Genomic DNA, 113,681 nt, shown 5'->3' with positions numbered 1-113,681 from the left:
AGATGGGTTCTTTTATGTGTTTTAGAAATGAAGGACCTAGCTTGGACCTCAAGGATCAGCGTTCGACAGCAAACCATGGAGGTGGCAGCAAGGTGGAGGGAGTTAGCTCAAGTGTTGCTTTCAGAACATTGAAACCGCCATAAAGAGATGAGAAGAAGGCCGCATCCTCTTCATCAATGGGATTTCGGCCAAGTGGAGGATTCCCCCTCCAATGGGTATCTATGGGCCAAAGATGAGGGTTATAACCTTGTTTTATTGGGCCTAAGGCCATGTAATAGGGTCCAGCCAATTTTTAGATGTTTTCGTTGTGTTTTAGGAGGATTCCGAGGCCGTTTCGGAGTCCCACAAGGGCCTGGCCGAAAACCACCTAGTTCCCCTCCTATTTATACCCCATGAGCCCCCCTATGGAGCCTTGGGTTTTGATTAGATAAAGTTTAACCTTTGCTACTTTCGTGTAATCGCGTGTGTCGGTTAGACCACCTGTTTTACCGTCATCAAGACTCCAACTATATTGAGTATTCAGATTCGTGAACCTTCATATCTCCTATTCGCAATTTCAGATTGCTTTTCATCTTGTTCTTGCTTGTTCTTCGATTGCTTGCAGGAACAAAGACCTTCGTGGTCAGGTTGATCGTGCCCCCGCGGGATCAATAACCTTCTGGAGTTGGTGTATCGATTGCTAAGGCGCTGCCTCCTAGGTTGTAGTCGGATCGTCAACGTCACCTCCTACCAAATCGATAATTAGGTACCTCATCGAAAGATCGGAACACCCTCGAGGCTATCACGTGGTATCAGAGCTTAAGGTTGCTCGGTGAGATTTTACCAGTTTATCCGTAGTTTAGATCTGTTTTTACCTATCGTCCAGAAAAAGCCAAACAAAAATTAGAATTAGTTACCTTGTCCTAAAACCAATCTGAGCCTTGCAATTTTCACATTAGTATATGTTGAATCTTTGCTGCATTAATCGTGTCGAGTTGCTGGATTAGATTGGATCGTTTTTCAGATTTTTTCTACTAGATCGAACTTGCTTTTGGTTTTCTTGTTCTTCGTGTGACGCAGGTTTCCTTCATCAATCTTCCGCCGCCAAACTTCCTGCCACACCACCGCCATAATCTTCCGGCGCCACCATATCTTCCACCTAGTTCCTCTTCGAGTCCTACACCGAGTCCCTCTTCCAGTCCTACACCGAGTCCCTCTTCCAGTCCTACACCGAGTCGGCAAGTTATAGTTTTCAGCCGCGAGTTCGAGTCCGAGTCCAATCAAGAGTGCTTTTGGAAAGTGTTTCATAATAGATCGAATTTTGTTTAGAGATCAAGTTGTTTGGAAAGTTGTGAAAAAAAAAGAAGGGAAAGAAAAAAAAAAGAAGAAAGAAAGAAAAAAAAAAGAAAAAAAAAGAGAAAGAGTTCGAGTCAGTTTCGGACCCGAGTCCGAGTAGAATTTTAGTTTCGGGTGGGTTTGACCCGTGTTCAGTAAAACGAACTTATCTTTTGCATACCAACTCGGATTTGGACGTTCTTGGACTTTTTGGAAACCTCACGATGAGTTTTCCTTACTACAGCCTTTGCTATTCTCCTACAGACCGACGTGCAGCTTTCCGGTCTTAACTTCTTTTGCGTGAGTTTCTGGGGATAAAAAAAAAAAAAAAGAATAAGAAGCCAAACAGAAGGCCACAAAAAGAAAAAAAATAGAAAAAAAATATTCCCCAGAGATTTACTTGTTTTACCTTTCATTTGATCTTTCCTTTCTACCTTTTTCAGTATCTAGGCTTAGTTAATTTCTGTAATTCGTTCTTGTCGACTCCAGCACCTAGGACTAGCATTTTTGAGCATATTTTCAACTTTGCATTGCTGATTTGATTATTCGCTTTTCCTTGCTACTCACATAAGCCTCCAAGCTCCACAGATTCTACACCTATGTTGGTTTGCCTCGAGGCATCGATACACTAATCTTCGGAGGGCTTGTTCTCGCCGCTGGCCATCACCTTCCTGTTTGCTGGGTAAGAACGAGTAAGAACTTGATTAAAAGTTGAGTGGAGTGATCTTTGGAACCCCACATCCTAGTAGTGCATAGGGACTTTTCCTTGTGATTTGTTTCTTGTTTTCTCCTAACGATGGCAGGTTCTGACGATGATTTACAGGCCACTCTCCACGCACAAAGGGCATTATTTCACATTTTGATCGCAAGCTTAGGCTCCGTAACGAGGAGCTGGATGAGGACGTTCGGGTTGGGAATGAGAGACTTGGAACCTTGGAGAGCGCGCACATTGAAATAAATACCAAGCTAACATCTTTACAGAATTCTGTTGCTACCATTAGTACTTCTCTGGCAGAAATCATGATGCAACTGGCAGCAATTGCTGCAACGACCATCGCTACACCAGGAGGAAACAATACACACAACCAGCGGATCGCTAATAACGGTACCTTCGCAAGCGAGGTTGAGGAGAACGACGACGACTACTCCGCGGATACGGAACACGACGGGGCCGTAAACCATCACAACGACCGTGATCATCGCCGAACTCGTTTCAACCGCCGAGGTATGGGACCGACACGACCTCACAGAGAGGAACATGACTTGCTGCATTCTATTAAACTTAAGGTTCCTCCTTTTGATGGAAAATATGACCCTGATGCTTACCTTACAAGGGAATTAGAATTGAGTCAAAAATTTACTTGCCATGATTTTCCTGCTAATAAGAGGGTTATGGCTGCTACTAGTGAGTTTACTGATTTTGCTTCTGTTTGGTGGCATGAGTATTGTATTGCACATCCTAATGCTATACCACCAACATGGGATGATTTGAAAAGAATTATGCGCGCTAGATATGTTCCTTCATACTATTCGCGTGACTTCTTAAAGAAACTACAACAATTAAGGCAAGGTAGTAATTCTGTCCAAGATTATTATCAAGAAATGCAAAAGAACATGTTACGTTGTGGTTTAGTTGAGAATGAGGAAGCTGCTATGGCTAGATTCTTTGGTGGTTTAAATCGTGAAATTGTTGACATTGTTGATTATGGAGTATAATTCTATCAATCGATTGTTTCACATTGCTTGCAAATCTGAATGGGAAGTGCAGGGACGACACGCGAACGCGCGGACTAACTTTTCTGCAGGTCGTACTTCTTCATGGGCAGCACGCAGCCCCGCTACCCCTTCCACACGCCCAGCTGCACCCCCTACACGTCCGGCTGTTCCGACTACTTCCACCAACAAGCAAAGTACCTCTCCACCTACATCCGCAAAGGTTGGACCAGCAGCAACAAGAAATACACCCGCTGCCTCTGCACAAAGTTCAGCAGCGTCCGTTGCTTCCACCGGACGGACCAGAGATAACCAATGTCGTAGGTGCAAAGGATACGGGCATTTTCAGCGGGACTGTCCAACCAAACGCGTTATGATCATACGTGAAGACGGAGTATATGATTCAGCCAGTGATTTTGACGAAGCTACCTATGCTCTCATTGCCGAGGAAGAGCAAGAAGACCCCGCTGCCCACCATGACGAGGAGTTAATGGGAGCTGAAGCCGCTGATCAGTACTTGAGTTTGATTGCACAACGCACCTTGAGCGTCCAAATGAGCCACGCCGAACAAAATCAGCGGCATAACTTGTTCCAAACAAAAGGGGTCATCAAGGAGCGCGCTGTTCGTATCATCATAGATGGGGGAAGTTGCAATAATTTGGCCAGCAAGGAGATGGTGGAAAAACTTGTTCTTACCACCAGGCCGCACCCCCACCCTTACTACATTCAATGGTTTAACAACAGCGGTAAGCTCAAGGTAACTAGAACAGTCCGTGCACACTTTACTATTGGTTCATATTCTGATTTTGTGGATTGTGATGTGGTACCTATGCAAGCATGTTCTATGTTACTCGGTCGTCCATGGCAATATGATACAGATTCTGTTCATCATGGTAGAACTAATCATTATTCTTTTATGCATGCTGGTAAGAAAATTGGTTTGAAACCTATGACTCCTGAACAAATTGTAAAAGATGATCTTGCTAGAGCTAGTAGAGCAAAGAGCAAAGAGAAGGATAAGAGTGAGAACCATAACGTCGCTAAAGAATTTAAGCACCAAGCGTCTACTAGCAAATCTGAACCGAAACATGTTAATGAAATTAAATTGAAAGGTGCATGCTTGCTTGCAAGTAAATCCGATATTTCTGAGTTTGATACGAATAATTCTGTTTGCTATGCATTCATTTGCAAAGAGGCTTTGTTTTCATTTGAGGATATGCCTCCCTCTTTGCCCCCTGCTGTTACTCACGTTTTGCAGGAGTATTCCGACATCTTTCCACAAGACGTACCACCAGGATTACCACCTATTTGAGGGATTGAACATCAAATTGATTTAATTCCTGGTGCTTCGATGCCCAACCGTGCGCCCTACCGTACCAATCCAGAGGAGACGAAGGAGATTCAACGACAGGTTCAAGAATTGCTCGACAAAGGTTATATTCGTGAATCCCTTAGTCCTTGTGCTGTTCCTGTTATTTTGGTACCAAAGAAAGATGGTTCTTGGCGTATGTGTGTAGATTGTAGAGCTATTAATAACATTACTATTAGCTATCGTCACCCAATTCCTAGACTTGATGCTATGTTAGATGAATTAACTGGCTCTACCGTGTTCTCTAAAGTTGATTTACGTAGTGGTTACCACCAAATTCGAATGAAATTAGGCGATGAATGGGAAACAGCATTTAAAACTATGTTTGGACTATATGAGTGGTTAGTCATGCCTTTCGGTCTTACTAACGCACCTAGCACTTTCATGCGGTTAATGAACGAAGTTTTATGTGCTTTCATAGGACGATTTGTGGTGGTTTATTTTGATGATATATTGATTTACAGCAGCTCTTTAGAAGACCACTTGAATCATTTACGTGCTATTTTTGATGCTTTGAGAGATGCACGTTTGTTTGGTAACCTTGAGAAGTGCACCTTTTGCACCGATCGAGTTTTGTTTCTTGGCTATGTTGTCACTCCACAGGGCATAGAAGTTGATAAGGCCTAGATCGACGCTATTTAAAGCTGGCCAACTCCGACAACGGTCACCCAAGTGAGGAGCTTTCTTGGACTCGCTGGGTTTTATCGCCGCTTTGTAAAGGATTTCAGCACCCTTGCTGCACCGCTTAATGAGCTCACAAAAAAGGACGTTCCATATGTATGGGGCGCTGCACAAGAAGAAGCTTTTCTCATATTGAAAGATAAGTTGACACATGCTCCTTTACTCCAACTTCCTGATTTTAATAAGACTTTTGAGTTGGAGTGTGATGCTAGTGGAATCGGTTTAGGAGGTGTGTTGTTACAAGACGGAAAACCTGCTGCATACTTTAGTGAAAAAGTGAGTGGGCCTAGTCTGAATTATTCTACTTATGATAAGGAATTACATGCTCTCGTTCGGACTTTAGAAACATGGCAACATTATTTATGGCCCAAAGAATTTGTTATACATTCTGATCATAAATCTTTGAAGCATATTCGTAGTCAAGCAAAGCTGAACCGTCGTCATGCTAAATGGGTTGAATTTATTGAGTCTTTTCCGTATGTTATTAAACATAAGAAGGGTAAAGATAATGTTATTGCTGATGCGTTATCACGTCGTTATACCTTGTTATCTCAGCTTGATTTTCGGATATTTGGATTGGAGACTATAAAAGAACAATATGAACATGATGCAGATTTTAAGGATGTTTTGCAGCATTGTAAAGAGGGCAGAACATGGAACAAGTTCGTCATTAATGATGGATTTGTGTTCCGTGCTAACAAGCTATGCATCCCAGATAGCTCCGTTCGTCTTTTGTTGTTATAGGAGGCACATGGAGGAGGGTTGATGGGTCACTTCGGCGTGAAGAAGACCGAAGATGTGCTCGCTGATCATTTCTTTTGGCCTCGGATGAGACAGGATGTTGAGAGATTTATCGCTCGCTGCACTACATGTCAAAAAGCTAAGTCACAACTCAATCCTCATGGTTTATATATGCCTCTCCCTGTTCCTAATGTTCCTTGGGAAGATATATCAATGGATTTTGTTTTGGGATTGCCTCGAACTAAGAAGGAGAGGCATAGCATATTTGTTGTTGTTGATAGATTTTCTAAGATGGCACATTTTATACCTTGTCATAAGAGCGATGATGCTACAAATGTTGCTGATTTATTCTTTCGTGAAATTGTTCGCTTGCATGGTGTGCCCAATACTATAGTTTCAGATCGTGACACAAAATTTCTTAGCCACTTTTGGAGATGTTTATGGGCTAAGTTGGGGACTAAATTGCTTTTTAGTACTACATGTCATCCCCAAACAGATGGACAAACTGAAGTTGTTAATAGAACATTATCTACTATGCTTAGGGCTGTTTTAAAGAAGAACTTGAAAATGTGGGAAGAATGTTTACCTCATATTGAATTTGCTTATAATCGTTCACTGCATTCAACCACAAAATTGTGCCCTTTTGAAATTGTTTATGGTTTTATACCTCGTTCACCAATTGATTTGTTACCTTTGCCAACTTCTGAAAAAGTTAACTTTGATGCTAAGGAACGTGCTGAACTTATAATAAAAATGCATGAAACGACTAAAGAGAACATTGAGCGCATGAATTCTAAGTATAAACTTGCGGGAGATAGGGGCAGAAAACAAATTGTGTTTGAACCTGGAGATCTTGTTTGGTTGCATTTGCGCAAAGATCGTTTCCCTGATTTGCGCAAGTCTAAGTTAATGCCACGAGCTGATGGTCCCTTTAAGGTGTTAGCGAAAATTAATGATAATGCATATAAACTTGAGCTACCTGCAGATTTTGGGGTTAGTCCCACGTTTAATATTGCAGATTTGAAGCCTTATTTGGGAGAAGAAGATGAACTACCGTCGAGGACGACTTTGATTCAAGAAAGGGAGGATGATGAGGACATCCCAAGTAATGATACAACCACAGCCCCTACAGCACCTACACCTCAAGTACCGGAGATACATGGACCAATTACTAGAGGTCGTGCACGACAACTAAATTATCAGGTACTTTCGTTCCTCAGTACTTCATTTAATATTAATGAGAATATGCTGCTGCCTAAGATGGGTTCTTTTATGTGTTTTAGGAATGAAGGACCTAGCTTGGACCTCAAGAATCAGCGTTGGACAGCAAACCATGGAGGTGGCAGCAAGGTGGCGGGAGTTAGCTCAAATGTTGATTTCAGAACATTGAAACCGCCATAAAGAGATGAGAAGAAGGCCGCATCCTCTTCATCAATGGGATTTCGGCCAAGTGGAGGATTCCCCCTCCAATGGGTATCTATGGGCCAAAGATGAGGGTTATAACCTTGTTTTATTGGGCCTAAGGCCATGTAATAGGGTCCAGCCAATTTTTAGATGTTTTGTTTGTGTTTTAGGAGGATTCCGAGGCCGTTTCGGAGTCCCACAAGGGCCTGGCCGAAAACCACCTAGTTCCCCTCCTATTTATACCCCATGAGCCCCCCTATGGAGCCTTGGGTTTTGATTAGATAAAGTTTAGCCTTTGCTACTTTCGTGTAATCGCGTGTGTCGGTTAGACCACCTGTTTTACCATCATCAAGACTCCAACTATATTGAGTATTCAGATTCGTGAACCTTCATATCTCTTATTCGCAATTTCAGATTGCTTTTCATCTTGTTCTTGCTTGTTCTTCGATTGCTTGCAGGAACAAAGACCTTCGTGGTCAAGTTGATCGTGCCCCCGCGGGATCAATAACCTTCTGGAGTTGGTGTATCGATCGCTAAGGCGCTGCCTCCTAGGTTGTAGTCGGATCGTCAACGTCACCTCCTACCAAATCGATAATTAGGTATCTCATCGAAAGATCGGGACACCCTTGAGGCTATCAGGACCCCATACACGGACGGCATCTTCATCACGCCGTAGGCGCCATGAGTCGCCGCCATGAACTTGATCAGCGCCGGCCGACCAAGGATCCCGTTGTAGGACAACGGGGTGTGCGCGACGTCAAACACTACGTGCTCGGTTCTGAAAGCTTCCCGGGACCCGAAGGTCACCGGCAGCGTGATGTGCCCCAAGGGGCGCATGATTCCGGGGTTTACCCCCCGGAACGAGTCAGTGGGCTTCAGCTACTCCACCAGCACCTTGGTCACCGTCACGTTGTTGATGATCGGTGAGACCACAAAGGGTGTTACCCCTAAACCCAGTTGCCGCGCTGAGTGATCGTCGGCGCTGAAGGTGATCGGGACGTGCGACCACTTCAGCGGCTGTTGCGGCTCCGCATCCGGCAACAGCACACACACCTCCCAGGTGAGGCGCTTCACCGCGGCGTGGGATGAGAGAGCGTAAGCTCCCCCATGGATGCACGCGACGCCGCGGGGCTCCTGAAAGCCCGGCTCGTCGCCCCCGGTGCAGTTGGACTCACGCTGCTCCTCTGCGCGAGCCCTGTCCCGTCCCCGGGGAGGGCGCTCCCTGCCTGCGCGGGCCTGGCCGCGTCCCCCTGGGCTTCCTCCCTGCCGGCACCACCGTCGGCAGGCTTCGGCCCTGCTCTGGGGTCGTTCGGGCAATCTCGGGAGAGATGCCCGATGTCGCCGCAGTTGAAGCAGGCGCCGGCTGCTCGGCGCTCCTCGTGGCGCTGCTCGCGCCGCTGCTTGATACCCTGCAGGATGCGGCAGTCCTGCGCGTCGTGGGTAGCGTTGGCGTGGATGGGGCAGCGGGAAGCGTCGCCCTGCTTGCCACCAGACTCGCCACCGGACGAGGCCTTCTTTGTGGGCCTCGTGGTAGCCCCCGACTCCGCAGCGAGGACCTGCTTCCCGCTACCCTTGCGGGAGCTCTTCTTCTGCGAGCCCTCACCTGGGATCGCGGCAGCCTTAGCCGCCAGCTCGGGCGCCAAGCGCCCTTCCTCGGCCATGGCACACTTGTGCGCCAGGGCGTACAGATCCTGCGTTATCCGGACCCGATGTGTGCTCAGCTTCTCATGCATCTTGGGGTTGCGGACGTTCATGGCGAAGGTGTTGATGATGGCGGCAGCCTCCGCCTTCGGGATGGAGTAGGAGAGGTTGGAGAAGCAGTTGAAGAAGCTCCGCAACGTCTCTCCCGGCTTCTGCACCACGGTGTGCAGCTCCGCCATGGTTCCCGGGCGCTTGTAACCGCCCTCGGGGCCCATAGGAGCATCCTCCTGCTCCTGCGGGCACTCCCTGCGGGGGAGGGTTTTCTCCTTGGCGCGAGGCGCGGGGCGCGTCTCCGCGCCCCGGGTTCTGCCCGCGGCCTGAGCCTGCCGGGGCGCCCTCGCCTTGTGGCTGTTGGGCGGCGAGCACGAGGAGTGCCTCCAGCTCCGCGCTCCATGCCTCGTGTGTCGGCATGCCCTGCTGCGGCTCGTACCGCACCATGACCCATGCGGCGATGATGGCTTCTACCGTGGTTTGGGCTGGGGGCAACCAATTCTCCGACTGGCGACCCTCCGCCCTATCCCCTGGCGCACCCGGGTGAGTGGGGTGCGACCCCGTCAGTGTCGCTCGCGACGCGGTGTGCTCGTGGCGTAGCTGGCGCTGCGCGTCTTCGGCCCGCGATTCAACTCGCTGGCCGGCGCGGGCGGCGTCGTGGCCGCTCGCGCGACTGGCCCCGGCACTGGGAGCCACCGGCCCCCTCAGCCGGTTGTCCGCCGACGGCCGAGGAGGTGGGGAAGGCAGCTGCGACTGCTGCGCTCGTGAGGGTTCAGGATTTTTCTGAGCCCGCGACGTGAGCTGCGCGTCATGTGATCGCGTGTGTGCCGCTGGGGCTTCACGCGGATCGATCCAGGTATCACCAGCCCGCTTAGGAGGCATGGTGGTTGGCTCTGTCGTCGAAGAAGACGAGGCCGATGATGGCGTAGACGTCGCCGCCGGCGGTCACCGGCGAGCTCTCCTCATGCACCCCCTACCTGGCGCGCCAGATGTCGTAGCACGGGGCTCTGACACCGGGGATGTGCGGGCACCCCCTTTTTGGTTCGGCAGTGGGCTACGGGGATCGCTCTGGCGATCGCCGGCGGGGCCAATGCGAAGCGTGCCAACACACGGTGAACACGGACGTGCGTTTTACCCAGGTTCAGGCCACCCGGAGGTGTAAAACCCTACGTCCTGCTTGTCTGAGCTTGTATTGATGGAAAAGCAAGTGCTTACAGGGTGCCGGGGGGAGCCCCCGGGTGCCCTCTTTTTGGGCTAAGTGTCGCTTGCTACTTTGGGCTACTGCTAGCGTAGTACTCTAAATTGGTCAGCGAACGAACCAACGAACACCTTTGACCGTTGGCGGGGGTCCTCCTTTTATAGCCAAAGGGATACCATAGGTGCCATGGTGCATGGTTTACAAGTGGCGAGTAAGGAGCTCGGGCAGCTCCTCCTCGGTGTGCTGGCATACATGCAAGAACACTAGCCTTGTAACTACGGGTCTAAGACCTAAAAACTACTCTTGGACAACCACTATTTGCTTGACTTGACGGGGAACCCCCTTTCTGTCGGTTCATTAAATGTGCCGTGCGCCTCACTCCTTGTCCTGACGAGCCGTGCCTGCAGGGTGCCCGCCGCGCGCCCACGTGGCGTTGCTGTCCTGCTTGCTCGGTCCCGCTCTCGCAACGGAAACCTACGCCCGGGAACACCCCTCTCGGCAAGTACCTTCCCGGGAGGTGCCTAGGCGGGAATTCTCCCCGAAGCCCCGCTAGCCCTGCTGGGCTGGTAGCTTGCCGGGCAGCTCATACATTGCCGCCCGGGGTGTGATCCTTCCGGGGAGCAAGCGAGGCGACCCACGCGTCGTGCAGCGGTGGTATCCGGGGTGCCACTAGTGCGACAGTGTGGAACTATCATTGTCCAGTTTGCATCTTTTGGCATGAACATTATGAATATGCGTATCACTGCTATCGACATTTAATAGAAATAAACCATTCACAAGTGGTGCATGACCATAAAAGATATTGCTCATATAAATCGAACAACCATTGTTCTCTCACTTAAATGAATAGCCGTCTTGCATTAAACAAGATCCTGATATAATGTTCAGGCTCAACGCAGGCACCAAATAACAATTATTTAGGTTTAAAACTAATCCCGAAGGTAGACGTAAAGGGAGCGTGCCGACGGCGATCACATCAACTTTTGATCCATTCCCGATGCGCATGGTCACCTCATCTCTTGCTAGTCTCTGTTTATTCTGCAGCTCCTGTTTCGAGTTGCAAATGTGAGTAACTAAACCGGTATCAAATACCCGGACGCTACTATGAGCACTAGCTAGTAAGGTGCACATCAATAACAAGTATATCAAATATACCTTCACTGAGGTTGCCAGCCTTCTTATCTGCCAAGTACTTGGGGCAGTTACGCTTCCAGTGGTCAGTCCCCTTGCCTAGTTTATTAGGAATCACAATTCCCAACTGACCTAGGCGTTCGATGTACCTAGACATTCTGAGCATGTGCTTGCTAATGGAGTTGTTATCCTCCATCTTACAATAAAAGAACTTTTCAGAGAACTCATACCTCTCTGCACGGGCTTGGGTTTGAAATATCACTTTCAGTTCCCCAATCATATCAAATGATGTGCAGTGCTCAAAACGCTTTTGGAGCTCAGGTTCCAGAACGCACAAAATGGCGCACTTTACTACAGAGTGGTCATCAACACGAGTCTGCCAGACGTTCCTAACGTCTTGAGGCTCATCTGACTGGGTTGATCACGAGGTGCTGCATCAAGGACATAATCCTTCTAAGCAGCAGTGAGGATAATCATCAGATTGCGGAATCATTCCACAAAGTTGCTTTCATTGGACTTCAGTTTATGTTTCTCTAGTAACGCATTAAAATTGAAACTAGTGCGACCCATTGATCTACAGCATATTTGCAAAGACAATTTAGACTATGTTCATGAATTTGTTCAGTTTAATCAAATTACTAATTGGACTCCCACTAAAATCAACATCCCTCGGGTTGTTTAGTGGCACATGATCCAAATCCACTACACCAAGTCCGATCATCACGTGAGATGGAGTAGCTTCAATGGTGAACATCAGCATGTTGATCATATCATCCATATGACTCATGTTTAACCTTTCAGTTCCTTGTGTTCCGAGGCCATGTCTATACATGCTAGGCTCATCAAGTTAACCAAAGTATTTCTGCATGTGTAAAACTGGTTACACCCGTTGTATGCAAACATAGAGTTTATCGCACCCGATCATCACGTGGTGCTTCAAAACAACGAACTTTCGCAACGGTGCATACTCTGGGAGAACACATTATTATCTTGATATTAATAATGAGGGGTCATCTTATAATATGCTACCGTCGTCAACTAAGCAAAATAAGATGCATAAAAGGGATAAACATCACATGCACAAATAATGTGACATGATATGGCCTTTTCTTCATGTGCCTTTCATCTCCATCTCCAAAGCACGGGCATGATCTCCATCATCACCAGCATGACGCCTAAGTCCTCAGGCGTCAAGTAAAGCAATTATATGGCGATTAAACATTGACACGCATGTCATACAATAATAATGAGACAACCATACGACTCCTGCCGGTTGCCAAACTCATCGAAATGCAAGTCATGAAATATTACAAAACATGATCATCTCATACATCAAATATATCAAATCATATTTTGGCCATACCACATCACATGCCTCTGCAAAAACAAGTTAGACGCCTCTACTTTGTTGTTGCATGTTTTACGTGGCTTTCGGGGCTACACTAAAAAAAACCGTTCTTACTTATGCAAAAGCCACAACGATGATATACAAATTGCTTATTAACCATATAGGCCTCCGGTTGCAAATCAGATTTCAACTATAGTGGGAGAGACAAACACCCTCAAGCCCCATATGCAATACACGTTGCATTTCAATTGCGCAACCGGTCTCTTGTGCAAAGACAAGTAAAGTTAGTCTGAGCAGCTTCATCGCACTATCCCGCAAAATCCAAAATGCATAAAAGAGGTAGCAACAAGAACATCAACGCACACAACCAAATTGTGTTCTACTCGTACAAAACATCTACGCATAGACCTAGCTCTGATACCACTGATGGGGTCGCTGCATGGAAAACAAAAAAAATTCCTACGAGCAGTGCGGAATAAACCCAAGATCATATCTGCTAGATGCTAGTAACGAGGGGATTGTAAACTTCATACCCTTGAAGAACACGCGTTACGATCTCAAGATCGTGGTTGGTGTAGTCGTACTTTTGTTGAGATCAATCTCACGTGCCGAACGGACGGCACCTATGAGGTATCCACACGTACGGCTTAATGTCGTCTCCACTTCTTGATCTAGCAAGCAAGGAGAGAGGTGGATGAGATCCCAGCAGCACGACGGTGCGGTGGTGGTGGTGAACTCTAGGGGCAGGGCTTCGCCTACGCGCGAGAGAGGAAACTGGGAGAGGTGGCCGGCTGGGCTTGAGCAGCCCTACCCTAAGCCTCCTCCTCTCTTTATATAGGGCAAGGGAAGTGGGCTGCCATGGCTTGCCCCCTCCTCCAAGAAGGGGAGTGGCAGGCTGCAGGGGGAGGAAACCCCTCCTCCAAGTCAAGGTTTCTCCTCCCCCGAGCAAACTTTTGCTTGCCCAAGGGGCTGGCCACGTGGGCCCCACTATTAGGTGGGCCCCACTGGTGGACCCCTGGAACCTTCTAGAATATTCCTGATATGATACCAGAAAATATTCCGAACTTTTCCGGAACCCTGAAACAACTTTCTCATATATAATTCTTTATCTCCGGACCATTCCAAAGCTCCTCATAATGTCTTGGATCCCATCCAAGACTCCGAATAAAAATTCGATATCACCATCTATTTATCTCATCAAACCCTAGCGACATAAAACGTTAAGTGTGTGACCCTGCAAGTTCGAGAACATGTGGACATGACCGAGACACCTCTCCGATCAATAATCATTAGCGGGACTTGGATGTCCATAATGGTTCCAACATATTCCATGAAGATATCTCATCGGTTGAACCACGATGTCGAGGATTCAATTAATCCGGTATCCAATTCCCTTTGTCTCGCGATATATTACTTGCCCGAGATTTGATCGCCGGTATCACCATACCTAGTTCACTCTCATTACCGACAGGTTATCTTTACTCGTTCCATAATATAATATCCCCATGACTAAAAACATTAATCACATGCTTGCTAGCTCATTAGGGTGTTATATTACCGAGAGGGCCAGAGATATCTCTTCGTCACATGTAGTGACAAATCACAGTCTTGATCCATACAACCCAACAAGCACCTTCTGAGATACAGGAAGAACACCTTTATAATCACGCAGTTACGAGATGACGGTTGATGTCCACAAAGTATTCTTTCGATACTAGGGAGTGGCATGATCTCATGGTTTAAGAAAACGGTACTTGACATTATGTAAGCAATAGCAATTTAAACTTAAGTGACACGATCAAAAGTTACGCTTATGTTTGGGTCTGTTCATCACATCATTCTCCTAATGATATGACCTCGTTATTAAGTGAAAACACATGTCTATGGTTAGGAAACCTTAACCATCTTTTAATCAACGAACTAATCTAGTAGAGGCGTATTAGGGACACCTTATTTGTTTATTTATCCACAGATGTATTAATGTTTCCAATTAATACAATTATAGCATGGATAATAAACCTTTATTAAGAACAAAGAAATATGATAATAACAACTTTATTATTGCCTCTAGGGCATATTTCCAACACTTCTTGCACAGCTCTATAGAGGAGATGGATTATCCTGTATGTCCAGCAGCACAGTCAAAATTGCCACACAAATACCTAATTTCCTGCGCAGCTGGGAAGACTCCAAAAGTACCTGCAAGCAAACTATTTAGTTTAGGAGCTAGCTACGAAAAGCACATGGTTGAACAGATAAGTTAGTCAAAAAACTGATAAATACATGCAAAAAGATCTGGAATTGGAACAATCAAATGATAGTACATAAATGTTATGTCTTTGCCGATTCAGGACAAGAGGTGTGCATTTTCCAGCAGGCTATTTAAAGAAATAACACGCTGGTCCTCTCCAACATCTTGCTGCCAATTCCAAGAGCCGTATATACCTTTAGAATTTTCAGGAAAAAGGGAATATGGTAGACTTACACAAAGAAAACTTACACCCTACCATGTCTTATGTTTAACAAACCTTAAAAAAATGTCTTATGTCTAACAAACCTGAATGCACAAAGAATTCACACTTAAAAGAAATACACAAAGATAGCGGGGCCGAGCGCGGCAGGGTTCCACTCGAGCCAGTAGTTAGGTTAGTTAGGGTTTAGGGTTTAGGAGCTAGACACGAAAAGCACATGGTTGACAATATAAGTTAGACAAAAAACTGATAAATACATGCAAGAAGATCTAGAATTGCAACAATCAAATGATAGTACATAAATGTTAAGTCTTTGCCGATTCAGTACAAGAGGTGTGCATTTTCCAGCAGGCTATTTAAAGAAACTAGATGATGCCCCGCACGTTGTTGCGGAAATTTTTAGTTAACATACGTGAGCCCATATTGTTAAGAACATACATGAGTGAAAAAATAGCAACAAAAGAGTATCCAATGAAAATGTATAAATGTATAATGAAATTGTATGATAGATTATAAATTCTTCACTTAGTGGAATAACTTGATGAAAAGTAGCACGCATGCATGTGCTAAAAAAATGAGTTTTTCATTAAATAGGTGTGAACAAATTAATAGTGTGATGATGTGACATGCTTGCATGTTGAGAGAAATCAAGTAGTGGGTTTCTCCTACTTAGATATAGAAGATAACACGCCGGTCCTCTCCAACATCTTGCAGCCAATTCCAAGAGACGTATATACCTTCAGAATTTTCAGGAAAAAGGGAACATGATATACTTATACACAAAGAAAACTTACACCCTACCATGTCTTCTGTTTAACAAACCTTAAAAAAAATGTCTTATGTCTAACAAACTTGAATGCACAAAGAATTCCCACTTAAAAGAAATACACAAAGAATGCAAAGAAACCACGAATTAATAACCAACTAACAACATGCATGAAAAGATCAACCCAATTTTCTGCACCATTCTCCAATTTCTTTGACTGCCCGATCATACACCATTTTGGGACTAAAACACACATATTACAAACAACATTAAGTTCTCAGAACGTTGTTAGTTATCTACAAACAGTTAGCAAATGGTCAGCCATTGTAGTTAGCACCCATTATTAGAACAAGGGATGAAGATAATTCAAATTCTTATTAGTGATATATGCCAAGACAGTATGTATTGTGGTACCGATGAAAATGGACAACTGGTAAATCTAATGGCATAGTGAAATAGAGATGTTCAGTGAAAATATTATCTTAGCTGGGCCAACACTTCGTACCTCCTGTCAATCTTCTTCTCTCGACTTGCCTTGTTCTTGGGCATGCTTGGCCTCAAACAAGTCAGAAAGGTCCTCTCACCTGCCCTCGGAGTCTTGGACTTGTGGATACTACGCATAAGTACCCTCATGTTCTTGATTCTACAACTGAGACCTACAAATGGCGAAAGGCCATAGGCCCCCCTTGGTCGTCGGCCTCTTCCTGTTCCTTGCCATGGATGGGAGAGGCCGGGTCAAATCTCAGGCCGGCAACGCCGGCCCCTGCAATGACGACACTCGCGGGTGACGTAGCCCTTCTTGGAGGCATTGTGGTGGTCTCTCCATTAGATCCGGGTGAAAACCCAAGGTCCTGTGGACCGGTCAGCGGCGACACTATTGTGTGGCATGCTCCTTGGAGATGTTGTCTTGTATCTGTGGACCCCTTGCAGGTGGTGTGGCGTTGGAGATTTGGGGGAGCGGCCTTCCCTGGCTTCGTTCTTCGGTTGTCGTCGATCTCATGTTCATGCTTCGTGAAGAGCTTCGTGTTCCTGGTGTTTCCTCGGTTGTATGGTTCCTTTCAACGGAGTGAATGGCCAGCTTCTGTTCGCAATCCTCGGGGTTGTCCTGCGGCGGTCGAGGTTTGTGTGCGGTGAGGTCTCGACTTCGCAATGCCCTTTGACATTGTCTCGGTGGTGTGAGGTCCTTCGACCATATCGCCTACACTCGTTGGCCTATTGCTCTGTTGGCCGTGGTGATGACAGTTGAGTTGGGGTAGATGCTTGTGTGCGTTGCAATGTCTCGGTGTTGCGTGGCCTTTCGATGATATTAGGAGTGCTTCTCTTGCGATACATGTGTGCTTCGTTGTGGCGATAATCGTCGTGTAAGTCATCTCGGATTGCTTTGTTTTTCTCTGTAACTTTCCTTCTTAATATGTCCACTGAAAGCAACGCTGTCTGCCTTTCGTCAAAACACAAGTGGCAAAAGCTATTGTTAGCTGTAAAGATCCCAACTTTGTGGGAAAACGAAGAAATGTCCTTTTTACACAAAACCAACCATGAAAGAAAGCTTCATACAAAAATCACCATCAAATTTACGGGTTCCAAAAGCATCTGAAAGAGCAAGGAAATTGGTGAAGGAAGAAATAAACATAATCTACAACAAGAACCATAGGATTTCGATCCAAATTAGGGAAGAAAAACGCCACTTAGATTGAACCTAGACAAGTGAGCGGCGACGGTTGCCGACGAGGAGGATATGCGGCGCAGAGACCGGCGTAGACGACGAGACCAAGGGCCGCAGTGTTCGTGGTGCGGCGAGGGAGGTGGATCTTGACAGGCGCTACGAGAGCAAGGGTGCCGGTGTTCGTGGTGGGGCGAGGGAGGCGGATCTTGACGGCGTCAGGGAGAGTTACGGAGGAGGAGCGATGCAAGTGATGGAGCGGTGGCACCCCCGACGTGGTGAGGAGGCCAGCAGGCAACGGCGGCGGCGGGGGAAGAGGTGTCAGGGAGAGGATCTTTTTTGTTTGCGAGGTTGGGTGTTTTTCTTCCGCGTGGGATCGAGGAGAGCACTCAATGGCATCAACGTAATTTCGTTGGACGGACGCCAACTGCAAATTAAAGAATAGTACGAACGAGCTACCGAAAAAAGATGCATCTTATTGGTATAAGTAGTTTATCAATCTTATTAAGCCATAGATCTCACACGTACCATGAAGCCCTGGTCCGGCTGCTACTTCCTTTGAAACTGTTGAGTAATAAAATGAAGAAGATGTCTTTCTTAGAAAAAAAAAGAATAAAGTAAATTGAACTAAGAAATACAAAGTGAAATAAATAAATAGGCAATGGACTCCGAAAAGACGGCCTGTCGTGACACCAAAAGAAAAGTCCATGGCTACGAGACCTGTCGCTCGGGCATCGAAGACCATTTTCGCTTATGAAACGATCTTATTGTCTTTTTGTCACTACAGGTACCTTTTTTTCTTTTTGAGAATCACCTTTTTTTTTGTTTTTAGAATACTGCTTAGGAAGAAGCTGCGGCCCAAAGAATGATGGTTAGGCCTTTGTTACTCGAGAGTCGAGAGCCCATTCATTAGCTCCTCTGGCGGAAACCAGCGGGCAGCGGCCCATTCGCTCCTAGTCTAGGGCTCCCCCTCTACACCCTCTCCATTCCACGTCCCTTTCCCCGGCCGAGTTCTTGCGGCGAAACGAACCTCAAGACCTGAAGCAAGAAGCCTCTGATCCCCACGAAGCAGGGAGGAACAACCGCTGCCAGCGATGGCGATGGCGATGACGGCGCTGCGACGCGAGGGTAGGCGCGCTCTCCTCTCCGCCCCCTCGCAGTCTGCCGCCATGGCAGCCCGCTCCCCCGCTATCTCCCAGCCGTAAGATCTCCACCCCCGACTCCTCCCTTCTTATTGATCCGCCTCTTCTTATATCAGTTGCTCCCTAGAGATCCGACCGATCTGGCGATGGATCTGATCTTCCCGTAGGCGAGTAGCTCCGTTCGACGTCATAAGGCGTGTCCGCATGTGGAAACTGCAAAATCTATGTCTACGTTTTGGTTCTGTTTGCAAATGATTGTTTCGGTTAAAGGATTCCTGAAGGCTTTTTTGCGGTCGAGGTCGAGGCACGTGCTGGAGGGTTTTTAATCGTCTTGTGAAATGCTGGTGTAAATAGGATTTTGGAATGCCTATCTGAGAGAGGGTTGTGATTCTTCCTGAATAGTTCAATGTGATGCTTGGTCATGCTGCGTTGTGGTGGTTTTGTGTTCACAAGAGTGGTGGTGTGCGTGTCCTGAGGTAATTGATGTGATGTGGTAAAGAGTTCGGATGCTTTTGGGTTCATCAAGGATAAAAATGACCATTTTTTTAACAATCTAATTGTATGCTCTTTTGCTATGCAAATGTTAAGGCATTATGTTAATTCATGCTGCCAATTATGAATCAATCATGTATGTTGTGCTGATAGGTTTTGTTTAGCTAATTCTGTAAAATGTATACGTGTTGGAATTTGCTTGTTGAATGTTTGAAACATGGCTTTGGTTATTCGGTTTCACTTTCCACATATATTGTTGAAAAGTCAATGTTAAAATTGCACATCCTTTAGGTGCATGTAACAATACGTCATGGACTTTCTGTGGCTGTGGTGCCATGTTGTGGTATCATTTCTGTATTTCTATAACTATGGTATTCGACTTGACTACGACACTGCTTATTTGATAAGCACTATGTTTTTTTACTTAGAATGTGATTATTTTGCATTTGAATCTTCAGGGAGATTGCTCCACTTGGTGCACGGTCCATCTCAACACAAATTGGTTAGGATTTTCATTCTAATTTGTCATCAGATTGTATTTTTTAGATGATGTTGTATTTATTGGCTGCTGATAATTTTCAGTGAGGAACCGCATGAAAAGTGTCAAGAACATCCAAAAGATTACAAAAGCAATGAAGATGGTTGCAGCATCAAAGCTTCGTGCTGTTCAAACAAGAACAGAGAATTCACGTGGTCTATGGCAGCCATTCACAGCTCTTCTTGGGGATGCTCCTAGTATGTATATGAGCCATCTTGTCATATCTTATACTGTTTTTGTTGTAGTGTTGTGTCTAATTGCATTTGCCTTGCCCTTTGAGGTATTACTTTACTTACCTTTTTTTTGGTTTTGTATGTGTGCTGGTGGTTGCAATGTTCATGCTAATTACATAATAAGAAAAACGTTCCATGACTTGTTTGAAATCTCTTGGTTTCTTAATCACATGTTCATGCTCATTAAATACTCCCTTCGATCCATATTAATTGTCTCAAATTTGTCCAAAAATGGATGTATCTATGCCTAAAAAGCGTCTAGATACATGTAATATTTCGAAAACTAATATGGATCGGAGGGAGTAATAAGAAACAAATGTTAGATGACTTGTTTGAACTCTCTTGGTTTCTTCATCGCAGATATCTAGCATATTCCATGATTTATCAAATAAAACACATCAGGGTTTTATTGGTTTCTTCATTATAGATATCTAGCACAATCCATGATTTAGTGACTAAAACACACCAGGGATCTCTTGGTTTCTTCATCATAGATCTCTAGCACATTCCATATCATTATTGACCCATGGATATTAAGTAAGAAATGAACTCATGACCTAATACCTCTCTACAGTTATGTCTTATGAATCAAACTAATCTGATTGATGCTGTTCTTTTTTCTTTTCGCAAGATGATGGATACAATTCTTGTATAGGATATACTTCTTTCTTGGTTCATGATGGCTCAAGAATAGAATCCTTGATTTTTTATTCATTTGGTTGTTAAATCTTTGATACAAACACCAGGCGTCGATGTCAAGAAGAATGTTATTGTAGCCATTACATCTGATAAGGGTCTCTGTGGTGGTATCAACTCTACATCAGTTAAAGTCAGCAAAGCACTCCAGAAAATGACTTCTGGTAATTTCGTTTGTGATTATATGTTGTCATTTACACGGCCCATGTTCCAAACTACTGCTTATACCTCTGGTATTCAGGTCCAGAGAAAGAAAGCAAGTATGTCATATTAGGAGAAAAGGGGAAAGTTCAACTCATTCGTGACTCCAGGAAGCATATTGAGATGACAGTATCTGAGTTGCAAAAGAACCCTATTAACTATACACAGGTTAATTGTTTTTGTTCCGATTGAATGAGTTCTAGGAATGAATGGTTATGTGAATTTATGTTTTCCAAACCCCTGCCCAGATGTACCTGCTTAATTATTGCATTAAAGCATACCTATGTACGAGCAGAGTATCGAGTCCACAGTTTCATATAGGTTTTCTGAGTTGGAGCAATTTAGAGCTAACTTTGTATTGAACAATGCCTATTCTGTGTTCTGCAAGAAAAGTACTGTCAATCATATTAAAAGAACTAAATCAGCAGTTTGACACATGATTTTTTTTCTTTGCAATCATATTCCCCTCTATTCCCATTTCAATGAAATTAATCTCAACAAATGTGGGTTACATAATCAATATTGATACTGTCGGAAGTGCTTTTAATATGCATCCATACAAAATTGATACTGTTGAAAAGTGATTTTAAATACAATGCTGACAGTATCAATTATATATCAAATAATTCACATATTGCTGAACCAATTAAGTACTCCCTCCATTCCTTAAAGATTGGCATATTAGCTTTCACTAAGACAAGGCTTTGACCACAAATTACTATGTTAAAGTGTGGTTTATATGACATGAAACCACAAGTATCATGAAGTACTTCCGATAACGAATCTAACAATACTAATTTCATGTCATATAAACATACATTGACATAGTAATTTGTGGTCAAAGTCTTGTCTTAATGAAAGCTAATATGCCAATCTTTAAGGAATGGAGTAATTATTAGTCAAAGATATATCTTTAGTGCACATGGCTATATTTTTTTCGACAGGCAGATTATGTAATTCTGGGACTAACAAAAGGTATATATGTTCTTTCTCACTGTAAATTCACTTGTCTTGATGATTTTTCAGGTTGCTGTGCTGGCAGATGACATCTTAAAAAATGTTGAATATGATGCTATAAGGGTTATTTTTAACAAGTTTCAGTCTGTCATATCATTTAGGCCCACACTGGTGACAATACTGTCCCCAGAGGTGAGGGCTTCTTGAGGCATATGGATTTGTACTTCCATGATCTATCCCCACTTAAATTAACCAACCGAGTTACTTACTAGCTTTAGCTCTGTTTGTTAGGTTATGGAGAAAGAATCTGAATCTGGTGGGAAGGTTGGTGACCTGGATTCATATGAAATTGAAGGAGGTGAAACAAAATCAGAAATTCTGCAGAATCTTACTGAGTTCCAGTTTTCTTGTGTAAGTCGTATGTCATTGCTCAAGGTTTTACCTTCACATGGTTGCTGTTTCCTCCGAATCAAGTTATAAACTGTTTATAGTCTTAACATCTCTTTGATAGCACAAATGTATAATATTTGGCTGAATATGGCAGGTCATGTACAATGCTGTTCTAGAGAATGCTTGCAGTGAGCTTGGTGCCCGTATGTCTGCTATGGACAGCTCCAGCAGAAATGCTGGTGAAATGCTTGATCGCCTCACACTGACATACAACAGGTCTCTCCCTCCCCTTCTGCTCTCATATCTATCAATACATCAACAAGTACAAAGTATAAGGGAACACATAGATTAAAATAGATATGTAAAGTGAAATGCTGATTCACCCCATTCTGTCTTGCAGGACACGTCAAGCATCTATCACCACAGAGCTCACCGAGATCATATCTGGCGCCTCCGCTCTTGAGGGATGATTAAACTTTTGCCCATATCTTTTTTCTTTATTTACTTGTGTTTCAACAAAAGCGACTGAAACCCTTGCAAGCGGATCCCGTGCCAAGTTGTTGCAATAATTAGCTTGATTATGGGCCGGTTCCAAGCAGATGTGCTTTGTTGCAATCGACCTTGTTATGTTCAAAGTGCAACTATATTGTTCAGTATGTTCAACAAAGACGTTTTCATCTTGAATAAATGATTGTGTATGTGCATTTTGCGACTTGTTGCTGCATCTGTTCGTATTATCTGCCTATTTTATGGACGGAAAATGTAACAGCTGGAACGGTCGTGGTATACTGTTTCCACTCCGTTTGATTTAATTGGGAGGAGCGGCCGCAGGGCTACTTATCGGCACATTGGACTAAAGTATGGGCGTTGGATGCACTGTTGTTGGAGCGTCCGATCTGATTACTTACTGATCAACTCCGGTGGGAGAATTGGCAATATGCCCCATATTACTTGGAAATTCATCATATGCCCAACTTTAGTTTGTCCTTGATGATATGCCCTACTTTTCTTCTACATCTTCATGATTTGCCCTTTTTTTTTCCTTGTTAAGTGCGTTTCTGATTTTCTTAACCCAAAAATGACCTTGCTACCCCATGGCAAACTTGTAGGAATTTCCAAGTTCCTTTGCCTGGTGTTACCGAGGGCGGCAACTTTATTCCGACGACCGCGGACTGCTACTCTGGCAACCAGGTCGTCGGAGAATAGTTGTTAGCGAACGGGTGTGGTTCGTGGTAGCACCCCTTGGTCTCCTTGTGGACGAATGCCGGAACGAATGCCGGAATGGATCAGGGGCTGGCTCTGTCGATCGATCTAGTCGAACCAGGTAGAAGTTGGAGAAATCCTCAAGTTTGCCATGGGGGTAGTGCGATCAATCCACATGTCATTTTTGGGTTAAGAAAATTAGGAATGCATTTATATAAAAAAAAAGGAGCAAATCATCAAGATGTAGGGAAAAAAATGGGCATATCATCAAAGACAAACTAAAGTGTGGCATGTGGACCATATTATCGAATCTCCTGGAGTTCAAGATGGCAATGGGTCGGGTCTGGATGGGTCGACCAAATCCATATCCATATCCATATCCATCGCAAAACCAACTATCCATCCACGAAAATATCCATGGATGCAAAACAATATCCATATCCATATCCACCGGGTATCCATGGATTATTCATATCCATTGTGGCGGACCCAGCATAAATTTTAAGATGTGGCGGAGTTTACACGGCAAAAAATTATATGCATAACTATGCGAAAGCTCATTGAATTATTAGATATATATATATATGCTGGCGGACCCAGCATACACGTAAGTTTCATAACTTACGTGTATGACCGATCACCGATTTATAATCTATATTAACCAAGAGACCATATAAACTTACATATAAAGTTACAAAGTAATCCGTCCGTCCCGAAATAATTAAGTAATGACATATAAATTCACGTCACTTATTTCGGGACGGATGAGTACTTCATTGCAGTAACGGAAGAGTACATCTATCGAGCAGTGGATACACATGTCAGTAATTTATTTATTTTAATGAATACCAGGTATCCATGGATATCCATGGATCAAATATGATATCCGTGCCTGTTCCACGAGTTGGCGGGTATCCATGCGTGGATATCCATGGATCGAAAACCCGATCATATCCACGATCTATGGGTTGGATATCCGTGGATATCCACATTTTGTCTATCCATTGCCATCTTGACCTAGAGTGGGGTAGCTAGTGGGGAAGGGGTACGCAAAGTGTTGTGGAGGAGGTTGCATGGAACCACGGTAGTTAAGGACAAAACAACTGAAATCCAAACAATTTTTGCGTAATTAGCGCTTGCTGTTAAGAAGAAATGTGGCAGAGATCGAAAATATCAATCCATTAGTATATCAGACTAGAGGTCCTAGCCATTGACACTAGACCAACAACCGATCCACTTATCACACGAAGTCGTGTCAAAGTAATAAGTGATCGGGTGAACGCTAACTTAAGTTTATCTCATGACTCCGTTATATCTGAAAGATTGGTATGGTCGACTAGAAAGGGGGTGGGGGAGGGGGTTGAATAGACGACTAACAATTTTTTATTTTATTTTTATTTTAAGGATACAAACACTTAATCTTAGGGCTTAGTAAATTCTCTAAAGTGAATACAACCCTAGTATGAAGTGCAATAGCTGATAGCCGAAGCGATATCCGAAGCAACAAGATAAACAATATAGCTTGCAAGAATGTAATGGTGAAAAGAGATACCACACGGAGACGATGCTTTGACCGGAGTTCCATCTTTTGGGATAGGTGTACGTTTCCGTTTGGAAGAGTGCTCTACCACAAAGGTAGATGCGCCAGAAAGGCTCACTCTATTCTCCTCTCACAACACACACAAAGGTGAGGTGAGCTCCACTAATGGCTTACTTGAGGGCGAAGAACGGACCCTACAAACTTGATCATGGCTCTCTCCACAGCTTAATTGGAGGCTTCCAATTCAATCCTCGAGCTCCACAACACCAAGGGAGAGCACGAGGCAACCGCTTCCGTTCAGGTTTCCCAAACGGAATCCAGAAGAGAAACAAGGGGAATCAACTTTGTGATTTGATGAAACCCTAGATCTAACTCTTCTACTCCAATCCTCAAAGAATTAACAAGGGAGAAGCTCTGTGGAGGGAGATCTAGAAGATTTAAGCTTATGGAGTTCTTGGGAGAGAGTGCACTGTTCTTGGCTTCAAGCTCGGGCGAGATACAAATTGGTGACAAAGGGTTATTTATATGAACTTACCAAAATCTAATCGTTATGCACAGCAAGTTCCAGGAGCAGAACTTCCGCTGGTCAATGGAAGTTCCGGCCCAATTCCGACTCAACCTCGAGAAATCCATACAATTTATTTACCCAATATATATTATAACCAGCTATTTTTTACTCCAAATATTACTCGTCAACAATAAATATGCTAATATTAAACAAGCATACAGTAATTTGATCGCCTGGACAGTGATGCCGAGAGATTGCGGCTGGGCTGCGCGTCCTGATCGCCGCTGATCGCTAGGCCGGCAGGAGGCAGTTCCGTCACTTCCACCTCCGCGGCTGATCGATCGATCGTCTGATCGACGGTGTTCCCTGAATCTCTGTTCGCAGTTGATCAATCGATTGATTGATAAGACAAGGGCCAATGCAACAAGGAGATGGGCTGACAGCCTTATTTTCTATTTTGTCTTTGGGCTTAGGATATTAGATGTAGTGATATATGGGCCAAATTCCCAGGGTGGTCCATGGACCACCCTGGCCACCCTCTGGATCTGCCAGTGGAGTGAAATGTCTTTTCAATATGGCTATGCTTTCATCTCCACTATTGTTGGTTGAACTCAGATACAACATTGAAGAAATCCAACAATCTATGAGCTCCGAAGAAATCGAGCTGAAGAAACAAGTTGGCGAAAACAAGATAAAAGTGTTTCCAAGGCACTCAACATTTTCCTCTGGCTTTCGACTTTGTCAGCACCCACCTAGAGAAGTCATGTGGCAAGTAGAGTATATCAACATAAGCTACATAAAATTTACTTTCCAACCCAACAAAACCTCACATCATTTGGAGTTTTGTAGCATTAATAGAGTTATATAGTCAAATTAATGACCGTTTGGTGAGAGGTGTCCAGGATACATGAATTTCCAAGCTCTCCATTAACTCCTCAAGTTGACGGCTAAGCCTTGAAATGCCGAGTCATTTTGAATCATTTTCACACTAGCTACAGAGAGTTGCCGATGCTATAAAACCCCATCTTCCCAATCCCTTTAGAGCTCATTTGGTTGCTCCAAATTCCTTCGGGATCCCCGCCTAATTCCTGGCTGAAAAATATCCGCGGGCTTGGCTGCATGTTTCGACTCCCACCAGGATATTTCGGCCCCAATCCGCGAGGTTTACCCGGGAAATGACCCACGTCCCTTGACGCTCGACAAGCCTCTATCGTCTTCCTCCTGCAATCTCCACGAGCAGCAACACAGGCATGCTCGTCTTCTCCATCCCGCGAGCAGCGACCGGCGGCCTCGCCTTCTCTCTCTCCCATAAGGGGACTTTTTTGGCCTTTTGATATCTTGACAAAGACACACTCTTCCTGAGATTAGAGAGACCTTGTTAAGATGATTCTCGTAATTCCTCGAAGATTTGCACCTAATTCTCGTTTTTTCTTGCTTGCGACAAGAATCCCCTTCTAACTTGACCCTACGCCAATCCCCGCAAGCTCCTCTTCCCCGCAGCCGGTGCATATCAATTTCCCAGTACAAGTCCGATCGTATTGTGAGCGACAAATCTGATTCCAGTTTCTTGAACACGGAAGGTACGAGATAAGTCCAAAAATCATCAAGAATTTTTGAGGATCAGGGTAACCGAAATCAATTTAATTACAACACGGTACGAATAAAAAAAATAGAATCATCACGAGCACTGAAGCCCCTAATAATTAGTATTGGATGTAATTTCAATCATTCATCAGCCACTCAAAAAGAAATTTTCCTGTGTTCAATCCAGACTTCAAGTATTCACATCATATCACGAGTTTGACAGACAGTAATCCAAAGCAAGCAGCATGCAGAACATCGCTACACACACAGTTCGACTTATTTGCATACAGGACATTGTCACCTTCGCAGGATTTACCAACGTATGGTGATCATGGAGAACAATCCTAACGTAACCCATGAAAAGGTATTCGATTAGAACCTTATTCCTAGACTGGAATTCAATTTCTTGTGTTGGCAATGTCATCAGCCTCGTGTCCATCCCTGAAATCACCTTCAAGCAAGTCATCCTGACCTTCACTTCTTTTTGTGTCCCCGTCAACCAAGCCAAAGCTCTCCCCCTCACCATCCTATTTGCCAGCATCATCATCTTTGAGATCACTTAACAAGTCATTAAACTTAACAGGAGGTGCATCAACGGTGGCGTTGTCCGTGTTGATTGCGCCATAATTTCCACCTCCATATGGAGCAGGTTCTCCACCCCCTTGATTCAAGTAGTCACCAGAATATTTGCCACCGTCAGCACTATATCCACCAGCACCCCCTGCATTACCACCATAGCCACCTTGCTCGGCTTGAGGGACACCATAGCCACCTTGCCCGCCTCCAGGGACACCATAGTTCCCACCAGTGTTGTACCCTAAACTGAAATTGCTACCATCATTGTATCCACCACCACCACCACCTCTTGTATAGCCTCCACCACCTCCATTGTAACCAATACCGCCATAGCCACCACCAACACCAACACCAGCACGGCTACCACGGTCATGAGCATAACTCACCCTCACTATCCGACCCTGCAGATCCTGGCAAATTGAGAAAACATATCACAAAATGAATCAGCAGGCAACAATTATAAAGACTGATCCAACTGCTAACAAAAAACAAGCAAAACACCTCTGGAAGGGAAACTGCAAGGTGAAAAAAAAGAAGCAAAACTCCATAATTTCAGAGCATGGCATCAAATGAAAAAAAAAAGAAAAACGAAAAGTGGAAAATAAAGGTGATGATATCATACAAAGTTTGAAGCATGCAACATAAGAATAATAAATCGAACAGAATAGCAATTCAATCAGTGCACAACTATCACATAAGCTGGCAAGTTTTAAACACACAATATCTGTGGGACCAAAAGCTCACATGAGAACATCACTGCTATGGGGGGGGGCTTTCCCTAGTCCCTACAGGCGCTAGACCCAGTCTGATCTCTGATGTCCTGATCCTGGTTAGAGTTAAGAGTTAAAGTTGTATCCATGCAGGTTTTCCCTGATGGATGTGTCGGTTTCAATCCTGTTATAACTAGATTCCAATTGGATGAAGTCTTTACTTCCATGCAAAAGAAGTTGGTCACCTCCTTTATAAGGAGCGCAGCATGAACTAGGGATTCAAAGTTTATCCCCTGCTATCTCTGCTGCCCACACAACCCTCTTGTACTGTGCCAGCCAGAGCGCAAAAGCCTCCTGGAGTCCTGGACTCCTGGTCACAGGATAGCCTTGAGGTGTGAAGGAACAGCTTAAACTAATGCAAGTCATAGCATATAATAAAACAGAAGATGGCAGGAAGGATACTGCTATGCAACTTGGTACCCTGGAACCTCCTCAGGTCGGTACCACCAACCAGACTGCAACATGCTACTGGAATTCGGTGCCATCGACTGATCTTCAGTTGTAGCCACAGAAGTGACAATTTCTTGCACTTTGTCTTGCACGGTTTTGGTCATATCTTCTGCATCCGGACTCCAATTTGGGTTATATAATAATCATTTTGAAGCTAGCGACAATCTCTAGGTCCTCATACTGGAGCCCATTTCATCCTTCAACACCAAAAAACAGGAAGCAAGAAAGACTGACAGAGAATGTTAACTTCAAGGTGAAGGTCTTCAACAAAAGGTATGCCTCCTTGCAGTGCCTTCCACAATCCATCACTTTTTTTTTTGCATAAACTTTTCACCTATTAAGCATAGGGCTTTGTGCACTTGCACTCCTCCGTTCCATAATTCTTGTCGAAATATTACATGTATCTAGACGCTTTTTAGGAATAGATACATCCATTTTTGGATAAATTTGAGACAAGAATTATGTAACGGAGGTTTTCAAGTAAGCTTGTAAGTGTTTTTTTGGTTAGTTGCTTTCACACAAAAAAAGAAAAAAGAAAAAAATGCCATCTTGACGATAGGTAGTTATAACGAGCCGCATAAGCCCAGGGATATGCATACTCTAAGCGGCCCACACAGGATTCCTCTGACCTAGGTGGGGTATACCACGGCTTTCCAAGGAAGTCTTGCAGATACTTGGGAAAGGAGCACAAGTTTTATTGTATACGCCCAGGAGTCCTACCCGTTCACAACATGGAATCCTAGGCCACCACCATATCACATGTATATATAAACAAGACAGACTCCGCAAGACGACCATAATCTCTCAAGCATTCCAAATCCCACGGAAGCCAATTGTAGGGCAGAAACCCTAGCCATCGAGTTGCCTCCCAACCAACTGGGTATCCCTTTCTATAAACACAATTGTACCCTATGATCCCGATATACTCCAACAAAGCAGGAGTAACACTGTTAGCCATCCCATGGGGACCCAAACCTGGGAAAATGTGTGTTTAGAGATCCCTGGTACCTAGAGCATATCCATGCGAGCAAATAAATTCCCTACAAGTATCATACTGTTGCGAGGCACCGATATTTCATCCCTCGAAACTGACGCCATCCGTGGGGACCTTACGGTATCAGATCAGATCTTCACTGACAACTTCGACGCCATCCAGCGAGATGAGTTACTCAGAGACTTAGCTCAAGTTTGGCTATTTCATCGCTTAGTTCAAGAAGATGATCCTTCTATAAGGAGGGCTTGGACTGATGTCGATGAAACTAATACCTATGTTAAAGGAAACCATCCTCTTATCTAAAGGAAACTAATCTCATCATCTCTACCACTATCTTCCAAAATAAGATCATTTCTCTTTATTATTATGTTGGTTGAAATTAGAGCCGGCTGCACTACAGTACCTCAACTCCAGACATAACATCTACCGCGCATAGCATGTATCATTGTAACATAGAAGAAGCTATTGGTTCACTGCATTTCATTCTTTTTCATGAAAATCTAATCAAACACAAGCCTTTCTTAGCAATTATTGTAGGTTCCCAGAAATCATGACCCACAAGACATGCAAACTACCGAAAGATGATTTATGACTTGCAGGTACCGAAGCATGAGTAGAATTTAAAACCAAAAAAGAAATGCATAAAGTTCATCAGCATTTGACGTGCAAATCCAAACAGTTTGACCAAGGCGTAATGCACCTTCCCATCCATTCCAGTAATGGCAGCACCAGCCTCCTCGGCAGATGTGTAGGTTACAAAGCCAAATCCCCGTGACCTTCCAGTCTCGCGGTCCATAATTATCTTAGCTGAACAAGTAAAGACAAAGTTAACGTCCAGATATAGGGGAGTGCATATTTTGTCCGTGTGAATGAAATGGAGAAACGAGGCAGAAACATGCCTTCTACGACTTGACCGTACTGAGAAAATGCATCAGCGAGGCTCTGACCATCCGTGCCGTACGAGACGCCTGCAAGCACAAAACGATTATTAATACGGGGGCTCTCCTTGAAGGAGAAAATATGTTGTCGCGGCACAAGGAAACAAATGAAGAGCACGGAAGGGAGAAGTCTGAACCTCCGATGAAGACCTTGGAGGAGGACATGCACCGGACCGTCTGGAGCAGCGGCGAGCCAGATCCAATGGATCGCTTGAGAAGACTCCCGGCCTTGTGCAAGAACGCCATCTCTCGGAATCTCCTACCAAAGAGGGGCGGATCTAGATGGGGCAGCGGCGACACGCGTAGGAGGTGAGAGTGGTCGTCGGAGATGCAAAGCTACGGCTGCGGCGGTGGATTTAGGTCAGAGAAGAGATAGAGAAAGACGTACGGTGTGGGTCGTTGAGATGGCCGCCGCCAAGCTACGAGAAGATTTCCGGTGATGCGAGGCGAGGGTATTCTGGGCCATCGGATGTAAATAGAGGAACAGGATGACCTCACTTGCTCAGGTCCTCTCGATTGTCTCGCAGATGTGCAGTTCGCCCAGAGCAATCCCAACGTTGGTCAGCATGCGGTGCTAAGAAGAGTTAAGTGACCTACCCATTGAAACAGGAGAGGTTAAGAATTATTTTTTTAGACTGGTTCTTTCACTTTATCACTTTAGCCCTTTTTCCAAGCAGCTCAGCTCGGTTAGGGATCGATCCCAGTTTAGTTCAATTTTCCTTAGATCACTCTCAATCTCTGTAGGGAATATCATAACCGAGCATGGCCTTACCGGCGGAGATCGGTCGAGAATCATGAGATCTTCGTTCAAATCCCCTCCTTTGCCCTCCAATCCCTCCAGGTAACTTTGCAAACGAACGGGCCCTTACCCGGTCTAGCAAATGGTTGACCTCGTGGGTTCCACCCGAGGGCTTCCTTCTCCGCCAAAATCCCTCCTCAAGCTCAATGACGCCTCGCCCCCAGTGTCTGCAACAACCATCAGGAAGAGATAGAGAAAAGGGCCGCTGCGCCCAGCCGCTGTCAGCCCGGCCGCCCGCGCCTCGCCGCCTTCGAGCCCGACAGCTCCTCCACGCTAGACGCAACGACCAGCCCAGACGGAGATTCGAGTGAAGGAGGCGATGTTGGGACGGAAGAAGCGTTGGGAATCTGGGGAAGAAGAGGAGCGGGATTTGGATTTTGAATGAACCTCACGATGGCTTGTGCTCTGCGTTGGGGATTTGAGGTAAGAAAAGAACCGACTTGGGGACGATTTGGTCGCTGTCATTGGGGAATCAAGGAAGAAGGAGAAACCACTTTGGACCCACGAGCTGAGGAAGTCGAGTCTAAGAAAATTCTATGTTGCACCAGTTTTGGATCTGCTAAACCCGGTCCTAACTTTCTGTCTAGCATCCCCTCACATTGCTCTTGCTCTTAGAGCATCTCAAGGAGCTTCCTTAAAATGGGTTACCAGTTTTAGGGACATGAGACAGAAAAAATCTAGAAAAAAAAAGTGCTCCTCTCCAGCAGCTTCTCAATAACTCATTCCATCCCACTGACCAAAGGACCCCACCTGTCAATGACTGATTTCTTCTTCCGCATATGCCTTCTTCTTCCTTTGACCATGCCGTCTCCGTCCGCTCATCCCGTCTCCTCTGCTAATCTAGTCTCCCTCCGCCGCATGCCGCCGCACACTGCGCCGCCTCCTGCCTCCCGCAGCACGGGCGGCCGTCCCACGAGCCCAATCATCGCGCCGTTGCTTGCCTCTTCTCGCGTGTGCGACCGCCCCATGAGCTCACCGCGCTGCGCTCGCCCACGCGCCACAACCCACGGCAGCTCTTCCAGGAGGCAGAGAAGGTCAAGGAAGTTGCGGCGGCGGAGCCTACGCTGGCCACAAGAGAGAGGGCGACGACGACCACTAGTGACAGGTGCGGGTGGCTGAGGGGAGGCCTCCAACCACTCAGGTAGGACAGAGGGAGGTCGTGGAGGGGCTCCTCAGCACGGCGGCGCTGCAAATCGTTGGCACCCCGGCCAAATCGATAGTGGCAAGTTTCAAGTCAAAACAAGGAGAACCAGAATCCTGAGGTGGTGATCCATACTGATACTCCTTTTTCAGAGTTGGGCAAGTTTCAAGTCAAAACCAATGCAACTGGATCTGGGGCTGCATATGCTGACATAGTTAAGAATGGTCAGGGGGTTGCTTCAAAAACAGAAAAACACAGAAACAGGCTGTTAGAGGAGGGAAATAGAATGATGTGCCACTTCAGAACAACGCAGAGGAGCTTCTGAAGAGAAGAAACCCTGAGATCTCACATGTTAATTCTCATGTTACACTTCCTAATGTTTTGTTAGCTAATTCTACTCCTGTTCAATTTCCTAGTGTAGATACTAGTGTAGATATAGATAACAATATTGAGTTACAAGATTTTCTGGTAGATAAGAATGGTGTAGCACTTCCTTCTGTGTTTTAAACCAAAGATGAAACTCTGGTAGACATAGCAAATAAGCTAGGAGTTAGTTTGGGAAGATCTGAAAAGGAGGTTGATAACTGTATTAGTGTGATTAAAAAACTAGAAGCTGCTAGATGTAATATCTTTATGGCTAATCAAAAAAAGTTAGACTTCCAGGCTGTTAAGAAGGGAGCAAAGCTGGATGGCTTTGATCCTAAGGATTTTGAGGAATTATTTTCTGATGGGGATGAGGCTGATGATTTAGATCTGGATAGCAGACTAGATGATCTCTTAGTTTTAAGATCTAATCAAAAAGTTCGTAGGAAAGGTTCCCCTGGGATTGCCAGTGTGAAACCAAAGAAAAAGGTAGTTAGGAAAAAGAAGAAAAATTAATTATGATAGGGATGTTTTGGAATGCTAGAGGCTTAGGTGAAACAGAAAAGAAAGGATATCTGAAGGGTGTCATTTTCGATGAAAAGTTGGATTTTATTTGTAGTCAAGAGACTAAAAAAACTGTTTTTGAAGATGTTTGGCTGAACAGTTCAACTGGTAGAAATGTTTTTATTTGGTACCGGGCAGCATCTAAAGGAGCTTCTGGTGGTATGCTCATGGGAATTAGGGAGGATAAATTCGAAGTAGGTACCTTCGAAGCTGGGGACTTTTATACACACATGGTTGTGTTAGACAAGGAGACTGGATTCAAGTGGAATCTAGTCAATGTTTATGGTGCACCCCATAATAGGGATAAGAAGAACTTCCTTCTGGAACTAGTACAAGTTATTCGTAGTAATGATTTTCTCAAGATTATTGGAGGTGATTTCAATATTATTAGAAGAGTTAATGAACGTAATAAGACTAAAAGGTTGTCAAAATGGACCTTCCTTTTTAATGCAATCATTGAACATTGGGGGTTAAAAGAGCTTGAAATTGCAAGCAGGAATTTTACTTGGTCTAACAACCAGGTTGACCCACTTTTCCAGAAATTAGATAGGATTCTGGTGAGTTTGGATTGGGAAAGAAAGTTTCCTTTAGCTACTGTCAGGACTCTGGTAAGAGGAGTTTCTGACCATGCCCCTATGATTTTAAATACTGGGAAAGTAGTCCCTCGGCATCAGAAATTATTTAGATTTGAACTAAGCTGGTTCACTAGAGGGGATCTGTTAGAGGTTGTAAGAAAGGTTTGGCTGGCAGAAACTAAAGGTAAAGATAGATTGGATGTTTTTCAAGGGAGGCTCAGGAATATGAGGACTTTGAAAGGGTGGAATATTAACTATGAAAGTTTCTTTAGGAAAGCCAAGAAAGAAATTGGAGACCAGCTAGATATAATAGATAAGAATAGTGAGATCTGAGGACTGTCAATTGAAACTTATAACTTGAGAAACCAGTTGCAAGCTTAGTACAACCACATTATTAAAGAGGAAGATATTAAATGGTGTCAAAGATCTAAAGAAATTGATCTTTTACAAGGTGATAGTAATACTACATACTTTATGGCTAAAGCAAGTGGAAGGAAACGTAGGAATAAGATTTTTCAACTTGTACAGGATGAGTGGAATATCCCAGGTGACAAGGAGATCCTCCTCTATGCTACAAACTTTTATAAAGAGTTGTTTGGTCCAATAAATGATTTACATATTACTTTGTCACAAGCTTTAGATATGGTACTTAATGATGAGGATAGGATCATGCTTAGTTCAGATTTTACTTAAATCGAAATTAAGGAGGCTGTTTTTAATATGTCCCATAATAAGGCCTGTGGTCATGATGGATTTCCAATTGAATTCTATCAACGTTTTTGGCCACTTGTTTGCAATGACTTGCTTCTGCTTTTTAAAGACTTCAGTACCGGGGTCCTGGATATCTCTAGACTCAACCATGGCATCATTACTTTGCTCCCCAAAGGACAGGGGGCGAACAAGATTCAAATGTATAGACCAATTTGCTTATCTAATGTCAGTTTCAGATTTTTACTAAAGGAATAATAGAGGTGCTTTAGTTGCTGATAAAAGCATTGCAGATACTCAGGCTGCTTTTATCAAGGATCGGTATATTTTAGACAATGTAGTTATGCTCCATGAAATTTTAGATGATTTACATCACTGCAAAAAACCTGGGGTCCTATTTAAAATAGACTTCGAGAAAGCTTACGACAAAATTAATTGGACCTTTATGTTTTCAGTTCTTAGAATGAAGGGGTTCCCAAACAAATTTGCGGATTGGATCATGAAACTGGTTACTGATGGGAAGGTTGCAATTATGGTTAATGCTCAGTTAGGCCCCTATTTTAAAACTAAGAAAGGACTTCGACAGGGGGACCCCCTATCTCCTTTACTTTTAAATCTAGCTGCTGACACATTAAATGTTTTAGTTCAAACAGCTGAAGACCAAGGTTTGTTCAAAGGTTTAGCTAGTGATATAATTGGGAATGGGATTTCAATTCTGCAGTATGCAGATGATACTATCTTTCTGACGGAAGATAATTTTGAATTCGCTAGAAATCTAAAGTTTATTCTCTGTATGTTTGAACACCTGACTGGACTGAAAATTAATTTTCATAAAAATGAGGTTTATTGTTTTGGAGAGTCTGTCCAGAGACAAGATGAATATGCTAAAATGTTCTCTTGCCAACGTGGTCAGATACCTTTCAAATATTTGGGGATTCCCATCAAAGATAAACGTTTGTGCAATAGTGATTGGAAATATATTGAGGATAGGGTAGAGAAAAAGATGAGTGGCTGGAAAGGTAGCCTTTTATCTATGGGCGGTAGGCTCATTTTAGTTGAAACTTGTCTTAGCAATGCTCCCAGTTATATGATGTCCCTACTTAGGATCCCCAACGGGGTTAAAAAGAAATTAGATTTCTTTCGTGCCAGACTTTTGTGGCTGGAAGATAAGGGTAAAAAAAAGTACCACCTTGTGAATTGGGATGAGATATGTCAACCCAAGGATCAAGGTGGTTTGGGCGTTACTGATTTAGATGTTAAAAACATTAATCTTCTCTGCAAATGGCTTTGGAAACTTGAAAATGAGGAAGGAGATTGGCAGGAGGTAATCATATCAAAATATGTTAAAAAAAGGTTTGTTAGCTGCTTGTAAGCCAGGATGTGGGCAATCACATTTTTGGCAAGGTCTAGTGCAGGTTAAAAATATCTTTGTGAATTGTTGTAGAAAGATAGTGGGTAACGGAGAACGTACCTTCTTCTGGGAAGAACATTGGATAGGAAATATGCCTCTTTGTAAAAAATTCCCTTGATTACACAATTTAACCTACAAGCACTTTGTGTCCATAGCTGAGGTGGTCCATTCAGATTGGGGATGCATTCGTTTTAGGAGAGCTTTGCGAGAGGAAACCAGGATGATGTGTATTGAATTATTACAGCTTTGTGGAGATATTGAGTTAAACAATGAACATGATAGATGTTTCTGGAAGCTTACGAAATCAGGGGTGTTTTCGGTAGGGTCTTTATATAAATTTATTAAAGATCGACAGGTACAGATCGTCTATAAGGATCTATGGAAACTTAGGATACCTCTTAAAATTAAAGTTCTTAGTTGGCTGGCTGTCAAGAACAGAATCTTGACGAGGGATAACTTGACCCACAGGGGCTGGTCTGGATCCATAGTCTGTGAATTTTGTGGATCGATGGAGACCGTAGATCACCTTTTTTTCCAATGTCCAGTGGCTCATTTCTGCTGGTCTGTGGTGGGCTGTGCATTTGGTCTTAGCAAAGTGCCAGAGAACATGTTAGAGTTAACATAGTTCATCCTGGAAGGAAATAGGGGGATGATTAAGAGCCTTAAAGCATGTGGTGGGGCTGCTATGTGCTGGAGTTTGTGGAAAGCTAGGAATGCTTCTTATTTTGATAAGAAACGTAGTGTTTTCTGTATGTCATTGGATGCTGGCTTGGGCTGGGCTTCAAAAGGGAGGTGATAAAGACAAGCTGAAGCAAATGGCGCATGTCCTGTCGACGGTCGCTCATGAAGTATACCAGGCGCGATATGGCTGGAGACCAACTGTCAAACGTATTGCATCCTGAAGAAGTGGATGAGATATGAAGACCTTTTTTCAACAATTTCTCCGCCCTATGGCTGATCCATGTAATAGGCCTAGCTTTTGTTTTGGCACTATCCCGCCTTTCTATTATCTGTTGAGACCTCTATGTTACAAACACTTGTGGTTTCCTTAATGAAATCGGGAGCGATGCTCCTTTTGCTCTAAAAAAATCGATAGTGGCGGCCTGCGGCTTCGGTGGTGCGATTCAGGCCACGCTGGCCCGATTCAGCCTGGGGAGAGGGTCGACGAAGATCATGGTGGCGAGGTAAGGGCTCAGAAGAGGTTGGACAGGGCCGGTGGCGGCGTACAGCGGCAACGCGAGCCGAGGACGGCGGGTCGGGCGGACGGAATCCAAATGAAACCGACGGTTTCTTTCTCGCATGCGCATTTTCACTTTTAGGGAATGGGTAGCTCGTTCCCTACATTTGGGGAAAAGGAGAGAGAAAATAGGAAGTTCCCTAAAATTTAGGGATTGGGAATGAGATAAGGAACTGTTGGAGAAGATTTTTTGCTCTTTTAGTGAATGGGGGCAGTTATTTAGGGAATGGGTGATTTTAGGGAACATGCTAGTGATGCTCTTACTCCTTGGAAAATCGCCCTCTCGTGCCCCCAAAATCATCCGTACTATTTGCGTGCGAGGCACACCTAGGTTCAGCCACAAATGAATGGCGCTCGCGTCAGGATTTCCTGGTACGCGCTGAGGAGGACTTCTTTCCAAGCGTGTGCGAGCGCTCGTGTTTCTGCCAGCTTCACTTCCTCATCGTCAAATCTTTCCTTGTTTCGCATAAATGGACATGAAAACATAAAACATGACAAAATACTCATAGCATGTTATATAGAGATCATGACAAGATCAGGAACATGGGAAACTACTCACGATGATGGACCATCCCTAGGACCAGTGGCATATGTGATACAACACGATCTGAAAATATTTTTCACCACAAAATAATAACAAGCTATCAAACATAAACATGTATCAGCACTAGAAACTACTCCAGATATCCGATACACACAATTCTGTGGGGAATGATGTCGAATCTCATAGATGGAGATGGTCCAGAAGATGATGTTTGTTGTGTTGTAAATGTTGATGATGACGACGCCAGAGGAGGGAGGAGCCACCCGGAGGCGATTCGAGCAGCGTTTTCCTCCTCCGATCTCCTTTGACGACGCCTTTAGATCTTGTTTAGCCACATGCAAAAAACGGAGACACAATGGGCTGGGAAGGCCATGGTGGGCCCCATGGCGCGTGCAGGGGAGACGCGCCTTGGACCCTCTTTTGGCCTTCCTTGGCCATGCATCCGTGTCCTTTTGAAGCAGCGATTTATCTTGCAAAATATTGTCGCTCGAAATGTTTTGGAGTATTTTGAGTTCTAGAAGAACCTTAAATATAAAAAATGTTGAAAAGTGAATTTTCATCCTCTCAGAATACCAAAATAATGGGAACCCATGGAAAGTTTCCTAAATCATTGAAAACAATAGTAGTAACTCATAATGTGATGTAAATATGATGGAACATGAAATAATTCACATCAAAATTCATGTATGCAACACTTTACATGCATCACCTGACCCCCTCTGTCCGCGTCTTCCACCGGTTCGGTGTAACCACCTATGCACTCCCAGGCTCCAGCCGCCGAGGCCGACCGCCACGTCGTGATCTACTACACCTCCCTCCACGTCATCCAGGCCTCCTTTGAGGACTACCGGGTGACGTGGTTATGACTAACCACATACTCGACTCGAGTATACCCATCATGGCCCAGTTGGAGGCCCATGATGCAGTATACTATGACTCCAGGAGTCCATATGCTCAATCTTGCGGTTCAAGACAAAGAAGTCTAAACATAGTATATCTTTATGATGTAACCGACTTGGACTCCACACGAGACCTGGTCTCCTGCATATATAAAGGGACCAGGAGGGGGGAGCTAAGATCACCTAATCTCGCATAGAAGCCGCCTAGACGCACTCGCTAGATCGAATCTGTGCATCTAGCCTCCGCGGCACCCTTGTAATCAACTCATAAATACAATCCAGACAAGCAGGACGTAGGGGTGTTACATTCCGAGGGCCTCGTACCTGGTTAAATCTTCGACTCCCATCTGGCATGGAAGGGGATGTAATGTGCAAGAAATCCAAGTTAAGTGATGGGTAGCAGAGCCAAAAAAAATGCAAGAGCCAGAATTGCCCCTTCCACCATTTGTTCCAGCGTAGCCCCCTTCTCTACGATGCCCTCACAAAACCTCTCGATCAAGCCCTTCAGGTCAACTGAGCCGGCAAGTCCAAAAAACGGTTGAGATGCACCTCTGTCATGGAATGGCTATAGGACTTCGGCACGTTATGGCTCGCGCGACTCGGTCTTGCAGCAACACCTGCGCCTAACCTCTGTCCCGGTTCAACCAGAAGGCTGGAGCGGCGGGACCCGAATATGCAATCGTATTCAGGCGGTTCTTCACATGCTCTGCCTCAACATATGGCTCTGGCATCATTTCTGCAAGACAATCAGAAGTGGTCAATAGAAATACAGATCATCACGAGTTACAAGCAAAAAGAAACAGGGATACCTTGCAAATTGACGCTCATTTTTACCAACTCTCCAAGCAGAAAGTCCTCTCGGCCGGATGCAGCCTGGTTCTCCGACTTGAGCGTAGCAATCTCGTCCTGTGCGATCGAAAGCTAGCGCTCTGTGCACCTCAAACGAATGTACATCACCTCAAGGTCGTCCGAAACATCCATCTTCTTCACAAGAGACTGCCTATTGTCCGTGTTCCGTGGATTTCGACTTGAGCGTGCGGCTGACTACAAATAGTCATCTGCAGCCTCGGGGGCTACTCCCATCAGGAGTGCTCGTTCGCAAAATCCGACTCGAATTCGAATTCAAGTGCCTGAGTTCTACTCGGGTCCAACTGCAGAAGTACCAAACATCTTTCTAAGGATCTTCATTACCAAATACTTACAAGCTAAAGAATTACACGGGATTACAACTTGAGTCCGGTCACCACTGCAAACAGTCGCAACCGGACTCGGGGGTTACTCCCACCAGGAGCGTTGGTTGCGCACCCAGTAGAATCGGCTCCACGATGATCTACAAATTGACCTATGGCCTTTACGACTCCTCGCGCTTCAAGATTTCCTCCTCCGCTATGTCCCACCACGGGATCATATGCAAGGCTATTTCGCAGACCGCGTCAAAATGCGGCCGCATATCATACGCCTTGTGCGGCACAATTGGAAGGGTGGCGACACGTTTGAGGTCCAGGTCCGGATAATGGGTCCGAACGAAGGAGAGTGCAATCTTGGCACCTCTCACCAGTTAGAGCCATATCTGCTTCTTCATCTTGGCGCCGCTCTGGAATTTCTTCATCAATGCTCTCAGGTTTGGAGGCGCATCTTCTGATGGCCAGAAGGCTTGATGAGCCAGAACTAACATATCCCTGCATGAGGCAAAGTATCTTCTGATCTATTCGACTCGGTCGCGCCGCAGCATCAGGTCGTGACCCCTCGACCGGTCTGACCAAAACGACGATCGGTCGGTTTTCTAGCGAGCGTTCAGGGCACTAGCGCTCTATCCTGTTCGGCGCGTGGATCCCAACGGACATCTGCAAGCAGAACAAAAGCATGATTTTCTGACAAAATGGAAAGTAAAGTATACGGGCACACACAGGAAACACCTACAGTGGAGTCGAGTGCTTAACTCGCGAAGTTCTTCAAAGATAAACTCTTCACGGTTGATCGCCGCCTTCAACTTGGCCTTGTTGATTTGAGCGTCTCCCAGTACAGCACGCTTTGACTTTATCGCTTCTTACGCTCTAGTCTCGGCATCCAGCCGCCTTCGCAAAAATTCCAGCTCACTCTGAGTCTTCTCAAAAGCGGAGGCAGTTGGTGTGTCCTAGACTGCGGAGCCTCCTGCGTGAGTCGATACATCCGAAGGAGGGGCCTTCGGAGCCGACACCGTTGGAGTCAAAGTCTCCCAAGCCGTTCTCTCGCTGGTCGAAGGACTCGACACCTCCTTTTGCTTTTGCACGAGAAGCACAATAGGTCTAAGGACCGCAAACAAAAGGAACTCGAAGACACACCAACAAATGGCTATCTACAAATGTCGATTCGCGAAGGGCATAATTTCATTAACAAAGGCTCGCCTGGAGCAGTTTTTTACAAAAAGTAGGCTACAAGAAAGAAAAGAAAATGGACATTTCTAAGTATTGATGCCGCCCACCTCATGACCGGCGGGGGAGCTGAAGTCAATGGCGTCAATGACGAAGTCGTGACTTTGCCAACGTACACGCGTTGCTTTCTTAGATAAAAGTCCATCTATATGCAAATTGTCGAAGCCATCGTGAACGGTCACGGGGCCTGGCGTGATCTCGAGATGGACCCACCCTGCCTCTAGGAGCTCGCCACCTCCTCCCGCGAGGCCGCTGCGTCACCCCCCAGTTCTTTGCGGCCTGTTGCTGTGCTACGAGCGGTGCGTGATTGGACTGCGATGCTGCCCTAGGGAAGAGGAGAGGAGCGAGAAGCATCGAGAGGAATAAACAACCGTCGGATCATCCCAGTGCAAATCTTGATGCGCGCCGCACCCGAACGCAAGCCCTCGTGAATCTATTCACCGTTTTATTTTCTGGTAAAGATAATGTCTTTTTTTGTCATAAAGAAAGAAACACAAATGTACTGTTCAAAATAGAAAGAAATATGACTGGACTGTCGAAAAATATAAAGAAACACGACTATGCGACGCTTTCTTCCGGTAGACACGTAGTACAAGGGGAAAGAACAAATCCGCCGCCGCCGCCGCCCGCCTGCATCACCACGAACGGACAGCAGCTCTGTTCCCCCGTGTCGCCCAAATTCTACCCCCAGCCAGCGTCCGCCCCCAGCAATCTGCAAAAGATCCACCAAAGATTGTGGGGAAAGTGGAAGCGGAATCAGGTTAGTGGGACAAAATTGGCCATGGCCCGAAGCAAAAGAGATTCCCCGGTGGTGGTCGGCTCCGGCGATCCGGTCGAGGATGAGGAAGAGATGGTGGCGGTGGCGACGGAAGTGGATGAAGAGGAGAAGGGCGAGGAAGGAGAGGAAGAGGAGTGGAAAGAAGAGGAGGATGACGAGGAGGAGGAGGAGGAGGAGGAGGAGGAGGAGGAAGAGTGGGTACAAGAAGAGGAGGAGGAAGAGGAGGAGGAAGCTGACGAAGCCCCGGCGGAGGATTCGGTGCAGGCGGCGGCGGCGGAGCAGGGGTCGCCGCCGGTGCTGGCGGAAGGGTATTACGAGATCGAGACCATCCGCCGCCGCCGCTTGCGCAAGGGCCAGCTTCAGTACCTCGTTAAATGGTAATGGCACCTTTTCTCTGCCAACACCGTATGTTTCACGGAATTCCTGTATTATCTTAGCATTGGCTGTTGCTCCTTTTGTGGATGGCATCTGTTGTGCGTAGCATTGCTGGTTTAGGATTTATGCTTTATTGGCTTTTTAGTTAGTTTTTGTGTGTTAGGTTTGGTCTCGATTTGATTTTGTTGATTCTTGGGTGGGTAGTTCAGGGATTCGTCTCGAAATTTTGGCTGTACCGTTGCAGTGACTCACTGATCGTTATGTTTTTGCATTTAAGCCGATGGATTCTTGGACTGTAAGCAGTGCGTACATTGATGATAGTTGCAGTTTAGCTCCTATTCGATTGCTCGAGTTCGATGCTCTTATGTGGTTTTAGGTTAAGTCATGAATTCCTAACCCAGCAATGGTAGCTGTCCGGTCATCATTTGGTAATTCCTGTCAGTGTAGCATTTTTCTATGTAAGACTTTTATTTGCGTTGTTATTTTGCTTATTGGATTGAACAGCCCGCATGTTTGTGCATCCTGCAATTGCAAGCCATTTTTGGTAGTAACTGAACCATGCCTAGCTGTTTTTTGTGCATTTTTACTGCATGATGTCCTTTAACCTCTCTCTCTTTAATTCTGGATTGTGTATATGTTTTTACCCTGCTTTGTTAAACCAGCGGCATATTACATGTGCCATGTTCTGTTTATGCATATTTTGATTGCAGTTCTGTTGTCAACGCTAGTACTGATGCTTGTATTCCTCAAACTATGACTTGTAAGGCGCGGGTGGCCAGAGAGTGCTAACACATGGGAGCCCTTCGAAAACCTAAAGGCCTGCTCTGATTTTGTTGATGCCTTTGAGAAGCGGTATGCATTCACTTTTCTATTTGATTTCGATCAGCACATAAGAAATAAGATAACATTGTTTTTGTGTATGCAATGCAGACAGCAAAATGGGAAGCGCAAACGTAAGGCCATGACTACTCCGGTAATAGGTCCTAACCCTTCTCAGGGTAAAAGGGGCCGCCCACGTCGCTCTGATCCCCGATCTCTGCCCCGCACCCCTGCCCCAGTACCCAAAAGGTTGCCTCTCAGGACAAGCAGTAGGAGAGCAACTAATAATAGTAATAAGAACTCAGTTGGGGGGCATGATGCATCAGTAAGTGTGGTTGGACAGCAAATGCTCAGACAAAATGTGACACGGGAGAGTAATTCCAATATTCTTTCTGTTGGTTCTGCAAGTCAAAGAGCACCTCTATCTGTTGTTGTTGATCAACAAGATGAGCCTCTGGTTGTGAATCATGATTTATCAAAGGTGGAAAATTCAGTACAGGCGCCCCCATCTCAGGCTGGCCAAGTGACTGGTGCCAAGAAGCGCAAGTCTGGATCTGTGAGGAGGTTCAAGCAGGATGAAGCAACACGAGAGCAAGGAGAGCTTCATAATGGCAAAAGAGAGAAGCCTGGCAACGAGGATGTCGATTCTACAGAAGGAGAAACTGGTGATAGGAACAAGGGGGAGGACTGTGCTAACCGAATTCATATTACTAAGATCATCAAACCAGTGCGCTATTTTGCCACCATGACCAATGATGTGCAGCAAGTTTCAATAACATTCAAAGCACTTAGGTACAGGTCTAGTATTCACTTGCTGTTCTTAATCTGTTGGTCTTAATCGCTCTCTCGTGTGTAGAGGTCCAATTTCACATACTGTTAATTACTCCCTCCAATCCATAAAAAGTGTCGTCCACTTAGTACAAAATTTGTACTAACTTAGTACAAAATGGGCGACACTTTTTATGGATCGGAGGGAGTACATGTTATTTTGACATTGCTCCGTTTCTAACAATAGATATATAACCTCATAGAAACAGACTCTGCAAGAACGAACCGTTAATTGGTAGAGTGCTTGCTGGTCTTAATTGCTAACTCTCTCGTCTGTAAAACTCCAGTTTTCACTTACTGTATTACATAATATACTAACATTTCTCCATTACTGACAATAGCTGTACAGCCACAAAGTATGGAATAACAAACAATTAATCGCACAAGAGTGCTTGCTTGTTTTGTCTTTCCTACCACTCACCTAGAAGTAAAATTTACGTGCTCACAGTTCATAGCTAGATTGAACAGTAATAGGACATCACAACTAATTACATCTGACATCTTGGTTCATGCTTTGCTGGATTACAATATTATCTTCTCTCTGGTTCAAATCTTTTACAATGGTGCTAAGCTGCTAGCACAGCATATGCAAAAGTTAAAAACTTAAAAAGTTCATAGCTGCACAAGACCAGCATGGCATACGGCATACATGCTCCCATTGTAATTTTGGTATGCCAGTCAAGCACTTAGCCTAACCTAGGATTCAGGAACCAAGTAACCGAAAGAAAAGAGCTTTTACGGTGGATGGTTTTCTACTGGACAGTTTCATTGATCACATTTGAATAAAAAATGTTGTTGCCAGTTTTCAGCCGGTTTTAGGTGGCCACTTGGAATAACTGCGATTTCCCCCTCAGTTATGGCCAGTATTCTAAATGTATCTTCTTACAAGTACTGCCCCATTGTGGCGCTGAATACCTTCAGTTTTTTATTGCTGTCCCTAATTAATATAATCAACAGGTCTGATGGGCAGGAGGTCCTTGTGGATGATAAGGAACTGAAAGCTAATAACCCATTAGTGGTATGTATCCTTGTCTTCTCTGTCCTGTTACCTGATTTATGAAAATCGACCAACAAGGAAGTGCCTGTGTTCTTTTGCAGCTTATAAACTACTACGAGCAGCACCTTCGTTACAATCCCACCTCATGAAAACGATGCATGGAAGCTACTCGGTTCCAGTTGCCTGTACTACGCTATTCAGAAATTGTTGAGATGTATTTACTATGTCATTCATATGCTCGAGAAATTTGTCTTCAGATAGTATAGTCTGGTTATGTCATCCTTGTGCTTAATGAATGAATATTTAGTAGAATGGGATCCCAACTAATTGCACCATATTATGTTTAATACTTTTGAAACCAGAGAGATATCATGTGTATTATATGCTGATAAGTTATTGGAGATTTTTGGTGACTTGCATCACAGTCGCAGCCACCTGGAATTTGGTTGAATTGATGCATTTCAGTAGAGCTGAATAAACTCATGATGTTCTGGAGATATACTACAAACTCGAGCCCGTAATTTGTTTGCATCATAAGAGCTCCCTTCTCATGTGAATCTTCAAGCAAGGCTTTGAATATACTACTTCAAAGCAACAAGAAACCTTGCCAACTTTTATAAATTTGTCTTGACCATTACTGTGTCCGTCCGATTATGAAAGGCTTGTCTCCAAAAAATCATGATTCATAAATGTAAGACTTGTCTCATATGACTCTCAACTATATGCATTAATATTTTGATTTTAACTTCAAATTTCGTTGGTACTAGTGTTTTTCTTTGGTATCCATGTTTCATCTGGTACTGGTGTTTTTCAACATTAAATCTACATTTATACTCCCTCCGTCACATTTTAATTGACTCAAATTTGCCATAATATGAATGCATATATACTCAAAAAGCGTTTAAATACATGTAATATTTCTTCACTTAATATGAGACGGAGGGAGTATTTTAATTTATTATTATGTCTGGATTATACCATTTTTCAAAAGAGACCTTGTAAACGTTGTCGAAGAGAGTATAAGTCTAGGTAATGGAATAAGACTGAAATGTTTATGGCAAGGCAAGAATATATCAGAGGATAAGTAGCCCAAATATTTAGGAGGTGTAGAGGAATATAACTGCAGTAGCAATTAATCACACTGCAAGCAAGATGTCTGGATTCTTAAAGACTTGCTCAATACGACAAGTGATCCCAGTTTCCTTCCTTAGCTTGCCTCCAAGACAACTGGTTTCTTGCCCTCCTCCATCTCTTTCAAAACCTCTATATATATTGCGCAATGCTTAGCTTAGAACATACATCAGCTTGTAGGTGCCAATCCATAAGTTTGTTTGCACACCAGAAAGGTCATTAGTTTCCCCAACAATTCAGTTGTGCATCATGGATGATGGCATCAAACAATTGAGGTACTATCGTTTAACACTACAACTTCCTTTTTCAAAGAAAAAAAATTGTTTCCGTGTTCAAAATTTTGGAGCCGTGAGAACTATATATTGTTAGCCATTTTCCATCAGGTAAGGCAACTATTCAGAACTTGGAGATATTGTGAAACTGATTTGCTATTTCGCAGAGTCCGGTTTTCTGGTGTAGGACAGGAAGATCAGGGCAGCGGCCAGACTATAACAATACCGCCTCACCAAGGCACACTTTTTGGAAGAGGTAAACAATCAAAATCTGCGTTGTTTTTTCATTGGTCTAAGTTGTGAGCATGAAGAAATGGATGTAAAATTAATATTTTCAGGGCAAATGAGTAACTGTGAAGGTTACGATCCTGCTTACGCGGCAACAGTGGCAGCTGTCGCCTATGCTATTGCTGCAAGAGAGAAGGATAAGTTAGAATCTGAAGAGAAACCTATCCCTGAGAAATTAGTATCTCGAAAGAAGCCTATTGCAATCCACGAGCCTACAGATGCCTCAACTTTCAAGAGGGGTGAAAGCTTGAAGAAACCTGCCGAAGGGAGCAAAATCTCAAGATGGTTTGGCAGTAAAGAGCCCGCCGAAGATGGCGATGATCATGAACAAGGTGGTAAAAGATTTACAAGTATATCCTGAAATAGTCCAACATTTAGTGTAGCAAGTCTTGAGTCTTGACATTAACATTAACATTTAGTGTAGCAAGTATGAAAATGTTGTATTATACTAAAACAAGGTGTGAACTTTCAGACAATGTTTTGGCGAGGAGGCCGCTAAAGCCGGTGCAAAAGAAGCCAGGAGGTCTAGTTCCAGCTGAGAACGTGGTAGAGAAGGTGGTTGACTATGTTCCAAACATCAAGAAAGATCCAAGTTTCACGCGGAAAACACCTGAGAAGAAGGGCAGCAGAAAATTTGAGCAGGAGCAAGCAATTCACAGAACAAACCCAGAGGTTAAGCCAACGTCTTCATTTCCTCGAGAGAAGAATGAGAGCCGCAAATTTGAGCAAGACCTGGCGAATCAGAGCGCTCCGCCAACGGCCAGGCCGTCTGCAACGACAGTTTCTGGCCAGGCAGAAACGATAGCAGCTGCGTGGGAGAAGGATAAGCTGGCCAAGATCAAGAAGCGGTGAGTTGACTTGTGGAGATGATGATCTTCTTAATTGCAATCACTAACATAACAGTCTATCTAACAAACAATCCCATTGCCATTTGCTATTCTCCAGGTACAATGAGGCGATGGAAACAATAGCTGAATGGGAAGCTGAAAAGAAGGCCAAGGCCAGGCGCCAAAAGGAGCCCAGAGAGGTAGGTCTCTGCTTCTTACAATTTTATTATTATTTATTATCGTAGCTCTGTTCGTTTTAGATATCGTAGCTCTATATATTCTGGCTTTCTATTCATTTGGATCACGATTTTCAAGCAAATTTGTGGCAGGGGGACTCGGAGAGGAAGCGAGCAAAGGCGCTTGAGGAGTACAACGACGAGATGAAGAGGATCAGCAAGGTTGCTGCCGCGTCGCGACTAACGGCTGAGGAGAAGAAAAGGAGCGCCGAGGCAAATGTCTGGGAGAAGGCGGCCAAGATCCGGTCGACGGGAAAGCTACCGCAGTCATGTAGTTGCTTCTGAAACCATGGACAGAGAGAGAGAGAGAGAGAGAGAAATAGACGTTATTTCTTACCGTGTAGCTTGTATTAACTAGATGCTTGGGGGCGCGACCTGATGCGGACATCGGTTTAATCAGGGAGGTCAACTGATTATATCAAACTAAGGAATGAACCGAGTCAACTTCATCTTTAACACTGGATTAACGGCTGTGCATTGAATAACATATATAGTTCACATATCTCAGAATGTAAAAAAAAAACACTATCTTGCCAAACAAACATTCATTTATCATGTCATCAACGGAGATAAACAACCCACAATAATAACAGTCGCCACAAGGGCGAAGAATGACAAGCAAATTGTTGCAGGTTAAGGCATTTATTCTCACCACATGGGGTGCCGCAGCCAACATTGGTGTCCCTTGGTGTAGCTCTTGCACAATCGGCAAAACAAAAAAAAAATAGCACGAAAGAATTTATACAAAAAATGGTAGCGAGGAGCTGCACTTTTGCATCCAAGGTGCAAATGAACAAACTCATCTGACTCTATGACAATTTGGTTTCATGCTACTTTGCTGAACCTGCAAGCTGTAAAACTGAAGTACCTTTTTTGGCAGGAAGCATTTTTAGCTTATTTTCTTGCCTGAAATTTACATGGAGCCACTGCACACGTGTACTTGATTCATAATGAATTCTGCATCCAATATTTTCAGTTAATTTTGATCTAGGACGATAAGAGCTGATTAAATCAGAAGGGTATATACACCCGGAGCTTATTCAGTATGGACTTTTCCTTGATCAAGACCTGCTCTCTGCTAAATGATAATCTGATATGCACAAGAATTCCTTGACCTGTACATATTCAATTTTTTATGTACATAATCAGGTTTCACAAGCAAGTCTTATCAAGTTTTATCTGACACACATCAGCTCTGATCTTTTGATGTAAAAGATAGTTTAATTGTACGTCAAAGAATTGAATCTAGCTTCAGCCTGGACTGTAAACGATAGCTCTAAAGGACTCAAAGATAGTAATGGTTACAAAACATGTACTCCCTCCATCCCATTTTAAGTGCCGAAATATTAAATGTATTTAGACGTATTTTATTATATATAGACGTCCATTTTTAGACAAATTTGAGTCATTTAATATGGGACGGAGGGAGTTTTAGTGATAATAAATGCTTATGAATTAAACCATGTGTTATACCTATCTTAAATGGTTAACTCAAAAGACTTTACACGAGAATAACATTTACAGGAGTAAATAAAGCTACATAGAAAAATCTTATCTTACCATGAGAAACGTTTCCATTGAGAACCAAATAATAATTTACCTTCTATATGGAGGCAACGAGAAATAAACCTAACAAACATTTTCGATCAATTGCAGCTTCAGACTCAGAAAACAACATTTGGTGAGCACCTAGAACTGAAAAGGAATTCACATTCATACCACTGCAGCTGGTAAGAAGTTGACTCAGTGAAAATAAACTCATAATAGTGATCATAGAAAATTGCTTCTCTAAGCATGATGGTACCTACCCCATCAGCGGGTTGGATATTTAAACTGTACCTTCCTTTTTAGCCTTTTCCATTTTGAGACAGAAGAAAGCATAATTTAGTCACAACTAAATCTGGTAGAGCTTAGCCGAAATCATGTCCTTTTCTACTCTGCACTAACGATACGTTGCGCCGAACAAATATGCAACAGTGAAATCATCCAGCATCGGGGATTACAAGTATACAGAAATTGCGTTTACACTTACACATCGAGACTATGAGACTGACAATTACGAAAACTTGGGCTTGTTAACCTTCAGTTACAATACGCGAGAAAAAGTAAATAAACTTGAATGAGCAGACTTCTGTCTCGCATTACTTCTAGTGAAAATGCTGTAGTTCTAGCGAAATACTCTTGCCAAGAACATTCAACAGTGCGTGTGTCCCTCCTTGCCATGAATATCCAACACGATCTAGACATTTCTAGGGTTAAATGTGACCAGTTATTTTTGCCAAATCAGACACCCTGATTCATGCCCACAGATTCATGAATCCCTATAACTCTGGAAATTTCCACCTCACGGGAAACTATGCAAATAAAAATACCAGATCAAGCGAAGTCACTGGCGCAGGTGGCACTGGGGATTTGACCAGTTGCGGAGGTGAGCTTACGGACGCCGGTGGTGGAAGCGAGTCGGGGCTCTGTAGCTGGCGAATGAGAAAGAGAGGGGGAGAAGACCAGCGAGCCCAGGCCTGACCCGTCCGCGCCCACAGCCCGGCAACTCGCCTGGAGAAGTGCTGCTGGAGCGCCTGAAGGATACGCAGCACAAGGGCTTCCTCAAGGATGAGGGCAGGACTGGGACCTGCTTTGTGGTGGGCTGGCGGCGTTGCCATCTAAAGATGAGAGAGTGGCAAAAGCTGGCTGTGTTGGCTTGGGCGGAGGGAGGTGCGGTGAGCGGTGGCCGCCTGGCCGGCGACACCAGAGAGGCGGGCAGAGGGAGGGTCAGTCTCACCTCCTTTCTCCCCTTCTTAGCGACCGCGCCGGCCAAACTTCCTCATGGCCAGTACGAGGGCAGCGAAGGGAAGGGGCCGAGACCTGCTCTGTGGCGGGCTGGCAGCGTCGCCCTCCACAGATGAGAGAGGGAGGCTGAGGATGGCGCGGTGGCCGGCGACGAGAGAAGAAATCCAAGGACGGAGAGAGGGGAGGCACAGTGGTCGGCGACGGCGACGCGAAAAGAATTGGTTCCAATCGAGCGTGGGGGTGAAAGGGACTGGAAAGTATGTCCCACTCGTCAGAGACGGGAAGATGGGGCGACGTACAGCCACCACCGGGCTCTTTTATATGAGTAAGACTAGTACGGTCCCCGTGCATTGTGACGGTCTCTTAATTTCTTTTACTTTCACATGTAAATGTAATGCATATAAAAATTGACATTTGTAGAAAAGACAACAATATAATTTGAGATTCAATCAAATGAACCGAACAATGGTATTAATTAAAGTGCCATTTACTTAGTAAATATACAATCAAGAATGGCATTTCTGCTGTCCGCACAAACAGTGTTCTATTCTATTGTTTGAACCGGTGAAAACTGAATCTACTTATTCATTCTGCTTGTAATTTTGAGCGGATCTTTTCATCAGGTTGATTCAATTGAAGAATTTGCATTTTGCACCACCCACTTAACGAATAAATTTCCCAGTCGCGACGGCCTCTGCCCTCGTGCTGCCACGCAGTCCCGCCTCTTCCGGGGACATACCATATACAATCCGTAGTTCCATTCTCAGTCAAATACTCCCTCCGATCCATAATAAGTGTCTCAGGTTTAGTACAACTTTGTATTAAGTTTGATATGGACATGATCACCATGGATACGACCATTAGAACCCTAATTGTTGGTGTATCTAATAAAAATTATAATCAGGTGAATTCAATTACAAAATGTTTTCAATATGTTACTTGCAATGAGACGGAGCTACTATCTTGTGTAATCTTATTATGTAGGCATCTTAATGAACTTTACAAATCCAAAGTGAAGATGAAGTGTGATAGCCTGCAAAGGGAGATTCAAAGTGAAGCCTATCAAGTCTACTTTCCAAGAAATCAAACGGCACATGATTCGGAGCTTGCTAGAGAAAGACATCACGAATTAAAGTGGAATCCGATTCGGGTCCGAGCTGCCAGGAGACCCGAATTTGTTTTAATCACCCAGGCCGCATCCGGAGTCCAAATCAAGCAAACAAGTACTTGTTGGAAAGGTAATTACAAGACCTTTCCAACGGATCTGGCCCCATCAAGAGATTCGACTCGTGCTGACCGTGGCGGACAAAACAAGCTGACGGATCTGTTTTTCTGTTTCCTAAAGAGTTGTAGTTTGTTAGGAAAGTTAGAGATAGAGTTGGATTTCGGACTCCTTATTCAAGGTGGACGAAAATATCTCTCCCTCCTCCTTTATATACCCCATGAGCCCCCCTAAGGAGCCTTGGGTTTTGTTTAGTTAAAAGTTAGCCATCGCTACTACTTCGTGTAATCGCGTGTGTCGGTTAGACCACCTGTTTTACCGCTTTCGGAACCCCAACTTATCGTCTCGTTGAGACATTGGTTTGATATAGTATATTCGCAATTTTAGATTGCATCCGCTATTTATCTTGTTCTTGCTTGTTCTTCGATTGCTTGCAGGAACAAAGACCTTCGTGGTCAGGTTGATCGTGCCCCTGCGTGATCAATAACCCTCTGGAGTTGGTGTATCGATTGCTAAGGCGCTGCCTGCTAGGCCGTAGTCGGATCGTCAACGTCACCTCCTACCCAAATCGAGAGTTATCAATCTCATCGAAAGGTCGGGCCACCCGCACCCGTATCACGTGGTATCAGAGCTTAAGGTTGCTCGGTGAGATTTTTCCAGTTTATCCATAGTTTAGATCTGTTTTTACCTATCGTCCAGAAAAAGCCAAACAAAAAATAGAATTAGTTACCTTGTCCTACAACCAATCTGAGCCTTGCAATTTTCACTTTAGTATTTGCATTGTTGAATCTTTGCTGCATTAATCGTGTCGAGTTGCTGGATTAGATTGGATCGTTTTTCAGATTTTTTCTACTAGATCGAACTTGCTTTTGGTTTTCTTGTTCTTCGTGTGACGCAGGTTTCCTTCATCAATCTTCCGCCGCCAAACTTCCTGCCACACCACCGCCATAATCTTCCGCCGCCACCATATCTTCCACCGAGTCCCTCTTCGAGTCCTACACCGAGTCCCTCTTCGAGTCCTACACCGAGTCCCTCGTCGAGTCCTACGCCGTGTCCTACATCGAGTTCTACATTGAGTCGGGAACTTATAGTTTTCAGCCGCAAGTTCGAGTCCGAATCCATTCAAGAGTGCTTTTGGAAAGTTTTCATAATAGATCGAATTTTGTTTAGAGATCAAGTTGTTCGGAAAGTTGTCAAAAAAAAAGAAAGGAAAGAAAAAAAAAAGGAAAGAAAGAAAAAAAAACGAAAAAAAAAGAAAAGAGTTCGAGTCAGTTTCGGATCCGAGTCCGAGTAGAATTTTAGTTTCGGGTGGGTTTGACCCGTGTTCAGTAAAACGGGCGTATCTTTTGCGTACCAACTCGGATTTGGACGTTCTTGGACTTTTTGGAAAGCTCACGACGAGGCGCATCAGGAAATATCCAGGGCGCTGCCCTGCACTTTGACCCACAAATTCGGTTTGTAAGGTGGACTTTTGAAGCTTCCAAGTTTCTGCATCCGTTTTCCGGCGTCGCTGCAGCCCGGTGTTTCTCAGTTTTCTCCACCGTCCGACATCCGTTTTGAGTGATCTTGCCCTTGCTAGAAAGCTTGTGTCGATACGCTTCTAACCCATATTTTTCCATATTTTTCTGAATTTTTCTTACTACAGCCTTTGCTGTTCTTCGACAGACCGACGTACAGTTTTCCGGTCCTTCTTTTGCGTGAGTTTCTGGGGTTAAAAAAAAAGAAAAAAAAAAGAAGAAGAAAAGAATAAGAAGCCAAACAGAAGGCCACAAAAAGAAAAATGAAGAAAAAAAATCCCAGAGATTTACTTGTTGTGCCATCTTTTGATCTTTCTATCCTATCTTCTTCAGTATCTAGGCTTAGATTATTTCTGTAATTCGTTCTTATCGACTCCAGCAGCTAGGACTAGCATTATTGAGCATATTTTCAACTTTGCATTGCTGATTTGATTATTTGCTATTCCTTGCTACTCACAAAAGCCTCCAAGCTCCACAGATTCTACACCTAGGTTGGTTTGTTACCGAGGCATCGATACATTTAATCTCCGGAGGTGTTGGTTACGCCGCTGGCCATCACCTTCCTGTTTTGCATGGTAAGAACTTGTAAGAACTTGATTTTTAGCTTGAGAGTTGAGCGACTTGTAGCCACATCCTAGTAGTTGATAGGAACATATTACTGTGTTTTGTTTCTTGTTTTCTACTAACCATGACAGGACTTACACGAAGCATGGCAACTAGACCGATGCTATCCCGTGACCGCGATGAGTGCTTGTCACCACGGCCATCTTCCACGTCTCTTGTTGATAATGCCACGGCAACGGTACAAAACAATCCTTCTAATACAATTAAATTGTTTGTACCTTTCTTTGAGGGGGAAAATGATGCTGAAACGTATATAGATTGGGAGCTAGCTTTAACTGAACAGTTCACATGCTTCGATGTACTAGATAGTCGTAAGGTTCAAATTGCTAGTAGTAAATTTACTTTTGCTGCTTTATCTTGGTGGAATGAGATAGTTAGAGAAAAGAAAATTCCCCACACTTGGGTTGATATGAAGAAAATCATGAGAGAAAAATATGTCCCTTTTAGTTATGCTTTTAACTTGCGTTCAAAATTACGACGTTTGGCACAAGATGATAAAACTGTTGATGATTACTACAATGAGTTCCAAATTATAACCTTGCGATCTGGTTTAGATGAAACCGAACAAAGAAAAATGGATAGGTTTTATTGTGGGCTTAACTTTGATATTTCTTACATGATTGAATATGGAAAATACGACTCTCTTTTGTGTTTGCTTAATCTTGCTCGTAAAGTTGAGAGGAAATTACAGCGAGGGTCTACTACAAATGAGTCGAGCCCACAAGGTAGTGATACAGAGGATTGTGTTGCTGAACTAAAAAGGGCATGTGATGAAATAAATGTGATACCTGTTGAATTTTCTGCACCATGTGAAATTATTGTCGTACATGGTGATTCAAGTGCACCTACTACTGAAATTAATTCTTCTAATGATTTGAGTGCACAAATTGATTTTGATATTGATGAGAACGAATCATGTGAGGAAATAACTAATGTTTTGGGAGAAACAAGTGAGATAGATAAATTTGATTTAGGTTGTGTCGAGTTGATTAGACATGGAGTGATTGATAAGGATCCACCTATTAATTCTTTGTGTTATATTACACTTGATACACCTATATATTTGTCACATGCAATGGATAAAGTTTCTGAGTTAACAATTTCAAAATCTTTTGCTAATGCCCATGGATACACTATTCAATTAATTGGAGAACATGATGTCAACAATAAAGTTTTGGTGCATCAGATTTGCATTGCTTGTGATAACTTTCTTGATTTGAGAGACAACAATATTTTGTGTATGCTCAATCATTTTGATATGACCTCTAATATTGGTGATAGTTGTACGACAAATAACTTATGGCATGATTGCACATTGACGCATATTGTAGCTCGCCATTTGGGAATTCTGAATTATTGTTCACCTACATTAGGATCGTTTAATGATGAGAATTACAAATTAAAATGTGATACTTGCTGTTGGAATATGACTATTAATTTTTTGCACTATTATGAGTTTTATTTACGTGAAACATCGAATGTGCAGCATGGGAGTGGAGTTAAAATTGATGACATATACATATACCATGCACACACTTTGTCTATTTTGTCAGTCTCTTTTCAGCACAAACGACGCCGAGGACGGCTTTTCTTTCAAGAAAGGGAGGATGATATGGACATGATCACCATGGATACGACCATTAGAACCCTAATTGTTGGTGTATCTAATAAAAATTATAATCAGGTGAATTCAATTACAAAATGTTTTCAATATGTTACTTGCAATGAGACGGAGCTACTATCTTGTGTAATCTTATTATGTAGGCATCTTAATGAACTTTACAAATCCAAAGTGAAGATGAAGTGTGATAGCCTGCAAAGGGAGATTCAAAGTGAAGCCTATCAAGTCTACTTTCCAAGAAATCAAACGGCACATGATTCGGAGCTTGCTAGAGAAAGACATCACGAATTAAAGTGGAATCCGATTCGGGTCCGAGCTGCCAGGAGACCCGAATTTGTTTTAATCACCCAGGCCGCATCCGGAGTCCAAATCAAGCAAACAAGTACTTGTTGGAAAGGTAATTACAAGACCTTTCCAACGGATCTGGCCCCATCAAGAGATTCGACTCGTGCTGACCGTGGCGGACAAAACAAACTGACGGATCTGTTTTTCTGTTTCCTAAAGAGTTGTAGTTTGTTAGGAAAGTTAGAGATAGAGTTGGATTTCGGACTCCTTATTCAAGGTGGACGAAAATATCTCTCCCTCCTCCTTTATATACCCCATGAGCCCCCCTAAGGAGCCTTGGGTTTTGTTTAGTTAAAAGTTAGCCATCGCTACTACTTCGTGTAATCGCGTGTGTCGGTTAGACCACCTGTTTTACCGCTTTCGGAACCCCAACTTATCGTCTCGTTGAGACATTGGTTTGATATAGTATATTCGCAATTTTAGATTGCATCCGCTATTTATCTTGTTCTTGCTTGTTCTTCGATTGCTTGCAGGAACAAAGACCTTCGTGGTCAGGTTGATCGTGCCCCTGCGTGATCAATAACCCTCTGGAGTTGGTGTATCGATTGCTAAGGCGCTGCCTGCTAGGCCGTAGTCGGATCGTCAACGTCACCTCCTACCCAAATCGAGAGTTATCAATCTCATCGAAAGGTCGGGCCACCCGCACCCGTATCAAAGTTCGCACAAAATTTAAGACACTTATTATGGATCCGATGGAGTATAATTTTTTGATAGACAACGCATATACTTCAGTGTACAATCTTTACCGACACTATACTTTAGTGCATGTTTTGCTATATAACATGCACCAACACTCTATACTTTAGTGTACAATCTTTTGGTGTTATTTCAGATTCAGAACTAAACACATATATGAGTGATAGGTGCTGCTTATACCAATAACCGCTGACGTGATGATGCGGACCAACGACGCTCTCCATGGCTGGGGATGACCATGTTAATGCTGTCCTCGCTGGGGCACATCATCGAACACCTGACGGGCATGATAGCATCAAGTTGGTAGCCTGCAGTGCAGAGTGCTGAGGCAGAGAGCGGCGCGACAGCGGCGTTGCATGTGCATTGGGAGTGGGGGCCCAGAGAGCCAGGTGTTACCGGCAAGGGGAGGCCCGCCGCAGCGTCCTGTCGCGGCGAGGAGGTCGTGCGCCTCCACTTCTTGCGCATTGCCGGCCATGCCTGCCGCCCTCCGCTGCCTGCGCCCAGTGAACTCCGGCGCCAGGGCCATTTGCGCGCAGCCCGAGCCCACCACGCGCTGCCGCTTCTTGCCAGCGCCCGTACCGGGCCGCTGCATGCCGCTTGCCCCTGCGCCGCCTGAGCCCGGCACGTGCAGCCGCCCGCGCCCCCTGCGCGTCGCCGCACGCGAGCTGCGCCTGGCTCGTAGCCCCTGCGCGCGCTGCCTCGCCCAGGTCCAGGAGGGGACGAGAAGGGCAGTTTGCTAGGCCAAGGGAGGGAGGTCGTGTGATGCGAGCCTGCGAGTTGGGATTCGGAATGATGGAAAAATCGGGATTGGGTTGAGGGCGACAGATTTGAGGTCGGCCGCAGTAGCTCTCGCACGTGTCAGGGGCGAGGCGGCAGTACCAGCGGCGCGCCGGTGGAGGGGCGGGGCAGCGGCGGGCTGGCCTGCATCGGGCGCTTGAGGGCAGCGGCCGCATTTTTTTTCTCCTGTCGTGCGCGGTGCGGGGGATGAGATAGAGAAGGGGGGACACGCGTGCAGAGGGAGGAGAAGGAGGATGGCGGCAGAGTAGGCGCGCGCGAGGAGAAGTCAATGCGGAATTGCGGAGGCACTAAACCAGGAATCCGCGTGCGACCAACGACGGAAACACTGCTCCTCTGGGTTAATCTGCCGCTGGCTGCTGCTGCTGCGGCGAGGGCACGGCGGCCGAGATGTGGGTCGGCCGGGGATGAGTCGGGAGAGACACGGGAGACGCAAAATTGCAGTTTAGCCCATCTTGCAAAACAAACCCAGTTCAGCCCTTAGTATGGACCGCGGGTTAAATTAACAAAAACGTGAAGGGGCAAATCGCAAAACTTGTGGACGGACGACGACGAAAGAAGCGTTCCTCCTTTTATTATTTGGATAGATATACCAAATAACGGAAATTTAAATGTATAATTCTTCTTGGTATACAGACAAATTGTATACCTACCCACGTATACCATTACCTTGCAAGTTACTGTAGTGGTGGAGTTGAAGGCAATGTCAATACAACAAACATTGTGCTCATCATCCATTCTTTATCGCGAATAAAAATTTGAAAGGAAATTATCATGAGCATAAGGTTGCAGGCAGTACCTTGCAGCATCTACCAGGGTGAATCGATTTCACATTCGCAAATCAATCAATAACATGACTGACATTGATTATTAGGATATCAAATGAGAAATGGTAAAGGAGATCGTACATTCAACTGTAGCATATCCAAGACCAGCGCTATTTTGCCTCAAAAACTTACCGGCGACAACTGCCCCTTCTACTTAAAGACCTGAAGTTCAAAGTAAATAGATCAGGAACAGAAAATAAATAAGACGCAACCTTCGTGTACAATTATTCGAAATGATATCTAGCACGGCATATCAACTCTAAGCAAAAAAATGAAAGTACCACTCACAAGAATGATAGAATCATCTCCTGGGCTTGGGGTATGGCCATGTGATTGACGACATGCTGCAGGTTTGGGATAAGAAAGATCAGCCTCGAGTGCATGTTGTCGCAGCATTTGCTCCATATTATGCCCCACGAACTGAGGTATCTGTAATTACAGGGAAACATTATGAAGCCAGAACTTCGATAGCGGGGATGCTCGGCACCCCCTTTGTTGTTCGGTGGGTGACGGGAAATGCTCCGGCGATCTCCTCCCTAGGCTCAAACGATCACGAACGAGACACACGTGTTTTACCTAGGTTTAGGCCGCACGGAGGCATAACACCCTATGTCCTGCTATTGTATATTGGTTGAGGGGGGGACAAGTTACATGTTCCGGAGGGCGCTCGCTAGCTCCCGGGGGTAACTACTGGTTACAAGTGGTGTTGCTCTTGTGCGTGTAGAATGCTAAGTGTGTGAACCCTTTCTACGTTGGCATTGGTCCTCCTTTTATACTGCAAGTTAACACAGGGCCTACCTGCATGGTTGCCACACTACAGGTACACGCGTCGCGTGGGGTGGTGCGGTGTCGATGCCTCCCGGGGGCGCTGTCCATGAACAGGCCGCATGAGTTGTGCTGATGGGACGGGGCACGCCGTCGAGCTGCCCTTGACCGACTGGCTTTGTCTGGTCTTGTCGGTGAACAGTAGAGGAGTGCCCGGTCTTGTCTCTCTTGTAGCGGACAGGGGCATTAAATGCCTTCGACCGGCCATGGGCGTGCATGCAGCATGTGCCACCTGTTGCGGCCCTCTGCCACCTGGTCCTACAAGTAAGCATTCCCCTGGCAGCCTCCCGGGGTTACATACCTGGACAAGGCGGTGGTGTGGCCTAGGTGCATTCGGTGGGGGACTCGGCGCTCCCTCGGGCTTCTCTTGCCACCGTGAGTACTGTCTTGTTCTCAGGGGAGTGCCCCCTGAGACAAAGCTTCCTGGAGACCTCGGGCAGGGTAGGCCCACCCGTATCTCCAAGAGGCTTTGCCGCTGGGGAACCTCCTTACTTGGGTGTCTTCTGGGCCTTGGCAATCACCAGGGGTTAATCTTTCTGCCAGGGGAATGTCTCCCGGGAGCAAAGCATCCTGGGGATCTTGGGGAGGTGAGCATGCCCATATCTCCAGGATGCCTTGCCCCAAGGGGGGCTCCTCCCCTGAGTATTTTCCTTGCCTCCGGTGCCTGGCAGTGCGCCAAGCCCGCGGAGACCCGTGCTTCTTCAGTTGTCAGGGGAACATCTGGGTCCGAGCTCATGGTAATGCTGATGGGAGGAGCCCGGCCCCAGGGGTCCTCCTAGCTTGGCAGGCTCTCTATGTTTGGGTGATGGCTTCCTGTGACCCTAAGGGAGGTCCCCCGGGATCAACCTTCCGTGGCGCGATGGAGGACCCCTGGGGCCTAGCTCCAGAATATGCCTGTGGACAAGGCCCAAAAACATATTCTGAAGCTACGGCCGCGGGAGAGCCCCTCGCCATGCCAGGCTTCCCATGGTGCCTCTCCCTTGAGGATGTGGATCTTGAGCACTTCTACGCTCCTCTTGTATTTCTTCTCTGGGTTGGTGAAGGAGCCGGGAGGGGGTTTATATAGCCTTGGCGCCTGCTACGTTGTTTGGCCCCTCCTCGGCCTTGAGGCGTGTACCTTGACTAGCACAGTGTGATCATCATACCTCTGCCCCGGGAACGGTGCCGTCGCCCACGTGTCCGTTCCCCGGGTGGCAGTGGCACAACACAAAGTGACCATTTCCCGAATTCACGGTTGAAGAATGGATGCAGTCGTCCTTGAGGGCACCGTCAGATTAGGTGTGGCCCATCTAGAGAGGGGAAGTAAGACCCTAATAATAAGCTCCCAAAGAAACACGAGGACTCATCGTCAGGAACTATCCAGCACACCTTTAGGCATTGCCTTTGCCAAGAGGAAAAGAAGCCAAAGACTATACAAGAGGAGCAAGGTTTGGGCGGCAGTCAATGATAACGTGCTTCTAGAACCATGCGCAACTTGCAGCCTCTGACACTCCGAGGACCAACACTGTCTAGGGCGGCATCCCGGCATACGAATGGCTCGTTCTCTAAGACCGCTGTCCTAGAATCTGCCACCCAGAGATAGGATGCCCCGAGATAGGGTGAAATATTGCTACACGTCCCCAAATGCCACATAGTGACGAGGATATGGGACTCGGGTATGCCCAGAAGGGTCCAACCTGGCCCATCCAGCATGAGATGGCCAAAGAATTGTGAAGGAGTTCAACCTGATGGGAAGACCCCACATCGAGCCGGAGTGATGACCAAGGCAACCTCAAGATATCTTAGGGGTAGAGCGGTCCTTTGCCCCGGGGAATATTTCCCCCTGTAATTGCTCAGACAGCTGTAACCCTCACCCGGATCATAGTATATAAGCTGGCGAGGGGACAAACCTAGGCAAGATAAAGTCTTCTTCCCCAAGCCTTCCCCCACCTAGAGAGATAGGGAGGAACAAATCTCAACACCCGACTTCTGTACAGACGGATCTGAACAACCTCGAGGGAAACCTTCCCCGAGTTGTTCGAGAACGGTCCAAGAACAGCTCAATACAAGCAGCCACAAACAGGAATAGAGTGTTACCTCACATCAAGGGCCTGAACCTGTCATTGTGTTCTGGGTGCTACCATCAGTGATCCTTGGGCGTGCGCTCTCCTGAATCTAACTTTGATGGTGTATAACATCAACACATAGCCCAAGCCATATTGGACAACTACGCAGCCTACGGCCATGCGCCTAGATGTAGGGTCGTAGTCTCGACACCAAGGGTCGCATCAGCTGACTCCACCACCTTGCCGGACTTACAACGTAGGCCACCACTTGAAACAACAAAAGACCGCAGCTCCTACTCTTAGAGCCACCACCACCCTGCTGCTTACCGTTCCCTCCATCCCAATGTCAAACAGGCTATTTGCTTCTTCGAACTTCTCAGTTTTTCCGTCCATTTTTGTAACCGGGAGAGTAATAAGGTAGCTGATGCCCTAGTGGCAGCAGGTGCGAAGATGGTGCATATAACCCAAGCCGTATGGCCGGGTCGGGTGATGTTCCTACCTTTGTTCGTGACCTGGTGTCCGGTGATCTTGCCTGGCCCGTTCAGTAATGGAAATGTTTTTCCAGCTCTAGAAAAAACAAACACCTAGAATCACTGTTTCCACTTGGTACCAAATGATTCCTACTTTTCAGGAACAGGATGGTTAGACATATTAGGAGAATATTCTCTTTCGAGGAATCAAATGGTTGTTCTATTACAGTTCTCTATATTCTATGAACCAAATACAATAACCATCTCACTTTTTGGAACCATTCTATTACATTCTTTTGAATGACCTCAACCAAACTGTAATGGAAGATTGCTATTTTCATTGACATGCAAGCTGTAAAAGGGCCAGAAATGCTGAGGTAATGGCTCAAAGTTTGATCAACATCAGGAAATCCTAGTCATTTGAACACATTGTCCAGCATAACTCATTGCATGATTGAGCACAAAATAACTGAACTTATCAGTCTATCACAATCTTGCAGGGTTCAGCCAGTAACATAGACGTGTCAATCATGTTCGCAGTATGCTCTATTTGCAGTGTGATCTCATGCAAGCAGTCATAGATAGCAGCAATATCAGTATGTGACTTGTCCTTTACGATAAATTCATGAACCACGCCGTTTAGTTCGATGCAACTACATCCTGGAACTTTCTCCACTCCCAAGTGCCTCATCATCACCCTCACTTTATCAGCCTTCTTCCTCATATTTGCCTCTGCATACATGTTTGCAAGTAGCACATAAATTCCACTATCGCCCGGGTCAAGCTCTACTAATTTCATTGCTGCCTTTTCACCCAGAGTAATATTACCATGCATCCTACAGGCAAAGAAAAGAGCACCCCAAACGACTGCATCAGGCTCCATAGGCATGGTGTTTACTAGATGTTCTGCTTCATCTAAGTAACCTGCTCTGCCTAACAAGTCTACCATACATGAATAATGTTTCATTTTCCTCTCAAGGTGATATTTTGAGACCATTAGTGAGAAAAATTCCTGACCTTCCTTAACCAGACCAGCATGACAACAAGCAGACAAAACACCTATAAATGTAATCTCATCAGGCTGCAACCCAAGCTCTATCATTCTCTGGAAGTATTTGATGGCCACATCAGCATGTCCGTGATTTGCAAGACCAGATATCATTGCTGTCCACGTGAGTGCATTTTTCTCCGGTATTTCTTTGAAAACACGGATGGCCTTCTCGATGTTCCCACACTTGGAGTACATGTCAACTAGATTTGTGCCAAGCATAACACTAAGTGAAACCCGGCGTCTATCGATGTAATGGTGAACCCACATACCCATTTCTAGCGCTCCAAGCTGCGAGCAAGCTGATAAAAGATTGACCATGGTGATGTCATCAGGCTCCACCATTGCTTCCTGCATGTCATGAAACAACCGAAGAGCCTCCTTGCCCCGTTTACACTGCACATAACCAGTCATCAGTGCATTCCATGGGAATACGTCTCTCTCAGGCATCTCATCAAACACCTTCCGTGCATCATCCATCAGCCCGAACTGTGCATAACCAACAATCATTGTAGTCCAAGAAACAATCGTCTTCTTGTCAATCCCCTCAAACACAGACTTGGCCCGCTCTAAATCACCGCACTTGATGTACATATCCATCACCACGTTCATCAGCCTCACCGTACACCTCACCCCATGACTCTCCACATATCCATGGAGCCTCCTCCCGAGCTCTAGATCCCGCAGCTGCGCGGACCCTGACACGACTCCAATCATCGTTACCTCATCAGGCGTCACCGCTCCATCCCCTACCATCCTCCAGAACATCTCCAACGCCTCCCTAGGTACGCCCCTCCGCACATAACCCCCAATCAGCGTGTTCCACGACACTAAATCCCTTACATGACTTCCATCGAACAACTTGCGTGCCTCTGCCATGGAACTGCAGACCGCCAGGAAGTGCATCGCGGCGTTCACCACGAATACGTCCGCATGGAACCCAAGACTAAGGACATTCCCAAGGACCGCATTGCCATAGTTCCTTTCCTGCAGGCGAGCACATGCCTTGAGCAGGAAGGGGAAAGTGAGGTGGTCCGGACGGGCCGAGCGGAGGAGGGAGCAGTAGAGCGGGAGACAGCGGGTGACAAGACCGCGGTCCGTGCAGAGAGAAAGGGCGCGGAGTGCCGCATTGTAAGGGGAGGCAGAGTCAGGTGGGGTGGGTAGGGAGGCGAGGAGAGCGAGGGCGTGGAGGAGAGGGCGAGGGGAATGGCGGGGGTCGTCGGAGTGAGCGAGGGCCTCTACGAGGCGAGAGGCCAAGGGGAACGGAGAGCGGGAGGACATGAGGCCGGCGGTGAGGAGGTGGGCGTGGAGCTGCAGGAGGCGACCGGCCGACGGCGGGTGGCGGGTGGAGAGGATGGCCAGGAGGGGGCAAAGGGAAGGCGGAGACATAGTTCGAGAGAGAAGAGGAGCAACCCTATCTGTAACATCCGTCGCCTCCGGCGATCGCCACGACGTGAGCTCGTCGGACCGGACGCTCCATACACACAGACAGAGTTGCAGGAAAGGAGAACGAAGAGAAAGCTGTTTCAACTCTATTTCTTTTCTCGGTTACAATAGAGTAAAATGCTTTTGAAAATCTGAAGTTACTGTTCGCGCTCGTCCACTCCAACAAATAACTACTCCCCTATCAAAATAATCAAAATAAATGATGTGGATATGTATTCACGTAACTTATTTCAGGACTTTTTTATTTTCTTAGCACCGTTACAGTAGCTTAAATTCCCTCGTGAGAAACTTGCCTCCTTCCAAACTTGCCTCCTCACTTGTGTTTACTCCCACTAGAAATCCTGCAAGTTTCTCTTAATTTGATCTAGCACTTTTACACTGTTTAGTTATTACTACGTTTACGTCTTTGTAAATAAAGTTAAATCTATATCTATACTTATACTCCTTTTATTCCAAACTCATATAGATTTGTGCACTTGGACCAAATCAGCTCTCGTTTCTACTGCCTGACCACTCATGTTGGTTAATAATAAATGAACGTGAATAGTTATTGGCCGGGTGCGGGTACCAAGAGAAAAATAAGGTGTATTGTGGAACAAATGAGAAAAATCTATACACGTTGTATTGTGGACTGGGGGGAGTACTTATCTATTTCCCTCGTTGTTCGTCCGCCTTTCTCTTTCGTTCGTCCTCCGTTCTCATCCGACACCCCTTTGTCCCTCACGTTAAAAAGCGGGAGCTAGCGCCTAAGATTTAGTCGCCCCCCTATCCAAGCTGCACTCGGGAGGCTAATGCCAAAAATATACCAGCTGCGTAGTCTCATGATGGTATGACTCGGCTAGGATCAACCCCCAAGTCGGGTCGGTTTATAGAATAACTTGTAAATGAAGTAATACCCAATAAGAGATTAGGTATGTAAGAAATCGTGTACATGTCATACACGATCCACCGAAACCCTAGCCGTCTGACTATATAAAGTCGGGCTAGGTACCCATGGGAGGAGATGTCTCCTGTAATTGCTATTTGTGTATCAATATAATTTAGCTGGTAACTTCAAATGATAAGACACCTCGCTAGTACTTGCCTCCACCTAAAAGGGCCCATAAAACACGGGATGAATCAAACTTGTACGTGCCTGGTAACTTTGAGGTGGAGGCACGTACTACTGTTTTTGGTTCTCTGCCCTCCAACAGAGAAAGTGTAGCCGAATCTGGGTAAATTCTTATTTAGCCGAGCTTTGTTCCGGATCGCTTCCACCTCCGCCGTCAAGCCCCTCTACCGATCATCTCCATGATGATACATGTCCCTAAGAACTCTCGACAAGAAGTGACCACCAGGTTCACGTTAGGAAGAAGCCGAAGGAAGACTGTCAACTTGGTCCACTCACTGGAGGAAACGCTCCAATCGCTAGGCAAGCATGCTCGAGACGACTAGTGTGATGAACCTCGGCCGCGGCGATGTGATGGTCGCCGGCAAGGTCTCAGTTTGCGTAAGATGGGTAAAGCAGCAAGGAAGAATAGAGGGGCAAGGAATATTTTCTATTTATTTTCACCGATGGTTTGACAGAGAGCACGCAACGCTGGTTATATCTACCAGTCTCAAACACAAAGAACGGCCGCTGGCCCAAACTCATGGCGCATTGCCAACACGGCACACCAGTTATAACTACAGCGCACATTAGGTAGCTACAGGTTTCTCTGCTATTGCCTCAGGCGTTACAGTGGCGTGCCCTCGAATACTATGTTGTCCCCAAGCTCGTGCCAATGGAAACCTCTGACACAGGACCGCATAGTCTTCCCAAGTTATAGATCACGTAGGCAAGGAGGTCGACTTCACCCTGACCTGAAGCACCGCAGCACTGCCCTTCCTGGCTTCCTGCTCAAGCACCACTCCAGAATTTCTTTAGGGACCACATCGAGTGCATCTAAGTCCAGTGGTACAAGAAGCTCTGTGGACTCAACGGTGTAATTAGAAATAAAAGGCTTAAGCTATGAGACATGAAACACGAGATGAATCAAACTCGTTGCTGGTAACTTCAAATGATAAGACACCTCGCTAGTACGTGCCTCCACCTCAAAGGGCCCATAAAACTTGTAAGCCAGCTTAGGGAATGGGCGATTCGCCACTGAGGACTGAGCATGAGGCTGGAGCTTCAGATACAAAGAATCACCAACCTGAAACTATCAAGGACTGCGATTCTTATCACCATAGTGCTTCATACGCAATTGAGCTCTCTCCAAATGATAACGCATCATGTCAGAACCGTGTTGAATGTCCGTAAGGAAGTCACGTACCTTATCACTGGCCATCATCTTTGATCAGTTAACCTACCATGATGCGACTCTTGATTGTACATATCCTTGAAAGGAGTACATCCCAGTCATATGGTAAGAACTGTTGTACCAGAACTCTGCCAGAGGAAGCCGATGGAACCCGCTTGGGTTGAGCATGTGTAGCACACCTGAGGTACATTTCCAAAGAATGGTTCAGCCTCTCAGTGTGGCCATCACTTTGAGGATGATAGTCACGGCATCTGCAATTTAGTATCCAGAAGTGCAAACAACTCCTTCCCAAATTACTTGTAAACACTGTCTCTATTGCCATGTAGCTTCACAATATTTTGAAACATGGCCTTCCCTACAGATGTTGAGTGTAAGGATGCTTGAGCGGAAGAAATGGGCAATCACTTTAAAACCAGCTAACTTAGGAAGACCATCAATAAATCCATGGATATATCCTGCCAAGCTACTTTAGGCATAGACAAAGAGTGCAACAACCCATGTGATTTACAATGTTCATATTTTGCTTGCCGACAAACTGTAATTTGAGACCGGTGCAAGCAAATAAATTGCTGATGTGTTGATAAGTGGCATAAACTCCAGAATGTCCTTCCAGTGCACTAGCATGAAATGCTTCTGTTAACTTGGTCTCTCAAGCCCCACATTAGCACCCACCCACACCTTTTTTTTTAAGGCAGAGGGCATCCCTCCGGTTTCATTAAAGGAAACAAATGTCGTACATAAGTTAGAATTTAACACAACAAGACTTAGAAAGACTACACCCCATTCAACGAATGAGATACAACTTTCGATGCACCAACATTCTGTGAGAACAAACTGGAAGAAATGACTACAACTTCCCCCACACCTTGCCACGGAGTTTAATCAGGCCTTGTTGTAACTGAAAACCTTCCTCATTTGAACCAGTCACAGCAAGCTGAGCTAACAACTCTTGAGCTTTAGGATCCACTGCATAAGAATTCAAAATTTCATGAATCCACATAGTTGCTCCAGCAGATATAGCATATAAGGAAAACATATGGCCTACTCTTGACAGGGCATCAACCCCTTCTTTTCTCTTGAACCTTTTATGCTGCAAAGTGAATCTCAAGCCCACCAACCTGTGAAGGGACGCGTAGAGATAAACAAAAACTTTTCTACGCGAACTCCCAAGATCTAGCCGAGGTAGAAGGCCACGAGGATTACCACTAGACGCGCAGTTGCGGATTATTGATGCGGCGCCTTGATGCAGTGCAGTCCCTCGATCCGATCCAGCCGATCCAATCCCGCGATCGTCGAAGTGCTGAACGTACAGCACCTCTGCCGGTATCCACACGTGCAAGGAGGAGCTCCGGCGGCGGACTGCTAGGTCCGGTGCGACGGTTGAACTGAATCGGGTTAGGATTCTCAACGCATGAGAGTGGAAAAACCGTGCGCCTTAGGCATCCCACGCCCCTGCTTATATATCGAGTGGAAGTGGGCTCCAAGCCTTGTGGCCCATCCACCCTGCGAGTCCAACTCGCATTGTCAGCCCAATTCCAGTTCGGGTCCAACCCGACCAAATACTTGCTCCCGCTCTTAAGTGTGTGACCCCACAGGCTCATGGCGACTTGGACACGATTGGAGTCCGACTCACAATCGATCAATCGGTAGCGGCTCCTAGCAGAACGTGCCGACTCCCAAGTACCATCGAGTCATGACGACGTACCTTCCAATGTGACATACGTCTTAGTCCCTTTTGCCTCACGATATACCTTGTCGAACTATAGGCGATTAATCGTCATCCCTTTAATAGTTCAACTCTCTTCTCGATCTGTGATATACGATTCATCCGACTAACTCTTAGTCGATCGACCCGGTTAACAGTTAACCAAGTCGCGCATGGCCATGCTTCCCGAATCATATCACTCGAGAGGGCCCAGAGAATATCTCTCCAGTCGGAGGGGCAAAATCTCATCTTGGTTATCCACATCACACAGCTTGATTCTCAGTCAACCCGAACTCTGCCTTTATAACTGCCCTGTTACGGAACAACGTTTGACAGAACATAAGTTGGTGATCCACAACTCGGATTGTGCGATAATCTCAGGTCTAAGGATTACATTGATTGAGACATGCAAATGACGACCTACTCGTTGCATCTCAATGGGTCAGTCCGACTCGCTAAACTCTTTAGCCGAGTCCGTGTAAGCTGGAATGACATCACCATGCCCATGACAAGTGGAACCGAGTCATCAGCCAACTTTCACATTAGTCAAGGTTATGTGTCCAGCACAACCTCAATGACTAAGGACAATTTAGTATGAACAACATGAATACATAGTTCCACAATCAAATCACATATTCAATGATACATATCAGATGTTCAAACAAGGACAACTCAATAATATTTATGAATACATTGGAAATTACATCATACATGATTGCCTCTAGGGCATATTCCCAACAACCTGGTCATTGCTTTTCTCTGCAAATCAGACTGCAACACTTGATCTTGCACATGACATAAACTTTTATGGTCTGTTCTAATAGTAAAGGACCCTCCGGGAAGATAAGGCTCCTATCTATCAACAACCATCATAATGGCGATAGCTTTTGATTGGCAGTGCTAATAGCCTTGTTGTAGAAAGCAACTTGATGCTGGTTCTGCATGAGCACTGCACCGATGCCAGAAGCGCAAGCATATCTGTCTCTGCACAAAAGGATTTGTTAAAATCAGAAAGTGCCAGGACCGGTGTTGCACTTATTGCTTGCTTTAACTTGCTTATCAAAAGGCTAGTTGAGCTGATTCAGACCATAAAAAATGTTTCTTCTGCAACAAGGTGGTCAATGGCTTAGCCAACACTCTGCAGCGTTAATATTATGTTGTAGCCTGTAAGTCCCAAGAAGTCTTTGAGTTCTGTGACATTAGAAGGTGTGGTCCAAGCCAACATAACTCTTGTTTTCTCTTTATCAGTAGCCACCCCTTTGTCAGATATTACGTGACCCAAGTATTCCAATTGAGACTGAGCAAAGGAGCATTTGCTGAGCTTGACATAAAACTGGTTTTGCTGCCAGACTTGAAGCACTGTACTGAGGTGGTCCACATGTTTGGTCTTACTCCCAAAGGACGTCGCTCTGAACTTATACTGCCCGTGGTGAGTTTTAAATGGAGTTTTAACTTCATCTGCACGTATTATCCTAATCTGGTGAGATCCTACCCTCAAATCCAATTTGGAGAAAATAGTTGTACCAGCTAATTCATCTACAATTGGCGTGGAAAATTTTCTTTTAATTGTGATGGCGTTAAGCTTCCTGTAATCTATACAAAATCTCCAACTGTCATTATTTTCCTTAACTAGTAGGACAAGAGAGGCATAATGACTCAAATTGGGTATGATAGTTCCTGCTTGCAGCATTGAGGCTACCTGTCTCTCGGTCTCATCCTTCTGGAGAGGTGAGTATCTGTAAGGCCCGCTGTTTACTGGAATCGCATCAATGAGCAAGTTGATGGCATGATCAAACTCTCTGTGAGGATGATAGCCTCAAGGGTGTCCCAATCTTTCGATGAGATACCTAATTATCGATGTGGGTAAGAGGTGACGTTGACGATCCGACTACAGCTTAGGAGGCAGCGCCTTAACAATCGATACACCAACTCCTAAGGGTTATTGATCCCGTGGGGGCACGATCAACCTGACCACCAAGGTCTTTGTTTTTGCAACCAATCGAAGAACAAACAAGAACAAGATGAAAAACAATCTGAAATTGTGAGTAGGAATTATGAAGGTTCACGAATCTGAATACTCAATATAAGTTGGTGCCTTGATGACGGTAAAACAGGTGGTCTAACCGACACACGCGATTACACGAAAGTAGCAAAGGTTAAACTTTATCTAATCAAAACCCAAGACTCCATAGGGGGGCTCGTGGGGGTATAAATAGGAGGGGAACTAGGTGGTTTCGGCCAGACCCTTGAGGGACTCCGAAACGGCCTAGCAATCCTCCTAAAACACAACGAAAACATTTAAAAATTAGCTGGACCCTATTACATGGCCTTATAACTCTCATTCCTCCACTTGGCCGAAATCCCATTGATGAAGAGGATGCGGCCTTCTTCTCATCTCTCCTTATGGCGGTTTCAATGTTCTGAAATCATCACTTGAGCTTGTTCCCGCCACCTTGCTGCCACCTCCATGGTTTGATGTCCAACGCTGATCCTTGAGGTCCAAGTTAGGTCCTTCATTCCTAAAACACATTAAAAAACCCATCTTAGGCAGCAGCATATTCTCATTAATATTAAGTGAAGTACCGAGAAACGAATGTACTTGATAATTTAGTTGTCGTGCACGAACTCTAGTAATTGGTCCGTGTATCTCCAGGACTTGAGGTGTAAGTGCTGTAAGAGTTGTGGTTGTATCATTAGTTGGGATGTCCTCATCAGAGGAGGTAGGTGATGTCGTTGTTGAAAGATAGCATTGAATTTTTGTAACAAATGTGTGATCACCGGTGATAATTCAAGACTGGACTGAATGGCTTCTTGTTAGTCACTGCATACATCATTGCCTTTCAACAACTTGACCAACTGTTCCATGGAAACAACCAAAAGTTCTAGAGTACCTGGATTAATACCCTGCAGCCTAGTTAGTTTACCCTAGTAATTAAAATCTTACCATTTATGCTCCCAGTTACAGGGCATTGTTCCCCAGCTCTTGAGCCAGTACATGCCCAATAGGCCATCATATCCCGCAAATTGCAACTCTTTCATTTCATGTGAAAAAGTGTGTCCATGAAGAAGCCACCATTACAAACCCTTGGTCTGCTCTGTGCACAACGGTGTATCAGCATTTGCTACCTTGAGCTTGGTGTGACTCATGGGTGTGGGCTGCAACGGTAACTTAGTAACCATGTTCTTGCCCACAAAATTGGGGGAACTGCCAAAGTCCACCAACAATAGCAGTACTTGATTTCCCACTGGGGCCCTTAGTTGGATATATAGTTCCACAACCTGTTGCCCTTGATAAATTATTCAGTGACACATGACAGTCCTCTTCTCCTGCAAAGTTCCCTGTGACTAAAGCATCTAACACTTCATCAAAAAGAATATCTGCGACAATCATCGCCTTCACCTGAGCCCCCACTATAACACATTGATGAACAGGTGCAAATTTCTCACCAAATTTGAAACAAAGATCATTTGCTCTTTGATAATCCTTCAATTGCTTGGCCTATCATGCATAGTTCACCTTTCTCAAATCTAGCTTGTGGAACCGGTTGCTCAACCGGATCAACTTTAGGCTGAACCTTCTTGTGGTAACTTTTGATGTTCTAGTGCTTAGCTCGTTCCATCACAATTAGGAACTATTGGGGCAGCCCCTTTCAGTGGCGCTGGAGGTGGTTCGATTGGCATACCATATGTCATGCCCATGATGCTTCTCTCCTGACGCGGCACGGGCAAGGGTGGTAGACGAAATTGACGCGGCAAAAGCACTTCGCCCACGGACAAGGGAGAACTTAACAACAATGACGTGAAAGAAGAAGCGACTGAAGTTGAATGGCTAAAAGCCAAACAAATACCTAATGATTTTGCCAAAATTTTGGTAGTCATAACGGCTGCAATCCAGATGACTATAGGTGGCTAAAATTTTGGTTGTGCCCATGATTGGTAGTGCCAAAATTTTGGCAGGGCTACATGGGGCCTCGAACCAAACGTACCCCTTGTCTTCCCGTGAAAATGACATGCATTGGGGCCCAATCATGCCAGCAAGCTACCCGAGGTAGGTTCGACCCATGTGTTTTTCTCCCAGGAGTAGGCCACAATCTGGGGTAACCAAATTAGTCCAACCCAATAGTAGGTGCACAGCACCAACACAGTTTCCTCTCCAAAAAAAAAACACCAACACAGTTACACATCGATAGTATAAAATTCTAGTGCTCAACCGAAATCTTGCGCATGTATACATTGTGTATATGCCTCAGCATCAGTCCTAAGGGCCATAAGGGGCCATTTTCAATGCCTAGCGCATATGCAAATAGAACTTTTACTGATGATCCTCGTCAGAATAATTTGAGACCTCTGCTTGACCGTCAAGTGGCATGTATTGCGCCATGATAGCTCTGATCTCGGAATCCATGTATGACTGAAAGAAAAAACACGTAGAATTAATAATGTATTTATTGGGAAGAAAAATATGTATTCAGACAGGTCTAAGTATCATAAACCACTGGTAGGGGGAAATGGTTGCAAAATGAAGGTACGAGGTGAAACTCAACAGCCTAGACGGATTCCAAAACCTTGCTACAGCGGAACTTGTGGTCATTGCTTACACTTTTCTTTGCAAATTACATGGAAAATTATTAGCCGCAAGTGAGTTTTTATATCTACACGCAAACTAAGCCAAAGATTTACCACCCTTTTGTGACAACATAAATTAGGATAGAACTTAAATTGCCACTGTAATCATGTGTCAGAAGTACAGCCTAGTAGTTACAGCAACAACAAGAAATTACTTTAAGTTGGACAACTACTATGCCTATTATTGATAGACAGTAGTTAATCAACTACACCCAATTGACTGGCTGTATAAGTGTTACTTATGATTGGCTATCACCATTTTGTCATTGTCGAAGGATAAAACTTTATCGGTGACAGAACATGGCAATGCTTCAGTGTTTCAGGTTTACAAGACAAATAGCACATGGAGTAGGAAAGACGCAAAAGAGATATTGTTGTGGGCGGTTATTACATGTATTATGGCAGAGTGGCAGTTCAGTTCCAGCCGGCTGGCCAGCAAGAGGGCCAATGTCATGTATGGATTTGCAGCAGGATGTCATGTGTTCAGCAAGGACATGCAACAAGAAACAACGTAGCAAACGGGAGGGGGGATAGTCTTTTAGGGAGTAATATTATTGTATTAGGAAGAGTACTATTAAAGGACTATAATTCATTAGGAGTTCACATAGTGTTAGGATTAAATGAGTATAATTCATTAGGAAATAAGCCTCTATTATAAACGGACACCATGTGATGTGGACACCCCCAGGCTCAACTCAACAACCATCTTCTCCAAAAGATGATTCTGCATGGCTGCAAGTCGAAGCTTCTTCTACAAAGGAAGTTTATTTGGGTCCCATGACAAGGAGTCATGCTAAATAAATACAAGAAGAGGTGAATGCGCTCCTAGATGAATCTAATGTTTATATAAATGAGAATTTAATACTTCCCAAGTCTTGTGGGCTGCTTTTATTTATGTCTTCACCAATGGAGGTAATTGAAGCCAACAAAGAATATTTCAAGGAACAAGACTTCGCTTCTGGCTTTCTTTGCTTGAGTACATCAATTTATGAACCCATGGCCCATGGTAATGTGGGATGACAAGAGATCAGAGATAAACATGAAGAATGCTAGGGGCTGCCTCGGCCATCAAACATCAGATGCGCAGCCCCAGAATTTATCTCTAAACTTGTTGCATCATGCCATATGAATTATATGAGTATCTAGCAAGTATGAAGGGTGAAAATGGGCAGGATATCAAGTCTATTTTCAGGAACATCAAACGGTGCATCATATGAAGGCTTGAGTTAAAAGATATTCCCTCCGTTCCATAATTCTTGTCTCAAATTTGCCCAAAAATGGATGTATCTATTCCTAAAAAGTGTTAGATACATGTAATATTTCGACAAGAATTATGGAACGGAGGAAGTATTATAGTTCCAATGCAAGTTGTCGAGGGCATTAATTGTTGCATGAGCCTCCATGGTGATGGCCCCACTCCAACCTGGTTTCACACCTCGCTAGGAGGGTTGTTCCTACTCCCCTCCGTTCCACAAAACACCTCGTATAAGCATTTCTCATTTGTTCCACAATACACCTCATTTTTCTGTTGGCTTCCGCACCCGGCCAATAACTGCTCAAGCACAATTACTCTAAATCCAATATGAATGGCCAGGCACTAGAAATGAGAGCTGTCTTGGTCGAAGTGCAAAAATCTATATGAGCTATTTGTGGAATGGAGGGAGTAGTATAGATACCCCTTCAGTCTCTTTAGCAATGTGATTATAATAGGTATGCTAAATGCAACCAGAATCTTGTTTGAGAGTTCTCTTCCCATTTGCTACTATAAACTTACCTCATGAGATTGCAGAAGCGGTCGTTCAAATATGTAACAACGACGCAGAGGACCAAAAAAAGTAGATCAACCATATACAACACATTACTATCATATCATAAAACCAAAAAAAAAGGCAGGTAACATAAATACTTCTTTTACTCGAGGAAACTATTTAGTTCTAGTCAGCAAATAAACAGACATCGCAAACAAACCATTCAGGACAGCAGAAGAATTCATCATTTAACTACACCAAGGAATGGAAGCTATAATAATGAAGATAATATTGTGCAAAAGCTAGCTTACCCTCAATCTGTACTTGTATACCAAATAACTTCCCACTGCCAGAACAACCAAGGCTACCAAGACCCCACACACGGCAGCCCATGCTGCTTTAGCTTGAACAGTCGTCTTACCTACAAATTAACCATACTAGCAATTTTAAGTCATATACTCCCTCCGATCCATAAAAAGTGTTGCCCACTTAGTACAAAATTTGTACTAACTTAGTACAAAATGAGCGACACTTTTTATGGATCAGAGGGAGTATAAAAAAGGGTAGATAGGGCTAAATATAACCAAAGCGTAAATATTACTTATGCACGTGTCATGCTCTTTGATGTACAAAAGGTCTTGACTGCAAGTACATTCATAGCCACCCCATGTATCTCTGCAGCTGCATTCCAGACATTGACAAGCTTTTTTCTCTTTGCACTCATCAATGTCTGCAAAGTTAAATAAAAAAACTCCATATCACAAATTTATAATGTTTCAGCAGAAGATTCATAATCAAATAAATTTTCATTTAAACATCCATCTTCCTAATATACATGTGCTAGGTTTATGCAGTTGGTAAGACAGTGAATTGCAAGATAGACTTTCTTTTTGTGAGGGGACACAGATATTAATGCAAGAGTAAAATTCAGAGAAGAAATGAGTAAATTTATACATTTCAATGATCTGGGAGACAATTGGTTAGAATGTCACTTATTTTGAAAAGGGGTTCAGGGGAGTATCCAATATCACAGAAATGTTTAAATTTCGTAACCCTAAACATCCATCTTCCTAATATACATGTGCTAGGTTTATGCACGTTTGTAAGGCATTGGATTGCAAGAAAGACTTCTTTTTGTGAGGGGACAAAAAGATTAATGCAAGAGTAAATTCAGAGAAGAAATCAGTAATTAAATATTTCACTGATATGGGAGACCATTGGTTAGAATATAACTTATTTTGAGATTGGGTTCAGACTTCAGAGGGTATAGAGTATCACAGAAATGTTTAAAATTCCTATTTTATGCCCCTGGGGGTGAGGTTCAGAGTACCTTGACATTTTTTAACACCATCCCCTTGGAATCCAGCTGGACACGTACATTCCCCATCTCCTGATTCCTGGAAAATAAAATTTTAGTATCTGTTGATTAATCAGAATTCGATAATAGTTATTACATGTATTCTGTAGCAGGCCTAAACCTACTTGACAAGCAGAGAACGTTTTGCCATTTCGAGTTTCATGCCAACATCCACCATGATTTATCAAGCATTTTCCTGGTCCAGCAGCTGCAAATAAAACAATTATTCAGTATAAACTTCTCTCTATGTAAATAATCTGTTACAGAAAAATTGTGCATTTCATGGTTTGTGTCAAATAATCTTATAAATCGAAACAAAGAGTGTATTCCAAGGTGCGTAAGCAATAATACTTCAGAAAAGATCAAATATGGAATCACGATGATGAATTTTTAGCTGCTTAATCATTCATGTTTCCTAACCTGATAAGCAGCAGATAATTAGCACAAAACATGTAGCATGTCCATTAAATAATATATGATATTTTTTTAGCGTAAATAGGCGTGAACATGAGCATCTGCATGCAAATCTGTATGAACTGAAAGTAGGGCTGTCTAACGAGCATGTTCGGCTCAATTAGTACTCAGCTCGTTAGCAGCTCTGCTCAGTAGACTCGGCAACACTAACGATCTCAGGAGCCAGTTCGGTTCGGTTCGGTTCGTGTGGTCCTCGCGAACAGCTCACCAGACGCTCGTTAACAAGAAAAAGGCAAAAAGAGAGCATCGTCTAGCAGCACAATACCAAAAGTTTCTCTAGCAAAATTGGCAAAAATTAACACATTCACACCAACAGCGTGTCCAGCTCCAGCAACAGCGCCTTGGAATTCCGGCGGCTTGTCGGCGTCGATGGAGAATCTGACCATGAGGTCGACGCAGACTTCACCAGGGGGAGTCGGTGTCTCCGGGAGCGGCTGGCGAAAGCGGGAACGGGACTCAGTTTCGTCGGTAGGAGCTCACAGGCAAGGCGCGTCACCACGGCCACCGGCCACCGGCCACCGCAAGTCTCCAGGCCTTTAGGGGTAGGACGATGAGAGGATAAGGTCAGATAGCGATTGTTGTTGATTGATTGAGGAAAGAGAACTGCAGTCACGGAACACCTAGCTGCGAGGGCCCAATGCAGTGAATGGGTTATTGGCCTTCGGTATTTGTTGCGTGCTTGGACTGTAGCATTGGGCAGTGGGGACTACGTACCCAGCTAACAGAATTAACGAGCCAAGCGAGCTACTCACGAGATCGATCGTTAAGCTCGTTTGTGTTAAAGGGCAGAAGAGGACGCTCGGCTCGGTTCGTTTGTATAATGAACCGAGCTCTAGACGAGCCGAGTACACTACGAACCGAGCTGCTCGACGAGGAGCGAGTTATTGTTCCAGCCCTAACAGAAAGAAAGAAGCTGCTGGGGGACTCAACAGCTGTAACCCCAACTGCAATCACGTGAAACGCACTTTGCTCCCTTTCACTCTTTGCTTCCATCACATTTCATTGCATGGGCTCCTTCTGTTTTCACATTATACGTGTATAAATGTGCTGATCTGATGTGTGCTTACATCACACCTTGTATTAGGTACCATGGGTCAGATAGTAGAGAGAAGGTAGATTGGGTACAGCCGTACAGGAAGCAACTGGTGAAGAGGTATGAATTGAAGGTTGCAGTGTGTAGCAGTTGACCATTCTATTATTGTGTAAGTGCTCTTGTACTAAACTACTGTCCTAACACAAAATGCTGGACAACTGAACTTGCATAAATTATCAGAAACCTGCTGCCGCCCTATGGAGTGCACTCTTAATTTCCTAATCCTCTTCCGCACTTCCTACTGCAGACTTCCAAATTGTACTGTCTCGGCAGAGGGTGGGCACTCGTTGTCTTGTCACAGCAAAAGAATCCTACCCAGACGTACCAACTCCTCGGTGCCATCCAATTCTCCATCTCACCTCTTTCTCTACTTTTTTGTGATGAACCAAATGCAAGTCCACGACATAATACAAACAGGACTAATGTACCATGGTAACATAGCACCTGCTTAAATTAAATGCTTTCAAATGAAAACTTTGTCTTTTGGAACATGTGTCTTTTGTATCAATTTAAATTCAGTTTATGTTAACATAGCACCATGGTAACATACACAAACTATACTGAACATGTTACTTTGTTATCTATTTAAATTCAGTTTACAGCAAGTTGTAAGTTGTAACAAGCTAACTAACCGGCAAGAGGTTGATAAGTCATGGTAGTCCCTTACCGATGAAACAACTGGTGTTCTAAAGAAAGAGAGCGGAGTTCCCGCACCTAGTCCTTTGCCGGCGGATCAATGCTGCCATATATGGAGATAGGATTAGCTAAAACTTACCCGCAAAAAAAAAGGATTAGCTAAAACAATGAACCAGGTCTAGTATGCCTGGGCTAGGCACAACTTTTCTTTTAACTTTGCTGAGCTGCACACAAACCAAAGTGCCACCATAGGTCCATTGGTCAAATACAAATCATAGCACATATTTTTTGGACGAAAAATTAAAATTTAACATAGGATCTCATGTGCGCGCTCCATGACCTGGACCTACTCCAGCACGGTTAGTATGGCCTTGAGATCCATCAACTACTTCACCTCTCGGCCTGCCTCAGGGAATGTCATATGGTGGAGATCCATCCTTTGTCATTGATTTGTTTTTAGATGGTGAAGATCCATTGTTTCTTGGATCTTGATTTATGGCGCCCATGAATTTTCCTCCAGGAGACGAGGAAGTCAGTGGCTAATGCATCATGAGATCACCTGTGTCGTTGTACTCTACAGAGGAGAGAGCAGCAAGGTGTCCCATTCCAATGAACTCATCTCTTGTTCTTTTTCTAAAGTTTGCACAAATCTCAAAGCATCATGTCCAGCGTGTAGAAGATAGCTCAAGCTTGTACACGTACAAGTAGAAAATCTGCACTCGTTTGTCTATTTGGCACTTGAAATAGAAAACTCTTAAAGACTTATTTGTACATTTTTCTCATGAGATGTGTCATTAGATTGCCATGGTCTTCTGGGATCTATCTCATGAGATGTGTCATTAGATTGTCAGGGTTGTAAACTCGGTAAACAGATTCAGTTACCATATCCTCATAGTGAGTATTTGAGCGTCCTTTTGATCTTGTTCACTCAGATGTTTAGGGTCCAGCTCCCTTCATTTCGAAAGGGGGTCATTGCTACTATGTTCTTTTTATAGATGATTTTTCACATTACACTTGGATATACTTTATTATGCCTTCTCCCAATGAGGTTTTATGTATATCAGAAGTTTGCTGCCATGGTTCGCACCCACTTCCAGACTCCTATTTGTGTCTTTCATGCAGATTCTACTGACGAGTATCCTCCCATTCTTTGCGGATTCCTTGTTGAGTAGGGCACCCATGCTCAGTTCTCTTGTCCCGGCGCTCATGGTCAGAATGGTGTTGCTGAGCGCAAACATCGTCATCTCCTTGAGACAGCTCGCGCCATGATGATCGCTGCCTCTATTGCTCCTCACTTTTGGGCTGAGGCAGTATCTACCACTGCTTCTCTTATCAACATCCAACCATCTTCTGCTCTTAAAGGGGGCATTCCTCTTGAGCTTCTCTGGGATTGCTCTCCTAACTACTCTGAGCTTCGGTCATTGGGCTGTGTTTGCTACGTTTTTCTCGTTGATGGCGAGCGTACCAAGCTGATTGCTAAGTCTGTTGATTGTCTTCCTTGGCAATGATGATGAGCACAAGGGTTATCGATGTTGGGATCCGAATGCTCATCGGATGCGGATTCTCAGGACGTGACTTCTAATTAGTCTTCCCATCTTCTCCCATGGTTACACCTGTTGAGTCTTTCTCCTTCCTGATACATATATTATATAAACATGCTTCTTGATAATCTGATTGTCCCATTGTGTCTTCACATCCTCCCGTTGTGCCATTATACCCGTCGTCTCCCCTGACTCGTCTAGTGTCTTCTTGCTCTATTCCACAAATACCAGATACTCCTAACAAGAATCACCGTACTCACCATTCTCCTAATGCTCCATCTTCACCGGTTACACCTGTGCCTTCCTATCCTTTTCACTACACCCGTCGTTCTCGACGTCAGGCTACTCCGGCTTCTGTTCGATTATCTTCCCCTGATGGTATGGACTCTCTTGTTCAGCCTTCAGATGTGCCTGCTCCTCCAAGTGCGGCCTCGTCTTCCATTGTGTAGCCTTCTCTTCCTTCCTATGGCCTTTGTACTTGCCCGCTCCCTGCAATCTGCAATTAAGCGTTATGGCTTTGCTAGCAGCAGCATGCGATGGCTGAGGAGATTGCTTCCCTTGAGTGCACTGGCACGTGGGATATTGTTTCTCCTCCCCGTGTTTGTTCCATCACCTGCAAGTGGGTCTACAAGGTTAGGACTCGCTCAGATGGTTCACTTGAGCCTAAGCTCGTGGTTTTCAGCAGGACCATGGTCGTGATTATGACGAGACCTTTGCTCCTACGGCTCATATGACCACTGTCCGCACTCTTCATGTTTGCCTCTATTCGCCACTGGTCTATTTCCCAGCTTGATGTCAAGAATGCCTTTCTTAATGGTGAGTTGCGTGAGGTCTACATGCAGCCACCGCCAAGGTATTCTGCTCCTGACGGCATGGTTTTGTCGTCTCCGCTGTTCGCTGTATGGCCTTAAGCAGACCCATCGTGCTTGGTTTGAGCGCTTTGCCTCGGTGATCATTATTGCTGGTTTTTCTGCCCGTGCACATGATCATATGCTATTCAAGTCTTCATCAACCTTTCTCCTCGAGGTCGGACTCTCCTTTTCCTCTATGTTGATTATATGATCATCACTGGAAATGATCCTGAGTATATTACCTTTGTTAAGGCACGTCTCAGTGAGTAGTTCCTCCTGTCGGATCTTTTGGCCCCCTTCGATATTTTCTTGGGATTGAGGTCTCTTCTACCTCTGATGGCCTTTTCATATCTCAGGAGAAGTACATTCAGGATCTTCTTGCTCGTATTGCTCTTACTGATGAACACATTGTTGATACTCTGATGGAGCTCAATGTCCATCTTCATGCTTCTGATGGTGAGCCTCTTTTTGATCCGACTAACTATCGCCATCTTGTTAGTAGTTTGGTGTATCTAGCGGGCACTCATCCATACATTTCTTATCCAGTTTATGTTCTCAGTCAGTATGTCTCCGCTCCCACTCATGTTCACTATAGCCACCTCCTTCGAGTTCTATGTTATCTTCGTGGGAGCGTCTCTCGTCGTCTTTCCTTTCCACGCTCCAGCTCGCGCCAGCTTCGGGCATACTCGGATGCTACCTAGGCTTGTGAATCTTCGGATCGCCAGTCTTTGTCTGCTTATTGTGTTTTCTAGGTGGTTCTCTCATAGCTTGGAAAACGAACAAACAGGTTGCAGTCTCTCGTCTGAGTGCAGAGGTAGAGTTGCGCACTATGGTACTTTTGACGGCTGAGATGGCATGGCTTCGGTGGTTACTTGCGAACTTTGGTGTTTCTGTACTACACCAACTCCTCTTTTGTCAGGCAGTACAGGTGCTATCAGTATTGGGCGTGATCCAGTGAAGCATGATCTCACCAAGCTAGCAAACGCGGATACAACCAGAAATCGCCGTATCCGTGTCGGATACTGCACGGATATGGAGATACGCCCGGATACGGCCCGATACGTATTTTGGCCGTATCGGATATTTTTGCGAATTAAAAAAAATAAAAAAAATTCCGATACGGCAGAGATACGCGCCGATACGGCCTGGATACGGGAAAGCCCATCCCGACTGGAAATAAGCCCAGCCCACGAGGAGGGGGTATAAGCCCGACTCCAGGCGCCACCCCTCTGCCCTAGGCTTCGACGCTTCGTGTGCCCCAAGTCCCGAACCCTAGGCGGCGGCCGCCTCTTCCTCTGCAGTTTGCAGGTGATTCCCCACCCTTCTTCCCCCTCTTCTCTTCTTCTACGTATTAATAGAATATATGGTATTCATATAGAATAAGAATAAAAATGAAGACAATAAACCGGAGATTCTTTCTTTCTCTTCCATTCTTACGTTTCCATATTAAAGTATCGTTTTCTTACTTAAATTTAATAATATTAATCTAATATGCCCATTGGTGTTCCAAAAGTACCTTACCAGATTCCCGGAGATGAAGAAGCGACTTGGGTTGACTTATACAATGTTATGTATCGAGAAAGGACACTTTTTTTAGGTCAAGAGATTCGTGATACCTTTTAGTGTTGCAAAAAACCCATGGTTTAGGAAGGCATTTATCTTTGCTGCAAACAAAAGCAACCACCTAGCTGGGTATGTTCCTCCAAGCTATAACAAGATTAGGACCACACTTCTTGTCGAAGAACGCACACGTGGAAAAGATGCTGCAGCCTATCAAGTCAACATGGACTAACAAAGGTGTGAGTATTGTCTCAGATGGATGGTCTGATCCTCAGCGTCGTCCACTGTTAAACTTATGTTTCTAAGATCAATCAACACCGAGGGAGAAGTCAAGAGCAAAGAGTACATCCGGGACAAGCTTTGTGAGATCATTGAGTTTGTTGGACCAGCCAATGTTGTCCAAGTGAGCACTGATAACGCAGTCAACTGCAGGGGCGCTGGTTTATTGGTGCAAGAAAGGTATTCTCACATTTTCTGGACTCCATGTGTTGTTCATACCTTGAATCTTGCCTTAAAGAGTATAGCTTCAGCTAGGACTGAGAATGATCCTCAGTATGATTCTTGCAATTGGATCCATGAGATTGCAAAAGAGGCCACCCACATAAGAAATTTTATCATGAATCACTCAATGAGTCTGTCCATGTTCAATGATCATAGTTCTCTAAAATTACTTGCTGTGACTGAAACAAGATTTGCATCTCAAGTTGTCATGTTGAAGAGGTTTCAAGAAATTAGAGAAGCTCTTACATTGATGGTGGTTAGCCAAAAGTGGTCTGATTATAGGAATGACAATGTGGAGGGTGCACGGTTGGTGAAAGAAACAATCCTTAATGATGATTGGTGGGTGAGGGTCAAGTACCTCCTTGAGTTCACGGAGCCTATTTACTCCATGATAAGTGCAGCCGACACGGACAAACCATGTCTCCATCTAACATATGAGATGTGGGATAAAATGATTGAGAAGGTGAAGTCTATAATCTTTAGACATGAAGGTTTGCAACCACATGAAGAATCTCCCTTCTTCTCTCTTGTGGAAGAAATCTTGATCTATCGCTGGACAAAGAGTAATACTCCATTGCATTGCTTGGCTCACTCACTTAACCCCAAGTAAGTTGATCTGCTTGCTGCCATTTTTTCTTATTGTTGAAAAACATGCTGCACTTTCTAATGCCATTACCTTTTACCATTCCTTTGCTGCACTTTCTAATGCGATTACCTTTGCCATTCCTTAGATACTATACCGCAGCTTGGATAGATGCAGTTCCAGGCCGTCAAGCTCCACATATGGATAGTGAAATTTCAGATGCTTGCTTCTGAAGGTTTATTCCTCATGGGGGTCCAGAATTGCATGAGCTGAAACAACAGTTTGCCAATTTTAGTTTGATGGGTCCTGGATTTAATGGCTTTGACTCAACTGAGGACAGAAGTTTGCTAGATGCCAAACAATGGTGGGGAATTCATGGAAATCATGCTCCAGCTTTGAGGACCATTGCACTTGAGTTACTTGGGCAGCCAACCTCATCTTCTTGTGCTGAATGGAATTGGAGTACCTATTTTGATCCATAACACACTAAGAAACAGGTCCTATTCCTATGTTCTTACGGTCTTACCCTTGCAATAGCTTTGACAAATTTGCATTTTGCATTGGAATTTGATTTTAGTTCTTGTTCTTGACTTCTTGTAGGCTGAACCCTACACGTGCAGAGGATTTAGTCTTTGTACATCAGAATTTGCGCCTTATTTCTAGGAGATCACTGGAGTACAACAATGGCCCGTCCAGATTCTGGGACATTGGAGGAGATAGCTATGAGCTATTTGTTGGTGGTGCTGATTTCCTACAGGAAGCTGAATTCTCATTGGATGAACCAGAACTGGAGGCTTTGCTGCATGATATTGGTGCATTGGACATTGAGGAGAATGAAGCCATGGAGGAGTAGAGATGCCTTTTTGCTGCCACTGGCCTACTGCTAATTGCTGCTGTTTTTTGTGAATCGCAAGTCCTTATTTTAATTAGCTACTGCCTGCTGGATGATCGCATGAGTGCCTGCTCATATTTTGTGAACTTGTGGCCTTGTGGGCTGTTATTTTGTGTTGAATATGTTGGCCTTCTTCCCTCAGTCCCTCTCCCGTATCGGCATCAATCCTACACGCCGCCAGTCCACCAAGCTCGAGGGCCCCTGCCCCAGGTTGTCCCACATGGTATCAGAGCCACCAGCGACGGCGACGGCAGTTCCTGCAGCGGCGACATAATTTCCCTGTGCGTGAGTCTTGTGCACCCAGGATGGGTCTTGGCGGCGTGTGCAGGCTGCAGCAGCGGCGCTGGGAGGCACAGGACGAGGTGCGGGCGCGCGTGCAGGCTGCAGCAGCGGTGGCACTGGGTGGTGCACCGGCGGCTCGCGAGAGGCTTTGCTGATGTGCAGGAGGCGCAGGGGCGGCACCAAGCAGCGAGGAAGCACGGCGCAGTGGTGAGGTGATGTACGGCGACGCAGCAAGGGTGACCGTCGCTAGCAGCGTGGAGGAGATGGTGCAGTGCACGCACCTTAATTCTACCAACGACTGTCTCGAGGCAGCGAGGGCAAGGACAGCGCAGGAGATGGAATGCAGGGGGAAGGTCCAGACCTGGCATGATGAGGCCGTCGGGAAGAAACAGCGGGGCGTGGTCGAGCTGCTCCAGGTCAAGGAAGTGGAGGCAGTGGCTGCAGCTGGGAAGGAAGAGAAGATTGAAGGGAATTTGATGGAAGTTCAGAGATCGAATGTCAACACGAAGAATCTACAAGTGTTGTCCTTAGTTGCGGAGAGCCGGAGATATTGGAGGTTGTGGCACGCAGTGGCAGTGAAGAAAAGAAATGTAGGCAGCTGTTGGAGAAGCTGCAGATGATGGTAATGAAGATGGGCAGAGCATCGTTCTTGCAGGATGAGATCGAGCAAGTCAGTCAGGAGGACAAACAAGTTTGTTTGTATGCAAGTGAAGCTGTTGCTGAAAGGGCATCCGTAGCTGTTCATGGCACCAATTCAGAGTGGGTGTTAGACTTTGGGGCATCTAAACACGTCACTGGAAATTCAAAGGAGTTTGAACTATGTAGTTCATATTCTCCCACACACGAGGAAACGATACAAACTGCCGATGGCACTGCTCGGCCTAACAAAGGTAAGGGATCTGTTCAATGTACACCTAAAATCAGATTGTCTTCAGTCTTGTATGTCCCTGCGTTTCCCGTGAACCTTGTGTCATTAAGTGCACTTATTGACCGGCCAGATTGTGAGATAACTCTGAATAAAGCTGCATGTGTAATTAAAGATGGTGTCACGGGACAGAAGATTGAGACTGGAACTAGACATAGAGGATTGTGGTACATGGATCGTGAGGGACATGGCCAGATGGATAGCTCGGTGTTAGCAGCAATGTTTGGAGAAAAAGAAGCTACTGCAATGACACACCACTGTAGAATGGGGCATATATCGTTTGATAAGATGTACAAGGTGTTTCCTGATATGATGAAAGGGGTGGATAAGAATAAGTTGAAGTGTGATGCATGTGAGTGGGCAAAGCACACAAGGGTGTCTTATGTTAGCAAGGGATTGAGGAGTATCACACCTTTCATGCTTGTTCATTCAGATGTGTGGACATGTCCTGTTGTGTCTATTAGCAACATGAAGTACTTTGTGACCTTTATTGACTGTTACTCACGCATGACTTGGATTTATCTAATGAAGCACAAGGATGAAGTATACCAATGTTTCAAAAATTTCTATGCCTATGTGAAGAATCAGTTCAAGGTGCAGGTGCAAGTGATACGGACTGATAACGGTACTGAATATGTGAACAAAGTGTTTGGGACCTTCTTGTCAGAGCATGGGATTCTACACCAGACATCATGTCCGGACACTCCGCCTCAGAATGGTGTAGCAGAGAAAAAATAGGCACATACTGGAGGTAGCGCGGTCATTGATGTTCACCATGAATGTTCCAAAATTCCTTTGGAGTGAAGCTGTGATGACTGCTACATATTTGATCAACCGCACACCATCAAGAGTATTGGGTATGAAGTCTCCTTGTGAAATGTTGCTAGGGGAGAACAAATTTGTAGTGCCCCCGAAACTATTTGAGCAAGTTGGATCCGAGGGCTGTAAAATGCATCTTTATAGGGTATCCGTCTGGGCAGCAAGGTTACAAATGTTGGAGTCCGTCAGAGAGACGCACATTTGTAAGTATGGATGTCACGTTCAGAGAATCCGAGCCATATTATGGAGAGAAGACTGATCTAAGTGTTCTGTTTGAAGGACTTGACCAGCTGCAACCTATACAACATGGTCAAGAGGGGAGAAAGTTGAGGAGCAATGTGTTACAACAGAATGCTCATGATGCAACCAGATTATTTGTTGGCTCTATTCCTATCTCTATGGCACCAGCTGAGGCACAGAGAAGGTGGCCTAAGCCACACGAGGAACAAAATCTTCGAGTGTATGCAAGAAGACAAGTTCAGAAGGAGCAACAAGTTCTGGGGGAGCAACTGGTTCAGGGGGAGCAACAAGCAAAGGTTCAGAATGAGACACCAAACAATGATGCTAGTTCAGAAGAGTCCAGAACTGATTCAGAAACGTCAAATGACTTGCCTATCGCCTTGAGGAAGGGGACACGTGCTGCAGCAAACAAACTTATACAACTGTATGGGTTTGAAAATGATATAAGCAATTATGTGTCTGATGAGTCCTTGTCACCCTCTTATCATGCATTTGTAGCTTCTCTCCAATTAGTGTCCATTCCCACTGATTGGAGAGTAGCACGGCAGGATCCTAAGTGGTGTGCAGCAATAAGAGAAGAACTAGAGGCTTTAAGGAAGAACAAGACCTGGGAGTTGTCAAATCTTCCAGCTGGAAAGAAGGCAGTGGGATGTAAATGGATCTTCACAGTAAAGCAGAATTCTGATGGTAAAATTGAAAGATACAAGGCAAGACTTGTGGCAAGAGGTTATAGCCAGACATATGGTATTGATTATGATGAGACCTTTGCACCTGTAGTGAAGATGAACACAGTGAGAATTCTGGTATCTTGTGCAACCAATTTTGGGTGGTCGTTGCATAAACTTGATGTAAAAAATGCATTCTTGCATGGGGACTTCCAGGAGGAAGTCTACATGGAGGTACCGCCCGGTCTCACTGAGTTTGGAACTGTCGATAAAGTATGCAAATTGAAAAAATCTCTTTATGGTTTGAAGCAATTGCCTAGAGCATGGTTTAATAGATTCAGGCGGGCTGTGTGTGATATGGGGTATGGTCAGTGCAATGGAGATCACACCACTCTACAGGCATTCCAAGCAGAAGATTACAATTTTAGCTGTCTAATCATTACGGGAGATGATGAAGCTGAGATAACAAGGCTGAAGAGGAGCTTGAGTAAGACCTTGGCCAACTTAAATATTTCCTTGGCATAGAAGTGGCTAGATCATCAAAGGGAATAGCTCTATCGCAAAGGAAGTATACTCTAGATCTTCTCAGTGATATGGGCATGTTGGGATGTAGAGCAGCTTCAACTCCTATTGATCAAAATCATAAGGTGACAGCTCAGTCCGGAGAACTAGTGGACAAGGAGTCACATCAGAAGTTGGTTGGAAGGTTACTGTACCTCTGTCATACACGGCCAGATATAACTTATGCTGTAAGTGTGGTGAGTAGATATATGCATGAACCCAGGAGTGGACATATGGAGGCCGTTCACAAAATCTTAAGATATCTGAAGGGAACACCAGGAAAAGGGTTGTTGTTTAGAAGCAATGGGCACTTGAATGTAGATGGCTATAGCGATGCAGACTGGGCAAGTTGTTTAGATGACAGAAGATCTACCTCGGGCTATTGTGTCTTCGTTGGAGGAAATTTAGTGTCATGGAGGAGTAAGAAACAACAAGTGGTATCCAAGTCAACCGCAGAGGCTGAATATCGAGCTATGTCACAAGGGTTGAGTGAAATGCTATGGGCCAGAAATCTATTGGCTGAGTTAAAGATTTTGAAGAATGGATGTTTAAATGTGTGGTGTGATAACAAATCAGCAATCAGTATTGCAAAGAATCCTGTTCAGCATGATAGAACGAAGCACATCGAGATTGACCGATTCTTTATAAAGGAGAAGCTAGATGCTGGAATTATCAAGATAGAACACGTCTGTTCAGGACAGCAACTTGCTGATTGCCTAACAAAAGGATTGGGAACTAAGGATTGCAATCTCGCATGTGACAAGATGGGAATGATAGATATATATCACCCATCTTGAGGGGGAGTGTTGAATATGTTGGCCCAAACGGCCCATTAAGTGGTCTGGTCGAGGGGGTCTTCTTCCCTCAGTCCCTCTCCCGTATCGGCATCAATCCTACACGCCGCCAATCCACCAAGCTCGAGGGGCCCTGCCCCAGGTTGTCCCACATTTTGTGAACTTGTGCGGCATTTTGGCCGGGTTGTAGGAACGTAGGGTGACTGTGAACTTGTGATCTTTTCGACCATTGCCTGATTGCCTCTTTTAATGTTAATTGTTTATTTCCTGTCTTCTTCAGCCTTTATTTTTGATATTTTATATTATTTATATATACACAAATGTATCCCCGTATCTACGTTTTTCAAAAATCGGCGTATCGCAGTATCCCCGTATCGCCGTATCCGTGCTTCCTAGTCACCAAGCATATTGGTGTTGATGCTTCTTTCATGCGCTCTTGTATGCAGGATCTGGTTGTTGATCTTCAGTTTCTGCCTTCTGAGGCACCGTTAGCAGATTTCTTCGTGAAGGCCTAGACTACAGCATAGCGGGGCTTGTACCTCTCCAAATATATACTGGCCTTTGGCCTCCTCGAACTACAAGTTGCATATTTCCTTACAAGTAGTACTCAGGCACCAGAAAGAAGATTGGGAAATAAAGTGTTTGTATCCTAGTAAGATAATACTAGTATTCAAGTACAACTCAGTACTGCTCAGATAAGGGAGAAGTTCCTATGCCTGCTTGCGCACAATGACCTGCTCTCAACCAAGCAACAAGAACAGCTGTTTAGGGCTAACAGATTCATAGCCGGTAAATGTTGATATGCAAAAGCCATCTGATCTTCACATAGCTATGAGCTTGGCACCTTTGAGCAGCGGGAAGAGATCATCGCTGCACCACCACCACCAGCAGCAACCACCCGCCCAGGTCACAGGCAGGGACCCCCAACCCACTCACAAGGCATAGCAGCGCAAGCCTTAGTAGGACAGACCTCCAGCATAATCAACACTACAACTAGTGGAACTATTGGGGCTCCAACCGGTAGGACGTTCAAAAGGCTATCATGAAGCAGAAATGGCAGAGAGGCAAGAAGGGGCTGTGCTTCTATTTTGATAAAACAAATCATCAGGGCACCTCTGCAGCAGGAACTTTTGAATTGAGGTCATTTATGTAGACGAAGGGTAGGACCAGCCAGTCAAAGAACCGGCCGAAAATCCCCAGGTCTCCTTACATGCCTTGACTGGGATTTGTGTACAGTATTGGATTAATCTTGCCTAATCAAGATAGTACAGTAGTACTGGTCCGAGTCGGAGATGGTGTTCATCTCCTAGTCGTGTTGGTTCCTAGTTAGCTAGTGTGTGCGTTTCACACATTAGTAGTTTAGGCCAAGGTTTGAGTCCTATTTAGAGTACTAGTTCAAGTTGGAGTCGGCTTGTATTGCTGGCCATGTCCGAGTGGTACTAGTATTAGGTGATTTCGGTGTTAGGCTGGGTGTGTGTGTGTATACACACGTATACCTGAAGCTTGTAAACGTGAGATATTAAAAAAGAGAAAAATAGAGGGCACGATACGCGCCCTTGGCCAAATATAATCTTGTGATCGTCGTGTGCGTGTGCGTCTTCATGTGATTGATCTTTGGGCAAATCCAACATACAGCACACCATGCAATTGCAGATCAGGATTGCGCCAACAAGTTTAATTGATTCCAGATCTATGCACAACTTTGTGCGTGACAATGTGGTGCAAAATTTGGCTTACTTTTGTTTCCACTGACATACCCCAAGGTGACAGTAGAATTCCAGGTGGACATATACTTACTTCCATTGGATGGCTTCAATGTGATGCTTGGGACTCAATGCCTATGCACTCTTGGTCCGAATCTTTGGGACTTTGAGGCACTTAAAATGGAGTTCTGGTGTGGCAATCGTCAAGTCATCCAGCAAGGAATGGCTGGACCACACCCACGTGTCCTTGCCCATGGTGCCAAGGGCCACGATTTGATGGCAACATTGCTAGGCTCGTTCAAAGAGGTGTTCGTTGAATCTCGCGGTCTACCTACACTACACAAAGGCAGAGCAATCATTGCATAGTCTCTTTGCACGAACACCTCCTATGGCGATACGTCTGTAACGTTACCCGGTCAGTGCAGTCACACAAGAAGATGGGTTTGAATGGTAGTGTAATGCCATGTTAGCACAAGACAAGATGGCAATTCTGCACAAGGAATCTCTCGACTTACGCAATGCTATAAAAGCAAGCCCAATGTACATGATACGATCAAGCAATAAGAAAATCTATCTTCCCCATATGCTTTCCTAACCCAGTCTGTTGCTGTAATTTACACCTCCTGCTGTCAAACCTGCACCGATGATGGCGCCTACCCACCACCGTCGGCCCTGGCATCGTTAACTATCCCTATAACCTTTGAAGGAAGGGACACATCAGATATATAAGCACCCAGACAAAGGCATGGAGTGTGTTTGGATGAGTGGTGAGTCCATTGTGTATATAATTAAATAGGGGGCAGGGGCAATCTAGTACCGCATGCTGATCAGTTTTTTACAGGAAAATTGAAACATGTGCCAGCTAGATTCTTTTGTGGATACAGAATGAAAAAGGTAAAGGGTGGTTAGTAAACCCTAGGCCTACTAGCAACGAGTGTTAGCAGGTTCCTTCATGGCCTCTCCCACAACTAACTAGGTACATATCGCCCAAACCGATTCAACATCACCTGGCCTAGGTGCAGCGGCCGCTAGGTTCAGTGAAATATTACCGTTAAAGAATTGTTAATGACAGGATACATGCTAATTCTTTCAATGATAATTCATGCATGCACAAACTGTGAACATAACATAGCCAGGACAGCAATAATACCGCTAAGCCTAGAAAAGTTGGATCCATTCATGGAGACTGAAAGAATATTACCTTCACAATTGCTGTAGCCATCGCCTTTAAATTGCACACCATTGAATGTTGGGCATTCACACACTCTGCCACGGAATGTGTCCTGAACAAGCGTTGACAACAAACTAAGAAAATGAGTTTTCTTAAAAACATAGATTATGATGCCAAGTGAAAATGATCAGGTCACTCATACATACCCGACAAGCTGTTACATTAGCAGCCCTGTCTTGCCAGCAGCCTCCATTATCACTCAGACACTCATTAGTTTCCATGTCTGTGTTAAAACAACTGAAAAATTAGCACTGTAAGTTCAGAAGAATACAAGTACAGCATAGGAAAAATTGTACTCCTCCATTTGGATTTACAAGGCCCTCTTGAAAAAATGGTATAAAGAAGGTATAGTGACAAGAGAGGGAATAAATGTTGAAAAACATCAGTACCAAGATAAAATGCTGATATCAAGGCAAAATACTGGTACCAAGGCAAAAACGACTCAACGCATGCAATGGAATTAATGTTGAAGTGGAAACCAAGAGAATTAATACATGCAATTAGGAGGGGGACATGAGAAAAAGAGGCCTTGTAATCTTGAATTTTAAAATTTTGGACAATGGCCTTGTAAACCCGAATGGAGGGAGGAGTTCCTTGGTCTTACCATCACTCAGACAAACATTTGGCTCCGTAGTTTCCTCAAAGCCAGCACAAATAGCTTTGAGGACAGCTTTCCTTTCTAACTTTCCTGTTGATTTGAAGGTTAAAATCAGCTAGGGCAAAACGTAATTTGTTAATAGTCTTCCAGGGAAACTTGTGGGACATTTACCTCGATATTGCCGATTGTTCACAACAAGTGTAGGCAATATAGTTACATCTCCTCTTGAACCTTTCCCAATCTACAAAACATCATAGATCATATTAAAACTAAGATATGAAAGTAGAATTAAATGGATAAATGTTTATTGGTAATATTCCGTGGTGCTTTATTTTATTTATAATTTTTACATAACGAGCTCATTAATGTCAGTTCACCTGTGTGTCCTGCTCTGTTTTAAGCAAGGGGTGGTCAGAATCAGCATTTGGATCTCCCATGCACCTATCGACTTTCTTCGTGTCCAAACCTGTTTTAAGTGTAAATGTGTAATATCACTAGTTGTTACGACTATACAGAACTAGTGATGCCATTTTATGTGTGAACAAAGTGCCTGAAGGCATACTGCTGCGTAGCTATGGTATGTTAATAGTAATAAAGTAAGTACAGATAATTACAATACACATGGCTTAGCTGAAGGTAAGTCCCAAGAAAGAAGAGGAGCTAACCTAGTGATTTTATCACAGTTTCTGCACACGTTTTGCTATAATTCTTGTCCTTCATTCGGCACCTTATGTGAAAATCAGTGACATAATCCCACCAGATCCATGGTCTTTTTATCTCATTTGCAACATTAAATACACAAAGCTGTCTGAGGTTCTCTACCACGACATCTTTTCCTTCATAGCCAGTACTAAAGTCTTGTTCTGGATCAGGTGCACAATACCTTCCATGGTTTATACACTGGGACTTGCATTGTTTGCTGACAATAAATGCTTTAGGGCAGTACCAAGTAATATAATGGGGGGTGAACTGACTATAACCACCCTTTTCAAGTAGTTGTGCAGCTCCTTTAAATTCGTTGAGAAAATGGATAAGCATATCACATTTAGGCCCACATTCATCATTGCTATTTGTCCACAGCTCATACTCAACCCGGTCATCAGGATGTGGAACAGCCTCCCTCCAATCAAGATTCACATTTACCATTTCACCATCTTTAACTGCCTTCTTCAGCTGTTCACCAAATTTTTTATCAATTAGAGCAGAAGGAATGGTTATGTTTTGTATATACTTTGCAGCCTCGTCATCTTCCCGAGGTAAGTCCATCGTTATCAATGGCTCATCCTTGTCATCAACTACAAGCACTGCTGAGGCACCGGCATTTTGGGCATTCCAAACCTTCTTAGCAAACAGACAATCTAGATAACACATATGGAGAAAAGAATATTAGCATTTGATTTCAGTTGATTGAGCAGCGAGAAGCAGATGAAGGTTACAATGACATATCCATTTTGATCCATTTGGTTATAGAAACAAGATCAAACATAGGACTCAAGTGAAATGAGTGGAACTTTGATGTTGAAAAATATAATATAAAAAATAACACCCTCACTTGAAGTATTGAACTCACAAAAAAAAATTGTGCGAGGAGAAAATGCATACAAATAACTAGGAGTAGAGTCCCCATGCAGCAAAGATGAACTATCTGATGGAGTTCCATATTGGTGCAAAAGGACAGCTTGTAAAATAGGGATTCTGGCTTCATGAGGGATTCAATGCAGTGCAGATCAGCCAAAGGGACATGTTGTATGCCGCACGACAGATGCATCAGAGGTGCTTCTTAGGCACATGGCAGCCATGATATACTAGGCTTACTATACAGCTGAGGCACGTTAGGAGTCGAACCCCTAACAGATTGGCAACTCCAGATTTTTGGAGTGGAGTGCAGAATCAAGGAGTCAGGAGCGGAGTTGCAGATTTCTAGGAGCGGAGAGGAGCAGAATAAGCTCTTGGCTAAATAGGACACCTTGACATACGGCACAGAAGAAAATGCCAACGAAACCCCACACAAGCAAAGCAGCTCTAATCAACAGTCACCTCCCGACTCATCAACCCTGCCGAGTCATGCAAGAAACTACCACACTGAATCTATCATCGAATCCACCAAATCCGGAAGTGAACCACATAGCAGCGCAAATCGGCAGTGCAAGGGTGCGAGAGATTGGAATGGGGAGGTGGCATCACTCACTTCTGCGGTCGATGAGAAGGAAGCTGGGGAGGGCGCCCGGGTTGTTGCGGAAGATGTGCTCCTTCCCGCCTCCGTCGAAGGAGTCGCAGGCGTCTGTGTTGGCCTTTGGGTATACGACGGCACCAGCCATGCTCCCACCGTACTGCGGAATGCCGAAGTTACCTATGGCGCTATCGTGCCTGCCCCGTAGCGTCGTCGGCGATGTGACCATCAGGCTGTTCTTCTCCACCACGAACCGCGCCTCTACCTCAGCCGCCGCCGCCGCCGCGAGCGCCAGCACCAGCAGCCTAAACCCTAGCCCCCGCATCGCCCTTATGATCACCTCGTCCGTTGGCGGCTGGGAGGGGGGCGACCGATGGTTTAGGGCACGTTTGGTTGACCTTCCCACATTGACGGCCACGCTGAACAATTTGCTTGCTAGTTGCTCCAAGCAGCGTAAAAGATGTCTCGAGAAAATAAGCCAACTAATGGAAACGGCTCTGGTGGGGAAACGCCGTTCCGGATTACGGAATCAACTGGTAACAGCAGCTCCAGCCGTCGTATGCTCAAGGTCAGTATGGCGTCCACATTTTTGGGTCATACGTGGCGAAAAAAGAAAATTCGAAAGACTACCGCGTCACAGTCGGGTCCTAATATCTATACCAATATATTAAATTGAAGTTGGTGGTGATGATACGTCCACCCCTCAACAATCGATGCATCCCTGCAGGGAAAAAACGGAAAGAAAGTCAAAGGCCCGCACAGCTTCGTCTGTGGAGCAAGCCAACCACCGCCACCGAGCCCTTGCGGATCCTATCCTATCCTGGATCGACTCTGTCTCTCTCCCCCAGCGCTCCTCTCTCACACGCCTCTCTCTGCCGCAGACCCTCTTTCCTGGCCGTGGCCTTCATCCTCTTCTCGGTGCCCACCTCGCTAGAATTAACACATATGGCACCGCACACCCGCTACCCAACCCCTCTCGGCTTCCCCGCCCTACGTACCCACGAGAAACAAGGAAGAGAGAGAAATCGCGCACGACGATGCCATCGACGGTGGCGGTGGCACGGGCAGGGAAGTCCAGCGGCCTTCGTGGCTCCGGCGGCCAAGATCTCGTCGGAGTTGTACCTGATGGAGTACGATCGCCCATGCCCGATCTCCTTTCTATCCCCCATCTCTCTGCCCTTGCCTCGATCTCTCTGACCGTGGGATGCCAAGCGGACACGGCTAGAGAACAAGGAAGGCGGGCTAAAGGAGTTGACTAGCTGGGCTCAAAGGATATCGCCAGCGGGGGGAAGGAGGGGGCGGATGGAAGAGCGTGGCGCCGCTGGCAGTCAACGGCGAGGTGGAGCTTGCGACTAGCGGCGTGGGATGGGCTCAAGGGGAGCGTCACCGGCTTGGAGCAGGGAGCAGAGGCAAGGGGCAGTTTGGATCCAAAGGAGAGAGGGGGGGGGTGCAAGAAGAGAGATAGCAAGGGGAGAGAGTGCGCCAGGGAGGGAGAGCAGCGGAGTGGGAGTCGGCCAGGGGAGAGGGCGCACATCTAGAGCTTGGGAGGGAGGAGGGAATCGATGGAGAGCATAGAAAATGGGGGCGACGGGGAGAAGAGATGGAGAGATCGGGAGTAAGAGAAAAGGTGAAGGGGATGGCTTCAGCTTGATCGATTAACAAGCTTCTGTGTAATCTAACCTTTTTGATTTTTTGAGCGGTTCTGTGTAGTCTAAGTTGATATATTTGTAATCCAGTTAATATTTGAAGCCTTCTTGTAGTATTTAAATTTCAAAACTTTTAGTCACACATGTCAAAGCCTACAATATATTACTACGTTCGGTCCATTACTTACTTGGCGGCCCAAACACTCATCATATTATCTTTTCTATCCGCAACTACATTTGCCACTAAAAAATTTGCGTGAACGCGAGCACAAACTTTCATGATCTCGAAGAAGGAAATCATCATAATGAAAAATTTCACGCGAGTTTGTCAATCCGTAGCAACGCACGGGCATTTTACTAGTTAAAAATTAAACTAGCAAAATTTCATCAAATTAGGCGACATTTAATTAAACTTGCGATAAATTACATAATTAAAAAAACCTAGTCTTCTAGGTGGTCCATCCACGAGTCGCCATCGTTGTCGCCGCCGTCGTCGCAGGTGTCGAAGTTGAAGCTGGAGTCATCGTCGGAGTCGAGGACGACGACTCTCGGCTCCTGCTTCACCGGCACGAGTGCTGGCGCCGCCTTCTTCGCCTCCTCCTTGGCCGCCTCGGCCGCCGGCCCGGCCTAGACCTCGGCCTCGGACGCGTCCCTAAGGAGCCGGCGCCGCTCCTCCGCCTACCGCTCCGTCTCGTCCCTGCTGGCGCGCTCGGCGGCGTGCGGACCCGGGTACTCCTCTGGGTCGGAGTTGCCGCGATGGTCGATGGCGGCACTCTCGTACTCCGGAGGAGGCGCCCACTCCGGCTCTGACTTCGGCCGCCGTGCTTCGACCGAGGAGGAACCCTTTAATGAGCCGGCGGGGCGTGCGCGAGGATGAGCCGGAGCCACCGCCCAAGTAGCGGTGGCGTCCGGCCGGTGGAGGAGGGAGGGGCGCGCCTCCGTCAAGCCGCGGCTAATTGCCGACGGCGATGGGGGTGAGGACGTCGTCGATTGAGCGCCCCCGCCAGAAGGCGCGCCGGCCGTTGGGTGCGGCACATCGCGGACGGCGCGCTGGTCTCACGATCCCACTCCGCTGACACCTGCTGCTCCAGTGTCAGGGCGTGGACCCAATGGTCCCAGATGCGCTCCCGCAGGCGCGTACCCATCGGCACCGGCGGGATGGGCCTGCCGCCCCAGCTGAGCTGCCAGCCGCGGGGGAGGCGGCAGTCCGGCGGCGACAAGTAGCCGACAGTCCGAATCGCGTAGGTCTCGTCGATGCGGAGCCAGCGGCGCTCGTCCCAGTGGGCCATGGCGAGGTGGAGGGAGGAGGAGGAGAGAAGGCGAGGGAGGAGATGGCCGAGGTGGATGAATAACGACGGCGACGACGCTGCCTTTTATAGGTGCCGCCGGGGGTGTGAATGCGCGGGGGCGTGCCGCATGGAAGCGGACGAGACTAGGCGGCGGTTTGACCTGGAGACGGCCATAACTCGCATGCGAAGCCGAGGCGAAGCCTATGGGCAATTAATGCCGAAGCCGGTGAGGGCAATAAATGACGCTGAGAAGGCGGGCCCACGCCATAAAACGCTAAGCCAGCGCCCCCGCTCACCTCCCCGTGGGTTGGGTTCGGCCTTAGGGCGCCGGCTGATTTATTTGGCCGCGCCGGCTAAATTTTGGACATAGGGGGGCCCGGCTGGGTTTGTTTTTGGGCATCGGCGCCCCTATTTCGCATTTGGGGGGCCTTTAGGGGGGCGGCACGAGGTGTAAAACTCTACATCCTGCTTTTCTGGTTTGTATTTGCTTAGTTTCCGAGTAGATTACAGGTTGTCGGGGGAGTTCCCAGGCTTCCTTATGTCATTACCGATTATCTAAGAGTTGAACCCTTCTACAAGTGGCATCGATCCTCCTTTTATAGATAAGGGGATACCACAGGTGCCACGGTTACCGGCTGACACGTTAGCGGGACGCGCGTCGGTCGGACAGAACATGTGTTTTGATCGGTGCCACATTGTGCCTCATGCAAATGTCGATCTACTGTTTACAGGGAGTAAAACGTGCGCTAGGTCACCGTCGTAGGCTTGCTGTGGAGAGCTAGACCCGCCGCTCTAGCCCTGTCGGAGCATTAAATGCTCTGCCTTGAATGCGGCCTTCTTCCTTCACCCGTCAGGTTCGAGGTGGCTTGCGGGAGAGTGTGCTTTCGCGGTTGAGCCTTGCTGTGGTAGCCTGGTTGCGGGGGCCAGGCAGCTTGCGGAGCGATCTGCCCGATACTTGCGGGGATGAGCTTCCCGGGCTTGTGGTGCCCGAGCAGCTTGCCTCGCGAGGAATGATTGAAGCAACCCACGCGTCCAGCATCAGTGCTTCCTCGGAGGCCGCTGGTGCGACATGTTGGTACAATGTCATTTGAAATATTTGGACTTTGTCATTCAAGATAGTTGGACTGTGTCGTTTTAATTAATTTTGCACTATCTTATTTATCTTTGAATTGATATTGTTGAATGCATAGTTGTTTGATACTAGAATTGATTGAGAAATACATGTGCACAAATTTAAAGGTGAACATTTAGCTAGTGCGAGTTGGGTGATGCGGCAAATGGACACTAGCCAAATTGTCTGGACACTTGCCAAACGGACCCTTGGAGATGTCCTAAGGCGTCTGATAGAGTTATATATAGTTTACATACTTTTGTTTTGTCTTTACTGCGTCGTCCAAGACGTCTGCTTATTATATAGAGTAGTTGTTTGTTGTGCATTAATTTCATTGTGGATTTTTCGGATTTCACTGGTCAGGATCTCCATAAAATATTTCTATTTTTTTTGGCTATTCCTATCCAGACGACCCTTGTAACCAAACACGGGCATCCGCTTGAAAGTTGGCTATCCCTGTCCCATCCAATCACGTCAACCCAACCGGCCAAACGCACCCTAAAATGTCTGCTTCATTATATATCTGCCCAAATTATAAAAGAAAGAACGTCTCCTTCGTCGTCGTCGGTATGTGAATTTTGCAATTGCTCCTTCAAATCTTGGTTAGTTCAACCCGAGGTCCAGACTGGGCAGTCCATGGACAGACACCGAACTCGTTTTCTCTCTGCAGTGAAATTTTTTAGCAAAGCCATCGTGGAGTTTGGCTGAGCCTGCCAAGAGCTGGCAACCCCTGCGAAAAGTGGCTGGACCCCACCACCTGTAAAGAAAACAAAACGTATTACTATGGACTTTGTAGGTGATATTACTACTCTTGTGTGTGGCCATCCAAAAAACAAGGTTCACGTGATGGGCCTCCTCATGCATGCACAAGAGATGGCAAGAAAAGAGGTCGTTTAGTTGCGTAACAGGCTTAAAGTAGAAAATGGTTTAATCTCAGGCCGAAAGGCCCGACGTCCTCCGCGCTTGCACGGGGAGAATAAACCAGAAAGCCAGCGCCCGAGAGAATTTTGGTGAGCACAGGGATCCCCTCACTTTCACGGGAGAGATTTCCTGGCAGGGCAACTAATTCAAGAGTCCATTTGGCAGAAAAGGGAAAATAACTGAAACGTTGGGGTTCAGTCCGTCCAGCAGAGAAGGAAAAGGGAGGGGATATGTTCAGTCCATCCATAACTTTAGACATGCTCTTGCTAATGCCAGAAAATTAGAAATAATTCAACAACTTTTGAGAAAAAGATAAAAACAAAAACTTTGCTATATGCAACCAATAAGAACCGAGAACATGGAAACTAAATTGCGTCATAAAATTACTCAAGAAAAAATTGCATCATATAAGGAACAATAAATGGCAAGCAAAACTGATATCCGAAACTAAATTTGTTAGGATCAAACACCACAAGATTACAATTTTTTGAATCCAAAACGAGGTGCCAGATCCTCCGAACAAGACTATCCGCCAAACAGGAACAATGATAGCAAGTAAAATTACAGAGTGAACCAAATTTGAGGTAACAGTCTTAATTTATGACCCTTAAAATGATAAAGAAAAAACAGTCCCTGCAAAGAGATTCAAGACAGCAGTTGCTAACAAAGCACCATCACCATTTTATAACGATTCCAATCAATGACAACGTTCCTTATGATCATCTCCAAGATCTCCAAGTTTGATATGGAACCATGTACCTACAACAAACAACATGGTGGAAGAATAGATGATTATATGAACAACATATGGGCGAAAGAGCGTGACATAAGTCTTACCCTCTTATCAGAAAAGGCTCACACCAGAAAATCGAAAGAACACTTGGTCCATGCTACTGGCCGTTTTGTGGTTTCACAATAGATATATCTCTACTACTTATAAAGACACCCAACAAATTCATCTCTAGATCTTCTCACAAAATGTACACAGAACTTACCCACCTTACAATTAACAAACAATTAGGCCCACTAATCAGCTCTCACAACTAGCTTTTATCCTGCTAATTTTTTTCCTGGGTGCATTCAGCAAATAATTAACGTCCGACTGCTCTGCCGCCCGAAGTCCCGATCCGCACATACCTAGTCGATCGATTCTTTTCCTCCCCGTGTTCCCTTTTTTTTCTGCCTCCGCCGCCCGCCCGCCCGCCAGCCCTACGCCGCCCTCACGCCCAGCCCCCCCCCCCCCCCCCCCGTCCGGCTCGTTGCCAAGGTCCCGTCCTCGGCGCCTGCGCCGCTGCAGCTACCTTCTAAGTTCCAATCTCCAGCGCCCTTCGCCGCCGGCGGAGCACCCAGCTGCGACGCCCTTCGTCGCTGCCGAAGCCCCCAGCTCCGGCACACTAAGCCGATGCCGTGGGAGGGGAAAATTCTAGGATAGGAGGAAGGGGATTGGGGCGATGTTTAGGCGGGTGCTGCCTGCCTGCATCCCCTCCGCTACTTCTGCCCCTCGCCACCTCCTTGCTGCCACGCGCGGGCACCATTGATGAGAGGAGAGCGGTGCCCTTCGCGGCCGGACCCGATGTCCGTGTTGGCTGCGGCGCCCGTGGATCTGCCCGGGGGTGGTGCCGCCTGGGCCAGCCCTACGGTTTGTACGACGGTGGCAGGGCGAGGAAGAGGAAGGACATTGTTTTGCCGGAGCCCGGAGGCGGCGGCTGAGGAGAGGCATGGCGGTGGAGAGGACAGTGGCCAGGCGCATGGGGTGTCGGTCACGGTGGTGGAGGAGGACAAGGAGGCAGAGGCGGAAAGAGAGCGGTAGTCCATTGGCGTTGTGTCGGACAACAAGGCGCTGGAGGACGGGGAGGAGGAAGAAGGGCGCGTGCAGGCTCCCATCATGCTTTGACGCCCTCGACGATGGCCTCCCCATTAAGTAAGCGGTGTTGATATTGCAAGCGGCAGGACTTAGCACTCACCATCGACGGATATGTGGTAATCCTTCCAGCACTGCACACCTTGACTATGCCCAGTTAAAATCTTATCCTCCTTATTTCGTGTTGTGAGGCAATGCACTCTAGGTGTTTGACGAATTGTTAACTTGCTAAAGGATCAACTACCATGGAATGGTTTTAATTAGAACAGTTATCGAGTTTATGGTTTGGTTCAATCAACTATTCAACTGGCAAAAAATCATGGTATGCACAAGACATATATGTATCGATCTCAGTGTTCTTCAGATGTGTGATGCTTCTACATGGATGGACACAAGGAGCTTTGCATATGCTCCCAGGTCACATGCATGTTGTTAAGAGAAACTTGCATTTAGCATATACAGGTCAGGGCAATGTTGTCAGCAAGACAACATAGGGTACTCAATATATTTGTCTTAATGCCCTTTCTTATTCCTTAGTGCAGATTTATTTTTCACTGCTATGTACTTGTGTTCTAGAAAAAAAATACTGCACGGTTCGTTCCATTACCTCACATCTTAAGGTTTTGGCTACTATATTTATTAGTGTGTTTATCATTTTAGGGAGAAAGACAGGATATACCTCTACTCGATTTCGTGCAAGGAACCAACAATTTGATGTAGAATCACTCAAAACGTTAGACCACTCGAGACCCAGAATATAATTTGCATTTTCAGCACTCGAATGTTATCATCCTTTTCTTTTGGTTCTACAGCTGCACAATACTAATTTGGTTTGCGAAATCTTACCTGTCTCTTAATCTGCATCTCATCACAGTATATACTTCTATAATTTTTTGTCATGAATGAATGCTTCTTCGAGAATTTAACGAAACCTGATCATTGTGACTTTTTATGATTGGACTTCAGTTTTTAAATGCTTGCTTTGAAATTTAAGAAATGATGATGGGGTCTTAATGCTACTGAGGGTGGAATATAGCAGTGAAAATTTTCAGTTTAATATATGTATGTGAACATCATTCTTCACCATCATGGTCTGAACAGGGTAAGTAGTTATGTTTTTCCTAATTGAAACCTAATCTACATGTGCTTAGAGTTCAAATTTTGAGCAAAACTATTTTCTGTCTACATAGTACCATGTGCAGGACCATTTTCTTTTAGGAAAAGGTATGTGGAGAAAAAACTTTTGATAGCTTGTATCCTGGTTCTTGAGGATCTTTAATTTGAATCATGGATGGTGGTATGCTGCTTTTTTTTTTGAGATTCCCCACCGGTTATTGCATAACTCGAAAACGCAACCTGGCGGCTGTCAAAACCCCTTGGGGAGGTTACAAAGGAAAAGGAAGCAGACGTGGGTCTACTCACGAGAAAAGAGGGTGAGGAGGGGATTAGATACAATTAAGGAGAAAAATTCAGGCGCGAAGAACATCATCCCTATCTCGGTGCTTGAAACGGTGGCTCCACGTAGCCAGGTCGGACGCTGGTGGCATGCTGCTAATAATGGGTACAGATCAATTTCTAAAGGGTGAACTGTGCATGATTTGATAAGGAGCGCAGCAACCACTGCCTCCAAATGAGCTTCAGGCGGTGCTAAAATGGTTGATAGAATTTGCTAGAACATCTCCGTGCGTTTAGTAACGCACGGCCACACTAACTTGTAACAGAAAATCAAAAGAACAATTGACTTCAGGTTTCAGGAAAAAAAAACTAACCTACGCAACACTTCAGGACTACATGACAGCATGATTAAAAATACATAGCAATACCAGCAATAACTACAATTAATTAGACGTCATCATGTAAAGAAAATGGGAACTGCAAGGAAATCACAAGGAACACTACAAAATGCAGTGAAACACTTCAGAACTGCAAAACATTGTATTAAAATGAGTTTAGCATACCTATGGATCAATTTCCCCTTTCAACCATAATAGACGAACACTTGCGGTCTTTGTATTCATATATATGCAGTTTTGTACATCGCCACATGTATAGTTTTATAAAGAAGTGCAAATTCACATCTACCTTATTGATATTTGTAACAACATCAGTATAAATCGCCCCGCATCCATATTTATAAAGCTAATAACATGCGCACATTCACATCTGTGACTACCTTATTGCTTCATGTTGACAAATCTCTTCCTCAAATGCCAAAGTCAAATATATGATTTGGGCTAACTGAATCCAGGGAAAGCTACTGGCAGTATCATAACCAAAGCTAACGCATGAATCAGCATAGCAAATGGAAGTGAATATCTTGACAGCAATAACAAAAAAAATATCTTGACATTTCGCAATTGGAAACTTCTTGGCTTAATCAATAGCGTACCTTATGTTCTATACTTCTTGACTTAATCCAGTTCATTACCTACTAAATTTTACACTGATTCGGTTAAATACTTCTATAAAATGATGTCTATCGCTCAACAGTTCAGAAAATGCTTTAATTCTGAAACTAACTGTTTTGCTTATCTATGTTGAACACATGACCTGTATTTGAATTTTTATGAGGCAACCAAGAAACATGGCAGATCTATAAAACTTATCAAATTTTGAATCAGATTACTTATCAAATTCCTGAATAAGAACCAACATCAGATCCAAAGGATATAGCAACAAAAAGTTTCAATGGGACAGGTTCCGTTCCACATATCATCAACTACATTGGATCACAATTTTTGTGTTGACTCAACCACACGTCAGAGTATGTACAGGAACAAAAACTGTAGTCAAGAATAGTGCAAAATAAACTACCAAGATCAAGAATATAGTACAAAGTTCATAATCACTCACAACATGTTTCGATCTAGTGGAGAGGAGGGATTTGTGCTCACCAGATCCTGCTGCGTCGGAGGGGAGAGGAGCCTCGAGATCGCCAAAGGGAGGCGTCGGGGTCGCTCGCGGTCACCGGAGGAAGACGTTGGGGTCGTTCGCGGTCGCCGGAGGGAGGCGGAGGCGTCGGGGTCGCTCGCGGTCGCCGGTCACTTGCGGTTGCCGGAGGGAGCGGCGGAGGCGGCGGCGCTCCCGGTCGCCAAAGGGGAGAGAACTCGAGGATGGCTGCGTCGGTCGAGCGCTTCGGCAGGAGCGAGCCGGGGATATTTTCCTGACGTACTGGGTCGTGGAATTTTTCCGCGTGGATGGGCAAAAGACATGGATACCTCCCCCTCGCGGGCCACCAAACGCGCCCATGAGCTCTCCCGGGTCAAATTGGCCCACGGTTTTCTCACCCAGGGAAAGGCCCGGGATCCCGGAGGTAAACCGGGCCACCAAACGAGCCAAGTAACCTCGATGGAAAACTTCGGTACCTGAATGAAAATTTATTCGGTACTCGGTGTCAAAACTTCGGTACTTGATAAATCCCAGCACTCAGTCTTAAATTGCTCGATACCTTTAGGTATCACCTACAAATATCTACGGTACCCCGGTTTAATCGAATATGTACCTCAATAAATAGGTGCTCGGTACTCGGGATTAAAAAGACTCGGTACACCATAAAATTGCTTGGATTATTTCATGTGTCGAATAAAAATCTTCGGCACCCCAGTTTAATCTAATCTGTACCTAAGTAATTATTTCATGGGCACTATTGTACAATTTGTAATTAACATGCATCCGGTGCCCCGGGTTAAACAACTCGATAAAAATCATTGCACTTTGCGTTTACCGATTAAGAAACTTTGGTACCTAATCCTAAATGACTCGGTTCCTTAATTAACATGCATCCGGTGCCTGGGGTTAAACGACTCGACAAACATGTGTACTTGGATTTGAAAAACTTGACCAACGAGCTTTGCTCCTCGAACATGGACTTTGTGTGTATACAAATGATTTCGGTACCCACAACGAAAGACCCGGTACCTCAATTAACATGCATCCGTCGCCCGAGGTTAAACGACTCGATACATCATTGGACTTTGTGTTTACCGATTAAGAAACTTCGGTACCCAATCCTAAATGACTCGGTTCCTCAATTAACATGCATCCGGTGCCCCGGGTTAAACGACTCGACAAATATGTATACTTGGGGTCGAAAACTCATGCATAAAAAATCATGCATAAAAAATCATTGGATATTTGTGTTTACCGATTAGAAATTTTGGTACGCAAGCTCAAATGACTCGGTTCCTAAATTAACATGCATCCGGTGCCCAGGGTTAAATGACTCGATGAATATCTGTTAAATACTTGGGCAAAAAAACTGTGCGTGTGAAAATCTTCACATTTTATAGGAACATGCACGCAAAAATTAAAAATATGCTCGTCCAAAATACCCAATAAAATGACATCAAGATAAATACTTCCTCCTTTTCACAAAGGTTGGCGTATTTTGTTTCGTTAAGACAAGGCTTTGACCAATAAAAACTCTATTGTTATGCGTTTTTTCATACATGAAATTTATATCAATGGATTCGTCTTTAAATATTCTTGCTAATAATCATGATTTCGTATCATGTAACTTACATATTAATGGAGTAACTCTTGGTCAAAGCCTTGTCTTAACGAAACAAAATACGCCAACCTTTGTGAAATGGAGGGAGTACATTCCCATCGCTGCATCAAAATCATCCAAATGAGCCAATTAACATGCATCCGGTTTAGCTGACATCCAGTTTTTTTTTGAGAGAAATGCCTTAGGTCAATCGACCTATTGCAAAATTTTATTAAAAGTAAAGTACCAAAGGAATATTTACAATACTCTAACCAAGACGGTTAGAGGCATAAAAAGAACATAAATAAGAAAATCAACGAAAAGCTGAGATCCAATCCTGCAGGCGCGCATATCTCTTTCTTCTGGCTCTGTGAAAGACCAGGTTAATTTCCTCTCTGAAAATTCTACGGCAGGTGTAGAGGGAAGGAGATATCCCTTTAAAAATAGCATCATTCCTACACTTCCAGATGCCCCAGCATACTAAGGTGATGATCTCCATATGGAATGGCACATTGAGTTGCTCCTTCAGAGCCTTGAAGTTTGCATGCACATTATTCTGAGGATGAAAGTGAGGGCAAAGATAGCTCCAGCAGGCTTTAGCAAAAGGGCATTGGAAAAACAAGTGATCTTTAGATTCAGGAGCTTGCAGATGGCAGAGCACACATGTATAAGATTGGAGCTGGAAAGTTTTCCTTTGCAACATGCATCTAGTATTGAGCCTATCAATGATCAAGAGCCAGCCAAAGAATTTATGTTTCAATTGTAAGCAGGACTGCCAGAGCCAGTGGAAGGTATCATCAATGTCAATGTGCTCAATGAAAATGAGATAAAGCTTGGCAGTGCTAAAACCCTTTGGTGAACAGTTAAGGTTCCAAACATCCTGATTCTGGTTCAGAACCAGCTGATCTAATGTGTCAGAGAAAACCTGGAAATCCTCAAAAGCCTCAATGGAAAGTGGAAGCTGAAAAAGGTCAGTTTTGTCCTGTATTTGAAGCATCTCCTGAACAGTTATATACTTGTTCCAAGCAAAAGAGAAAAGATGAGGCCATTCCTCACAAGGCAGTGCGTCTCTCCAATTATCCTTCCAAAAGAGGGTGAATTGGCCATTCTGAACCACACAGGAAGAAGAGAGCTTGAAACAATCCAGAACTTTCAGTGAGTCCTTCCACCAGAAAGATGCCAGATTGGCACACTTTGATGGATTTCCATGGGGATAGTGGGAGCTCCAGATCAATTTAACCCATGGAAGATCAGCATGGTTGAAGAATTTATGGAGATTCTTACAGATCAATGCCTTGTTCTGCAACACAAGGTTCAGGATACCAAGCCCCCCTTTCTTCTTGGGCCTACACACCATCTCCCAGGCAGCAAGAGGAGGATTTTTCTTGGTGATGTCCTGTCCACGCCAAAGACAATGTCTTCTATATTTGTCAATTTGATTGATAACCCCAGCAGGAAGGAGGTAAGTACTCATGTAGAAAGTTGGAAGAGCCGAGAGCACATAATTGACAAGTTGCAGCCTGCCACCATAAGAGAGCACGGAAGAAAAGCAAGTTAATCTTTTCTCAATTCTATGAATGAGGGGGAGGAATTCCTCAATCTTGCGCTTAGTGGTGCGAAGGGACAGGCCAAGATAAGTGAAAGGGATGGAGCTAATCTTGCAGCCCAAGATCTCAGCCAATGCCTGAGTTCTTTCAGGAACCATATTGATGGGAATCAAACTGGATTCGTGGCAATTAACTTTTAGGCCTGTTGATGCATGAAAGCTAGTGAGGATGTGCTGCAAAACCTGAAGTTGAGTCTCATCTGCTTGCATAATTATCAGGGTATCATCAGCATATTTGATGATAGGGAAGTCAGGGCATGCATCCATCTGAATAGGCTTAGTGAGTCTACCCTGCCTCATCGCATCATTAATCACTGGGTGAAGGTCAGCCACAATGACAAAAAGCGGGGGGGAGAGTGGATCCCCTTGCCTAACTCCTCTTTTGCAATGGATAAGCTTACCAGGAACACCATTAAGGAGAATTTGGGAGGTAGCAGAATGCAAGATAGATCTTATCCAATTGCACCACCTGTCTCCAAAACCCATGGACTGCATGATTTGTAAAATAGCAGAGAACTCCACTTTATCAAAAGCCTTTTCAAAATCAAGCTTAAGAAGCACCACCTCTTTCTTGGATTTATGGCAGGCATGGAGGTACTCAAATGCCCAAGCCAAACAATCATGAAAGTCCTGCTTTTAATGAAACCATATTGATTTTGATGGATAATCTTCATGATGACTGCCTGAAGCCTATTAGCAAGCAACTTGGTGATCAATTTAAGTGTGAAATTCAGAAGAGAGATGGGTCTGAAATCATTAACCCCATCTGTAGCATCACTCTTAGGGATAAGGGTGATATAACAAGTGTTAATAGCAGACAGGGAGATATTGCCAGAGTGAAACTCATTACATAGCTCATAAAAATCAGCTTTGATAATGTGCCAACATTTCTTAATGAAATCAGTATTGAAGCCATCAGGTCCTGGTGATTTGTTAAACGGGAGGTTCTTAACAACCTCATCAATCTCTTCATGAGTGAAAGGATTTTCCAAGGAAGAAAGATCAACTTGATTATTTAAAACAGCATGCAGGTCAAAAGCCATCTGATGCCCCTCATCTCTTCCCAGTCTATCCCTGAAAGCATTCCAAAAGAGAGCAGCTTTAGTCTCATGGTCATACACATGTGAGCCATCAGCTCTAGTGATGCATGCAATCTTATTTTTCCTATTCTGAATAGTGGCCAGAGAGTGGAAGAATTTGGAATTCTCATCACTGTAAGACCCCGGGACCGGAATTATTCAATTTTGCTCCAAATTGCTAACCTTTGCATAATTCAAGCCTCAGGTTCTTAACCTACGATAAACACCTCAATACATACATGCATTAATGTGCTCATCGCAGGGTTTTGCAACGTGAATATCATCATCAAAACTCTACAGAAGAGAGTAGTTACAAAGCTCATACAAGGAGCAGCAATACAAATATTACAAAGAGAGGACACATGTCCCAACATTACAACACTACATCAGCGGAAGTTGAATTATGCTCGAGTACGGACAAGAATACAGCATGGCCTGAAGAGGCTGGAAGTTGGAAGGAAACCCACCACGAGTCTCAGAATCCTGATCTGGATCTCCTGGCTAAACATCGAATCCAACGTTGTACTCCACGAAGAAGCTAGCGGCTCACCTGCTCTACTGGAACCTCTGAAGAAAACAACGTTGCAAAGCAACTGAGTACAAAGTACTCGCAAGACTTACGGGAAGAACTAAACTAAATATGCAACCAGTCTCAAAGGATGGATAAATATGGTGGGGTTATGCAGCAGCAAAAATATCTGGAGAGACACTCTAATAACAACGTCTAATGAGAGAATGAGAAGCGTCTACTAGGTGAAAGTGATTAACCTATTTACTAAACACCAAAAAACACAATCCTCATATCACCCCCCTCAACACCCTGTCAGGAAGCAATCCAAAGGACACTCACACTTAAGCAATTTAAGCATATCCATGATTAAGGCTAATTACTACTCAAGTTTATGAGATTAAGTTGATTAAAATGATTAAGTTCTCTATGATCAAGTAATGACCAACCAAGTCGTCCATAACCGTGCACATTGCTTTCCGAAAGATTTATCCCTGCAGGGTGCACCAATTTACCCGTACACGTTCGACCAACCCACGAATACCAAGCGTGCTCACACTCAAATGTGCGCTGGCTGGATTGAGCCACATGACGTTTCCAAGTTCCACAACTAATCAGGGGGACCACCCAACTGAGTCTATCTGAAACGAGAGCCCGGCCGAAGCGTATTACGGACTCAAGAGTTGCGTGGACAGCTGGTAGTGGTTCAGGGCCCGCAGGATGACCACTTCAGACTAGTGCCACTTCTTATGAATGCAAAGTCACCAACAAGTTTCCAACACAACACCAGTGTATATGCGATATGCCAAATGGAACGCCCGAACTATGTGGCCCCTGGAAGAGCTGAGGATCAAGTACTAAGTCGAGGGGGAAGCCATATCTTCTCCCACGAGCGGTTAGGGCGAAGTTTCTTGGATCGGCGAAAACGAGAACTCAGTTCTTAGGTCGGTGCAAATGGAACAAATCACCAATGCGTTAGAGCACGGCCTCCCATCGTTGCCTTGTTACAGTTAAATATCATATCACAGTTTTAAGAATGTAATTAAAATATAAAGTAGCATGTGGATGTAGCAATTGTGGAACCCCAGATATAAGGACACTAGACTCGCGACTAAGCATGACATCTAATGACCAAGAGGTAGGGCAACAACAAATATGTGACATGGTAATAGGATAAGTAACAGGACAAAAGGCAATTGAGTAGAGCTGACTAAAAGCTATGCAATTCCTAGAGGCATCGTGACAAGACTGGGATCGTAACTTAAAGGAAGATTCAAGGGAGAGGCAATAGGTATAATCAACATGGTCAAGGAAGGGCTGCTTGCCTGGAGTACTCAATTGCCCGGAATTGAGCAAGAATCCTGGAAGAAGAACACAAGCGTAGTCATCGTTGTAGAATCGAAGACTAGCGAGGAAGAAGCAAATATGCCACACAAAAGGAAAATATAAGCATACAAGATACACAAGTTAATTGATATGCGCAATCAAAGAATGATGCGTGGCATAGGGATGATGCATGTCATCTTAAGGATTCCGAAAGTAAATCCGATATATAATTTACCATGTTAAATGAAGTCCGAAAATACTACACATAATATCTATACAACTCCATATGCAAGGAATAGAGTTTAATTGATTAACTACACTCAACATTATGGTTTTTAGGGTTCCGACAGCCCCCTGCTCACAGCCAAGTATGAGGAAACAACTCTGTGCACCTGCAGCAGGAGACAGAAGCCAAAATTAACAGGAAAAGAGACCATTGATTGAAAAAACACTTATCTTTATTCACATTTTGCTAGCGGATTACAATCGGGCCTTGCCCGGCTACACTAGCTAAAAGAGGCACGCTGCAGCAGCGTCACCCGTGGATAAGGCACCACCGTTTCACGGGTAGAACTTGCGTAGGTGCTCAATATTCCAGCTATTTGGCACCGGCAAGCCTTCTTCAGTTTCAGCTGGACAACCCCCGATCTGGTCACTTGCACTACCCGGAAAGAGCCTTCCCAGTTTGGAGTCAACTTGTTCCAGGCCTTAGTTCCTTGTATCCGGCGCAGGACGAGGTCTCCAATCTCGAGCCCTCGGGGACAGACTCTCCTGTCGTGGTAACGACGGAGCCCCTGCTTGTAGCCCGCGGCTCGCACAGCAGCCCGGCATCGAATCTTCTCGATGAAGCTGAGGTGGTCAATCCTCTGCGCGTGTTGGCTCTCGTTGTTGTACGCGCGCACCCGAGGTGACCCATGCTTGTGCTCGAGGGGCAGCACAGCTTCTGCTCCGTAGACGAGGGCAAACGGAATTTGGCCCGTCACCTGACTTGGCGTGGTCCTGATTGACCACAGCACGGGAGTTCATCGAACCAGTTCTTCCCGTGGACCTTAAGCTTGTAAAAGGTTCTCGTCTTGAGCTCCCGCAACACTTCTGCATTGGCGCGCTCCACCTGCTCGTTGCTCCTTGGGTGAGCGACAGAGGCGAGGTGGATCTTAGTGCCCATGTCCTTGTACTAAGCTTGGAACATTGCACTGGTAAATTGCATGCCATTGTCGGTGATGATGCCGTTAGGCACACCAAACCGACACACAATGCCCTCGAAAAACTTGATGGCTGCCTGTGCTGTGACAGCTCGCACCGGCTCCACCTCGACCCACTTTGAGAACTTGTCGATGGCCAAAAAAAGGTACTCGTAGCCGCCGACAGCTTTCAGCATCTTGCCGACGATGTGCCGCCCCCAGACCGCAAACGGCCACGAGGACGGGATGACTTGCAGGGCTTGAGCCGGCTGGTTGCTTTTCTTGACGTGAAACTGACAAGCTTCACATGTCTTGACTAACTATTCAGCACCGGCTAATGCTGTTGGCCAACAGTAGAAACCGTGCTGAAACGTTTTCCGAGCCGAGGCTAAACATGATAGTCTTTAAACGAGCCAAGCCCAAACATTCGAACCAAATATGACTATTTTTTTTGTCCACGTGGCTACATTTCTTTGGGCCCATTAAAATCTTTTGAATATCCATTTCTTTAAGCCCGTTAATTCCTTTCTAAATACATTGATTTTAGGCCACGGTCCAAGCCCATCACGTTTCAGTTTTCAGAACTTATTTTTTTTCCAATAAAAATTTCATTCGAGACAAAAATAGTCCAATAGAACTCACCATGTACAATACTGTTTTCAGCCCATATTCACAGCCAGCTGGCGATAAATTACATAATTTGCTACAATTATCTCTGGATCCGATGCGCCTAAACTGGGCCTAAAATAAAACACGTTTTGCATACACTGTCAACTTAAAGACATACTTAAAAAAAAGCAAAGCTTTATCATCTTCTCCATCTTACATCATCGATGTCAACATTTCCAAACATATGGATTCATCGAACAAAATACTACTACTATATGCAACCAGCAACCTCAGTATCCTGAAAGGAAACACAATGATACTGGTTAATCATTAAGAAATGAGGTTATGTCATCTTGAATGAAAAAATATTACTTCTGAAGTTTTTGATCAACTGCAACAACATTGACATAAGTTATTTCTAAGACAGTCATTAGTTGCTGCTATGGAAAACACACACTTCTAGATCTAAGAAATTCGATATTAGACCTTGTCACAGAACTGACAACAGTGCTGTCTAAGCATAAACGAATTTAACAGCAAGAATATGTGTTTCACATATAAGCGTTAACTTGTATGAGCTATAGTAGAAACTGCTTTTTTGGAACTAACAAATTTAACTGCCAATTTACTAGAAAGCACACATTATATGACATTAAAAATCTAGAATGACACACTAGGCTAGAAGAATAAACTGGCAATTCAAAAGAAACCTGTAGCTATCCGAATGGGGATTCAAAGTTCATAGCAAATGCAATACCACGGCTGGTTGAACAGGAAATTAAAACACCACAATTTATTTATACAGCATATATTAATCTAACAGCATGTGTATATAGCATATATAAAAGGAAACGACAGCATGTATTTCCAGCATATATCAAGCTAGGAAATCAATATACCTTGAACAACATACACCACATATGACAGGAAATGACATCATTTATATACATACAGCATATATCAAGCGAGGAAACAGCTAATATACACAATCTATCAATCCAGCTTGAACAGCATACGTCATGTATATATACAGCATGTATAACAGGAAATGACAGGATGAATATACAGCATATATCAAGTTAGGAGCCATAATTTACAACATACATCCAGCTAGGAAACAAGCAAATAAAACAAGCTAGTATACTCCTCAGTCATGCTTCAGATCTTGATCACAAATGGATAATTCACTGAAATAGATCCCAAAAAAATGCAGGCTCGACCAAGATTGGCATGGCAAAGGACTAGGAAGAGTGCTTGACCTGTCCAGGAGGAAATCGCTATCGCCAAGTGCAGGCACCACGCCATCGTCTCGCTAACGTATATGGACCAGGCAGCGGCCTTGAAGAGCACCTGGATTACACAGTTGATAAAACAAAGCAGATTGCAAACAATTCTTGAATAAAAAAATGAGCGCACCGAGGAACCAAACCAACAAAGTTATCCTTATAGGATCCGCAGAAGCCACCCTCGCGTCCGTCCTGTGCTCCGGTCGATGCTCAGGAGCCACCCTCGCGTCCGGCGGCGCCTTGGAGAGAGATAGACTGAGACTAAGAGAGAGAGAGAGAGATTTAGGAAGACCAGAGGGAGAGATGCGTACCGGGGGCGGCCGGGCCGGAGACAGCCGAATCCGGCGGCTGGGTCGGCAGATCCGGGCATGGGCAGGGTCGGGGCCTTGATGGGAACGGCCTCCACGGCGCGGGCGACGGTGCGGACATGGATTGGAGACGCCCTCCATGGCACAGCCGCCGGCAGGGACGCCCTGGTAGGGCAAACAGCTGACCTTGCGCGTCGCTCGCTGAGGTAGACGCGGAGGCAAGGGGGGCCTGGGGGCGGAGCAGATGAAGCGGCGCGGCTGAAGGGAGGAACGCGGGGAGCGAGCACCGACCCAGCACGGCCGTGCCGCCGGATGGTCATGCGCCGCTGCGGCGCCAGGAACCGGACGTTGCCTGCCCGTCGGCGACCACGAGGACCCGCGCGGCGACCAGCTCTGAGAAGACTAGCAGAAGGGGGAATCAGGCAGTGGACGGAGGCGGCGGCGGCTGTAAGG

At 45.1% G+C, this 113,681-nt stretch overlaps 8 protein-coding genes and 4 long non-coding RNA genes across 19 annotated transcripts; 4 read left to right on the top strand and 8 right to left on the bottom strand.

The window, feature by feature from the left end:
• Positions 1-18,463: 18,463 nt before the first annotated feature.
• On the top strand, positions 18,464-22,851 carry LOC100834028 (ATP synthase subunit gamma, mitochondrial). The gene is made up of 9 exons (XM_003573829.4): positions 18,464-18,689; positions 19,581-19,624; positions 19,705-19,857; positions 20,640-20,753; positions 20,831-20,958; positions 21,817-21,939; positions 22,039-22,158; positions 22,292-22,413; positions 22,538-22,851. The coding sequence occupies exons 1-9, from the start codon at positions 18,583-18,585 to the stop codon at positions 22,605-22,607; spliced, it is 981 nt and encodes a 326-aa protein (XP_003573877.1). The 5' UTR covers positions 18,464-18,582; the 3' UTR covers positions 22,608-22,851.
• Positions 22,852-27,091: 4,240 nt separating this feature from the next.
• LOC100833715 (glycine-rich RNA-binding protein 1) lies at positions 27,092-31,244 on the bottom strand. 2 transcript variants are annotated; one of them, XM_024461905.1, is made up of 5 exons: positions 31,089-31,244; positions 30,838-30,978; positions 30,662-30,730; positions 30,463-30,569; positions 27,092-27,958 (listed from the first exon to the last, which is right to left on the bottom strand). In XM_024461905.1, exons 2-5 carry the CDS (start codon positions 30,944-30,946, stop codon positions 27,500-27,502), a joined length of 744 nt encoding a protein of 247 aa, XP_024317673.1. In that variant the 5' UTR covers positions 30,947-30,978; positions 31,089-31,244; the 3' UTR covers positions 27,092-27,499. The 2 variants fall into 2 exon arrangements, with proteins under 2 accessions (XP_024317673.1, XP_010234702.1); XM_010236400.3 differs by having other exon boundaries at positions 30,838-31,209.
• Positions 28,016-30,450, bottom strand: LOC112271791. The gene is made up of 2 exons (XR_002965220.1): positions 28,721-30,450; positions 28,016-28,644 (listed from the first exon to the last, which is right to left on the bottom strand). It is a non-coding gene; the product is annotated as an uncharacterized LOC112271791 (long non-coding RNA).
• A 10,659-nt stretch (positions 31,245-41,903) lies between the features above and the next one.
• Positions 41,904-45,628, top strand: LOC100833413 (probable chromo domain-containing protein LHP1). Its single transcript, XM_003573828.4, has 5 exons — positions 41,904-42,507; positions 43,271-43,357; positions 43,436-44,116; positions 45,110-45,170; positions 45,251-45,628. The coding sequence occupies exons 1-5, from the start codon at positions 42,134-42,136 to the stop codon at positions 45,296-45,298; spliced, it is 1,251 nt and encodes a 416-aa protein (XP_003573876.1). The 5' UTR covers positions 41,904-42,133; the 3' UTR covers positions 45,299-45,628.
• A 456-nt stretch (positions 45,629-46,084) lies between these two features.
• Positions 46,085-48,366, top strand: LOC100838912. 2 transcript variants are annotated; one of them, XM_014901323.2, is made up of 6 exons: positions 46,085-46,555; positions 46,720-46,808; positions 46,891-47,172; positions 47,313-47,688; positions 47,786-47,867; positions 47,983-48,189. In XM_014901323.2, the coding sequence occupies exons 1-6, from the start codon at positions 46,530-46,532 to the stop codon at positions 48,049-48,051; spliced, it is 924 nt and encodes a 307-aa protein (XP_014756809.1). In that variant the 5' UTR covers positions 46,085-46,529; the 3' UTR covers positions 48,052-48,189. The 2 variants fall into 2 exon arrangements, with proteins under 2 accessions (XP_014756809.1, XP_010234700.1); XM_010236398.3 differs by having other exon boundaries at positions 46,092-46,555; positions 47,997-48,366.
• Positions 48,367-56,700: 8,334 nt separating this feature from the next.
• On the bottom strand, positions 56,701-57,911 carry LOC104583633. Of its 2 annotated transcripts, none has more exons than XR_001406825.2 (2): positions 57,112-57,911; positions 56,701-57,023 (listed from the first exon to the last, which is right to left on the bottom strand). It is a non-coding gene; the product is annotated as an uncharacterized LOC104583633 (long non-coding RNA). The 2 variants fall into 2 exon arrangements; XR_001406826.2 differs by having other exon boundaries at positions 56,701-56,992.
• Positions 57,912-61,849: 3,938 nt separating this feature from the next.
• Positions 61,850-64,529, bottom strand: LOC100833099 (pentatricopeptide repeat-containing protein At2g22410, mitochondrial). Its single transcript, XM_003573827.4, has one exon. It carries the CDS (start codon positions 64,112-64,114, stop codon positions 62,156-62,158), a length of 1,959 nt encoding a protein of 652 aa, XP_003573875.1. The 5' UTR covers positions 64,115-64,529; the 3' UTR covers positions 61,850-62,155.
• Positions 64,530-66,498: 1,969 nt separating this feature from the next.
• Positions 66,499-67,693, bottom strand: LOC112271607. Its single transcript, XR_002964885.1, has 3 exons — positions 67,657-67,693; positions 67,499-67,571; positions 66,499-67,419 (listed from the first exon to the last, which is right to left on the bottom strand). It is a non-coding gene; the product is annotated as an uncharacterized LOC112271607 (long non-coding RNA).
• A 4,546-nt stretch (positions 67,694-72,239) lies between these two features.
• Positions 72,240-94,521, bottom strand: LOC100832568 (vacuolar-sorting receptor 1). The gene is made up of 12 exons (XM_003573825.4): positions 94,027-94,521; positions 92,504-93,196; positions 92,216-92,304; positions 92,010-92,079; positions 91,845-91,928; positions 91,387-91,463; positions 91,211-91,292; positions 76,015-76,097; positions 75,863-75,929; positions 75,134-75,262; positions 74,844-74,953; positions 72,240-72,569 (listed from the first exon to the last, which is right to left on the bottom strand). Exons 1-12 carry the CDS (start codon positions 94,331-94,333, stop codon positions 72,471-72,473), a joined length of 1,890 nt encoding a protein of 629 aa, XP_003573873.1. The 5' UTR covers positions 94,334-94,521; the 3' UTR covers positions 72,240-72,470.
• On the top strand, positions 80,170-83,981 carry LOC106866501. The gene is made up of 5 exons (XM_014900761.2): positions 80,170-80,265; positions 80,422-80,532; positions 80,841-80,940; positions 82,320-83,151; positions 83,792-83,981. The coding sequence occupies exons 1-5, from the start codon at positions 80,170-80,172 to the stop codon at positions 83,979-83,981; spliced, it is 1,329 nt and encodes a 442-aa protein (XP_014756247.2).
• Positions 94,522-99,387: 4,866 nt separating the features above from the next.
• Positions 99,388-104,032, bottom strand: LOC104583632. The gene is made up of 2 exons (XR_731500.3): positions 103,731-104,032; positions 99,388-99,734 (listed from the first exon to the last, which is right to left on the bottom strand). It is a non-coding gene; the product is annotated as an uncharacterized LOC104583632 (long non-coding RNA).
• A 7,604-nt stretch (positions 104,033-111,636) lies between these two features.
• On the bottom strand, positions 111,637-113,679 carry LOC104583631. 5 transcript variants are annotated; one of them, XR_002965201.1, is made up of 4 exons: positions 113,232-113,679; positions 113,051-113,159; positions 112,894-112,984; positions 111,637-111,932 (listed from the first exon to the last, which is right to left on the bottom strand). XR_002965201.1 is itself a non-coding variant. In XM_024461870.1 (4 exons), exons 1-4 carry the CDS (start codon positions 113,367-113,369, stop codon positions 111,925-111,927), a joined length of 333 nt encoding a protein of 110 aa, XP_024317638.1. In that variant the 5' UTR covers positions 113,370-113,679; the 3' UTR covers positions 111,637-111,924. The 5 variants fall into 5 exon arrangements, 1 of the variants encoding a protein (XP_024317638.1); XM_024461870.1 differs by having other exon boundaries at positions 113,064-113,159; XR_002965198.1 differs by having other exon boundaries at positions 111,637-112,984.
• Positions 113,680-113,681: the final 2 nt, after the last annotated feature.

The sequence above is a fragment of the Brachypodium distachyon genome, chromosome 3, assembly GCF_000005505.3.
Source record: "Brachypodium distachyon strain Bd21 chromosome 3, Brachypodium_distachyon_v3.0, whole genome shotgun sequence".
Taxonomy (NCBI): domain Eukaryota; kingdom Viridiplantae; phylum Streptophyta; class Magnoliopsida; order Poales; family Poaceae; genus Brachypodium; species Brachypodium distachyon.
The sequence above is the reverse complement of the archived record's forward strand: the minus strand, read 5'-3'. Positions and strand labels throughout refer to the sequence as shown.

Bases quoted from the DNA above. Each gene is read 5' to 3' on its own strand.
- LOC100833413 (XM_003573828.4), top strand. From the start codon at position 42,134: ATGGCCCGAAGCAAAAGAGATTCCCCGGTGGTGGTCGGCTCCGGCGAT. The intron at 42,508-43,270 runs GTAATGGCACCT...ATGACTTGTAAG, and splicing joins CTTCAGTACCTCGTTAAATG to GCGCGGGTGGCCAGAGAGTG. The intron at 43,358-43,435 runs GTATGCATTCAC...TATGCAATGCAG, and splicing joins GTTGATGCCTTTGAGAAGCG to ACAGCAAAATGGGAAGCGCA.
- LOC100832568 (XM_003573825.4), bottom strand. From the start codon at position 94,333: ATGCGGGGGCTAGGGTTTAGGCTGCTGGTGCTGGCGCTCGCGGCGGCG. The intron at 91,929-92,009 runs GTAAATGTCCCA...TCAAATCAACAG, and splicing joins GAACAATCGGCAATATCGAG to GAAAGTTAGAAAGGAAAGCT. The intron at 91,293-91,386 runs GTATGTATGAGT...ACGCTTGTTCAG, and splicing joins CTAATGTAACAGCTTGTCGG to GACACATTCCGTGGCAGAGT.
- LOC100838912 (XM_010236398.3), top strand. From the start codon at position 46,530: ATGGATGATGGCATCAAACAATTGAG. The intron at 46,556-46,719 runs GTACTATCGTTT...GCTATTTCGCAG, and splicing joins GATGGCATCAAACAATTGAG to AGTCCGGTTTTCTGGTGTAG. The intron at 47,689-47,785 runs GTGAGTTGACTT...GCTATTCTCCAG, and splicing joins CTGGCCAAGATCAAGAAGCG to GTACAATGAGGCGATGGAAA.
- LOC104583631 (XM_024461870.1), bottom strand. From the start codon at position 113,369: ATGGAGGGCGTCTCCAATCCATGTCCGCACCGTCGCCCGCGCCGTGGA. The intron at 113,160-113,231 runs GTACGCATCTCT...TCTCTCTCCAAG, and splicing joins CTCCGGCCCGGCCGCCCCCG to GCGCCGCCGGACGCGAGGGT. The intron at 112,985-113,063 runs GTTTGGTTCCTC...TGTGTAATCCAG, and splicing joins CTATAAGGATAACTTTGTTG to GTGCTCTTCAAGGCCGCTGC.
- LOC100834028 (XM_003573829.4), top strand. From the start codon at position 18,583: ATGGCGATGGCGATGACGGCGCTGCGACGCGAGGGTAGGCGCGCTCTC. The intron at 18,690-19,580 runs GTAAGATCTCCA...TTGAATCTTCAG, and splicing joins TCCCCCGCTATCTCCCAGCC to GGAGATTGCTCCACTTGGTG. The intron at 21,940-22,038 runs GTGAGGGCTTCT...TCTGTTTGTTAG, and splicing joins TGACAATACTGTCCCCAGAG to GTTATGGAGAAAGAATCTGA.
- LOC106866501 (XM_014900761.2), top strand. From the start codon at position 80,170: ATGGCTGAGGAGATTGCTTCCCTTGAGTGCACTGGCACGTGGGATATT. The intron at 80,941-82,319 runs GTGAGCCTCTTT...TCTGATCCTCAG, and splicing joins CCATCTTCATGCTTCTGATG to CGTCGTCCACTGTTAAACTT. The intron at 83,152-83,791 runs GTAAGTTGATCT...CCTTATTTCTAG, and splicing joins GCTCACTCACTTAACCCCAA to GAGATCACTGGAGTACAACA.
- LOC100833099 (XM_003573827.4), bottom strand. From the start codon at position 64,114: ATGTCTCCGCCTTCCCTTTGCCCCCTCCTGGCCATCCTCTCCACCCGC.
- LOC100833715 (XM_024461905.1), bottom strand. From the start codon at position 30,946: ATGGCGTTCTTGCACAAGGCCGGGAGTCTTCTCAAGCGATCCATTGGA. The intron at 30,570-30,661 runs GCATGTTTCTGC...TTACTTGTTCAG, and splicing joins GTACGGTCAAGTCGTAGAAG to CTAAGATAATTATGGACCGC. The intron at 27,959-30,462 runs GTGCATTACGCC...TCAATTTGCCAG, and splicing joins TTACTGGAATGGATGGGAAG to GATCTGCAGGGTCGGATAGT.